General features: G+C 38.9%; 1 protein-coding gene across 1 annotated transcript; it reads left to right on the top strand.

Annotated features, from left to right (window-relative positions):
- Positions 1-41,055: 41,055 nt before the first annotated feature.
- Positions 41,056-108,993, top strand: LOC308611294 (E3 ubiquitin-protein ligase RLIM-like; the record flags this gene model as incomplete). The annotated part of the gene is made up of 2 exons (XM_081260134.1): positions 41,056-41,138; positions 107,310-108,993. The coding sequence occupies 2 exons, from the start codon at positions 41,056-41,058 to the stop codon at positions 108,991-108,993; spliced, it is 1,767 nt and encodes a 588-aa protein (XP_081116260.1).
- Between the last annotated feature and the right edge of the window lie 13,843 nt (positions 108,994-122,836).

Below are 122,836 nucleotides of genomic sequence, written 5' to 3'. Positions count from 1 at the left end.
ACACTGATTGGCCAGTCTGAGTCATGTGCCCACTGCTGGAGCTCTGCTGCTTCCAAAGCACATGACTGAGAGATGTAGGGAGAGACGCCCCAAAGGGAAACCTAAATGTAGTTACCATAGGAAAGGCAATGTCTCCTGGGCAAGATAAATATCATGTGCCACCACAAAAAGAACTCAGCAAATATTTGTTAATTGATGTATTGATTAGTAAGTCTGGGATAAGTGAAATGATGATAAATACAATGTGTGAAGGGAAACACAGCCAAGATCAATTGTGAAATGGAGCTACAGAGGTGGGCAGTATCCTACGAGGCCTCTTGGAAACAAATCAACAAAAAGGAGCTGACCTTGACTGTTTGCACTGTTTGAGAAGAATTAACTGAGTCTATAATCAGTAAACAATCCTGAGGGCTTGGTAAGGTGAGTTCTGCCTTCTGTGATATGAAAATTGTGTCATAGGTACCAGAAGGTGAACATGGCTAACTGTCTGTGATTGCCACAAAACAAGAAAAATAAAATGAAATAGAAATCTTAAATCAGTCCTTGAATCACAACAGATACAATTATGAAAACCAGACTATATATTAATCAGATTTTCATGTATTACTTTAAAAGACTTCCCTAAAAAGCCATGAGGAAAAGGGACCTCTTATTTGAACTATGGAATGATCTGAATTGGCAACAATATACCAGTGCTTCAAAAGAAAGTCAATTAGTCCTATAAAAACAGTGTCTAGGGCTTCCCTGGTGGCGCAGTGGTTGGGAGTCCGCCTGCCGGTGCAGGGGACACGGGTTCGTGTCCCGGTCCGGGAAGATCCCACATGCCGCGGAGCGGCTGGGCCCGTGAGCCATGGCCGCTGAGCTTGCGCGTCCGGAGCCTGTGCTCCGCAACGGGAGAGGCCACAACAGTGAGAGGCCCGCATACTGCAAAAAAAAAAAAAAGAAAAAGAAAGAAAACAGTGTCTATAAAATATGTGTAACCTTTGATAATTCATTATATTTGCAAGGCAGAGGAACCTTTAAAAATGCATCATTTTTTTCCTAAATGACTTAATTTTCATTATTATACTACTTTAAACAAATTTTAATGAGTGCATTAAAAGCTTTGAGTAGTTCTTACTTTAACCAACCAGCAACTAGAACAAGTTTCAAGAAGACTTCAAGTCCAGCCACATGCCTCCAAGAAAAGCTACACCTACAGTATCACAGACATATGGCCTCATGTGTCCATCTTGGCATGTCAGAATTCATGTCACTTGCCCAACTCCTTGCAAAAGTCCGTTTTTACATGGTAATGATTCATTTAAGATCATTAGAAAGCCATAAGTTTTCACTTATTCATTCAGAAGCAATTTTTAGTTCCTACAAGCACTGTGCTAGGAAATAGGATACAAAAATGAATATGTCTCTTGCTCCTAAGGAACTCCCAGACTGAAGACACCCAGGGGAGCCAAAATTTTCCATACAATCTCATGAGCATGGGGACAGGGGGACATGCAAGGTAAGAGGGGCTACAAACCTTACCTGTACCTGATCACACTATTTTAAAAGTTGGCCATTCCGAACTAATTCGGAGTACGTTATCTCCAAAAGTTTATATGTTCCTAATTTCTCCATCATTTCCACTCTTAGGCATTCCCTAATTGTACCAAAGGTAGAGTGTGTTTTATATGAAAAAAACTGCTACAGGGCAATCATTGTCAGCGATGTACTAATATAATACCCGACCAGAGAAAGCATGCTTTGCCATGATAAATTTTTCAAACTATGAGGAGCAGTAGGGCTGAAATGAATCTAGTCGTGAACAAAAAAAGAGATTGAATGGAAACAGTTTGTATAAAAGGATACACTTGATATTTTCACTCTAGACATACAGATTAAGAGGCTGTCTATCAAGGTAAATCAATTTGCAATTTGAGACTGATTTTCTCCACCCTCAAGAAATGATTTGCAGGTATTTGTGGCTTTTCGTTTTGGTTTGACTATTATTTCATATTTTACTTGTAATTCTTCTTATGGAACACTAAGAACATTTATTTGTTCTTCGGTCAGGTTTATTGAGGTATAATTTACAGCCAGTAAAATTCACCCTTTCTAGCGTACAGTTCTAAGAGTTTTGACAAATGGATATAGTCTTACAACCTCCACCATAATGAAGAGAGAGAATAGTTCCAGCATCCTGAAAATTTTTCCCTGCCCCTTGGAAGTCAACCTGTAGCCCCCTGACAATCACTAATAAGTTTTCTGTCCCCATAGTTTTACTTTGTCCAGAAAGTCATATAAATGTAATCAACAAGTATGTAACATTTTGAGTTTGGCTTCTTTCACTTAGCACAAGGTAAGTGAGATTATCCGTGTTGTGTGTGTCAGGAAATGTGGACTGGCATATTGTCCTTTAGAGTTTCCCTTATTTTTCCAAAGCCAAAGTCAATATGCAAAGCCTGGATCTCTTGCCATTTAGTTTGTCCATGGTTAGGAAGAAACCGAGTTTTTACTATGGCTGTTTGTTTTCAGCAGAGCAGGGAAAGAAGAAACACTCTCAGGGAATAATCATAATCTGTGGTTATTATAGGCACTAAGTCATATGTTTGTAAGACCCAAACTTTTGTTAGTCAAATGACTGGGCACTAAAATTAATTCGGAGACTCAAGGCAGAGTTTAAGTGTGGTTTTCCTTATCTTTTCATTATTGCAATAGCAACGGAATACATATTTGTGACTTAATGGTACAACACATTAGTTTTCTTATCTGACCCATCTTTAACAAAGTGGAATTACTGTAGAGGCAAAGGAATCAAGAAGGTAAATCTCTTACCAGGAGTAGGAGAGAACGGATAGAGGCCCCTGTGACCTAAACCTTAGTCATTCGAGTGCCACCTTCATAATTGTGCCTCTACCCACACGTTACCCATATCATTATTTATTTAACAATTATATGGGTCACAGTTTTACTTAGATAAATTTATTTTCAACAGGACATTCTTATTCCTTACTCTTTTAAATGGAAATCCCTTGCCATAAATAAAACTATGAAAAATATCCAACAGTATAAAACTCTACCTATATGAGTCAATGTACCTCCCCAAATCATCCTGAGTTCTTGAGTATCACTGGTGGAGCCCATGTACACACCCACACATGCTTTTGGAAACAGCAACGAGAGTAGCTGTCCCATGCTTTAAATGCTTTCTCCTTGACCATGTATTCTGTGCACACCAAGGCAAAGAGTCTGCTCAGAGATAGAGTAAAGCATTAAAACCTGTTTAAAATAACAAAGTACGATATGTCTTTCTACCTATGTCAGGCATTGGAAGCCTGCAACTTATTTGCCAAACAGGTTACCAGGGCTGATTTTTATGGAAAGACGGACCAGATGCACCTTCTTCCTCATCTCTTCAAAGTGGCCCTTCTGAGCAAGGCCAAGGCCAGTGTGATTCAGCAACACCCACGTTTGTTAGGGTATCTCCTTACCCTAGACTAAAAAATGGAACAGAACCTTGGCCCCAAAAGACTTAAAGAATTTATTCACCAATTCATATCTTTATGCTAGTATAATCATGTATTTGATGGTTGCTATAGAAATCTATGTAGACAATCATCACATTTTTAAAGGAAATACATTACTGAAATTTCTTCTGACCCGTGGTCACTATGCTCTTTGACAAGACAGTTGACCTTCACGATGTTAATCATCTCATCTGTTTGAAAGGGACTAAAATGTTTGCTCTGCTTCCTGTTTAATAAAGCTATCAAGAGGATTAATGAGAGAAAACCTCTAGAATACTCCAAGCTCTTTCCAAAAAGGCAGCAGTAAAACAGCAGGTGCTCTTGTGAACATACACTTGTCTTCTTCATGGAAACTCATCCTGAAGGACATCAGGCTTCCAGCTCATATTTAATTGGCTGATTATGTTGACACTCTTGAGCTCCTTGCCAAGTTACAGGGAAGAGTTTTCTTGGAAACCAGAGTTCCCCAACTTTCTCCAGCTATGCAGTTTAATTACATCTAGCAAAATGACAACAGAGCTCATAATTAGCCTGGAGATTAATTACTGCTGAATCAGTCCAAACACCACAGCTACCAAATTCAACACAGGTGCTTAGACGAAGAGAAAAGAGTTTTCTCAATACCCAACAGAAGGTGGATATGGAAGATGGGCTTTATGACTCTCTTCCCATGAGCTTAAACATACAACCTGTGCAAAAGGCCTTGTGTCTTTACAGCCAGGATGCCCCTAAGTATTTTAAAAAGAACCAGACTCAAAAACATTTCAAATACTGATATCACATATCTTGAAATGTGCAGTGACTGGGGCATACTTTCTTTCTATGCAAATTTCTTCAACCTAGAGCTCCCTTTCCCCTTCTCCTTTTATTGAGGAGTCTAAAAAGCCTACATAATTCATCTACTGTTTCTAAACTATGAAAGAAAGAGTGATATAGAGAAAATTATAAAGCAAGCGAAAAATCACGCTGTACCTCGTGTTCATCCTGTGACCTCTAAGAGTGACTATAAGCCTGTAGGGTGGGTACCACACTCCCAGAGAGTTATGAATGCATTGTCAGATCAAAGGCTTGAAAGCCAACAACCGCCCAAGGGAACCCCCTATTTTCTCTCTGAGGATCACCAAAAGAGGAAAGAAGCTAGATTAGGTAGGTAGAAAAAGGAAGGAGTTGATCCCATTTAACAGATGTTATCCGTTTCTTACCCCCTCTATGTACAGGTCACTTAAGGTATGTTTAAATATATGCACACCTAGAATCCAACAAAGACAAATTCAACCCCCAAGTGATTCTAACGTGCAGCCAGAGTTGAGAACAGCTGGTCTGGAGTAACCAAAAGGTCGGCCAGATGGTATAATTGCATGAGACTCAGGGAATGGACAGAACCAGGTAAAGGAGAAGGAAGGAGGCGGCCAGAAAGAATGAAGTGACAGATCAGAACTCCAGAAGCTCATGTTCCAAAGAAGCTAAAGGTGTGGGGCAACAGACGAACACTCAATTCTTAAACCGTGTAAGAAACAAGTACACCGTCCCCTAACTAGAGGCTGATGAGATTGTGTTGAAGAAGCACTTTTAATGGATTTGTAGGATGCGTCTGTTTGCTGGTTTGATTTTCTGTTGGCTTGTTTGTTTGTGTGTTTAGAGGAGTTAGGGGTTTTGCTGCAAATTTTTAAAAATCATCCTAATATTGACTAAAAAGAAAAACCGTGTTCATACAACCCAAAGGGAAATCCATGGAAAGGAAGGAGGAAATTGACATCTAGGGAAGGCCTTGTGGAAAGATCCAAATAAGGGAAATGTATACAAAGGCACAGCCCTGATGCTTGTACCTTGCTTACACCAGGACTGAGGGGAGCCGCTGCAAAGCCATTTGCTTGCACAAGGCTGGAGGAGAGATTACATGGCTGCCAGGAGAGGAATGTTGTCAGAGCGAGTTCGGAACCAGCTCAGCCATGCTCTCCAGTGCTGGGAGGCCCGACCACTGTGCACGCAGCCGCACCACCATCTGTACAGGGCTGCTTCTCAGTGCTGGGCCAAAGCCGAGCTACACCCCCGCCCCCGCCCCACGAGAGGAGGAGCAGGCAACGTTCTAGAACACAGCTGTCCACTGGAGGGCAGGCGTATAAGAGCCACGAGGCGACCTCCTGGGACAGCCTCTGTGTGGGGTCACACGTGCCCACGTCCACACATGGTAGGAAATGGCTCTCAGAGAGATGTGTCCCCTTCACTCTCAGTTCTTGAGGTGGCATTGCTCAGGTTGGCTTGGTGCACCTGTGATTTGAAATCCTAAGACACGAGTTCAAGACTCAAGTCTACATCTCACTTCCTGGATGACCACTGGCAAATCATTTCTGTGAGCCTTAGTGTCACCATTTTGTAAGTGGAGGTAACAGAATTTTAGAGTTCATCTAGTCTAAGCATATCATTTTACAATTGAAACTGAGAACCAGAGAATGTGAAGTGAATGCCCACCTTCAGCCAGCTAATGGATGGCTAAGCAGAATTCACACTCAAATTTCCCAGCTTAAGTTCAGTTTTCTTCCCTAAGCACTGCAATCTTCTGCCTCAATACTTCCCCTGACTCATAGGATGGGTTTAAGAAAGGATGTTAGGCGGGTAAGAGCTTCTGATTCAAGAGGACGCACTGAAGACACACATCACGTCCAATGCCTCCCGAAAAGCCCACAGAACTTATGGAAAAGATTTTTAAAAGAAGGAGAAAGGGGAAGAAGAGGATGAGAAGGGAGAAAAGGGTACCAGCAGTGAACTATGAACTGTGAACAAATCCTGGAAGATTGCGAGCACATTGGGATCCGATTGGTAGAGAAAATTTTTCAAAAATAAAAAACCAGTTTAAGTTAAAAAGGGTGTCTTCATCAATAAGAACATTATTAAATATATTATATTATAAATAGGATATATAATATTAAATTTAATATGAATGTATTAAATATATATTTGTAAATATGTAATATTAAATATATTTTAATTCATATATATATAATAGACTACTACTATGCAGCCTTTGGAATTCCCAGAAGTAGGGAAGATCTTTATATACTGACATGGAAAGATATTAATTATGTAATGTCAAATGAACAAAAGATGTCAAAACGATACAAATACAAACCGATTTTACGTGTGCATGTCGTATGTTCCTATAGTAAAAATGGCAAATGCTTACAGTGCTTGTTATGTAAATAACAAGCTATAAGCACCATTTTGTACGTAAGAAAGAGAAACATGAGAAACAGAGAGGTTAAGTAACTTGCCCAAAGTCACAAAGCTACAATTAAGTGGTGGGGCTGGGACAAATCAAGGCCATGTGGCTCCTGAGTTGATGTCTTTCCCAGCAACTCTCAGCCTGTCAGAACAGCATAGATAGCTCTGAAAGGATACACATCCAGGTATGAGTTAGGGAGGTGAGGAGTGAAGACTCCATTTTACTTTTACGCTTCCTATTGTTTAACAGTCTTCAATAAGAATGTATGTTTTTTTCACTTCGTTTTAAAACTTATCATACCGGGGCTTCCCTGGTGGCGCAGTGGTTGAGAATCTGCCTGCTAATGCAGGGGACATGGGTTCGAGACCTGGTCTGGGAGGATCCCACATGCCGCGGAGCAACAAGGCCCGTGAGCCACAACTACTGAGCCTGCGCGTCTGGAGCCTGTGCTCCCCAACAGGAGAGGCCGCGATAGTGAGAGGCCCGTGCACCGTGATGAAGAGTAGCCCCCGCTTGCCACAACTAGAGAAAGCCCTCGCACAGAAACGAAGACCCAACACAGCAAAAATAAATCAATTAATTAATTAAAAATTTTGTTAAAAAAATTATGATACCATAAAATTGGCTCATTTTTGAGGTACACTTTTATAAATTATAGCACATGTATGGGTTCATGTAACCATCAGCACAGTCACGATACAGAGCAGTTTCATTACACCCAAAAAAACTCCCCATTGCTCTCACTTTATAGTCACACACTCTCCTGGCCTCAAACCCCTAGCAACCACTGACCTACTCCCCATCACTATACGGATGACCCTTGAACAACATGGGTTTGAATGGCACAGGTCCACTTATATAGGACTTTTTTTTCAATGGTAAATTCTACAGTACTACACGATCCAAGGTTGGTTGAATCTGCCAATGCAAAACCGTGGATGAGGAAGGCTAACTCTAAAGTCATATTCTGATTTTTGACTTGTGGGGGGTTGGCATTCCTAATTCCCATATTATTCAAGGGTCAACTGTAGTTCTGATTCCTTGAGAAAATCATGCTCTATGTAGTCTTTTGAGGTTAGCTTCTTTCACTCAGCATAGTGCCTTTGAGATTATCCAAGTTGTTATGTGCATCAAAAATTTGTTCTTTATACTGCTGAGTAGAATTCCATCACATGAATGCAGCAGTCTGTTTATTCACTTGCCCACTGAAGCCCACATTTAGGCTGTTTCTAGTTTAGGGTGATTATGAATAGAGCTACTCTAAGCATTTGTGTAGAGTTTTTATATCAACACGAATCTTCATCCCTCTTGGGCAAATACCTAGGAGTGTGCTTGCAGAGTCTTATGATAAGTATCTGTTTACCTTTATATGAAACTGTCAAGCCGTTTTCTAGTGTTGCTGTACAATTTTGCATTCTCACCAGCAATGGATGACAGTTCCTGTTGCTCTACATTCTCACCAGCATTTGGTATTTTTAATATTTTAATTTTAGCCATTCTCATAGGTGTGTAGTAAGAATATATCACTTAGATTGTTAAAAAAAAGGAAAAGAATTGAACAACATTGGCAAGTATAAAACAAATAGGTTATCTCCTAAGCTGACGGTGGGAAGAAATACAAATAACTGTTTTGGAAAATTCCATTCATCCATTAAATATTTCTTGAGCACCCAATATATGTGTCTGCTGGTCTCCTCACAGGCATGTTTCAAAGCCTTAGGAATGTTCATGTACTTTATGAGTTTACTTTTCATTTTGTCATCCCTATTTTCTATTTACTTATAATACCCACAGTTTCTGTCACACAACACAAATGTAGTTTTAAAAAAGTAGAGTTAAAAAAAGATAACATATTTAAATTATTATTTATATTAATAATATGGTATTTGGGAAAACATCGTCCTCTACAGTTACACAAGATAAAAGGAAGTCCAGATAGAGTGTACTCAGCTATAGAACTTTACCTGTTTGTTCCACCCTGAATCTATCTATGTCTTGTCATCTATCAAAAGCACCGTAACAGGTAGAAGAGTTAGTTTATTCCCTACAAATGCCTTGCGAATGCTTGGCAATGAGAAATTAATTAGAGAAGATATAAGGGCCAATTGATTTTCTGGCCGCCAACTGTCCACTTTGCGGATTATTTATGGAAGCCAGAAAATAGAAAAAAGGCAAAGACGTGTGCCTGGGCTGGAAGGCAGCAAGGGGCTGCCCAGGAATTCAATTACAGTAATCCCTGCTGGCTCAGGACTTCCTTGCATCTTTGCCATGTCCTCCTCACCAAACCTGGGCCACCTGGGCCAAGAGACTGAGTGTAATGCATTAGCGTCCCAAAGACCTCTTTCTCCTGTTTTTGTATAGATTGTCAACATCTTCAGTAGTACAGAGAGAGATGTGAGAAAGTCCATTTTGAAAATAAAAATTCATATTACGAAAAGGCTGACCGGGCTTCCCTAGTGGCACAGTCTGCCTGCCGATGCAGGGGACACTGGTTCGTGCCCCGGTCCGGGAAGATCCCACATGCCGCGGAGCGGCTAGGCCCGTGAGCCATGGTCGCTGAGCCTGTGCGTCCGGAGCGTGTGCTCTGCAACGGGAGAGGCCACAAGAGTGAGAGGCCCGCGTACCGCAAAAAAAAAAAAAAAAAAAACAAAAAAAGGCTGACCAACATGGCCCCAGACCGAAGGAAAAAAATCAAGAAAAGAAATTATTCTCAGAAATTACATTTACCCAAGTAAAGTATATTCAGGAAAAGATCTGCATGTCTCCCCAGGGTAGTCTCGTGTTGGTCCCTCACCCCAATTCTCCTAAACCAGGGGAAATTTAACTAATCGGTTAGAAATGCTTTTCATAATTCCTTTGTGTAGGGTCCTAATCACAGAGGCCTAGAATTTTAAGTTGGTTGAATATGTGATTTTATATTTTAGTTCAGATTTCATAGATGGGACACAGAGGCTTCGAGAAGGGGGCTGACAGCAACGTCAGAGCAGAACCACGACCAGAAGGAAAAGTTGTCAGATATCCGGTCTATAACATGGGTCAAACTTATTTACTTTCCATCACTGTCCTGCCTCTTCAAGGAGAGCTATTCAAATGCATTGCTTTTGGAGATTCTTGCCATCACCTATGACAAATGGTGTTTATAATGACATTTCCTTGCAGAAATGCCCCTCAAGAAAGCAGGAGCAGGAAGAGGAAAATCTTCCAAATGCACGTGAAAAACTACTGCAAAGTAGTTGAGAAAAACATTTTTTCACTCAAGTAGGTTTTAAGCACAAATAGCTCATTCTTAATGAGATCCAGCTGATCCTAAACATTTTACAATTTCACTACATCATTTTCTAGCATTCCTGTCACATGGATCAAGATGCATAATACAGCTACAAATTAAGTTCAATTCCTCAATTTTTAAAGGAGTGAAATTCAGCCACAATACTTCAGCTATCACTATTTATCCAAGAACTACTGGTATGGACTTGGCCTTCCATGTACTTTCTATGAGTAAGGATAGAAAGGACCCAAGAAAATGAAAGAGATTTCTGGAAGCAAAGGTAAGTACTGGATTTTCCATTTCCAGGGAGTTCATTCCTTAGGTATATAAGAATACATTTAAGTTATGACTACTCAAAATCCTATCTGATTTTTGTGTTATTATCCATATTTAAGGTCTGGAGCATCTAAAAATAGTATGTCTAACTGAAGTGACCTGTCCTAGCAGAGTGATTGCCAGTGCTGGTTAAATCCTCCTGGTTCAGCTGCCTCTCCTTAAGTATCTGAATGCATACTTTTATTTCAAGACTTTATAATAATCACAACTAATAATTATTAAGCCCTAACTAGATGTCAGGTGCTCTTTTAAGCAAATAACATGTACTAATTCATTTAACTCTCAAACAAACCTCTGAGGTGAGTACTACTGTTATCCCCATTTTAAAGCTGAAGAAACAGGCAAGTGAGGCTAAGATATAGGTGGTCAAAGTCACATGGCAGATAAAAGCTGGGAAATGAACCCACGCTTGTGAAGAAAGAAAACCTATTTACGAACAAATTATGTAGAGTTTATTCAAGAGTTAATTTAAGTGCACATGGGAATAGATAAGAATATGCAGTAAATTACTAAGAATTAACGTGGATGACCATGGTCTGGGTTTATTGTTAACTCCACCTCACTACAAAAGCTATGAGCAAAAATTGATTAGAAGCAGATCTTTATCCTGGACCACACCCCTGTCTTGCTGCCTGGTGCTGAGTGTCCCTTCTGCTTCCAGTAGCTCCACGTCTCACACTCAGCCATGCTGCCCTTGTTTGGATCATTCGGTGCCTTTTTTCATAGCAAGTAAATATACTGCAAAGAGTTTTAACTCCTTTCTACTACTGCACCATTTCAGTCCTTAAATCAGAGAGCTTTCTTGCCTTAACTCTAAAAATTTCTTGTCCATGACACAAATGAACATATCTACGAAACAGAGACTCACAGACAGAGAACAGACTTGTGGTTGCCAAAGGGGAGTGGAGGTAGGGGAGGGAAGTATTGAGAGTTTAGGATTAGCAGGTACAAACTAGTATATACAGAATGGATAAACAACAAGGTCCTACTGTATAGCACAGGGAACTATATTCTATATCCTGTGATAGGGACTTCCCCGGTGGCACAGTGGTTAAGAATCCGCCTGGGGGATTCAATGCAGGGGACATGGGTTCGAGCCCTGGTCCAGGAAGATCCCACATGCCGCGGGGAAACTAAGCCCGTGCACCACAACTTCTGAGCCTGTGCTCTAGAGCCCGCGAGCCAGAACTACTGAGCCTGTGTGCCTAGAGCCTGTGCTCCGCAACAAGCCACCACAATGAGAAGCCCATGCACCACAACGAAGAGTAGCCCCTGCTCACCACAACTAGAGAAAGCCCGCACACAGCAACGAAGACTCAATGCAGCCAAAAATTAAAAAAAACTAAATAAAATAAAATTTATTTTAAAAATCCTGTGATAAACCATAATGGAAAAGAATAGATATATGTATAACTGAGTCACTGCTGTACAGCAGAAATTAACACAACATTGTAAGTCAACTACACTTAAATAAAATTTTAAAAATTAAAGATTTCCTGTGAATTTCTATTTCTCTAGCTATTTGTTGCTATCTTCACCAGCACTGAATGTGTAATTCCTTCCACTGGCATGCCCTCTACAAATGCCTTCTGAGAAGCTGTGGATATCCTCTGAATTGTATAGGTCTCCCTGGCTTTGATAGCACTTAGATGGGCATCTATAGGGCTGCCCATAGATCAAGAGTTTTTTAAACTGGAATGTTCATATGAATCACCTGCAGATCACGTTAAAATGCAGACTCTGACTCAGTATTCTGGGGTAAGGCCTGAGATTCTGCATTTCTAACAGGTGATTTCTTCCAGGTGACTTTTATGCTGCTTCAAAGACCACACTACAAGCAAGGACCTCACAGACTTTTCTCTTCTTTATCAGTTTCTTTTATCCCACTATTGCTGCCCCAGTATCCTTCTTCCATCTCCTGCTTTAGCCGCAACAGCTGGGTTATAGTATTTTCACATGCAACAGATGTTGTCTCATCAGAGTTTTTTTTTCCTGTTTCTATGGTCACCAACATGTATGTTTCTCTGTTCCCCTAAGAATATAATTGACCAAATAATCTAGAAATTTTCTCAAGGTAGTAATTCAGGGCAACTGAAAGAGTGAGGGAAAACATCACCAGTATTACCCTTAGAAATATTTAATGCATAAATGGATAGGCTTTGAAGTTACCCTCTTCTTAGCTCATATTTATTCTCTTCTAGCAGCTGAAAGTCTAACTTAGGAGGAAATGGAAAAGAGATGAGGAGGGCTTTGCCCAAGAGAGCTTTCATCAGTAAAGTACCAAAGTAATTACTGCACCTGACAAATTTCTACTCCTTGTTTTAACCCAGTTTTAATAAAAGAAAGATTCAACAGTGGTTTATATTACCTGGCATTGCCTTTAATTTCATCAAGCTCCAATATGAAGACTTGCCACGTTTACACTAAACTGCTTTTTCTCCTGAAGTTCATTTGTGAAGGCAGCTGCTGGGGCTTTAATCAGCTTTTCTTCAATCTTTCATTTCTAACACACTGTGAGTGATAATGGCTCTCCCAGGCGCCCCCCTGCAAACTAGGCAAATTCTCCTTCACGTCACTCCCAGGTAGTCAGTGGTAGAGAAAGCATCTACTAATTAAGAACTGAAAGGCCATTTCAAATGATCTGGCTATGAAGACTTAGCATTTCACATTCACGGTGGGCCACATCCAAACGTAAGGTCCTCCGACCTGCTGGACCAGATTATATTTCTCCGAGCTTAGGAACAGCAGGCAAACTCTTGGCATTTCAGAAGTTCCGTTGAAATCGAGGGTAATAACATGCTGCTCATGTTTGAGAGCACAAAGCCCTTAGAATAACCTTGTCAGTATTAAGCAGATCACAGGAGTTCAAATCTCAATCATGGAGGCCCTACTGTGTCAAGGAGCACTTTGGAAAACCTTCACAATGTTTTACGCCGCCAGGATAATTCTTTTAGCATTGATACTACTTAAAAAGTTCCTTTCATGGGCTTCCCTGGTGGCGCAGTGGTTGGGAGTTCGCCTGCCGATGCAGAGGACGTGGGTTTGTGCCCCGGTCCGGGAGGATCCCACATGCCGCGGAGCGGCTGGGCCCGTGAGCCATGGCCGCTGAGCCTGCGCGTCCGGAGACTGTGCTCCGCGGCGGCGAAGCCGCGGCAGTGAGAGGCCCGCGTACCGCAAAAAAAAAAAAAAGTTCGTTTCCTATGACTTTCTCTAAAAACCTGTAGGCAGCAAGCTGTCGCATGATTTGAAGAGTGTTTAAAATTCAGTCTAGAAAAGTTCCGGTTCAAGATGGCAACATAAGAAAATCCTGAACTCACCTCCTCCCACAGACACAGAGTCTACAGCTACATACGGAAACTTTTTCTCTTAAGAAAACCTAGGGCTTCCCTGGTGGCGCAGTTGAGAGTCCGCGTGCCGATGCGGGGGACGCGGGTTTGTGCCCCGGCGAGGGAGGATCCCACATGCCGCGGAGCGGCTGGGCCCATGAGCCATGGCCGCTGAGCCTGCGCGTCCGGAGCCTGTGCTCCGCAACGGGAGAGGCCACAACAGTGAGAGGCCCGTGTACCGCAAAAAAAAAAAAAGAAAGAAAGAAAGAAAACCTAAAGTCCAAGTCCGGCTGAATGACCACCACACATCTGGCAAACAAGAAGGAAACCACATGGAAACGGGCATACAATCTCGATATAAACGCCACCCCCAGCTCACCCCAGTGAGCCACAACCAGGAGAAAACTCAAAACCCGGAGCTTCTCCCCAAGAAGGAAAGAGTTTGAACCCCACATTGGACACCTCACCTTTTAGGACCTGCACCTGAGAGACGAGCCCCCAAAAGCCCTAACTTGGAAAACCAACAGGGCTCACATCTTCAGACGCAGAGCTGTAGCTATCTGAGAGCCAGCTCTTAAAGCGGCCCTGTGCTCAGATGTACGCGCCCCCGGGCCCAGTTCAGAGGCAGCCAATCAAGCCCTGATTTAACGTGAAGGAGGCTCACCTGCTTATATTAGTGTTGACCTGAGGGGCAGGCATCTAATTTAACACACACCTCTAGAAGCCTGCTGGAACAGTCTCCAGGGATGCAGACTGGTGGGGCCATCTTCGCACTCTCCCTTTGCTGTGCTCCAGAGCACCAGTATCTTCTCCCAGAAGGAGCTCTTTCCATGTGCCTGGTGCCCAGATCTCTGTGGCTGCCACCTGGGGCGGGGGATACCTCTTGACCACCTAGCTCTGGAGGCAAGTGGAGCTTGCATTCCTGGTCCCCTGGGACTGTAAAAATCAGTGTCACCCAGAAAGGAGCTCATACCCCAATTTTTGCAGCTGATGCCAGAGTACACATCTCCATCACCTGGCTCTGGCAGGCAGTGGCGCTTACACTTGTGGGTCTCACACAACCAAAGGAGAAAGAATTCTTCAGCAGCTACCACCCCCGGGGCACAGCAAGAGGCAACAGACCCAGAAGCCTATCTTTCTGTGAAGAAGACCTATTAGCTTATCATCATGGCTGTGGCCTGAGGGGCAAGCTTCTAATTAAACACACATCTAGGGGTTGACTGTAATCCTTTTCAGAGGCCTTGGTGGGCAGGCACTGTCTTCATGCTCTCCCTCTGCTGCCCTCCAGAGAGCCGGTGTCTCCTGGAAGGAAGCTTTACACTTGGCTACTGCCTTGGTTTTTGTATCTGGCGCCCCAGTTTTTGCAGTTGCTGCCTAGGGGATGCCCCTTGATTGCCTGGCTCTGGTGGACAGGGGGACTTGCATTTGTGGATCCTACGGGATTGTAGCAAATCAGAGAGATGGTTCTTGGCAGGCTGCCAGCCCAGGGACTGAGCCGGAGGCAGACTGATGCACATACCCCAGTCATCTGTGAAGGAGGCTGCTTGGCTTATCCTGGAGCTCCAGCCTGAGGGGCAGGCTTCAGGTTCAGCACACATGTAGTGGATTACGGAGCTGCTCTCCGTAATTACGGAATGAGGAATGCAGGCTGTGGATGCCATCTTGGCACTCTCCCTCTGCCTCGTTCCAGTTCACCAGTATCTCCCAGAAAGAGCTTATATACTTGTTTGGAGCCCTGATTTTTGTGACTGCCAGGTCACCTGGCCAGCAGAGCTTACACTTATGGTCCTACAAAACATGTATCTGTGTACGTTTTCATACTTTAAAAAGCCACTGCCTGAGGGTCTGGCTTCTAAACAGCCTGAATCTAGGGGCTGAGATCCTCCCATTAGGGATGCTGACAGGTCTTGGCACATTCTCAATTACTGGGAGTTATTAAAAATGTAATGGGCTGCTTGCGTAAGCACAAAGGTTTGAGAGACAAAAAAGCATTGGGGCAGGGTTGAACAACAAGCTTCATCTCCTACACAAGGCCACTCCTTCAAGGCTGAGAGAGGCGATTGTTTCATCTACTGTACAGAAACCAAAACAGAGGGTCAAGAAAATGAAGAAACAGAGGTGTATGTTCCAAATGAAAGAACAAGATAAAACCTCAGGAAAAAAAAAAAAAGCCTTAATGAAATGGAGGTAATAGGAGAAGAACAACAGGATAAGCATCTCCAAATAAGGGGTGAAAGTGACAGTGGCCAGCTGATAAGAACCATCCTTCTTGACAATTTCCTCTTTATCCCCATCTGGAATGTGGGTAGTCAATGTCCTGGGAGAGAACTGGACCTGGGACAGGATTATAAGGGAGGATCCTGGGACAATGAAAAACCCCGATCAAACTTCTACTTCTTTGAGACCAGCTTGAGGTATCATCTGGTCTGCTTTCCTGGGGGCCCTCTGGCTTCCACAAAGGAGAGCCAGGTGTGTCATAAGGCGGAGTGGAGGGGAGTTTTATAACGATAAAGGAGTCACTCCAACAAGAGGATATAACATATGTAAATATATATGCACCCAACACAGAAGCACTTAAATATATAAAGCAAACATTAACAGACCTAAAGAGAGAAACAGACAGCAATACCATAGTAGGGAATTTTAAAACCCCACTTACATCAATGGATAGATCATTCACACAGAAAATCGATAAGGGAACATCAGCCTTAAATGACACATTAGACCAAATGAACTTAACAGGTATATATAGAAAATTCCATACAAAAGCAACACAAATACACACTCTTCTCAAGTACACATGAAACATTTTCCAGGATAGAGAATATGTTAGGCCAAAAAACAAGTCTTTTTTAATTTATTTATTTTATTTTATTTATTTATTTATTTATTTTTGGCTGTGTTGGGTCTTCGTTTCTGTGCGAGGGCTTTCTCTAGTTGCGGCGAGCAGGGCCCACTCTTCATCGCGGTGCACAGGCCTCTCACTGTCGCGGCCCCTCTTGTTGCAGAGCACAGGCTCCAGACACGCAGGCTCGGTAGTTGTGGCTCACGGGCCTAGTTGCTCCGCGGCATATGGGATCTTCCCAGAGCAGGGCTCGAACCCGTGTCCCCTGCATTGGCAGGCAGATTCTCAACCACTGTGCCACCAGGGAAGCACCCCCAAAACACGTCTTAATAAATTTAAGAGGACTGGAATCATATCAAGTACCTTTTTTCCAGGTACAATGGTATGAAACCAAAATTAATTACATGAAGGAAGCTGGAAAATTCAAAACTATGTGGCGATTAAACAACATGCTACTAAAACACCAATGGGTCGGGGCTCCGGCTCCGCCTCCCGCTTCAGCTCCAGTTCCTGCTCAGCCCAAAGAGCCTCCACCGGCCTCTGCTTTAGGAAAATCAGCCCCTCCTTATGCTTCAGCCTGCAAGGGACCAGAAGACCATAAAGGTTTAGGAATAAAAATGAAACCCAACACCCACAGGAATAAAAGTCTCAATGTCCATCCAGTCATAAAACCCAGTGGAGGTGCTGGGGAAACTGCCCAAAGGAGACAGCATTACAGACAGAAAAGAGAAGGACAACTAAAAAATCCACCTACTGGGAAACGCTTGTAAAAATCGGCTCTTTTTAGAGTTGCGAAAACTAGCCTAGTGCTAGTGAGAGAGGAGGCCACCAGCTGAGATGTCGGGCAAGTGCTACCAGACTCCATCAGTCCACAGGTCTCTCCCCCAACACCCGCAGCAGGCAAGGTGCTTCTCCTCCCTCCTGCTTGGCCTGACTGAACCCCGTTTCTCTCAACGGTCATTTTGGGGGGTTGATTACAAAGCACACGTCATGGATTCTAGATTTTTAAACGTTAAAAACTTTCCCCTAAGAGAGAACAACAGACCTTAAAGATGATCTCTTTTCACTCTTTTGATTTAATCATATATACCTTTTGACATTTCTCAAGAAAGAGCCTACAGACCAGATATTGTGTCAGGCCTATCTTTCCACGTAGCGTCGAATTGGATTCAATCAGCAGCCGAGTTTGTCATCCTAACGACATCCTGTGGAGTTAGAAGCTCACAATTACAAAGTGCTTCCACATCAGTGATATCATTTGCTTCTCACAGTAAACCTTAAGGAAGGGAAGGGAGGTAATGTTACCCCCACTGTACAGATCAGTAAATTGAGACCTACTGCCACTTTGTCTGGCTTATTGGACGAGACAGCAGCTTCCTTGGAAGGCACAGAGGGACTGACTCTGAGGGGGGCGCATAGGAAAGTTTCCGGTCGTGGCAGCAACGTGTCTCTGCAAAACAGGATCCTGAAAAGGGGGTTTTCGGGTAAGGATGTGGTAATGAAATACTAGAGCGGGAAGACAAACACGACTTAGGTCACGCTGTTGCCTACGGAGAGCTCTGGGTGAATGGCTTCCTTCCCTAACTCTCTGCTTTCTCAGTCCTATCCATTCTTCAAAGCCAAACCCAAATCCCACAGATCCAGGAGCCGTTCTTGAGTATCTAGCACAGAGAAACCATAATAACGACACCTTAAGATTTCCATGTGCCTTAGCTCCTTACATCATGATAAGCTTTCGAGGTAGGCTTCGTAGTCCGTTTTACAAATGAGGAAAGTGAAGCTCAGAGGGGTTCAGTAACTTTTCAAGCTGACACAGCTAATAAGCAGCAAAGTCTGGATTTCAAACTCCATCACATCACAGCGGCCTCACCTTCCTGTACATGTATCACACCTTGTATATTGCCTGCCCACGTGTCCCTTAGTTCATCAGCCTTTTGTTGTAAGTTCTTTGAGGGCAGAGAGCAAGCCTTATACTTCTTTGTAACCAACCCCTCCCGTACTTAGCAGAGCCCCATGTACACAGTAGGTTCTCAAGAAGCATCATATGTTAAATATCTATTTGGTAGGAACAGTAGTTACGGGATTTTTTTGGTACTCTGAATGTCAGGGTCTCTGCTGTATATAATTAAATCAAGAGTGAACATGGGAAGAAAAGAAGAAAACAACCAATGGGTCAAAGAAGAAATCAAGAGAGAAATTTAAAAATACCTCGAGACAAACAAAAATGGAAATATGCCAAAATTTGGGGGATGCAGTAAAAGCAGTTGTAAGAGAGAAGTTCATAACAATAAATACCTACCTCAAGAAACTTTACACTTCAAGGAAGTAGAAAAAGAAGAACAAATGAAGCTCAAAGTTAGTAGAAGTAAGGAAATCACAAAGATTACAGCAGAAACAGAGACCAAAAAGACAATACAGAAGTTCAGTGAAACTTAGAGCTGGTTCTTTGAAACGATAAACAAAATTGACAAGTCTTTAGCTAGAGTTACCAAGAAAAAAAGGGAGGACTCAAATAAATAAAACAGAAGTAGAAGAGGAAATATCACAAATGGTACAACATAAATACAAAGGATCATAAGAGACTACTATGAAAAATTATACACCAAGAAATGGACAACCTAGAAGAAATAAAAATTCCCAGAAATATACAACTATGAAGAGAGAATCATGATTAAGTAGAAAATAGGAACAGACCAATTACTAGTAAGAAGACTGAATCAGTAATCTAAAAGGAGGTCAACATCATTAGTCGTCAGGGAAACGCAAATCAAAACCACATGTGATATCACTTCACACCTGTTAGGATGGCTATTATCAACAAGCCAAGAAATAACAAGTATTGGTGAGGATGTGGAGAAAAGGGAACCCTTGTGCACTGTGGGTAAGAATATAGACTGGTGCAGCCACTGTGGAAAACATTATGGAGGTTCTGCAAAAAATGAAAACTATAACTACCATATGACCCAGTAATTCTACTTCTGGGTATTTATCCAAAGAAAACAAAAACACTAACTCAAAAATACATATGCACCCCCATATTCACTACAGCATTATTTTACAATAGCCAAGATATGGAAACAACAGAAGTGTCTATCAATGGATGAATGAATGAAGAATTTTATATACATTATATATACACACACACACACATACACACACGATGGAATATTACTCAGCCATAAAAAGAATGAAATCTTGGGCTTCCCTGGTGGTGAAGTGGTTGAGAGTCTGCCTGCCGATGCAGGGGACATGGGTTCGTGCCCCGGTCCGGGAAGATCCCACATGCCGCAGAGCGGCTGGGCCCGTGGGCCACGGCTGCTGGGCCTGTGCATCCGGAGCCTGTGGTCTGCAACGGGAGAGGCCACAATGGTGAGAGGCCCCCGTACCACAAAAAAAAAAAAAAAAATCTTGCCATTTGCAACAACATGGGTGGGCAGCATGATGCTAAGTGAAATAAGTCAGAAAGAGAATGACAAATACCATTTGACCTCTCTTATATGTGGACCCTAAAACAAACAAACAAAACACAAAACAAGCTCAGATACAGGAAACAGATTAGTGATTGCCAGAGGCAGGGGGTGGGGTGGTAGGAGAAATGAGTGAAGGGAGTACACATTTATTTTTAAATGTTTTTACATTTAAGCAAAGAATCTGTGTTACAGGTCTATGACATAACTTCATTAAAGGAAAGGGGGGAAATTTATCTGAAAATGAGTAGACATTATAAGACTGAGGACTAAAGGAACTATATGAATAAGCACTCTTCTCTTGTTAATAAAGTGGTTTCCCTCACTTCTCAATTCTGATACCCTTATACACATGTACTGGGTTTGAGCAAGTAATCAAAGAGATGATGAATAATGGTTAAAAAAAAAAAGAAGAGACAAATTTTTTAAAAATAAAATACTGTTAATTCTGGGGAGGTTTATTAATAAAAAATAATGTTTAAAGGGGGCAATGTTGCTCATTCTGGTTCTGAATGAGTCCTCCCTCTCTATAAAAAGCAACAAACTTTGTGACTATATAGTGATTGCTCCCTGCCCCCAGGTGCCAGGGTTGGGGGCTGCAGGATTCAGGGCACTGCAGGCCTTTTCTTCTTTGTCACACAGCCTCTCTTGCATCTTCTCTTCCCTCAGTTTCCATTACCTCTCTCTTTCCTGGTTATCTTCACTTTTCTCTAACTGCTCTTTCTCAGGTCCTCTGCCGGCCCCTGGTCTGTTTCCCCAGAGCTTTGTCCTTCACTCTCCCATTGTGCAGATTCCCCAAGGGACATCTTCTAAACCCAAGACGCCCATGTCGTCCACCCTGTATGTTGAAGACCCCTACTTACATCTTCAGGCTGCCCTCTCTGCTGAGCTCCAGAACTGGACCCCAAATATATTTAATCACAGGTGTTTATAAAGTTTCTACTATGTATGACATAACTGGGTAGAGGATATCTCTACCTGTTTAGATAATTCAAATTTGACATATTAGAAACTGAACAGATCATCTTCTCTGTTTCTGAATGGCATCAACAATCACCCAAGCCAGAGAGGGAAAGAGAGAGAGAGAGAGAGAGAGAGAAGGAAGGAGAAGGAGGGAGATGGAGGGAGGGAGGAAGGGAGGAAAGAAGGAAGGAGGAAGGAGAGGAGGGAGGGAGTGAAGAAGGAAGGGGAAAGGAGGAGGGAGGGAGGGAAAGAAAGGAAGCAAGCTCAGTGCTCAACCTAGTTCGTGGTCAAGAAGTTACAAAGTTTATACTGCGGAAGTATAAGTCAGTAATTGAAATGCAATTGAGATATGGCATCCGTGATGTCTATGGAATAAAAACACTCAAAAGTACCTAATTCCAAAAATGCTAGGACATTTCTAACATAGAAGTGTATTTTATATGTTCTCATAGGACTGCTTTAAGGATTGTGGCTAACGTAAGTCTTCTATACCAGGAAGCTGACCAGATTCCCCAAGGAAATGCCTTGGACCTCCACACCCAAAGCACTGGGTTCAGAGCACTGCACACTAAAGAAATGACTCCCACCAAATGCTCATTCCTGACCAGGCAAAAAATAACTCTCCCTATTCCTGAGGTCTGATAGCAGGTGTTTCAGTGAAATGCCAAAGAATGAGCCAGGAAAGAGACACATCATATTCAAAAGAGCCTGTGCCAGCAAGGAGAGCGGGGGCAGGAGATGGCAGTAAACTGGGGACTTACAGGAACAAAGAACACAGAGACAGAGCAGGTGTGGTAGGGAGATGCTTTCCTGAGATCCGTGACCTTCCTTTGACCACACACATCAGAGAACTGTTCAGATGAGGTCAAGAAACTCAACGGTTGGTATTCAACGTACCAACTTGGCCAAATGCATCTGTCAGTGTGACCTGAATTAACTTGGGTTTCACCTATTTGTGGGCGTAAATAGAGTTCGAGAAATGGTATCAAGCAAAAATGTCCTGGTTTATAGTTCTGTCTTGTTGTAGCATTTTGGTCCCTAAGTACACACACACTGAGCATCCTCAGAGGTGTTTGCATGTGTTTCAAAAACATGTTCCATTTGTTCTTCCACTTTGGCAGCCACTGGAATGTCAGGTGTCAGCTAAGGTATCCGAGGATGGCTCTGTCACACTGACACTGCTGTGTGCCCTCCATGAAAGAGCCATATTTTCTAGTCTGCCAGGAAACCTGGAAGAGTGGTTCACACCCTGAAGATGGCAGGACAGCCCTGTGTGCCTTTCACTCTCCTTAGGGCCGTGCTCCATGTAGAAACACAGAGATGCTCCTCTTTCCTTGGGACACAAACCTAGTGCAAGGGGCTGAACAGAGGAATAATACCTTCTTGCCTCCTTCATTTCTCCATCTCTGCATCCAAGTATTTGAATCAAAATTATTCCAAAATTCAAACTATTTTGTGAAATGCTTATATGTCATGTTGGGCCTGATACTTATAAAGTGGATAAAAGGTCTCTTCTAAGAGCTTCAGGGTTGAGAGAGAGCACCAGAATGGTAAGTCAGCTATAGACGCAGCGACTACGTTTTCAAGGTTTAGTGGACCGTTCCTATTTCAAGTAGTCTGCTCCATAAATACACTTGTCTTCAGACAATGTGAAAATAAAATGACTGGAATACTGTGGAGCAAGGAGTACAGTAAGGCGCAGCAGGGTTTCATGAATTAACTATGCAGTAAGGACCTAGAGGTTTTTTTAACCATTTTTCTTTTCCTTTCCATATATGAAAATAAATTGCTAAAGAAGATGAACTTCTGGGACTTCCCTGGTGGCACAGTGTTTAAGAATCCACCTGCCAATGCAGGGTACATGGGCTCGAGCCCTGGTCCGGGAAGATCCCACATGCCACGGAGCAACTAAGCCCGTGTGTCATAACTGCTGAGCTTGTACTCTAGAGCCCGCGAGCCACAACTACTGAGCCTGCGTGCTGCAACTAATGAAGCCCGCACGCCTAGAGCCTGTGCTCTGCAACAAGAGAAGCCACCACAATGAGAAGCCCGTGTACCACAATGAAGAGTAGCCCCCACTCGCCGCAACTAAAGAAAAGCCCACACGCAGCAATGGAGACCCAACGCAGCCAAAGATAAACAAACATTTTTTTAAAAATCAAAAATAAATGTGAAAATGTTTTCTTTTGCTCTAATAGTAAAATAATGCATTTTCTCAATCTGCTGTTGTTCTTTTTAAAAAGTTGGTTTTGCTACTCTTTTTTTTTTTTTTTTACAAATAGAAGTTTCAAATTTTATGTAGTCTGAACAGTTGGTCTTTTGTTTTATGATTTCTTAAAAGGATTTTAAGCTTAGGAAGTCATCCTTGGTTTTAAATTCACAGATCTAATACCTTGTTGGAGCAGGCATTTGGAAAAGGATGTTTTAAAAATATTTAACTTTTTAATATATCTGGGATTTATTTTGTTATACACTATGAAAGATGGGTCTAAATTAATTTTATTTCCCTTAAATTCCTACCCAGTTATTCCTGCACAAGTTAATGAATAGTTCTTCCTTTCTGGTGATGTCACTTTTGTTTCCTAGCCAATTCTTGTATGGAAAAAAATCAATTCTGGACTGTCTAGTGTGTGTTCTATATCTTTATATTTTTCCTTCTTTCTGTAGTGTCTTATTTTAATTATCATAGCCTTATTTTTTTTCACCATAGAGTGTTTATTTTCCATATAAAAGGGCAGAAGCTAACATGTGAGCAAAAGGGTAAAAAGCGTGGAGCTCGTGTGGGAGACCATGACAGGTGACTTGAGGCTGAAGGTGGTGAAGGCTGGTCCAGGGGGAGAATTGGAGGTTGGGATGAAGAGATGGGGTCAGATCCAGGCCCTGTCCTTCAGGCAGACCATGAGACATGTTGATGCCAAAATTTATGGGATATAGCAAAAGCAGTTTTAAAAGAGACTTCTCACAAAAAATGCTTACTGGTCTTGGAGAGTTTCCCAGAGAGGCATGGGGTGAGGGATGGTGACGACTGCTGTTCACCCTGGGGACAGAGTCAACTGGCGGCAGCCACTGTTGGCGCTCTCCCCACCATGTGGACACTGGTGCTGGTGGGCACCACTCCCTCCAGCTCAGCTTTATGCTGTACTTAAATATCTAGTGTGGCTGCCGTTCATATTCTTCATTCAAAAATTTCTTTGATAAACATCAATTTTTTCTTCCTGAGAACATCAGAATCTAGTCAGATTCTCCAAATTTTCTTAGAATATTTATCGGACTTTGTAAATCATTATGAGGGTTGTCATGAGTTTGTGTATTATTTATGTATGAATTTACACCCATTTTCAATCAACTTTTGATGTTTGTGACGACAGAACACAGATTAGAGTCAATGAATTAGTCTAAAATAGTAACAAAGACATTTTATCTCAGTTGCCTCCTTCACTTGAGCAATTCATAGCCAAATTAAATTTAATCCCCTTTCATTTTTGCACCTAAATGTCTGGTGGAGATGTAATGCAACAATCAAGGATCCAGTGACTGGCCTCAGGGTGCAGAATAAAAGACACAATGATCAACATTGTCAGTGAATGGATTTGGAAACACTTGAAGGGTAATCCACGTTTCAACTTTTAACTTTCATTTGAATTCGTCAGTATTTCAAATGGAAACCCATGATCCCCTTCTGCAAGAATTTTCACCTTGGGTGTTTACAATTCTTTTCTCTTATTTCCTTTGCCCTCTTCATGCTTGTGGTATCTGTACAGCAAGTTCTCCTGGCCCTAATTCTTAGTACTCTTGAAACTCTCCTGACAGCAGAAAGCAGTGATCAGACAGGTTGAATGATTCAATGGAAATTTAATCGGATCTCATTTTAGCTACGTGTAAGAAGCAACCTGCTGTGAACTAGAATTGTAATGCTGGAAGTTATCTGATTCCTACAGGCCTCTCTTCCTTCTCTGCCCTGGTGAATGACTGCTAAAGGAAGTTAAAGCATGTAAAACATGATAAACATTGATTTCTTGCCTTGGCCATTGAACTGGACATCTTGCCTTCTTGCAGGTAAAACTGAAGAGGAGTATGATAGATTCTAAATTTTATTTATAAGGGTGAAGCTTTCAAATGTACTCACTTAAGTTGCTTCTTGAGGCAGTAATGTCCTATTTCCTTTAAATTAGACTTCCAGGTTTGAACGCAGTTTATAAAGCAAAACAAGATGAAACAAAAACCTAGACAAAGCAACCTCTGTCAGTAGAACACTTTAACAAAGACTGATGACCTGAAGAATAGGGTTGACAAGATGCGATTGGTCAGTTCACTGCTCTGAAGGAGAGGCATCCTTTATTTGTGGCTGCCTAGGGAAGGCCAGTTACAACGCAGAAAAGCTAAGAAATGGTAGGAGAAAGTGGAGAAACAAACAGGAAAAGAGTGAAAAACTGCACATAAGAAAAATGGAAGGTATAGAAGAAACAGCAACTTTTACAGTTGATTGTGCCACAGTTCAAGAAGAGTATAGCGACCACTGTTACATTGTTGGCCCCCCGTGATCTCCCAGTATTTGCCTCTGTGTAGTCCTCTTTCTTAGAACCTGAGTTGGGAGTATGACTTATTTTAATTAACTGGAAGTGGCAGAGTCATGCTCTATCAGTTCTTGTTCCAAGCCTTAAGAAGTTCTGCTTTTGTTCTCTTCAGAGCCATGATCTGCTTTATAAGAATGCTGTTAGCCTGCTACAGCTATGTGGAGAGGCTGTCAGAAAAGCCACATAAGAGGGAGAGGCCCTGAGAGACAAGCCTGGCCATCCCAGTGTCTCAGTCAAGCCCAGGCCCCTGCTGACCTGCCAGCTGGATGAGTCCACGTGAGTAGCCATCAGTAAGATCAACAGAAGGGTCACCCAGCCAAGCCCAACCCAGATTGCAGAATTATGAGCAAATAAAATGTTCATTGTTTTAAGCCACTAATTTTTGGGGTGGTTTGTTATACAGCAAAATATAGCTCCTGGCATGTTAAAATGAAGTCAGTGATCAAGACGCAGTGACTCTACTCTCTGAGACAGTATTGTGTGGACTGAAGATGCACGTCTGGGACCAAAGCAAGCTTGGTTCAAATCCTTACTTTTTCACTTTTTAGCGCTTATGGCCTTGGGCAAGTTATTTAATCTTTCTGGGGCTCAGTCTTGTTATCTGTGAGTGAGAGAACTATTTCTTCTCTCACAAGATAGTTAAGAAATGAAATGAGTGAAAGTTTGGGGCACAAATTAAGTACCCACCAAATCTTATATTATTTGTTATATTCCATTTCCTTCCTGTCGTTCCCTCACCCCCTGAGGGGATAAAAGTGATCCAAAGTACATTAACTCTTTAGGGTAGCCCCGTGACCTGCTAAAGGCAGTTCTGTCATAGGTCAGTTTTGCACTGCATATGTACATTTGGCAAACAATTCTTGTGTTTTTATGAAAAAGAGGTAAACTCCTAAAATACAGGTGATGGATTTTTAAAATGATAGCAGGTTTGTGGGGCACTGCTGGAGACAATGCACATTTGTGTCCATGTCCCAGACCGCCTACACCTGCTCCTCTGCAGTATCACAGCTGTTTATTAGACTAAGCTGGGGTCACCAAAGAATATTGAAGTTACATTCAGCTTAGTTTATTGCAGAAGGCATGAAGGCACATGCTGTATTTCCATTTGGTTTTCACAAAAATGCATTACTATCTCAATGGTTTGTGAAGTTCACTTAGGCAAAAATTGCAGATTTCGAGGTAGTACTGCATAAACTTTGGTGTTTGTTGAGTCCTTGTCTTCATACTGGAAAGAAGCAAGTCCTATATTGAGTGACTAAATTAGGTGCAGACACCAAGAGAAAACACACACATGCACACACATGAAAGAAAGGATTAAGGAAAAAAGAAAGAAACCTGCTCTGGCCTCAGTTTCCAATTTGTAAAATGAGAAAGCCAGACTAGAAGGTTCTCCAAGGTCACTTCCAGCTCTGAGTTTTAGCAGACATCTCAAATTCTGTGCATTTATTAGCCCTTTGTGAGATGAAAAACACAGGTTGTTCTCCAGCAAAACTTTAATTGCAGAGCTTTAATTAGAAAAAAATCAAAATACTCTTTCAGATTATGCTTTTTTAATTTTAGTTTTAATTGTGTTTTTATTGTTTCCATATTATTTTAAAAGAGAGATGAAAGCTGCAGTTTGACAAATTGCTACATCCGTCTGCTTGCCGTACAACTGCCCTAGCAAGTTAACTTAAAACAACTTTCTAAAATGTACTTTTAATGAGAAACTTAGACCCCTGAAATTTGTATAAAACCTTTTTTTTCCTTCAGACTTCTTATAGGGCTGTAGAGTTTCCATACCTCAGTGCCAAGAGCATGGCAGAGGAATTTCGCTCAGCTTAGTAATTACCTTGTGTTACTCTAGCTCAAAGTTGTTTTTCTCTTAATGGCTTAAGAGAGCCATTCAAATGCTTTGATTCTAGTAATACAAGTTTTAATGGGCAAGGCAGGTGAATGCCCATGTAATGTTTAGCCTATTAAACTGGCCATATCCAAAGCTTATGCAGAGTAAATTCTTACTAGGGACTCTGAATAAGGGCAGATCAACGTGGACAAAAGCTTGAGAAAATAAGAGAGCTAAAGTAAGTCTGCGAATGTCCTTCCTCTCTCCAACTAAGATCCCGATTATAGTGGACATTTATTTTTGCCTTCTTTCATGGCGAGGGGAGAAGAGCTCCCCAAAGTCTCCCTGTGTGCTTCCAGAATGTTGATTCACCCGCAGGCTTCACAGTGGACCATGTATATGAGACCACGGTTTCTCAGACTATCTGTGGTGAAGGACCAGTTTGCTTCATCTCCCACACCCCCATCCACTGTGGACTGGTACTTGTATAAAATATAGTAAAAATGAATCACTGGAAAAATGACACACGAACTATGACATATAAAATATAAGCCTCAGTTTTTATTATTAAATTTAATGACTCTCTCAAATTGCAGTACAAGTTTCTAACCATCCTCAGTTTCTATACTTACTTTTTTTTTTAACATCTTTATTGGAGTATAATTGCTTTACAATGGCGTGTTAGTTTCTGCTGTATAACAAAGTGAATCAGCTATACATATACATATATCCCCATATCTCCTGCCTCTGGCATCTCCCTCCCACCCTCCCTATCCCAACCCTCTAGGTGGCCGCAAAGCACCGAGCCGATCTCCCTGTGCTATGCGGCTGTTTCCCACTAGCTCTCTGTTTTACATTTGGTGGTGTATATATGTCCATGCCACTCTCTCACTTCATTCCAGCTTACCCTTCCCCCTCCCCGTGTCCTCAAGTCCATTCTCTGTGTCTTTATTCCTGTCCTGCCCCTAGGTTCTTCAGAACCATTTTTGTTTGTTTAGATTCCATATCTATGTGTTAGCATATGGTATTTGTTTTTCTGACTTACTTCACTCCGTATGACAGACTCTAGGTCCACCCACCTCACTACAAAGAACTCAATTTCGTTTATTTTTATGGCTGATTGTCTAAACTTATCTTGTTGTAGATGGTAACAAACATGTGGAAACAGGCATTGGTCCACGGACCACACTTTGAGTAGCACTGACCTAGACTAGGCCAGTAGTATTCTCTGGTTCCCAGTAATTATTTCATGGGTGTTCTTATGACCTGAGCTGGTCCCAGTCACTTGAATGTTGGGACTTTGGTTGAGAAACTGGGACAACAATTCTGTTTTTCCTGGCTGGATGCCACCTTGGGACTATAAGAGAAGTGGCTTGAGAATGAGTCAACACCAAGAAAGCAGAACCAAGAGGTAGCAAGTCAGAAACTGAATCTGCTCCTGTGTTATAGAGAAATAGAAGCCAGTAAATTAAAAATTTTGCTCAAGCTAGAATTCATTAGGTTTTCTATCATCTGCAAGAGAAAGAGTCCTATGTGATGTAATTTGCATGTTTCCCCCTAACTCTCAGTCACCTTGCCAGTCATCTTTCCAAAACAGAGATCTGGGAATGCCATTCTTCTGGTTATGAAAACCTTAGCTTCCCACTCCCTTGGTCCAGAGTTCAGGCTTCTTAAACTGTCATTCAAAGTCATTCACAGTTGAGTCCCCTTCTTTCTCAGCCTCATTTTTTTGGCTACTCTCATCCTCAGACACATGCCCAATGCTTTAGTGTGACCACACATGCACTTTTATATATGTAATAGGTTTGCTCATGTTCACTTTGGCTGGATTGCACTTTCTCTTCCCACACCCTCCTCTGATTTTCTAAGAATAGGAACTTGAGAACATAAGGTGTTCATTACTTTTAAATGTTAAGCATTATGCATCACCATCATTCCTGCTGACTCAAGGGCTAATTTTGAGAGTGTTGGCAGGAGGGCAAATTGATGCACCCAGACATTTGACAGAAACTGCATTTAGACTCCAAAGCTTTCATTTCACAGGGAGTCTGATATGGTTATATTACCCAAATCTCAGAAAACAACAAACTTAGACAAAGTGTGACTTTAAGTTATTGCAAAAATGAATAAGCAAGAAATGAAAACATATGTCTGCAGCAAAATGTGTACACAGATGTTCCTAGCAGCTTTATTCAAAATAGCTGAAAGTGGAAACAAACCAAATGTTCATCAGCTGATCAGTGTATAAACAAAATGTGGTATATCCATAAAATGAAATATTACTTGCCATGAAAAGAAGTGAAGTGCTGATACATGGAACAACATGGACTAACCTTGAAAACATTATGCTAAGTGAAAGAAGCCAGATGTAAAAGGCCACATATTGTATAATTCCATTTATATGAATGTCTGGAATTGACAAATCTATAGAGAAAGTCGATTTGTGGTAAGCTAGGGCTGGGGAGAGTGATGAGATTGAAGGGTGAAGGCTAGGGGGAACAGAGTTTCTTTTCTAGAGTGATGAAAATGTTCCCAAATTGATTGTAGTGATGGATGCACAACATTGTGAATATACTAAAAGTCATTGAACTGTACACTTTTAATGGGTGAATTATATGGTATGTGAATTATGCCTCAACAACGTGTTTTTTTAAGAAAAAGAGTTTATAGGAGCTTTATTCATAGGTGCCAAAACTGGGAAGCAAGAAGATGTCTAAGGTGAATGGATAAATCAACTGTGGTACATCCAGACAACTGAATAGTATTTATTCAGCACTGAAAAAATGAGCTATTAAGCCATGAAAATACATGCAGGAACCTTAAATGCATATCACTAAGTGAAAGAAGCCAATCTGAAAAGGCTACCAACACACTGTATCATTTCAACTATATGACATTCTGGAAAAGGCAAAACACTGGAGACAGTAAAAAGATTGGTGGTTGCCAGGGGTTAGGGTGGAGGATGCAGTGAAGAGGCAGAGCACAGAGGATTTCCAGGGCAGCGAAACTACTCTGTGTGATACTACAATGGTGGAGACATGTCACTATACACTTGTCTAACTCACGTAAACTATGGGCTCTGGGTGATAATGATGTGTCCATGTAGGTATGATTGTAACAAATGTCCCACTCTGGTGCTGCATTTTTTTTTTAAATTTCCTTCCTCCCTCCCTCCCTCCTTCCCTCCCTCCCTCCCTTCTTTCCTTTCCTTTCCTTTCCTTCCTTTCTGCTGTGTTGGGTCTTCTTTGCTGCGCGCAGGCTTTCTCTAGTTGCAGTGAGCGGGGGCTACCCTTCGTTGCGGTGCATGGGCTTCTCATTGCAGTGGCTTCTCTTGTTGCAGAGCACGGGCTCTAGGTGTGTGGGCTCCAGTAGTTATGGCTTGCGGGCTCAGTAGTTGTGGCTCACAGGCTCTAGAGCACTGCCTCAGTAGTTGTGGTGCACAGGCTTAGCTGCTCCGTGGCATGTAGGGTCTTCTTGGTCCAGGGGTCGAAACCATGTCCCCTGCATTGGCAGGCGTAACCACTGCACCACCAGGGAAGTCCTGGTGCTGGATGTTGATAGTGGGAGAGGTTGTGTGTGTGTGTGGAGGGGTGTTGGGGGGGGTCAGATGGCATATGGAAGCTCTGTGTTTTCTGCTCAGTTTTGTTGTGATCCTTAAACTGCTCTAAAAATTAAAGTCTAAAGAAAGAAGCAAAGGAGGGTGAGGAGGAAGGGGGTGAGGAACAGGAAGAGGGCCAGGGCAAGGACGGAGAGGAGGAGGAGGTGACCTCACAAGGCCCATCTCAGTTGGCACCACGTCTGAAATTTTCCCTGCCTCTCTCTCATCTCCCTCCTGGCGGAAGAATTAATTGCTCTTTCATCTGTATTTTCATTGTGTTCTTATTCCTACTTCTTTTATAGTTCATATCACTTTATTATACTTGTTTGCAGGCCTTACTTACTGAACTATGACCTGCCTGAGGGCAGAGGCAATGCCTTATTTTCTTGATATTTCTACTAGAAATACTACATGGTAGAGTTCAATGAAAGTGTGGTGTGTGTATGAACGAAGAACATCTTAAAGCGGCAGTGTTCAGTTCAGCTTTAAAGGATTCTACTCTAGAATCTGTTGTTCTTCAGGCTCTTTGGTAACCTAAAAAAAGCTCCCTCTACGTGGCTCATCCCTGGGACCGTGGCCAGGATGTGAGCGAGAGCACTGAGGACATGTGACAATCCTAGACGAACGACTTATCCCTACTGAGTCTCCTCCAATAGGCAGCGTACTATTCTAGTAGAGCTTTTGGAAAATACTCTTTCTTGGGGATAATCTAACCATGTGCAGCCTGAAATCTGGAACCAGACTTCTGTGTAGTGATGAAGGTCAACTGGGAAGATGTCATTGGGCGGAGAGGAGAAGCTCTCACTCTACTGAAAGCCACCACTGCCACCTCAGGATGGCTGCCTGAAATGCTCTGGTGAGAGCTTTATTACAAGGCTTTGGGGTTAGATATATGTAAAATGTGTGACATGTGTTCCTGGGAGGGATGACATTTTAAGCTTTTATTATTCATTTATACCTTACTGAGAATCATATGTAATAGAGTTCTTGAAAGTAGGTTTTAAGAGGGCAATAGAGAAAACTTACCAAGACACTGGTGCTAAGAATGAAAAGGAAAAGGTACCTAAGAGGTGATAGGATGCCAAAAATAGCTTTTCTTTACTTCCCAAATTTGGCCTCACTTGATGGATAAAGTGAATATTCTCAATCACATAACCACTTTAATTTTAGTACCAGGGCATACTTTTTAAGAAGTCACTTATTTATGTTGTTTAAAATAGTAGCATTGAGAATGTGGGGAATTTAGTAGGCAGGGCTCTACTACTTACTTGCTGAACCAAATCTAAGGAAGTTTCTTCCCGTCTCTGAACTTCAGTTTTATTTACTGATAAAATGGGCACAATAATACCTGTACTGTTTACATCACAGGCTGTTTGTGAAAATGCACTGAGATCGCTGAAAGCAAAATGTTTTATAAATTAGACAAATAAATTTATAATTTATCATTGATGTTAGTCTAGGAAATATAAGTGCTGTGAACTTCTGCTACTAAATACCAATGGAGTTTATTTGTGGTTGGTACAAAAAGAAAAAAAAAAAAAGCAAAGAAAAGTGCTGTACATTTAGTCCTTTGTTTCTTTCAATTTTGAAGGAGCTCTACCAGGTTCTGAAAAGGAATCTTATTAACATTTTGGGAAAAGCCTTTTTATTGAAACTTCTTGTAAGTTTTACATGGAAGGCACACACATGTATGTAAGGATATCTAGCCAACATGTGCCCTTTTAAAAGAGAAAAGCTCTTCTATAACCATCTTCTCCAAGGATCGTTAATTTGTATCAGAAAATTGGAGAGGCATGCAGGGATACCTTCCTAAGGAGCATAAAATGTCTGAGCAGTTATCACCCATAGCATCTGTCCCTTCTCTGATCTATTCCAGAGATCACTTGCCAATTCACAAATGCCATGGGGGGCCTCTCCTGTGCGGTTATGTAACTCTTGACCTGTGTAGGGCTTGCCCCTAAAACTGCACCATGAGGTCCTTAAGGACAGAGCCTGCGACTTACAGGTACTGGTGTCTCCTAGTTTCCAGCAGTAAATATTTATTAAATGAAAACTTGGCTGAGGCTGCATATCAAGGTCTGGAGGAAGTGGTGCCTCTTGGCAGATTTTATCCTCAGGGTAGGTTACCTGTTCCTGCATAATTGAAAGAAGACTCTGTGGGTTTGAAGGCTGTCTAACCCTTTCACAGGAGATCAAGTAACTGTGCTAGGCCATGGGTGTCAAATAAAGGGCATCACAGTTTAAGAAAGACATGAGAAATTAGGAGACAGTTCAGAGAACAGCTATCATGAAGATAAAGAGTTTAGAAAGGAAGATGTAGGAAGAGGGGAGGGAAATACTGGGATTATTTAAACCTGACAAGAGGAGCCTGAAAAAAAGCATGGCAGGTAGTTGATTTTCAAACATTTATGGGGATGATTATATAGAGCAGAGCTTCTCAACCTTTGTGGCAAGGCACACTTAAGAAAAGATGATATTTACAGGGCCCACAAGGATAATCAGGTAAGGCTGCTCAAGACTCGATTCTTCTCTAAGGCTTTGACATTCCTGGGTCCCACCGTGCCACCAGAGGACTTAGCACAGCCTTTGGGTAGTGTTATGGACAGAATATTTGTGTCCTACCAAACTCATATGTTGAAACCCTAAGGCCAATATGATATCATAGTATTAGGAGATGGGGCCTTTGGGAGGTGATTAGGTCACAACAGTGGAGCCTTCATGAATGGAATTAATGCTCTTATAGAAGAGACCTCACAGAGCTCTCTCACCCACTTTTTCTGCAGGGTTGCTGGGAGAAGACAGCTGTTGACGAACCAGGAAGTAGGTCTCACCAGACACAGAATCTGCTGTTGCCTTCATTTCGGACTTCCCAGCCTCCAGGACTATGAGAAATACGTGTTTGTTGTTTAAGCACCCAGTCTATGGTGTTTTGTTACGGCAGCCCAAACTGACTAGGACAGGGATTTGTGCACATGTTAGAAAATTGATGTCCCCTAGTCAGGGACTGTCTGTATTTTAGGTAGAGTAGGAAGAAGTAGGGTCAAAACAAAAGATGGAAGATTGGAATAAAATGAGAAAACACTTTATTCTTAGATTTGAAAATACCAGATTGGTTTGTCAAAGGGTGCGTGTGTGTGTGTGTGTGTGTAGCATGTCCTAAAAGTCTTTATGCAGTTTAAGCTTCACTAACTTCAGAAAAATAAGTGCTACAGACTTATCCTCAAGATCTCGTGAAAGTTTAATTATTTACATTTATTTTATAGTAACTTTAGTTTTGTGAATGTTGAACAATGAATTCTTCATTTTAATTATTTGAGTCAGCCCCTCTGACTGAAGATGGTAACGGCTGACTGCAACAAAAAGCAAAATTCCCTATTCAACATTCACAAAACTGGATAAAAGAACTTTTAAGTTCTTTAGAACTGGGTTTGCGTAGTGAAAAGATTCTATAGGAAAGATGGATTTAAGGACATATATGATCCTGAGTATAAATGTGTGTGTACAAGCAAAACTTCCAGACAGTATTTCAGACACTTAAGGCAGTGGAATTGGTGAGACCCAAGTCAAGCTTCTATCAAACAGTAGAGGGGACCCAGGTAGTATCTGGGTTACCGATGGGACAAGCAGAAAATTTCATTACTGTAAATATATGAAACCATGAAAGGATGGAGTTGGAAAATAGGATGGCAGGGTAGGGCAGAGGGACCTGGAAGGCCCAGCAGGGGCGGAAGGGGTTGCTGGACTGGTGGGTGGGGGAGGGGCCGTGGACACACCCTCTCCATGTTGTCCCCTCCCCCACACTCAGAAACCCTTTGTGACTCTTCAGTGCTCTGTGATGCAGGCCTGGGACTGCTCAATAACTTCAGTAACTTCAAGCAGCCTTGTGATTCAGAAAACGGAATTCAGAAAATGGAACGCTCTCTCGTTTTTGAACAGCTTACTGACCCATGTCCGAGCTGTGACTCAACATCCTTGGATACTGACCAAAACCTCGTCGTCCTGTGCGGGTTGGGGTTGCTTCTTCTGTTCCTGTGGTACCTGGTGCGCTTGCCATTTTCATCTATCTTTAGTAAAACCAAAGACATCCGAAAGGTAAGCAGCCCTGGGTGAGCCCCCAACGGAGATTCTTTATTGTTGTTTCCATTTCTATTCCCACATTTTGTGTGTGTGTGTGTGTGCATTTTTTTATTAGTTTCTGCTTTATAACAAAGTGAATCAGTCATACATATACATCTGTTCCCACATCCCTTCCCTCAAGCATCTCCCTCCCTCCCACCCTCTCCATCCCACCCCTCCAGGCGGTCACAAAGCACCGACCTGGTCTCCCTGTGCTCTGCGGCTGCTTCCAGTGGAAGCCCATGTCCCATCTGAGTGTTTGGAGGACTCCAGGATAAAATCCCAAACAGTAATTCTGTGGCCCTGGGTTGGGTTATTTAGAGAGTTTGGGATCTCTGCAGGAGAACAGAGTTCCCCATTGCTTGATCATGCCTCACATTCTCATGTCAGGCATCACTCGACAAAGCCTTCCTTTGTGCTGGGCTGATCAGAGCAGCAATGCTGAGCCTCTGACCATAGGCTGGAGCCTGAGCTCCAGGATACAGGGTCCTATCTGAGGGACATGGACGTAACTGTTGGCCTCAGATGCTAGGCCCTCCTTGGGCAGATGACTTCTGACTGAGAATATCAAGTGTGGACCTCATAGTCGAAAGTCCTTCTTTGAGTTTGTCAAAGAAGAAAAAAATGGAAAGCATTTTAAACCTTTAAAATTGATAAAAAGAAGGAGCATAAAGTTCTGTTAATTAAAAGAGAGTCATATTATTCATGGATAATGAATATCTGAGTTTCCTAGAGAAGAGTGAGAGAAATGAGCCCCAGCCCTTCATTCTTTTCTTTTGTTCTCAGCATCAGGGCAGAGCCAAGAGGAGAAGGAAAGGTGGAACACCAAAAGGTAAGGTTCTGCCTATCCCACCTGAACTCTCCAAGGGTGACCCTTCCTGCCTTTTCCAGGAGATCCAAGGTCCCTGATCTCTGAGGATGTCAACTGCTAGGTCCAGTTTCTCTCAGAGACCAGAGTTCTCAGAGGAGAGGCTTGTGGGAAGGCAGTCAGAGCCTGAGACACTTCTCAGATTCCCTGCTCTGCTCATCGCTGGGCATGAAGCAGTGATGGACCTGGGCAATGGGTGTTTCCCAACAGGTGGCCAGGTGAGATGTCAAGAGTCAGAACTTCTGTGTCCTGATTTTGTAAAAGTCCTTTGACTTCCTGGATGATCAGATCCCTCTCTAAGGCAACACTGATCTCTGGGCTTCACATGGTGGTTTTGAGCATCACATGAGATAAAATGCATGTGAAAGTACTTTACAAGAAGCAACATACACATGTTAATATCATTGACCATTTGATCTCATCTACTAATTCTTGGGTCTTTCAGAGTCTAATATCCCAAGGGTTTCCCATAAGGGGACTCCTTTATTATCCCTCTGCTTCTACCTTCATTACATATAACCCACTCTCCTGGTTTCTCAGGTTGGAGATGTCACCAGACAGAAACAGAGGAGAAAACGCAGCTGATTTCTATTCTGAAAAGGTGACTCTTTCCCCTTCTTTCCTGATCCCCCCTTAGCATGTTCTATGCAATTCCAGGGATTCAGTGCAACCTGCTGTAGTCATGGCAGGGGGTAGCATAGGAATGAGTATGTGATGAAGGCCTTGAGGTGAGGGCTACTGAGCATGTTGTGAACTCATGGATGTGGAGCAATGTGAAGGGGCAGCAGGCTTCCAGTGACCCCACCCCTGCCAGGCCAGCAGGTCCCCCTTTCCTTGTTCTGGTCCTGGTTGCACCTTTGTACTTCCTGTCTTCTGCAGCACCCTGGGCCGGCACGATGACACCACCCGCTTGCGTCAACTCTTATGTCCAGACCCCTTCTGTGAGGTGTGTAATAATGCAACTGCTGAGGTCAGTCGGCTGCTACTCCCAGAGGCCCTGGAAGATTCTACTTCCTCTGTGTCCCCGTTGGCTGCCACAGCTTCTGTGACTGAGTCATCGTTTACTCTGTCCCCTGCCTTCTCAACAGTCCCTCCAAGGGACCTAACACCAGCCTCTCTGCTTGAGCCTACCACACTGCCCACCTCCGTTCTCTCCCCTAACCCAATGACCCCCTTAGTTGACTCTTTTTCACCCTCCCCAGTGGGTCATTCTCTGGCACCAGAGCCTTTTCCTTCCTTGGATTCCAAATTCCCTGTGGACTACTCCCCACCCCAACCCCTTGCCTTTCCCCGTCTCCTACCATGTGACACTCAGACAGCAGGTCCTGTTCTCCCACGAGAGGCCACTTTGTCTCCGGATACCGTTTTCTCTCTTGACCCCACCCTTTCCCAAGATATCAACCCCTTATCAGATTTGTCCCAGGCAATGAATCACCCCGATTCTTTTGCTTGTCATCATGCACCACCAGCTCTGTCTGTTTCACCACAGCCAGACTGCACTTTATCTGTCACTCAATCTAAATCAATTGCCATCTTACTGAAGCCTGTTCCTGAGAACTCACTTCCAGAAAGCCCTGGTGTAATGTTCCAGCTAGAGGAAGATGTGGGGAAAGATCTGGGACACAGCCTAGAGAATGGCCCAAAAGATCACCTGTTGAATGACCCAAAGAGCTCTTCAGGTAAGGATCTGGGGTATGACTCTGAGAAAGACCTAAACAGTCAGATGGTGAGTCTCTCAGAGAAAAATTCAAGGGTGTCAGCAAAGAGTCTAAGTCGGAGACAACTTGAAAATGTCCTAAAAGGACATTTGAGCAAGAAGTTGGAGGACATACATGAGGGTCGGCTCCCTGAGACTGTGCGTAATTCATGGCATGCTATCAAGCAAACATTGCTTCTTTCTGTGAAATCCCACACCCGAACAAAACAGAGAAGTTTGCCATCATCAGTGGGTGAGGCCTACCCCCTGAATACCTTCCAGGACCTGACTTTTGTTGATTCCAGTACACAACAGATGCTGGAAGCCCATATTAAAAGGTTTCCTATGAGGATGTTGTGGGCCCTTCCCCGCAAGGTCCTTGAATCCATCCAGATCTTTAAATTGAAAGATGCCTCATGCCAGTCCTTGTCTCAAGCCAACTTGCCCTCCTCAACCAATGTGATTTCTGAGGCAGACTCCAAATCTGGGAGCTTCAAGTCCTTGAGAGGAAGCTCTGCATCTCTCCATGGAGACAAAGTGGGAACAACAAATTCAGCCCCTGACCTGGATCGTTCTCCCCCTGCCACCTCACCTGTGGGCAAAGGAGGACAGAGGGTCCTGAGACAACCACGCTCTGATGTCAACCGTGGGCTGGCAGAGGGTGTTCAGAGAATTAAGGATGCCAGACAGACTCGTCTGCCTGTCTCCCTCTGCATCACAGGGAAAGCAGGTCATAGACAGACTCAACTGGCCAACAGATATCCCCAAAAGCTGCTTGCAAAGCAAGCTGGGGCCAGATATGAGCCGAAGCATAAGAGTGTGCGTTCCAGTGATAAAGGAGAAATGCAACGGGGCAAAAAGGTGGAGAAGTCAGAACCTGTTTCAATGCCCAGATGGTCTAGGGAGGTATTCACGGCTGAGGAGCTTGATACTCTTCAATTAAAAACTAGTGACATGTTGGCAACTAGCAAGCCAGGGAGCTCCCAAATGATAAATGTGAATGAGAATAAAGTAGAAACTACCGTGACCACTGGAAGCCCCCCACCCAAATTACCAGTTCCCCAAGATCCTAAATCATTAGACCTTAAAGAACAACTGTTCAGTGAGTTGAACTTTAAACTGGAGAACAGGGAGCATAGCCAGGCTCAAGGCCAACCCACTGACGCATCCCTTGCTTCAGATAACTTGACTAACGAGGCCTCACTGACTCATGCCCAGGGTGTCTCAGGTGGGGACATGGGAGCTTCCCAGGTGCTGCATGTCCATTTGGAGGACAGAGGAATCAGGATGGAGCAGCAGCAGGAACCTTGGGTCCCTAAGCATGCCTTAAGGAGGTGCCAGGATAAGAATTTCCCACCAACTGCAAAGAGAGTGAGCCCTCTGGAGCCCAAGGCAGAAGAGCTTGATCGAGGGGATAAAGGGTTCGGGACATCCCAACTTAGGAGGAAGCGTTTCCCTACTCAGGAGATGGTACTAGCGAAGACACTTGCGAGCAAGTCTTCCCAGATGCTATCACAGAAGGGACAGCCTCTTCCTGAAGGCCATATCAGAAAAAGAATGAAGCACTTCTTGCAATGGCTTTTTTCTGGGATAAAATACAAAAGGCAAGAAGATGCCCAGGAAAAGGGCAGCCCCATATCAACTGTGCAGAACAGAGGCCTAGTTAAAAGTAGAGCTGCCTTGACTGGGACAACTGAAGCTCAGAAAATCGCGACAGGCATCAGGAAGTTCCTAGGTGAGAAACCGGGGTGTCAGTATGCAATGGATGTCACCTACTCTCAAGAGCCCCTTCCTTCCCCAGTGCAGTTTAGGAAAACTCAGCAAAAGGCGCAAGTGCAGGTCTGGACAGAGCCTGTCCAGGGGCATCCTTTCAACCACAGGGCTCCCTCCTGTAAACTGACAAATATCAAGTCCTGCCATCAAGAAGCTATCTTTGCTGGCCAGAGTTATCCTCCAAGTAGTACAAGACAGATCAGAGATAAGAAGAGACACCCCCAGAAAGTTGTGGCATTCAAGGACCAGCGACTGTGTCACAAACATCCCCCACCAGTGTCCCACAGGGAGCCTGTGCCCCATCCAAGCCCCACCCGCAGGCGTCAAGCTTGCCAGGCACCCACCACTGCGCTCAGCACTGCTGAAGGCCCTGTGTTCAGACATCTGTCTCTACTGTCTAGACAGAAAACACTTCCACAGAATTTCCAGGGATGAAGACTTCCCATCCAGAAATAACTCCTTCCTTGTAGAGATTATTGATTCTCCCCAATAAATATTTATCTAATAATAGTGTATCTTTTCTGTGTACTGTGTACTGTGTTGGGGGCATGGGTTTTGGGTAACTCAGGGCTTATGTGTAAGGGAAAGGAAGGAGATAGTTCAGCTCTTACTGACTGCTTCCTTTGGCTTTGGCTAAAAGGTGACCAGTCCTCTGGAGTTCTTGCTAAGAAATAGATATTGTGCCCCTTCCACCCCCGCCACCACCCCCGCCCCACCCCAAAGCCCATTTCCTCCCTGATGAAATTTGAGGAGGTGGGCTTTGTCTTCTGCCGCGTAGCTTAGCCTTACTGAAAATGTATAGCAGCCCACATATCCCTCCTCACTGAATGTTTTATATCCTTTAGAGAAGTAGGGGAGATAGGTCTTTTATACCTGAGGAGCATTAAGTACAGGTATACTTTCTGAAAATAATGCTGAAGAAGAAATAACAGCTTAATCATTATTTAGAACTCAGTGACCAGAGGCTCCTAGAGGGGGCTGAACCCTGAATGGCACTATTTGGGCGGAGGTGCTGCTCTACTGGACCCTGGGCTACTTGCCGTAGGGTCCAGGAACAGCACAGCAGCTGCTTAAGAATCTGTTATGTGGGTCATGTTAATGTATCTGGAGAGCATACTTTAAACTTGACATGGAGGTTTCCTTACTAGAAAGGCACCCTGGGGAAGTGGTTCCCCTCCCGGGATATTTTTTCAGGCTGCTCAGTTGATGACTGTTTTTTTTTTTTGCAGAGGAAAAACACCACTCAGCTGTCAGTGGTAGGAATGTTGACCAGGCAGCCACCTACCTCCCAGGGTAAAATACAGCTGAGAGTAAGCAAAAGATGTCTTAAAGTGAGTGGGAAGGAAAGAAAAAGTGAAGGGAAAGAATGTCCTTACTGGTGGAACAAAGTTCATGCCTCATCATTCCCATATTCTGACCCTGTCCTGCTCCCCCACTCCTCAATCTGATCCAAGCACCATGTCCTTGAGGCTGACCAGAGAACTGCACGGCACACTGATGCCTTATATCAAAAAGGCATGGGGGTGTCTTTGAGTACTAAAACAGTATCTCCAAGGATGTCATCAAGATGGCATCCCCCTCTTTGGGGAAGGTGATCATGGTGCTTTCCTTCCATCTATGCTTGATGGGAATATACAAGATATTGCCCTTAGTGTGTACAGTTCACCAATCAAGATGAAGGTGCCACCACTGATATTAGTAGCCTTGGTGGAGCCGTCGTACACCTCCCCAGAATACCTGCAGCTCAGGAACCAGAGGTGAGTCCTAGACTATGCACTGGGGTTATCAGACATTTGGGGGCTTACCATGGACCTCCTGTTTTTGGCCAAGGCTACACACATACCCACCCTTACAGTGAGGTCTAGAGGGAAGGCAACTCTACTTGTACAGACTGGGACTCAAAAATAGGGTGAGTATCCTAGAGAGCACCTGAGGTAGTTTTCCAGAAAGACTTATGGATACTGGGTGTTAAAACAAAAAAACAAAAATAGATGTCCACTACAGCCTTCTCTCACTACTTTTATTTTCTTATCCAGAGTTATGACATTGATCCTACAATATCTGAAGCTTATGGTCACACAGAGAAGGCAGATTCCGTGGAGCCCGCGGGAGAGGGACAAAAGGTGGGAGGGGGCCCAGGGTGGGGAACATGAAGAGGTGAGGAGTGGTGGAGGACTCTAACCTCCATGTGGATAGACCTATCAGTAACCCAGCTTCCCTGTTCCTACATCATCTCATTTTTACTTCCATTCCAGTGCAGTCACTGCCACACTGTAGAGCTTATTACCAGGAACACTTCCGCCATCTGGGATAATACAGTCTGACAGTCCACCCTTTGGCCTCATCCTCCATCCTCCCAGCTTATATACTACTTGTTAATTTTTCAACTTTAGTTCGTTTTTCCACTTACTCTTCCTCTATCCACCAAGCTCTTGTTTTCTTTTTCGCTCTCTCCAAGGTAGGCTTGGTGGTCTATCAGGTAAGCAACATTTAAAAAGCTCCACTACAAATAGGTCCCATCCAATCACCTTTAATCCTTCCCGTCTGGCAAAATCCCCTATCTCTGCCTTTTCCAGAAATACCTTCCCATAAGTAGCTGATGACTATTGGATTAAATCTCACAATCAAGTCTACTCATGCCATGATAAATTCAGCCCTCATGCTACCTGGAAATAATGCAGCCATTCCACAAATTCTTATTCCATGCTTACTAACATGTGAACAAAACAAATGGAACTTAGGTCACTGTTTCCTTAGTCCATTTTCTCTCCAGTGCTACTCAAATCTATTTCAAATCTCCTTCACTTTTCTCAAATTTAGGCCATCTCCACTTGCTCAGCAGATGTGCCAAACCACCATTCACAGAGGAACTAGAAGTCATGAGATGGGAAATTTTCATCAAAATCCTTAAAAAAAAATTTCCCATTCCTCCTTTCCTTCTTCCTTCCTGTTATATGGAAAGAAGTTTCTTTCCCAACGTCAAAGGAATTACACTTCCTGAAATTTCCTTATTGAGAGATAGCTAAACTCTAGTCTTGATGGACTGATCACCCTGGCCAGGTATCCTTTTGCTCCCTCCCTCTCCTTATGAGTCACTCTACATCTTTTATTATCTTTAAAGCTTTTTAGTAAAAAATGTTTAAACATGCACGAAAGCAGACAGAACAATGTAACCTCCCATACACCCCTCACCCAGCTTTCACAGGTATCATTAGGCATGTGTGATACATCCCATCTTTTACACTATGATTAAAGTGCAAAAGCCCATTTAAACACCTTGTCATCTATCTCTTAAGACATATGCTATGTGCCCATGTCAGAGCTCTCACATTTCTTTGATACTTATCACCTGTGGTACACAGTTATTCACAACAGATGTACACAGCATTGGTGACAAAAAAGCATTGTGCTTTAGAGGCTCTGGCAATCAGTTCTGCTCTGCCTTTTAGTCAACCCTAAGGAGTCATTTGAATGAATTCCTCCCTCAACCCCATATAAGAAGTAATCTTACAGGTCAAATTCAGTGCACAATATTGCTTTCCCTTAATCACACAGTAACTATAACATGCAGAGAGCATAGAAGTAGTAAACTGGGCATGTTGATAAAGACTTGACATTACTATATGTGTTTTCAAATATTTACAAGAAAATACTTTTCCTGTCACATAGTTAAAATGAGCTATTGTGTTCCGAGTTAAACACAGTAGATAAAACACACTTGTTTATCTTCTCTCTTTCCCCAAATGCCATTAAAAGCAAGAGTAGATGAAAAAAAAAAAAGTAAGAGTAGGTGAAAAGAGGTTCAACATCTCTAGCCATCAGGGAAATGAAAACCAAAGCCACTATGATATAACACTTCACACACACAAGAATGACGAGAAACACAAAGTCAGATTAAAACAAGTGTTGGTGAGAATGCGGAGAAACTGGAACCCTGATACACTGCTTGTGGGAATGAAAAATGGTGCAGCTGTTTTGGAAAACAGTCTGGCAGCGCTTCAAAATGTTCAACATAGAATTACTATGTGACCCAGCAACTCCACTTCTAGGTACGTACTCAAGAGAAATGAAAACATATGTCCACACAAAAACTTGTAAACAAATGTTCAAAGCAGTATTATTCATGAGTTAAAAGGCAGAAACAACCCAAATGTCCATCAACTGATGAATGGGTAAATAAAATATGGTATATCCATGCAGTGTAATACTTTTGGCGTTAAAAAGCACTGATACATGCTACAACATGGCTGAACCTTGAAAACATGCTAAGTGAAAGAAGCCAGTCACAAATAACCACGTATGATTCCATTCATGTGAAATATTCAGAATAGGGAAGCCAAGAGAGGACAGAAAGTAGATTAATGGTTGCTTAGAGCTGGGAGATGAAGGGTGGCGGGTAATAGCTAAAGGTTACGGGGTTCTTTCTGAAATCATGAAAATGTTTTTAAAATTGTGATGCACATATCTGTGAGTATACTGAAAATCATGGAATTACACACTTTAAATGAGTAAATTGTATGGTATGTGAACTATATCTCAATAAAACTATTCAAACAAAGGATTTAAAAAGAATAAGTGCTTAAGGATGACTAGAAGGAGAGAGGATACAACAAAAGATGTCAACACATTTTTGGAAGATGGAAATCTGGTGGAGGAATGGTAACTGGTGAGCAGAGCAGACGAAGTGCTGGCAAACCAATTCACACCACAAAACGCCAGAAGACGGATGACCTGGTGGCACCAGATCAGAAAAGCTAGGGGTTCCATGCTGTAAACACGTTGATATTTTTCCTTCTTTTTTTTTTTTGTATTGTGTTTAATTTAAAAACATTTGTTGGTGGGGAGGGTGTGGTGCTCTTCTTCAGGATTTTGTAAAATCCTGTTGAAATGAGTAGAGGGTCCCAGGTTTCTTGCCTGGGACAGAATGTGAGAAAACTTTTGAAGCTGACATTACACATTTCTGGGGTTTGGGTATGGTGATGGTGGTAGCTGCAAGAATCAAAGGCAGAAATCCCAAAGTTTAGGTAAAATCCAGGACAGCAGGCAATGGTCCATTTTTTAAATGTATTTATTTGAAAATAACTAAACTTGTGGAAAAGATGCATGGATGGTAAACACTATGTACCCTTTATCCAGACTTACCTACTAACATTTTGACCCATTTGAGATCTCTCTCCTCTCTCTGTCTCTGTTTCTGTCTCCTTCCCTTCCTGCCTCCACTCTCTCTATATATGAATACACACACACACACACACACATATATGAAAAATATGCATACATTTCTGAATATTTGAAAATACATTTCATGCACCATGCACCTTCTCCTTGAATATTTCATTGTGTATTTAAGAAAAAGAAGATTCTCTTACATACAGTACAGTTAGTTTTCCCCTTCAGTAAATTTAACAATGACATAAAACTTTTAACTAATCTCCCATTCATATTCCATTTTTGTCAATTTATTGAGTAATGTCCTTTGTGGCTTTTTTTCAAAACCTCCATTACAGGATTCAGAATCACAGACTGCATTTAGTTGTCATGTGTTTTTAGTCTCCTTTAATCTGGATCAGTGTTTCTCAGTCTTTCTTTTTTTATGACAAGGCCACTTTTTGAAGAATATATTTGATGTGTCATTTTTATGACCCCTTCTATCCTGGAAATTCTTTTGGTGGAGCTTATATTGCTCAGACTTTAGAGGATGTTTTTACAGTTGTGAATCCTAGGGACCACAGGGACAGTCAGGACCAAACTTTCTATAAAAAAAAACAATACCAGAGATACAAAGATATGTGGAGGGGTTTTTCTGAACAGATACACCTCCTGCAGTCAAGGGAGGAAGGTATGTGAGATGGAGTGGGCTTGAAATGGACCCTCCTTTTGGGTACAGACAACAGTGGAGCTGTGGCTGCAGGAGAAGACAGGTAAAGAAAGGAGCTGTCATTACTAGTATCCTCCTCATAGGGGAGGGAGAGAATTAGGTATCTGGGGTCAAGACTGATTCATCAGACTCAACGAGGGAATACAGGCAAGCAAAGTAAGGAAATGACACAGCTTAATTTCAGCAGTTTATAATCTAAATAATGAAGGCACAAGGGCTACAACTATTAAATGACTAGCATGGGGAGATGAAATAAATACATATACACATCGACAAAAATGACATCATTGTTTAAAAAGGTATGGAGATGCCAACAGGAATTTTGGTGGCAAGTAAGAAAGTAGATGGGGAAAAAAATCATAAAACTTTTCATAGAAGAAGTAACCATGAGTGTGATTCCAAAAAGCTAAAACGTATTGCTAAATATTGTGCTCATTAGAAGTTATGTTAAAGAGAAGCCCACTCCTTAAATCAGGGTGTGTTTGGTCCTTCGGGTTGTGTTCTGTAAAATAAAAAAAAAAAATTTAAATGTTTTGAGAGGGATTTTTCAGAAGAGGGAGCAAGCAGCAGGATGAGACACTGTATGGCTGGAGGAGGCTAGATTTGAGAACCTTAGGGGGCTAAATAGCTGAAGAGGGATTTCAGGAAAAAAAGAACAACTAAAGCTTTTTAAGTTGTTTGCCATAGGTTCATGGGTGTGCCATGCCCTTGTTTCCCTTTTTGTCATGCTTCCTGTTCACTGGTACAGGCTACTCTGCACTCTTACACTTTTTGGTGAATGTGAATTCTTTTGAGGAGATATGGGGGCGTATATTTCTTCTGACTATATTTCTGGCTTCATACAGGTGAGAACACATTATGTATGAGGGGAAGCTGTAGTTGAAGGCTTGGAGGTAAAAATCCCTTGGCATAGAAGAGTTTTAAATATTATGTGGGGTCCAAAGGTAGATCACCAAGCAGTAAAAGGGTCTCAGGTAATATCTGGGTAACGTGTGGAATAAATAGAAATTTTCACTAAGGTAAATATATGGTATGTAAATGTGTGGGTTGGAAGGTGGGTTAGAGGTATCTAAAGGGCCCTGGAGGGATGGATAGATCTGCTGGGTTGGATGGTGGGGGAAGGATTGTGGGTTTCTCTCTCTTGTGTTGTCCCCTCCCTCACCCTCAAGAACCTTTGGTGTTTACGCTTAACCTCTGTAATGTGGGCCTAGAACTCTAGTCTAGAATGTGCACTTTCAATGCCCAGATGCTTGAGGCAGCAACGCACTTCTGATGATCTGGACCCTCTTCTTTGTCTGAGGAGCCTTACTGCACCATGGCTGAGCTCCAGCTCAACTTCCTAGGTTTTCCCATCCTTGCCTTTGTGTATTGGGTGGGGCTCCTTCTTCTGGCACTGTGCTACCTAAGGAGGAATTCATGTTTCCCAATATTTTGGAAACAGGGAGAAATCGATCAGGTCAGCAAACCAGAGTCCCTCAAAGATATTAAATCTTTTCAAATAGATGCATTCAGTGGTATCAGTTTCCCTCTAAGTACTGCTTTTTCTGCAGCTCACAAATTTTGACAAGTTGTATTTTAATTTTCATTTAGTTTAAAATATTTTTTCTCTTGATATTTCTTCCTTGACCCATGTTTTAGTAGCATGTTGTTTACTCTCCAAACATTTTGGCATTTCCAGCTATTTTTCTGTAATTGATTTCTAGTTTAAGTCCATTATGGTCTGAAAATATACTTTGTATGATTTCTATTTTATATTTGTTAAGGTGTGTTTTGTGGCCCAAGACGTGGTTTATTTTGGTCAGTGCTCCAAGTGTGCTTGAGAAGAATGCATATTCTGTTGTTGGATGAAGTATTCTACAAATGTCAATTAGATCAAGTTGATTGATGGTGCTGTTTAGGTCAACTATATCCTTACTGATTTTCCGCCTGCTGAATCTGTCCATTTCTCATAGAGGGGTGTTGAACTCTCCAAAAATAACAGTGGATTCACCTAATTCTCCTTGCAGTTGGACCAGTTTTTGCCTCATATTTTGACAGTCTGTTGTTAGATTGTACACGTTAAGGATTCTTGTGTCTTCTTGGAGAGTTGACCCCTTTGTTGTTATGTACTGCCCCGCTTTATCCCTCATAACTTTCCTTGCTCTGAAGCCTGCTTTGTCTGAAATTAATATAGTTCCTCCTGCTTTCTTTCATCAGTGTTACCATGGTACAGTTTTCTCTTTCCCTTTACTTTTAATCATCTGTGTCTTTATATTTAAAGTGGGTGTTTTGTAGACAACAAATAATTGGATCTTGGTTTATCCACTGACAGTCTGTCTTTTAATTGTTGAATTTAGAACACTTACATTTAGTGATTTTTTTATATAGTTGGATTAATATCTGCCATATCTGTAACTGTTTAGTATTTATTATGTGTATTCTTTTTTTCTTCTTCTCTTTTTCTGCCTTTTCTGATTTTAAACAAGCACTTTATATGATTCCATTTCTCTCTTCTCGTAGCATGTCAAGTATTCTTCTTTAAAAAATATTTTCATGGTTGCCCATGAATTTGTAATATACATTTACAACTAATCTAAGGCCACTTTTATATAGAACATTATACCACTTCATAGGTAGTGCAGGTTCCATTATAACAGAGTTCCCAATTCCTCCCTCTTGTCCCTTGTAACACTGATGTCATTTATTTCACTTATCCATATACTATAATCACCCCATACACTATCATTAGTATTATTAGGTCAACTGAGAATAAGAAAAATAAAAGTTTTGTTTTACCTTCATTTATTCCTTCTTTTCCCTTCCTTTATGTAGAGCTGAGTTGTCCTTTTCCTTCTCCTTGAAGAACTTTTTAAACATTTATTCCAGGGCAAATCTGCTGCTGATGAGTATCTCAGTTTTTGTTTGAGAAAGTTTTTATTTCTCCTTCACTTTTGAAGGATAATTTCACTAGGCACAAAGTTCTAGGGTGATTTTTTTTTTCTTGCAACACTTTAAATATTTCACTCAATTCTCTTCTTGCTTGCATGGTTTGTGATAAGCCCATAATTCTTATCCTTGTTCCTTTAGAGGCAGGATATTACTTTCTTCTGTATTCTTTCAAGATTTTATCTTTCAGCTTCCTACAGTTTTAATAAAATATGTCCAGGTATAGACTTTCTTCGTATTTACATGCTTGGTGTTCTCTGAGCTCCCACAATCTATGGTTAATCCGTCATTAATTTTGGAAAATCCTGGGCTGTTATTTCTTCAAATATTTCTTATTCTCTCTTCTCTCTTTCTTCTCCTTTTGGTATTTCAATTACATGTATATTACACATTTTGAAACTGTCTCACAGTTCTTGGATATTCTGAGTTAAAGGTTTTTTTAAAAATTCTTTTTCTCTTTGCATTTCAGTTTGCAAAGTTTCTACTGACATATTTTCAAACTCACTTACTCTTTCCCTGGCCATAGGCAATATACAGATGAGCCAATTAAAAGCATTCTTCATTTCTGTTATAGTGTTTTTGGTTTCCAACATTTCCTTTTGATTCTTTCTTAGAGTTTCCCTCTCTCTGCTTATTACTCATCTGTTCTTGCATGTTTCTGCTTTTTCCATTAGAGCCCTTAACATGAAACGATGGTTATTTTGGATTCCATGTATGACAATTCAAAACTCTCTGTCATATCTGAATGTGGATCTGATGCTTGCTTTATCTATTCAGACTGTTTTTTCTTGCCTTTTTATCATACCTTGTAATTTCTTGTTGAAAAGCCAGACATAATGTATTGGGTAATAGGAACTGAAGTAAACAGACCTCAGTGTGAAGTTTTATGTTAATCCAGGTAGGTGTTGGTTGTGTTTAATATTTACTGTAGCTGTATATGTCAGAGACTTCAATTTCCTATAGTGTCCTTGTTTTCATCTCCCTTGGTGTCTTCAGATTCCCCTAAGTCTCCTCCTTATATAGAGCCTATGCCTTGCAGCTCTTTCGGCTATGATCCTCTGTTACCATACTGGAGCCCTGTTGATGTGGTAGTAAGGAGCTGGGGGGGAGGGGATATGATTAAATCTGTCGTTTAGTGGTCCTGTGTCCCTGGGTTATTCACAGATGTTTCTAACTCTTTTCTCTCTTTCTTTCTTTTCACTTTTTAGAAGAGATAAGAAAGCTAGAGGGAACTGGAGTTGGATAACTTCCCTTCTCCCATGTGGGATAAGTCTCTGGTAGTCTTTTCCTCTGCTGAGTAAGCTTCTGTTATGGAGAACATTCAGGGGATATTTCAGAATGTTTTCAAAATTGTTACTTTTCTTCCCATTCCCACACTCCTCCACCAGAAACATCAGAATTTTTCATGGCTCTTCACTGTGAGAACCTGGTGGGGTTCCCATAGGTGAAACCCATGAATAGGTGGAGGCCTCCCTAACATAATGACCCTAGGAATTTCTCGCTCTCATGTTAGCCCATGTGCATCCTCTAGCAATTTGTCAAAGGGTCCTTTTAAGTGTTCCTATCAATTTATGGCTCCAGTGGCCTCTGCTTGAGGTAAGCTGACCTCAACTGTGATTCTCTGCATTCACCCTCTATGAAGATTTTGGAGTGATTTGCCCTGTGACCTTAATTCTCTAATGCTACAAGAAAAGTCACTGACTTTCAATTGGTTCAGATTTTGTTTCTTCTAAAGACTGGAGTAATGACTCTCAAGCTCTTTAAGTGTTGGAGCTGGAACGAAAAGTTGCCCCTTAAAGAATGATTCTTTATTTTCTTGTTCCCCTGCTCACATTTCTCAGTGAGATTGGTTGGGTCAGAGAGACACCTAAGATAGGAAGTTCAAGGAGAGGATAGAACATCATAGGCCAGGCAGGGCCAGTAGTTCTGGGGGGACTAAGGCTTCCAGTTGAAGCCCATGGCCCATCTGAGCATTTGGAGATTGCAGGATAAAATCCCAAGCATAACTTTGCGGCCCTGGGTTGGGTTATTTAGAGAGTTTGGGATCTCTGCAGGAGAACAGAGTTCTCCATTGCTTGATCATGCCTCACGTTCTCACGTCAGGCCTCACTCGACCGAGCCTTCCTTTATGCTGGGCTGATCAGAGCAGCAATGCTGAGCCTCTGAGAGCCTCTGAGCAGAGCCTGGAGTCTGAGCTCCAGGATACAGGGTCCTATCTGAGGGACATGGATGTGACTGTTGGCCTCAGATGCTAGGCCCTCCTTGGGCAGATGACTTCTGACTGAGAATATCAAGTGTGGACCTCATAGATAAAAGTCCTTCTTTGAGTTTGTCAAAGAAGAAAAAAATCGAAAGCATTTTAAACCTTTAAAATTGATAAAAGGAAGGAATATAAAGTTCTATTGGTTCCGGAAGATCCCACATACCGCGGAGCAACTAAGCCAGTGTGCCGCAACTACTGAGCCTGCGCTCTAGAGCCTGTGCGCCACAACTACTGAAGGCCGCGCACCTAGAGCCCATGCTCTGCAACGAGAAGCCACTGCGATGAGAAGCCCGCACACTGCAACAAAGAGTAGCCCCCACTCTCCGCAACTAGAAAAAGCTCGCGCTCAGCAACGAAGACCCAACACAGAGCCAAAAATAATAAATAAATAAAATTTTTTTAAAAAGTAAGCAGTTATGAGCTGCTATAAACCTACTGTTTCTTTACTTGATTTAAATGAATTTAATTCTTTAAATAACTGAGCAGGTAGAGAATTTAGACTCAGCCATTATTAGAGGTACCTTATACAACAAAAGTGGTATAAAAACCCTGTAACATGAAAGTGTTGTGGATGTCCTTCTGGTCTTCTGAGACCGGGACACCTGTACCTTTATGTCCCATTTATAAATGTTCCTGTATAATGTTTGGGATGCTGAAATATTCGATGAGATAGATACACCATGCCTATTACATGCCTTCCCTATATCTCTCTCAACTACATCCCTCTAATGAGTTGGTGCAGCTCCAAGGCTCTATCCAGTAACAAGGTAGTGTCAGGCAGTGCTTGTTGTACTCACTGGCTTTTAATCCTCCAACTGCCTTGTAATCTCCTCCTTCACACCTTGATGCTTAGAAATGGCATATTTCCTGAGGAAGAGGTTTCTACGGAGTCCTGGATACTTGCTTGAAATGGGGACAGGAGGAGGGAGGAACAGAAGGGAAGATATAGGGAAGATGAACGGATTTTTTTTTATATAAATTTTTCTGCCATAAAAACTATAGGTACCAAGCAAAGCAATCAGGGAAATTTATATTCATGCATTAATTGACCACTTACAATGATGAGTAGATAGAGAACATTAGATAGATTAAGGAAGTATCTATGAGGTAAAATGGATAAGATTGATAATGGATAGGATATAGTGGCTGATGTGAGAGGTTGAACTCAAGGATTATTGTTAGGTGCCTGGTTTATACAACTGGGTGAATGGTGTCACTACACACTAAGACAAATGAAAATGAAGGAGGAGAGATTCGGTAGTTTAGGGAGACCATGAGTATTTAGCTTTATGTATATTTTAAATGAACAGATTTAGATGTTAAATAGGCAACTGGATTTACAGAATTCAGATTAGAGGTCTCAGGTACACAAATGTCCAAACTTTATGGAGTTGGTAACTGAAGCTGTGTGTTTCTGTGAAATCATATTATGAGTTCTAGAGTGAGGGGACATAATGGCCTAGAACTGAATTTTGAAGAATTTCAACATTTCATGTCTGAGGAGAAGGATACGCACCTGCAAAGAAGATAGAGAATGAACTGCCGCAGAGATTAGAGGAAAACCAGAGGAGTTTTTGGGTCAAGGAAAATCAAGTCTCAAAGACAGAAGCAAATCCTACTTACAGATCAAGTAAGTAGGAGATAAAATTTTCACATCACATCCATGGATTTGGAAATAACTTATGAAGTACCTTTTTATTGGAGTAATAAAAGATGGATTCTATTGGGAGTGGGTTGAAGCATGAGAAGGAAGTAATAAAGTGAAGGTATCAAATATAGATAAACATTTTTAAACAGCTTTATGGAGGTACAACTGATGCACAAAAAATGGCACATGTTTAATGTATACTATTTGATGAGTTTGGACATATGCATAAACCCATGAGACAATTAACACAATCAAGGTAATAGACGTATCTGTCCCCTCCAAAAGCTTGTGTCCCATTTTTTCTGTGTGTGGTAAGAACACTTAACAGGAAATCGACCCTCTTAACTAATTTTAAGTGCTTAACACTATTGTTAACTACAGACACTATTTGTACAGCAGATTTCTCGAATTTATTCATCTTGTATAACTGAAAATTCATACCTGCTGAACAACAGCTCCCCATTTCTCCCTTTCCCCAGCCCCTGGCAACCAACATTCTATTCTCTGCTTCCATGAAGTCTGATTATTTTAGGTACCTCATATAAATGGAATTATGCAGTATGTGTCCTTCTGTGACTGGCTTGTTTACTTAGCTTATTGTCCTCCAGGTTCATCCCTGTTGCCACAATGGTAGAACCTCCTTCTTCTTTTAAAGTTGAAAGTATTCCATTGTAAATATATACTACATGTTTTGAACCATTCATCTGTCGATGGACAGTTTGGGAAAAGCTTCTTGACATTGATCTTGGCAATGATTTATTGGCTATGACACCAAAAGCACAGACCACAGAAGCAAAAATAGACAAGTAGAACTACATCAAAATAAAAAGCTCCTGCACAGCAAAGGAAACAACCAACAGAATGGAAAGGTAACCAATGGAATGGGAGAAAATATTTGAAAATCATATATCTGGTAAGAGGTAAATATCCAAAATTTATAAGGAATTCCCACAACTAAGTAGCAAATAAACCAAATAACTCGATTAAGAAATGGGCAAATAACTTGAATATACATTTTCCAAAGAACACATATGAATGGCCAAAATGTATATGAAAAGGTACTCAGCATCGCTAATCATCAGGGCAATGCAAATCAAAATCACAAAGAGATATCACCTCACACCTGTTAGGATGCTTAGTTTCAAAAATACAAAGGTAACAAGCACCAGAGAGAATATGGAGAAATTGGATCTCTTGTACACTGTTGGTGGGAATACAAAATGGTATATAGTCACTATGGAAAACAGTATGGAGGCTTCTCGAAAAATTAAAAATAGAACTATCATATGATTTAGCAATCCTACTTCTGAATGGATATATGTATATATATATATATGTATATATATATATGTGTGTGTGTGTGTGTGTGTGTATATATGTATAAGAGAACTGAAATCTGGATCTCAAAAAGATTGCACTCTCATGTTCATTGAAGCATTATTCACAATTGCCAAGATATAGAAAAACATTTTCAAGAATTATTTTAAAAACTGTGCCTTTAAAGAAGAGATAGTGTGGTAATTAGTAATAGAAGTCAGGTGGAGAAAGGTGAGTTTGGTTTTGCTTTTCTTTTTTGCTTTACTCTTCTTTATTATTTTTCCCAATTTGGAAGATTTTAGAATGTTTAAAAAAGATAGTGGAAAAGATCCAGATTAGAGAAGGTATTGAACAAAAGAAGGATCCTTAGAGAGTGCAAGGTGATGCAATCCAAATCAGGAGTAAGGGAATTGGGTTTAGTAGGAATAGAGCTTCTGTTCTGTTAAATTACCAAAGGAGATAAAGATGGTAGCAGATGTAGTAACTCTATTATGTTAATGAACAGGAAAGTTCTCCTAATGTTTTTTCTTTTCTTTTCTGTGAATTAAAAGAGATTATCTCCTGATATTATAGCAAATGGTGGGGACATGCCATTTAAGAAGAGTGCAATAGCTGAATCACTTTGTTATAGAGCAGAAACTAACACAACATTGGAAAGCAATTATACTCCAATACAGATTTTTCTTAAAAAAACAAAGAATAGTGCAGAAAGAGAGAACAAACTGTAAAGAGTGGGAAATGATGGGTCCAGATTAATGTAGCAGAATTAAAGGGCAATATTAAAGGACCTTTTAGGTTAGTGATCATGAATTTATAAAGGAAACCATCTAAACTATTATACACTTTACTTGGGAAGACTTTGAAAGCTGGAGATCAAGAAAAGAGAAAGCAATGGTTTGGGTTGATCCAGCATAACTAAAAGACACTGGAACAGGGCTAGGGACAAACACACTATTAGATAATGGACACTGGAATGTAAGAGAGTAAGGAGAGATACAAAGGCAGTATCAGGAGAAAGCAAGGGAGTAAACAGATTTTGCGTCAAAGTACTATCATAGTGGTGGGGTATTTGAACAAGTGAACTGGAATGTGAGAAGTTATTGTAAAGGGATGGCATATTTGTGTGAATAAATTTAAAGACTATTTCTCTTTTTCCAGCTCTGATTTTTATTTTAGAGGACTGACTCCTGAAAACTCGGTTTCCCAGGATTCACTGGCAACTAGCTTCCAATTAATTTTGAGTAAAGGAAGGACTGGTGAGAGTTTGGAAGAAGGGGACAGGGGAGAACCCAGAATGCCCTCTTTCTTTGAGTTGTACGTACAACTGAGGCTTCGTCTCCCTCATGCGTCCAATTCCTGCTCAAGGGCTTCTCCCTCCATGTTCCCAGCACCCACCAGCAGTCTCTACATTCATTACCGTTCTGCTTAGGGGATTCAGCCTTTCCAAACTCTAGGTTGCCTTCCTATTTCATTTGACTCCAGCTTTTATAACTTTTGAAACAAGCTCCTTTTATTAAAATCTACTTTCTAAACTTCCTGAAGCAGATTTCCTGTCCTGCATGAGTAATCCCAGGAAAAAGATGCTCAAGATGGGACTCTGGAATAAGGTTTTGAGCTTGAATGTAGTAGTGACTCCGCTGCCAATGCAAAGACAAGTGTTTCTTCCGAGTAGTGGAAGCAATAAATAAATTACCAGCAATATTTGCTTTGAACATATTGCCAGTTGAAGACAATACATTTACATCTCAAGCGGCAGCTGATTTTGTCTATTACAGCAGTAGTAACTACAAGCTCCACGGGGACCATTAGCTGCTTCTTATAGCACCAGAGAGCTTACAAAATGAAAATGTTTACACTTAATGTTAAAAGGTGTTAGGTGTTTAAACTCTCAAATCGAGGCATGGGAAGACACAGAGAGCCACACTGAGGGCCTTAAAATTTTCTCATGTCTTATAGCCACACAGCAGACATGGTTGAGGATCAAGTTTCAAATCTAAAAGTGTGAGTTGCAGAATTAAAATCCAAGTTCAACGTACATCTGTGCTAAGTCTCACAGATTAATATCAGGACATTGATCAGAAAGAGCTGGGTATTAAGATAAGGATATATTGAGTATTTAGGATAAGTGCAGGTAGGCAGACTCAGATTAATATGAAAATTTTTAACCCAAATCTTCCTGTGGTTTCCTCTCGAAAGGAAGCCACCCTTCTTCCTCCCCATTTGAGGAAACTAACCTTCCCTTACTTAACATATCTCTAAAGACCTCATCTAAATAGGTTAGTTTTCAAGGAAATTTCTACTTTTCTCAAGACCCACCCACATCAGCACTTACTGCATCCTAATAACTACAGTCAGATTCCAGCAGGCCCCAGGAGGCAAGTATAATGTCCACCCTGGTAGGAGTTAGCATATACATCAAAAGAAATGCTATATCCTGCTAATGTGTATCAGCAGAAACCTGTAGAATGTGTGTGTGGCATATGGTTTTTTTGGTTTTTTTGTTTGTTGTTTTGCAGTACGCGGGGCTCTCACTGTTGTGGCCTCTCCCGTTGCGGAGCACAGGCTCCGGACACTCAGGCTCAGTGGCCATGGCTCATGGGCCCAGCCACTCCGTGGCATGTGGGATCCTCCTGGACCGGGGCACGAACCCGTGTCCCCTGCATCGTCAGGTGGACTCTCAACCACTGTGCCACCAGGGAAGCCCTGGCTTATGTTTTATAAGTGCTAGACTGAGAAAGATGGAATATAAAGTTGGAAGGGGTTGAATTTATTATAAAGAACATACCTGAGATTCAAAGTATTAGCTCTAGCTGATGGAATTGGCTCTAATCGTTGGCTTGTTTGGCTGACTGAAACATAGATTCAATAGTCAGCAACATTCAAAGAGGGCAAGATGCCATAATTTATCTGACAGAATGTAGACAAAGGAATCCATGTACTTAAAATGAGAATGTTGGAGTGGATTAAGTATGTGAAACCCACTCAACTATCCCACAGTTATGCCCCCACAGAGGTCATCGATAACATTCTTCTTCAAGACATTAAGACATTCATTGATGAGAGAAATACAAGCATCCTTGAAAACCTCTGTGGCATCTGTCTTCTGGGGGCTAAAGATGACAATGCGGGATAGCACCAATGAAATGGCCCCCGTGCTTTTAACAGGAATATGGGGTTACAGAGTAGCAGAGGTTAAGTGGTAGCATTTAATATGAGAAACAAGGTGAGTGCAATTATCATAAAGGTCAGCAGGGCAGAGTGGCAGTATTTTGACCCAAAGTGACTTCCAGCAGTAACAGATTAATCACATTTACACTGGGAATTACATTGATGAGCAGGCTTGAACTGTATAAATGAAAATAAAATTCAAGCACAATGAGCAGAAACCTGCATTGATTTTCCAGGAGTGAAAATTACAGCCTCGCCCAAACCTAAACCAGAGATCAGGTGTCTACAACAGCTTCAGAAACTTTGCTGCAACACTGTCAAAAGTATAGAGTGTGATTTTTTTTTCTCCAGGTCTACCTCAAAGGGGTTTACAAATTTCCAGGGGGAATGTTTAGAAAGAAAAGTGGAAAACTCAGAATTTTTCAGAGATTATTAAGATAAATTTACACACCTGAGGTTCCAAAACATCACTGTTGTCTTCAGGTCATAATAGGGCTTATGGAAGCCATGTGATAATTGGAATTTTGACACAAGTTCACCTCCCTAGAAATCCTGTGCAGTGACCTACACTATATTTCCCATATCTGAATATATTTTTGGAGTACACATACTTGGAAAATGACAGAACTCTCAAACAACGTAAGTGCTATTAAGAACGGCTACTGCCTGACACCCATTAGGATAGCTATTATTAAAAACAATAATAAATAACAAGTATTGGCATGGATGTGTAGAAATCTGAACCCTTCTCCATTGCAGTTCCTCAAAAAATCAAACAGAATTACCATACGATCTAGCTATTCTACTTCAGAGTATATATCCAAAATAATTAAAAGCAGGGACTTGAAGAGATGTTTGTAATTTCTTGTTCTTAGCAGCATTATTCACAATAGCCAAAAGATGGAAACAACCTAAATGTCCATCAACAGAGGAATGGATAAACAAAATGTAGTATATACATACAATGGAATATTAAATGACCTTTAAAAGGTAAAAATTCTGACACACGCTACGATATGGATGAACTTTGAAGACATTATGCTAAATGAAATAAGCCAGAACCGAAAACACAAATACTGTGATTCCAGTCCTATGAGGTACTAGAGTAGTCAAATTTATATAGACAGATAATAGAATGGTGATTGCCAGGGTCTGGGTGCAGTGATGAATGGAGAGGTGTTGTTTAATGGGTAGAGAGTTTCAGTTTGGGAAGATGAACAAAGTCCTGGAGATGAATGGTAATGATGGTTGCACAACAACGTGAATGTACTTGAGGCCACTAAATGGTACACCTAAACATGGTTAAGATGGTAACTTTTATGTCATGCATATTTTGCCACAACTGGAAAAAAATACATAGGAAGGGCCAAGTGGAAGCTCCTGGAACTGTCCCTACATGCAAACAATACCAAAAAAATAGCAATAGCACATATCTGGGGAATTGGCAGAGACTAAAATAACCATGCAGATGGTAATCTCCATCACCTGCCCCATTTAAATAATCTGTTTGGCCTGGAAAAAAGGCAAATAAGTCATGGACAATGATTGTTGATTATCATGAGATAATGAGGTACTAATTCTAATCAAAGCTGCTGGATTTTATGGGCCTTTTTTTCCTGGAACAAATCAAAACATCTCTAACTCCTGATATACAGCTATTGATCTGGCGAATAGTTGTCTCCACATCAAACAGCAAAGATAATGGAGCAGTTTACTTCTATCTGACAGAGACAGAAGTACACTCAAACTCTGTCTTACTTGAGTGCTATGCCAAGTCTCCCGATGTCTATAATATTATAGCCCATAGGGAGATTAGTCATCTGGATATCACAAAAGCATTATGATAGTCCCTTGTATTGATGAGTTTATGGTGATTGGACATGAGAAAAAGTAGGAAGTACTCAAGTTGTGTCAGTAAGATACACAGATGTCAAAGAGTGGGAAATAAACTCCATGAAAATTTAGGATGTCAAATATATCACAGCCTAGGTATGATAATGCACACAAACAGAAACCAACCTCCAGAAAGCACTGAACATCGTGTTGATTTGTTTTAAAGATGGAGGCAGCACACAGCTAGGATTCCGAACGATTTGTTACACACTCCCTTTCCTAAATCCCATTCCTGATAGTGACTGCTCTTTCCTTTTACCCCTTCTCTCCTGTCCTCACCCTTCCTTTATTGTTCCCTATCCTTCTTCCCCTCTGCCCTCTTTCATTCTTCCTCATAGAGAATAACCTGGGCTATTATTTGTATTCTTTACATTCTTTATATCTCTCTCCCGTCCACCCCCCACCTCAACAAAGGCCTTGTACCAACTAAGAAAGGAAACATTTCAAGTCCTCAGAGTATTGAGAGGAAAAAGTTATGGGGAAATAGCAAATCCTGACAATTTAAATATTCTCTATGTATCACAGAAGTATATTTATCATAAATAAATTCATACATGCAATAATAGCACAAATAGAAAATATTCACAAGCTACCAGACTGCCAAATTCTGCGTGAGATACAAAATCACATACCCATACTATCTGCTTTCCAATTTATAATTAAAACCATGTTACTGCAGAATTTTAAAAATAGCATTTTGATAATTATAAAAGAAAAAATTATAACTACATCAAAATTGTAAATTTCTGCACTTTTAAAGACACCATTAGAAAATGAAAGGGAAAGCCAAAGATTGGAGAAAATATTCATGAGATATAGATATAGATATAGATATAGATATATACATAACATAGACTGGCATCCAGGATATGTAAGATGATCTTACAATTCAATAGTGAAGTAGTATTTGGGGGAAATACGACTTCAGAATTATAAGAAACAAATATTTGTGTTTAAGCCACCCAGCCTATAGTATTTTTTCTTGAGATATAGTTGAAATATAACATTATGTAAGTGCAAGGTGTACACTTGTTGGTTTGATACATTTGTATATTGCAGTATGATTACCACCAGTAGCATTAGCTAACACCTCTATCATGTCCCGCAATTATCATTTTTTTGTGGTGAGAATAATTATGATCTAGTCTCTTAGCAACTTTGAAGTTTATAGTACAGTACTGTTGACTGTAATCACCATGCTGTGCATTAAATCTCCAGGGCTTATTTACCTATCAATACCAGTTGCAAGTTTATATCATTTGACCAACATTTTTCCAATTTCCCCACCCCCAGTCCTGGAAACCACCATTCTACTCTTTGCTTTTATGACTTTGGCTTTTTTAGATTCCATATATAAGTGATATAAGACAGAAAAAGACAGTCTATGGTATTTTTGTCATAGCAGACCAAACAAAGGAGTATTTGGGAGATGCCATATCATGTAAGCTTTTTAGTCAATGGTGAGAAATATTGATTTTATTCAATTACAATAGGATAGTGCAATGCAGAGTTGGGTTTGGAGGCTTAAACATGGGAGAAAAATGACCTAATTTATTTTTTATTTTTTATTTTTTTTAAGATTATCTGCGGGGGGGGCTTCCCTGGTGGCACAGTGGTTGAGAGTCCGCCTGCCGATGCAGGGTTCACAGGTTCGTGCCCCGGTCAGGGAAGATCCCACATGCTGCGGAGCGGCTGGGCCCGCGAGCCATGGCTGCTGAGCCTGCGGGTCCGGAGCCTGTGCTCAGCAATGGGAGAGGCCACAGCAGTGAGAGGCCCGCGTACCACAAAAAAAAAAAAAAAAAAAAAAAAGATTATCTATGGGGAGTTTCCTATAGACAAATAAACAAGGATTCAAGAAGAAACTTTAGAAGGCCCTTTTTAAGAGTCCAGGTAAAGGATAGCAGATTAAGGTGGTAAAAATAGAAAAACATTAACTAGCAGTTAACTGAGAAATAGATTTTCAGGAACTAACCCCCACACATTTAGATAATTCATCTGAAATACGCTATTTGAAAATATACCTTCTTAGGATGCATCATATCTCTGAAGGAAATGCTAAAATACCAATGGACTGATAGTCCAAGCAACGAAGATTTACTGAGTGTGTGTGTGTGTGTGTGTGTGTGTGTGTGTGTCGTCCTCAACTGTCCTAGGTTCAAGGAAAGGCAAATAGAAATAAAACCTTCATGTTGTAATACTGTCCCACAGTGAGTAAAGGTATCATGTACTTTTAAAATTATATCTATTTAAACAAAGCCTAATATAATGAGAAAAATAAACTAGACCTGGAATCACAAGACCTGAGTTTGAATCGCAGCTTGATTAATTACCAGAATATTAAGTTCGGGCAAGTTGTCCACATTTGATCAATTTCAGGTTCCTTATTTACAAAATGGTTGGCTGGATGGAGTGATCACTAGGCTCCCTTCTTGCATGAGATTTTGTTATTCTACAACACCATATTGGTATTCTCATTAAAGTGAATTTCAAGTGTTTGGTCAAAAAGAGGCTCATTTACTTCTTTTATTTCAAATTTAATAATAATGTAAGCCCTCATCCCATCAGGCAAAGAAGAAACTCTACCAGTTTGTCATCATTCAAGAATCCATTTCTTTCGTTAGATCACATGAACATTCTAGAGGCTTAAAATATCCCTAGAAAGTGTGGTAGAGGCTCTGTATTTGGGCCTTAAACAAAAGATATATCTTGTTGAACTTTCATGGTGGCTTTAAATCTGCTGACTCTACTGCTTCACTGATAAACTGGAATAACAGGAAAGTTGGTGCCTGAACCCATATTACTTGCATGAAGTGCATAACCACTGTTTCTGAAATCTTTCTCTATCTCTGGAGACATGCCCTATTTTCACATTGCCATAGTGAATGTTTAAGTCTTCTGCTACATGAAGATATGTCCCTCTCTCCAGCCTCAGAGACATCTATCCCTCTTCCTTTGGAGTCTCAATGGCTCTCCTCTTTTTCCTCTCTCTCTCTCTCTCACCTAACATTATTCTTTCAAAGTATTTGTGCTTTTCAAAGAACAAAGGAAAATCTGTCAATTCCAGGAAACACCAGCTTTTCACCCTAACACAAATCTCCCCTGAAGTAATTAACAGAAAATGTTGACTACCATCTTGAAGTGGTGGTAATAGAGTTGTTGGGGAAAACAAACACAAATTAAAGTTTCAATAAATTATACTGCCATAACTACAAATAATTAGCTCTTCAAGAAAGCAGATTTATATATGGACAAAATCCTTGCTTTGGAGCCTCCTCACCTTAGTCCTTAGGGGAACAATCAATGATCTGAAATCTATCCCTTACCAAGCATACTTTGAAAAGCTCATTCTACTATACAGCTCATTAGATAGAACTTGCAATAAATCTTAACAGACTCAGAGAAGAAAATGTTTATTTAAAGTGGTAAATTTTTCAAAACTTCACATGGAGACTGACCGTATTTCCAAAGATCTGATTCCTGCATTTCACTTCAGATTATCCCCAATCATTAGAGAGATCTCTATCCAAAAGCTATGTGAATCTGCTATGTTCATGTTGCCATATCTGACTACGTATATATATTCTTATTTAACACACACAAAAACTCATGCACACACTGTCTCTCACTCTCTCTCTCACATACATACACAAACACACACACACCCATCCCTTCAGTTCATATATTTGTAAACCTACATACTCTTTTTGTAACTGCAATTTATTTTTTAAATCCACATTATGTTATTATGATCCACCCATGTTAATACACAAAAAAACATTTCATTCAATTTACCTACTGTATAATATTACTTTTGAGAACAAACCATAATTTATCAATTACCTTTAAGAAGGGAATTTAGGTAACATCCACCTTATTATAAACAGCACTACATTAAGATTCCAATGCACATAGCTTCTAATGTAGATAAATAAGAATTTCCTTAATGATAGAGAGGCTGACCTTTCTTTTCTAAGTTTCGTGGCCACCCAGATTTATTCTTTTGTGTTTTTATTTGTCCATTTGTCTATACTGCTGTGGAAATGTTTCAATATTAATGTCATATAATCTGTTCAGCTTTTCTTCATACTTTGTGATTGTTTAAATGTTGTGTTTAAGACACCTTTCCCTAACCTGATTTCATAAAGCTATATCCATATTTTGCTTTTAAAGTATTAATGTTTTTTCTTTCATATTTAATTTTTGATTTGAACTGGAATTTATTTTCTCATTTCTTTAAGATAGGGGTCTAACCCTTTGTCCATATGAATTTCCAATAATCTCAACACCATTTATTAAAAGGTTCATCCTTTCTCCACAAATCTGTAATGTTACCACATTAGTCTTTTTTTTAATCTATCTATGTTCCTGGGCCCTATATTCTGTTCAATTTTGTTTGTCTATACCTTTGCTGTGCCGGTACCACACTCTTTTAATTAATATGACTTTAAGTGTTTATATCAGGTAGCATAGGTTGCCCTTTCTTCATGTTTCTTAATGTTTTCATATCTTCTTCAAAAATTTTTGGCTACTTTCAACTCCCTACTTATACGTAATGGTCACCTTGGCTAAGACACGGTAACCAGACATTTGGTCAAACATTATTCATGATATTTGTGTGAAGAATTTTTTTAGATGAGATTAACATTTAACCCAATCAGTTGAAAGTCTTAATAGAAAAAAGACTGACGGCCCCTCAAAAAGAGGGAATTCTGCCAGCAGACTGCCTTTGGACTCACACCGCAATATCAGCTCTTCCCTGGGTCTCCAGCCTGTAGCCCTGCCCTGCAGATTTTTTGCACATACACATCTCCTATCGGCTCTGCTTCTGTTTCTCTGGAGAACTCTGCCTAATACACTTCTCTCCCATATAAACTTTAGATTTAGCTTGTCATGGCTTATGAAAATATCTATTGCAATTTTCATTGTTATAACAATGCATACAAAAGTTATTGCCATGGTCAATTATAAGATATTGATTCATGTTTTCAAAGAATATTACAAAGTGTTCCATTTAATTTTTTACATCTTTTAAGAAAGCTTCATTTTCTCTATGAATATTTTACTCACATTATATTTATTCTCAAATACCTGATATTTATTGTTTTATTGTGAATGATATTTTTACTTAATAGTAAAAGTATTAATGGAATAGTATTTACTAATAGTAGTACATTTTCTTACTGGTTGTTGCTAATATTTTAAATTCTTAATGGTTTTTGTACGTCAGTCATCCAGCAAGTTCAGAGATTAGATTTTCTTGTATTTTGTATGCAGACATTTTCCACCTCTTTTTATGTTTTCACATATATTTTCCACTGGCTTTTGCTTCAGTACATAAAAATTAATCTTGTGTTAATACTTTATTTGGAATAGTTTTATTGATTTCTATAAATGGATGTGTTGTATATTTTAGTTATTTATTTGTTTTGGTTTGGCTATTGTATATTGAAAAAGTGAGTATACCCTCTTGTTTCACTCTCTGAAAAATTTTATATAAGATAAAGGCTAATTTGATCCCTGAAGGATTTGCAAAGTCACTTTTAAAATGTCTGGTCCTGGTGTTTTTGTTTGCTGATTTGTAGACATTTGACCAGACTATCCTATTCATGTAAAAGTTGTTAGTATACTATGTTTCTCTATTTCCTCTTAAGACAATTGTGCTAATTTTATTTTTTAATTCAATTTTTTATAAATTTTCATATTAATGGCATAATACTCTTTACTTTATTCCTATAATTAGTAAAACTCCAACTATATGTAAATAAAACCCCTTTTCTTTCACAGTTTTATTTGTGCCTTCCTCTTCTATGAACATAAAAAAATCCATTCTTTATATTTTCAAAGAAACACAATTGAAGTTTACTGATCCTCTCTATTGTCTATTTAAATCCCATTTTTTACTGACATATAGTTCACATACCATAGAATACACCTATTTATATATTTCAGTGATTTTGAGTATATTCACATATAAGTGCAACCATCATTACAGTCAATTTTGAACATTTTTATCACTTCAAAAAACAAATCTAATATTCTTTAGACATCACCTCCCTATATTCCCACACTACTTGCCACAAGCTCTAAGCAACCATTAATTTATCTTCTGTCTCTGTAGATTTCACTATTCTGGACATTTCATAGAAAGAGAATCATACAATATAAGGTCTTTTGTGACTGACTTTTTTACTTAGCATAATATTTTGAAGGTTCATCTAGGTGATAGCATGCATCAGTATTTCATTCCTTTTTATAACCAAGTAATATTTCATTATATGGACATACCAATTCTGTTCATCCATTTATCAGCTGATGGACATTTTGGCTGTTTCCACTTGTTTGCTACTATGAAAAATGTTGCTATAAACATTCTTCTTCAGTTGGTGTGAACATAAGTTTTCATTTCTCTTGGGTATACATCTAGGAGTAGAATTGATGGGTCATATGGTAAGTTCATGTTTAATTGTTGGAGGAACTGCTTAGATGGTTTTCAATTGAGTGATGCCATTTTACTGTCCTACCACTATTTTTTTAAATAGTGTGAAGTGTGAGTCCTCCTACAAGTTGGAGATTATTGATACCCTCTAAAGTTTGTTTTCTGTTTGTCCTACTTGTTTTATTAATTATCTCTTCTTCTATGGCACAATCTATTTAATTCTTAAGTTGCAAACTTAGCTAATTAATTTCTAATAAGTTTCCTTTCAAATATGTGTGTGTGTGTGTGACACAGATTACAAGTATTGATTTACAGGTTCCCAGCAAGGTTTTTTTTTTTCAGCTCTAAATATTTAGTAAATTCTGACAGAAATTGTCATTAAATAATAAAATAGAGCTTACAGTTTCAAACTTAATAGAGTAAAAGTAGACTGCTATAAATATTTCATGATTCCAGAAGAAAAAGAAAAATATGAAAGGATTTAGACAAGTAGGAAAAAAAGGAAGATTTAAACCAAATTAGTAACTACATTTAATGCAAATGGATTGGCTGCTCCAAATGAAAAGAAAATAAGTGTCAGATTGTATAAAATTACATGTAACTATGTGCTATCTTCAAGAGACATACCCAAAGAAAGTGGAAGAAGTAAATAATAAATGCAAGAGCAGAAATTAATGACATAGAAAATAAACAACACAAATTCAAAAGCTAACACTTGGCTCTTTGAAAATACTAATAAAAATGGCTATCTACTTGAGAGTCTTCTCAAGACCAAAAAAGAATAAAAAAAGATAGAAAGCACAAGAAACCAATATCAGAAAGGTAAAAGGGTCATATATCACATACATGTTACAGACTTTACAAAGGAAAAATTGAACAAAGTGTTTTCAAATAAATTTTAAATTTTATAAAAGTCACAGTCCCCTAGAAAAATATAACATCAAAATAGATTCAAACAGAAATAGAAATTTATACATACATTTATACTTTACAGACATTGAATCATCACTCACTACTCTCACCATGAAGAAAGCTGAAATCCAAGATTTTTCACTAGTGTGTTCTAAAGAAAGGAAGAATTCCAGTAGTACACAAACTCTTTGAGACTAGAAAGAGGGAACACTATTAAACTACTTTTTAATATTTTCTTCATTTCAAGACAGGAAAGGGCAGTATAAGAAAGCACAATTAGAGGGTCCTTACCGAGGAAAACAGATAATAAATATAATATAAGCCAACTGAGTCCAACATAAAAAGCTAATTTCATGACAGACAACCAAAATTATTTTTCACAACAAAATTAATAAAATTAAACATGCAAAAAATTAAATCCAAAGTTTCTTATAATTTCAGCAGTCATGTATGATTTTACAAAAACCTGCAGCTAATCTTATCAAAGTAGAAAAAACTTTCTTAAATGACAATTAGCTATCTACCATAGAGTAACATTATAGATACAGGTGAGATGATTAAAGGTTTAAAGATCAGGAAGAAGACAAGGATGCCCCCTGTCACCACTCTATTCAGTATTGTACTTGAGAGTTTAGCCAGTGGAGAAAGTCAAGAAAAAGAACTAAAATGTCCAAGGATTAGAAAAGAAAACACACAACTTGTTCTATTTATATATGATATTGTTGTGTACAGAGAAAATACAAAATAATGTACAGGAAATTGCTAGGATTGTAAGAGAGCTTCTTAAGATTTCTAGATAAAAATCAATAAAAATAAATTGTGTTTTTATATAATAGCATGAAACAGAAAGTGATAGTAAAAAGAAAGAAATCCTTTTAGATAGCACCAGAAAGCTGAAGTAGCAATAAATCCAATAAGATATACAAAGCCTTTCCAGACAACATTATAATAAAAAGACCTTGAAGATTTCAGAAATGAACAGAGATATATTTTGTGTTTATAAGTTGGATATCTTAATAGGGAAAAGATGTTAAGTCTCTAAAGATTAAGTTATAGAGTAAGAAAAATCTAAATGAAAATGCCAAAGATTTTGTTTTGGGCCTGAAAAACTTCTTTAAAAATTTATACTGATTACAAAAGTCCACCACACACTTGAAGAATAATATAAATGTGGGAAAAGTTGTTCTACTGAATATTTAGTGTTCTTATAAAGCTATAGTAACAAAGAGGGTGCAGTTTTGATATAGAGACAAACAAATGAACCAAAAGAAGACTTAATAGAGACACAGAAAAACAAACCAAAACATATATTATTAAAAGAAAGTCATATGTATATATATGTACACACACACACACACACACATACGTATGGCACCTCTGTATAACAGAGGTATCACAGCACCTCAACAAAGACATAACAAACTTTTCAATTAAAAAATGCTGAGCACTAAGGTATCCATAAAGAAAAAATAATTAAAATTGTATCATATTGTAAACAAAATTATTTCCAAATGGATTAATGACCTATATGTGAAATGGTACCAAATATATTTTAAAAGACAATATAGGAGGGTATCTTTAAGCCACAAAGTAGAAAGATGGAAAAAAGTATAAGCTTTAAAGGAAAAGATTGATGTATTTACCCACATTAAATTAAGAAATATTTTCCAACAAAAGAAAACACAAAGATAGTTAAAAGAGAGGTCATGCCACAGAGTTTGAAAAGATCATTGCAACATATAAAACCAACAGAGAGACTACTATTCAAAATATGAAAAGAACTTAAAAAGAATAAAGCTGGAGGTATCTCACGCTCTGACTTTAGACTATAGTACAGACCTACAGTAAACAAAACAGTATGGTACTGACACCAAAACAGACATATGGAACAGAATAGAGAGACCAGAAATAAACCTATATACACTTATAGTCAATTAATCTAAGACAAAGGAGGCAAGAATGTTCAATAGGAAAAAGGTCTCTTCAATAAGTGGTGCTGGGAAAACTGGACAGCTACTTGTGAAACAATTAAATTAGAACACTTTCTCACATCATATACAAAAATAAATTCAAAATGGATTAAAGACCTAAATACAAGATCAGAAACCATAAAACTCCATGAAGAAAACATAGGCAAAACACTCTGACAAAAATAATAACAATATTATTTTGGATCTGTCTCCTAAGACAAAGGAAACCAAAGCAAAGATAAACAAATGGGACCTAAATAAACTTAAAAGCTTTTGCACTGAAAAGGAAACCCCTGACAAAATGAAAAGACAACCTACTAAATGGCAGAAAATATTTGCAAATGATATGACCTATAAGGGGTTAATATCTAAAATATATGAACATCTCATAAAACTCAATTTTAAAAAACAATTAAAAATGGGCAGAAGACCTGAATAGACATGTTTCCAAAGAATACATACAGGTGGCCAATAGGTACATGAAAAGATGCACATCACTAATCAACAAAGAAATACAGATCAAAACCACCATGAGATATCACTTCATACATGTCAGAATGGCTATCATCAAAAAGACTACAAATAACAAATGTTGACAAGGATGTGGAGAAAAGGGAACCCTAGTACACTGCTGGTAGGAATATGAATTGGTGCAGCCACTATGGAAAACAGTATGAAGGTTTCTCAAAAACTAAAATTAGAACTACCATAAGATCCAGCAATTCCACTCCTGGGTATATATACAAAGAAAAGGAAAATACTAATCCAAAAAGATGAATGCACCCAATGTTCACAGCAGCATTATGTACATTATTTACAATAGCCAAGATATGGAAGAAACCTAAGTGCCTGCTAACAGCCAAATGAATAAATAACATGTGGTATGATACACACACATGCACACACACACACACACACAGAGAAATATTACTCAGCCATGAAAAAGAAAGAAATCCTGCCGTTTGCAACAACATGGATGGACATGGAGGGTATTATGATTAGTGAAATAAGTCAGACAGAGAAAGACAAATACTGTATGTTATCATTTATATGTGGAATCTAAAAAATAAAATGAATGAATATAACAAAACTGAAATAGACTCACAGTTATAGAGAACAGACTAGTGGTTACCAGTGAGGAAAGAAAAGGAGGAAGGAGCAAGATAGGGGTAGGGGATAAAGAGGTATAAAATGTGTAAAATAAATCAGCTACAAAGATATATTTACAGTTCAGGAAATATGGCCAATATTTTATAATAACTTAAATAGAGTATAATCTATAAAAATATTGAATCACTATGTTCTACATCTGAATGTAATATAATATTGTAAATCAACTATACTTCAATTGAAAAATGAAATAAACTCTTAAAAGCAAGAATAAAAAGGCAAATAACCCAATAGAAAAGTAGGCCAAAATTTCAATAGACCCTTCAAAAAACAGCAAATCCCAAAAGCCAATAACTAGATTTAAAATTGTAAAATATTTATATTTTCACTAGTAATCATGAAAACTAAAATTCACACCATAATGAGGTACTACTACACACAGATTAGATAGGAAATATTAAAATAAATGATAACAACTAATGTCAAGGAATTTAAATATCAGTCACCACCACTGTTGGAAGTGTAAGTTGATTTGACCACTTGTCATTATCTTGTGGTTTAAGGACATATATACTCTGTGACTCAGCATCTCATTCCTGAATCTTCTCTTTAACCCAGTAGTTCACTCCCTAGAGAAATGTGTTCTCCTGTGTACTAGGATACATATATAAACATGTATCTTGTTCAGCATTGTTCATGACAGCCATAAAGAGAAAACAACACAAATATCGATCAACAGTAATATAGGAATGTGCACATAAGTAATAAATCTACAAAGAAAAACAATGAACGGGTTAACATAAAAGTTAGGTAAGTGGTTATTGTTTGTGCTATGGGAGGAGGGTTTTGTGATGATGCAAGGCATGGAGGGGATTCTTGGTTGTTGCCAATGTTCCATTTCTTGACCCGTGTGATTGTAACAATTGTTACTGCTTCATAATTTTCATTAAATGTACATAGAGTCTATAGATTTTCCATCTAAACTCACAAAGAAAAACAGCTATTGTGCTTACTACCTACGGAGTTAAGTACACAGGAATGATGCTACAGATGAATACTTATGTCTCCACAGCGATGCTTGCTGGCCACAAAAGCTAAAGCACCAGGATAACTGCCTTTCCTTATTTTCAAATTCCAAGTCTCACACAAATGCACTGAGTTTGTGGAATTTCTTTTATATAAAGATCCCAAGCTTAAAGAGGGTTTGGGATTTTTTTTTTTCTTAACTTCTATCCTCTGCCTTAGGAAGGTATACTAGAAAATGCAGTAGCCCCCTTATCCTCAGGGTATACATTCCAAGACCCCAGTGGTTGCATGAAACAGCAGATAGCACCGAATCTTATATATACTGTGTTTTTTTCCTATATTTACATACCTATGATAAAATTTATAAGATAGGCACAGTAAGAGGTTAACAATAACTAATAATAAAATGTAAAAATTATAGCAATATGCTATAATAAAAGTTATGTGAATGTGGTCCCTTCCTCTCTCAAAATATCTTATTGTACAAATTTAATGCCTCTTCCAGCTTAACTAAGCACTTATCATGCACTGTGGCCATAACTTTTGCAAATTGAGGTGTGACCACAAAACTAGCATGAATTTATTTTTCCTTCTTCACAATTTCACATACAGAAGATTCATTCTTACCATAGATCTTAGAAACCTCAGCAAATGATTTTTTCTTTCCTTATTAAACCAAGAACTTTCACCTTTTCACCTAAACAAAGTACTTTACAGCTTCTCTTTGGCATATCCAAATTGCCAGCATCACTCCTCTTTTGCTTTGGGGCCATTATTAAGTTTAAGATAAGGGTGACTTGGACACAAGCACTGTGATACTGAGACAGTCAGTTCTATAAGGAAGAGGGCTACTAAGTGACTAAGGGGTGAGATACGCCAGACAAAGGGATGGTCCATACCCCGGTGGGTGGATGGATGATACAAGATTTCATCACACTACTCAGAAATTTATGAATTGTTTATTTCTGGGAGTTTCTATTTAATACTTTTGGACTTCGATTGACCGTGGGTAACTGAAACAGCAGAAAATGAAACCTCGAATAAAGGGAAATGACTATAGATCAAATAGATGCTGAATGCCAATCCACTTATTTCACTCTAGCAGTAATCTTGGATGAATCGATTATAATACCATCTGAACTCTCCAAATATCTTTAGTTCTTTCAGATTGGTAAGAAGTGGTCTTGTTAATGACATAAGTAATTCTTTTTCCCCTTGTCTATAAACAACATGGTGCACATATTCACTGAAGTGTGTCAAAACTCACACCTGTTAAATGACATTTTCAAATTAACTTCCTTAAGGTGATCTTGCCCTTAGAGAAGTAACTTTTCTTGCTTTTTCAGAGTCCTTAACTCCAAGAATCAAGTTTATTATTTAACTATACCTACACTTCCAAATACTCTCACCAATAGCCACTGTCCCCAAAGAGTTTAGACTCTAGTGTTACCCTGAAGCATTTTTTCAAAGAAAAAAAAAAACTCCCTAGAAAAACGTATTCATATTCTCTTTAGGTTTAGTCTTCCTATGGGTATCAAATAATATTCACTCCTTCCTTAAATGTAACACAGACAAAAACATTCCTGAATCTATACCATGCCAACTTCTGAATTCTGAATTTGGGATATAGTAAATTAATGATTACTAGTTTCTTCTTCAACTTCCTTTAGTACAAACACACACACATCCTAATTTTCTTAGTCTTTCAAAATACCATCACAATTGAATAAGATTGCTAACTTCGGTACTATGATATCATAATATAGGATTTCCTACTATGGTACCATAAAACATTGATCTCTGATGGCTCAATCACACTGAAAAGCTCTACAAACTCTAGGGTTCTACAGCTGTAGTTCTCCTTTTGCACTGCTTATTGAGAGGAAAAATTTGTATTCATACCTTATAACTTCTCTTTAAACTTGCCTTCCATTCTTAGGTTACTTAAGATTTTGTATATTCAAATCTGTCCATAAATTGGAGTCAAATATTACTCTGATATTTGATTAGGTGCTAAAATCAGTGGAAAATATTGTTTAAGGGAATAAAGTCAAAATTACCCTTGAAAATCTCTTAAATCAATCATAATATACACTGTCCACTAAATAATTTATATCAGTTCCTCTAAAGCTTATTTAATCAATTTCCCTTACCCATCCTCTCAATTAATTATTCAATGAATTATTTGAGAATGGCAGAGAATCAAGAATTCCTAAATAATGCATTCTTCTTCTCACGTACTTACTGGCTGTCTTCTCACTAGTTTCAAGCCCTGTTTCAAAAGTAACTGGAGACAAATACTGTATCAACTGCATTGCCCCCATCAATATTGCCATATCATTCAGGGACTTTTCCTCCGTCTTCATAAACGATCTAATTTCCCTTCTATCATCCATTTTGGATGATGCAGATACACAAATGACCTTCCCCAGACTTCTTCCCTCTCTTCATAGCCTGATAACAGCTTGTGAATTTTTCCTATGGGAAACTAATAAACTCACTAGAAAGTATTAACCTAGGCATTCATGTTAAACCATGCATTCTCAAACTTGACACTCGGCCAGTGCTTCCAGGCCAAGATTACTACTTTTCTCAAGTTACTCCCGTGCTGAAAGAGTACTCATTACATCAGTTTACAAAAGCTGTGAGCATTCCCCTTCCTCAGCAACAATCTGGTAGTTTAGATAAACGGTGGAGTATTTCTTGGCTAATTTCTATGGTAGTCTTAGATGGAGGCACAGCCATATGTTATGTCACAGTACAGTAATCTCAGACAAGACCACAAGTATATAAATCCTCATTTATGTAGACTTGAATATCTGGAAGAGCATGAAAGTGGGTCTGTTACTAGAAGAAAAGCCTACTTTACAATACAAAACACATAGAGAACAGTGGAGAGCATGGATAGTGTTTTCCTCTTTTCCATTTAAAGTCTATACAGGTTTCAGCTTAAAGCTGCATCTCTGTAGGTTCTCCCTAACTTTTCTCCTCTTCACCATGACCTTGGTTTTTTTTAGCTTTCTTCTTACTCTGCAAGGCTTGATTAGCAGTCAATAGGCTCCTTTCATCTTCTCAGCAAGATAGGCTGTGGGAGAGGTCAGGTACCTTGAAGGTCCTACGGAAATATGTTTTAATCTTTCAGTTAAACATCTACAATCAAAATTTCTCTTGCAAATGTTGATAGCCTTTATTTGGTGTTATGATAATAGAAATTTTCTTTTCTCATCTAAGCTAAGGCTCTCTTCTAGGAGGGGGAAATGACCAAAAAAAGGGAGGGGGGACTTGGAGAAAATAGATCTTGTCTTACTGCGTAACACTGAAGAAAAAGGACAGAATTATATGGCACTTTTTCTTGAGGAGATGATGACATTGCACTGTGGTATTCTTTTTTCTTCTTTAATTAATTAATTTTTATTTATTTTTGGCTGCGTTGGGTCTTCATGGCTGCACGTGGGCTTTCTCTAGTTGCGGCGAGTGGGGGTTACTCTTCATTGCGGTGTGTGGGTTTCTCACTGTGGTGTCTTCGCTTGCTGAGGAGCACGGGCTCTAGGCACGTGGGCTTCAGTAGTTGTGCCATGCAGGCTCAGTAGTTATGGCACACGGGCTTAGTTGCTCTGGGCATGTGGGATCTTCCTGGACCAGGGCTCGAATCCATGTCCCCTGCCTTGGCAGGCGGATTCTTAACCACTGCGCCACCACGGAAGTTCTGCACTGTGGTATTCTAATGAGAGAAGTGGAATTTTTTTTAATTGTTTTGCATAGAGGGAATTTACCACCATAGTGGTGATATCTGACTTCTCTTGTGTCTTAACTTCTGAGACCTAAAGCCATTCAGCAGTGTTTTCTTGGTAGCTCTTGAAATACCAGACTGTAGTAGAAGAAGTTACAGACCACTGTCCAATGTCTAAAGCCAGTTTATTAACCAGAAGCACAATTTAAGGACTCTGTACCTCAAATAAATCAAATCTTTATAGTCTCTAATTTATACATAATCTTTCAGTTCCATTATTTTTCATTTCCAAAGATCATTCTTTTTAAATCCACTAGGCTATATTTTCTACCTAAACTATATGTTCCATTAAAATAAAAGTATGGGGGTTGCTAAATGGGCCAAGATCCTCTCATGTTCTATCATGTATGTCATTAAAAATAATTTAGAAAACAATACCATGTTTATTATCAGATTATGTGTCTGTTATAAAAGATACATTGGAAAACCAGGTTAATCATATGTGGTTTGATTGAGAAATTCAATCTTGATGAAGTAAAACAATTTAAATGTTTAATTTTTTTCAGTAACTGCTACAAGGGAAATTTAATGCTTTTGCAGTCTAGACCAAAAATTACATCTAATTTTAAAGAATTCGTTTAAGTAAATATATGGACATATCATGTACTACTATTATTATGTTATTATTTTTATTGGGGGGATATTTGTTCAAAGCAACAACTCCAAATAGCCAAAAAGCTTCCCACATGCTCTTCTCTAAATTCCTGTTTTGTTTAATTATAACCCTGAGTTTAGAATTAAAAAGAAAAAGGGGGAAAGAGGGAGACCCTCCTCTGACTACAAGCACAATTAGCTGCCCATTAGCAATTATGATCCTGGTCTTCTGCCTCTGATATCAGTGGCCTCTAATAACATGGGATGGGTTCACTCTGTGGCTTCAGCATGGGAAGAGTTTATGGTTCATCCTCATTCTTGCCTCTTTTACAACGGAAGAACCCCACCAAAGTGGAAGCCATGTCATACTTTTGTCACTTCCAGCAATAACCCCCTCCAACTTATTCTCTGGGCTACTGTTTGACCACACTGAGTTCTCTTTTAAGCTCTCTGAGAGTGACAGTGAACTAACCGGAGGACTGGTATTTTCATCATCTCTTACCCAGAAACACTGTTTCTTCTACCAGGTCTGACTGGTAGAACAAATGAAACAAATTTTCAAACAACAAAGTTTCAAACACACAAAACCTATCAAATGATTTGTTTGTTGCTTTGTTTTAATCTCAATAACTATAGCTTTCATGTCTAGAAGTTAAATTTGGTTCTTTTATATATCTTCTATATTTCGACATAACTATTTTTAACATGTGTGGTACAATTATAAAAGCTATTTTGACTTCCTTATCTTCTCATTCTAACATCTGTGCCAGTTTTGGGTCACTTTCAAGTGATTATTCTTATTATAGTTCATCTTTTCCTGTCCCTTTGTATGCCTGGTAATCTTTGGTTGGATGCCATACTTATTAATTTTGCCTTGTAGTAGTGATGAATATTTTTGTATTTCTATAAATATTATTGAGTTTTGCTCTGGAAATAGTCAAGTTACTTGGAAAGGTTTTCACCTTTTTGTGTCTTGCCTTTAAGATTTGTTCTGCTCTCAAAAACTTTATTAGTTAAATGTTTTATATCTATTGTTTAGATGATGAAAATGAAATTCCTAGAGAAAATGTAAAAGCCCTGTACCTGGCTGTGGTAGGATCTCAAAAATTATCACTGAATAATTTGAATTCATATCCCTCGGATTCTAAAAACACCATGGTGCCACTCTTCACAACGTTCCTCTGTTTTAAGTTAACTCACTTATTAGCTAGATGAAAAGTCCCTCAAAAGTTTCTTAAATATCAAATTTAAATACTGTGCTAAAAAAACAATATAATAATTTTCTTACCACTGGCTGTAACAATTTCCTCATCTAATTCAGGCTTTTCACTTAACATTAATTATATATGGTTATAATATGTGAGAACATGCAACGAGAACTTATGTTGGAAAAATATCTGTTCTTACATTTCATATTATAAAAATGTTTTCACTGTACAGGAAAAGCCAGACATATTCTAAAATATTTATTTGCAGTAATGTCTTGGATATATATTTTCCTTTAATAAGTAATAAAACTAAGAACTGACAATAGCATTGATTGAGTAGGAGTATAATTTTGAGGTTCCTGCCTCAGAGATGATGTTAAACTTCATGTTCACATTTCATGTAGTTTAGTTCAGAAAAAAGTTTTCATTTTTCTCTTTGTAACTAAAAGGATCCCCATTCTGCATTCAGAACAGTAACAGTAAAAAACAAAGGCCTACTTTATATAAAGTCAGAATTTATGAAGACACACACACCCGTACATACATATATGGATGTGTGTGTGTGTGTGTGTATATAACTTCCATATTCTTGTTTCCAAAATATTATTGTAAAGAAAATTATGACTTTTGTGGTATTTATTCATGAATAAACTCTAATGGAGAGTTCTACTCCTCGTTTTTGTCCAGTGTGTGAACCCATATATAAGTTATGGAAATCCCCATCTTATGAGGAAGAATCTGTCTCTCGTTATACAGACTGAAAATGCCACCTACTTAATCTCTGAGTATCCTTTAAAGCCATAGGCTAGCATATGACCTTAGCTCTGACAGTCAGTTATGTCCATTCTGGAGACTGGACTAGAAACTACTGACAAGAAGAAAAGACTGCTTAGAATATATTCTGGAAGTGGAAAGCACACACTGTTTTCAGTATCCAGAACAAATGTATCAGTGATTCATATTACTGTATTTAGCATCCCCTATCATTGATATTTGTAGTTCTAGCTGAAGTGTCTCTGCCCAGTGACTCTTGCACTAGGTTGTTCCCTGGACCAATTCTACAGCATGATTCCTAGACATAAGTTTAAACTTCCAAACACCAATCCTGGTTGTTGAATCTTTTATTTAGAGATTCCATAAACTGTCCAATAACTTTTTAATAGTTTATTTTCTACTTAATTAACCCAGAGTAAGTCACCGATTGCTCTAACATAAAAATTGATACCAGGAGAGATCAAAGAAAACAGCTCATTGAGGATATAGGGGAAATTGCCATCAGTTATCTAGCTTGGTTGGCACTGGAGACAGTAAATCTCTAGTTGGCAATAAGAAACAAATTGAGAAAAAATTATCCTTAGAGACTCCTGCAACTTAAAGCCTACTAGTGACCTGACTAGGGAAAATCAAGTAGTAACTTACATGCAAAAGTATGAAGGTCCTGGGACTTCCCTGGTGGTGCAGTGGTTAGGAATCCACCTGACAGTGCAAGGGACATGGGTTCGAGCCCTGGTCCGGGAAGCAACTAAGCCCATGAGCCACAACTACTGAGCCTGTGTGCCACAACTACTGAAGCCTATGAGCCTAGAGCCTGTGCTCTGCAACAAGAGAAGTCACGGCAATGAGAAGCCCACACACTGCAATGAAGAGTAGCCCTCACTCGCCACAACTAGAGAAAGCCCGTGCACAGCAATGAAGACCCAATGGAGCCGAAAATAAATAAATAAATTTATCTTTTCAAAAAGTATGAAGGCCCTGGGTATTCCAAATCTCTAGGGTGTCATGGTTACTTCTAAGGGCACTGGGAGAGCATCCTTTCCCAATTGTGTATTCTTAGCTCCCTTGTCAATGATCAGTTGGCTGTATATGCATATTTTTATTTCTAGTCTCTTTATTCTGTTCCATTAGTCTGTCTTTTTGCCAGTACCATGCTGTTTTGAGTACTGTAGGTTTGTAATATATTTTTTGAAATCAGAAACTCTTATGCCTCCAACTTTGCTCTTTCTCAGAACTGACAAATGGTGTTGGTGAAATTGGATATCCACATGCAAAAGAATGAAACTGGACTCTTGTATCATACACAAAAATCAACTCTAAATGGATTAAAGACTTAAACATAAGATCTGATACTGTAAAACTCCTAGAAGAAAACGTAGCAGAAAAGATCCTTGAGACTAATTTTGGCAATGATGTCCTATCTATATGACACCAAAAGCACAGGCAACAAAGCAAAAATGGGCAAGTAGAACTACATCAAACTAAAAACCTTCTGAACAGCAAAGGAAACAATCAACAAAATGAAAAGGCAGCCTATGGTATAGAAGAAAATATTTGCAAACCCTGTATCAGATAAGGGGTTAATATTCAAAATTTATAAGAAACTCCCATGACTTAATAGCAAAAAAACCCCCAAATAACCCAATTTAAAAATGGTCAGGGCCTCCCTGGTGGCGCAGTGGTTGAGAGTCCGCCTGCCGATGCAGGGGATACGGGTTCGTGCCCCGGTCTGGGAGGATCCCATATGCCGCGGAGCGGCTGGGCCCGTGAGCCATGGCCGCTGGGCCTGCGCATCCGGAGCCTGTGCTCCGCAACGGGAGAGGCCACAAGAGTGAGAGGCCCGCATACCGCAAAAAGAAAAAAAAAAAAAAAAAAAAAAAAATGGTCAATGGGCTTGAACAGACACTTTTCCAAAGAAGAAATATAAATGGTCAACAGATATATGAAAAGGTGCCCGACATCACTAATCATCAGAAAAATGTAAATCAAAACCATAATGAGGGAATTCCCTGGTGGTCCAGTGGTTAAGACTCTGTACTTTCACTGCTGAGGATGCAGGTTCAATCCCTGGTCAGGGAACTAAGATCCCACATGCCACACAGTGCAGACCAAAAAATCCCCCAAAAAACAAACAAACAAAAACCACACAATGAGATATCATCCTGAACCTGTTAGGATGGATATTATAAAAATAAAAAAATAAAGTATTGGTAAGGATGTGGAGAAATTGGAACTACAGTGTACTGTTGGTAAGAATGTAAAATGGTACAGTTGCTACGGAAAATAGTATGGAGGGTCTTCAAAACCTTAAAAATAGAATTATCACATGAACCAGCAATGCCACTTCTGTGTAGATAGTCTAAAGATTTGAAACCAAGATCTAGAAGATATTTCTGCCCTACCATGCTCACTGCAGCATTATTCATGATAGCCAAGATATGGACAAAACCTAAATTTCCATTGATGGATGAATACATTTTTAAAATGTGATATATACATACAATAGAATATTGTCCAGCCTTAAAAAAGAAGGAAAATCTGCCATGTGCAGTAACGTAGATATACCTGAAGACGTTACGCTAAGTGAAATATGCCAGTCACAGAAGAACAAATACTGCATGATTCCACTTACATGAGATATCTAAAATAGTCAAACTCGTAGAAACAAAGAATAGAATGATAGTTGCCAGAGGCTGTATTATACACTTAAAAATTTGAGAGTAGATCGCATATTGTTTTCTTACCACAATAAAATTTCTTTTCATAAACTAATAAAATAAATTAAAAATAAAGACACCAGGATACACCAGTGTAATAAGAATGTAATATTCCAGTCTTAAATTCCCAGCTCAAGGTAATGCCAAATATCATTAACTTTTTGTGAATGTGGTAAAAGTCTTACTTCTTGCATCCACAGGTTGAGATAGAATAACTCTAAACATTTAATTCTGATGACTGCTTTATTATGAGAGTTTAATTGGCATTTTGGAATGGGGCATTGACTGAAAAAGAACTGGACTTCTTTGTAGTGGGATGAGGATATAATGGTAGATTCCAATAAAGAAAGGACTCTCCAACCCTCACTTGCCATCTTTCTAAGGAGAAGTCAAGTTTACAATATATAGTAACATTTTTTTCGCCATGATTGGAGACATGTAATGATTTAGCCAAGAAGAGTTACCTAGAAAATGGAAGTCAATTTTTCCCATCCCAACCTCTTTAGCCTTCACTGTATTGATTCTTGTTACTTGCAATACCACTATTCTCCACTAGTCAGGGTGGAGACATGAAGATGAAATGATAAATGGCAGTTAGACTTAAGTCTGCCTCCCAGTAGGACTAGTAGGATGCCCCAAATGTCCATAAATATTTCATTAGTTTCTTAGTATATCATTAAAGTAGTACACTCAGCCACAAGCAGAATCACCATCTTGGCTGCATGTCTCAGGGAATAATATTTTTTTAGGAAGAGCCCACTAAAAGCCCCAAGAGCTTCCTCTATTTATTATAATAATATGTCCAAAGCATGATTAAATCCCTAAGAGAATCACAGTGATTAGTTTCACTACTAAAGATTTTACAAATTCAGGGTTGGTGATTTCTATCATATTCCCTTTTAAAATTTCAATTTGTCTAGTGTAGAAGTCAGCGTATTCAGGAGTAAAGCAGAAGACTGTTATAAATTTGATCAGCTAGAGACAGCAAATTGAGACCGTTGTTCTATATGTGGTCTCTTCACTAGAACAAATCAATAAGGTTCTAAGGAACCTGCTTTGCTTTCTAAGTAATCGATAGCTATTGATTAGGCACATGCTTTTATTCCTTTACTCTAAAAAGCTGAGAACATCAGAACAATTTGCTTGCAAATCACAAGGCAGCAGTATTAATTTCACTGTATTGTCTCAACTTTTTCATTCTATATCACAGCTTAGCTCATAGGGACCTTGACATTCTGGCATCACACTTATCCTCTATTTTAATGACATCATGCTCAGAGAACCTACAGATCAGTAAATAGACTATCCAAAGTGTCTTGGCAAGACCCATGTCTGCCTGAAAGTCATAGATAAATTGCATGAACCTTGTCCATTCCCTATGTTTTAGGAATCTCCCTCTTTATGAGGCAAATCCACCTTTCACCATAGAAGCTAAAGATCTCAAGTACTTGTTTTCTCAGCCTCCTCTGAAACTAGGGCAGTAGCACAAAAACGGAATTCTATCAGTTGGATGCATATGCCCCAGATTTGCAATTAAAAGCTGCCAGTGAGTGAGTGGAAAACAGCAATTGTAGAATCTATTCTGGTCACACAAAAGAACCCTAGTGGAAGCAATATCCTCTTTCCAGCAGCATCTAACGTTCTGTGTTTGTGAGCTCAGCATTACAATCTGCAGAGTAATCAAGTAATCCAGCAGTAGTGGCAATCTCATCTTCACCACATCAGACCATGAAATAAGTTTAGACATTTCTCTTGGCTGATAGTTTACACCCACAATTCTCTGACTCTCCAAACCATTCTGTGAGCTACTCTATATCATTGTAATAAATTCATTTTCTTAAAGTTATCTAAGTTATATCATGTTGCTTAAAACCAAGAGTTCTGCTGATACACCAATTAGCATTTAGTAAGCATCTTCAATTGGCCTTATCAGACCCTAAAGGAAACTAGATAAATAGGATACAAACTCTGTTAGTGCATATGCTTGTGGGGGAAACTGTGATGGTGTTAGAGTAAACACATATATAATAAACCATGGGAGTATAGCTAAAATTTTGCTTTTCTTATGCTAATTGTGATTTCTTCTTTGTGGATTATTTAAGTAAAATGCTTAATTCCTGAACATTTGGATCTATTTTTAAATAATTTTGGTTACTGGTTTCTAATTCAACATCTCAATGGTCAGAAAGCATATTTTAATTTATTTCAGTCTTTGAAATATGTTGAGACTTGCTTTATGTACAACCATATAATTAATTTTGTAATATAGTCTATATATACTTGTTAAAAGTGTGATTTCCATCATTGTTGCGTAGAGCGTTTTATATATTTCAAATTGATTGAGTTTGGTATTTGTATTAAAAATCTTCCATGGACTTTTGGCTGGTTGTTCTACCTACTACTGAGAGAGTTGTGTTAAAATCTCCCACAAAGGGCTTCCCTGGTGGCGCAGTGGTTGAGAGTCCGCCTGCCGATGCAGGGGACGCGGGTTCGTGCCCTGTTCCGGGTAGATCCCACATGCCACGGAGCGGCTGGGCCCGTGAGCCATGGCCGCTGAGCCTGCGCATCCAGAGCCTGTGCTCCAAAATGGGAGAGGCCACAACAGTGAGAGGCCCGCGTACCGCAAAAAAAAAAAAAAAAAAAAAAAAAAAAAAAATCTCCCACGATGATTGTGGATTTACATATTTATTCTTCTTTTCCTGTCAAGATTTGCTGTATGAATTTTTAAAAACATTATTGTTTGTATGAAATCTTAGATTTATTACATTGTTTTAGAGAATTGATCTTTTATTCATTATGGTATTTGAAACAAATTCTACAGGTAAGCCATTTGAATAAGATAATTTAACAAGGTTGCTGAATCCAAGGTCAGTATTTTTAAAAATCAGTTGTATTTGTACAGACCAACAACAAATAGGATATTCAGAAAACGATGCTCTTGATGGTAATATCTAAAAAGTGAAACACATAAAAATAAATCTAATGAGAGATATGGAGATTTCTATATGCAAAATTATGAAACACTACTGAGAAAAATTAAAGGATACCTAAATAAAGGGATATACCATGTTCATGGACTGAGGGACTCAACTTATTAGAGAAATCAATACTTCACATATTAATCTCAGTTTCAATATAGTCAAGTCCCATTAATTTGGGTTTTTTAATTTTTGTTTTTGTGTTTGGCTGTTATATTTGTTGCATATTTGTTTGTTTGGTTTTTGTTTCTTTGTGGAGATTAACAATGGTTTTAAAATCACTGGGAAGTGTGTCCTCCTACAATTTAAAACTGCTACTCTCTTCCTCATTGATGCTTAAAATTTCATATTTAGATATATATTCTATAACTTTACCTTTCTTTGAACCTCTTAAATCTCACTCCTCACACTTCCCTGGGAGAGGCAGCACCTTAAAGCTTGTAAGCCATTTACATTTCAGTACAAGTTTGATATAAGTTTCCTAGAAGAAGTTTTGGTAGGAGGAGGAGAGAACAGAGATAAGAGGCACCTAAAAGGGCAAAGAAAAAAGAAAAGGAGTTCAATAAAGACAACCACAGATTGGAGAAAGACCAGCCTTTTGCTATTTCTCAATCCTTCTTAGAACAGCTCTGTTTATTGACATTCAGAAAAACAGATGACTGCAGTATTTCTGCTTATTGATTTACTTTATATTCCACTATAAGCCACTACCAATCAAGCAGTCATCATCTGCTTAATCCAAAGTTTTATTTTAAAATTGTTTTTTATGTTGCTTTTTAAGTTGATATGACATCTGGATTCTAAAACATGACATTCTGTTCTCTTTTGGATACAGGAAAAAATATTTTGATGTTTGAGACTGTATGATTAATTTTCCAAATGGTGGAAAGAGTATTGGATTGAGAACAGAGATTTTAATACTTCTTAATATTTAATATGCAATCATCTATCTTTGGTAAATTGCTTAGCTAAGCAGGCTCATAGTTTTCTCATTTGTAAAATGAAGGGACTAAAATATCTCATGAACAACGTGTTCTCAACCCCTTTAAGGGTACATGACTCTTAGTCACATGTTCATTGGATTACTCCGGAAATTCTTTGTAAGAATAAGACAGTATAATTTTAGATGACACCTTTCTTTTAATAACATCAATTAATTTTTTCTCAAAAATTTCCAGTTAAGCAGTAGAGATAAATATCTTTTAGATATGGGGATATCAATAAAGTCTGAAGTTTTACTAAGCTTACAGAGTTGAAAGTAAAAGGATAAGTATTGTCAATATCAATATTATCATTTAGAAAATGGTTTTTACATCTTATAGGCTTACTTCAGAAACAAATAATGTTTTAAGTCATCTCCAAATGCTCAAAGGGCAAATAATCTATTCTATATATGACAACCATAAAAACACAATACTTTGATTCCTTAAATATGATTTCTAATTCAAACTTACCCCTCATTTATTATAAAAAAGTTCATTCTTTTGATCTAAATTAATTTACTAAAATAGATATAAATTGTCTGTGCTAGATAATATTTTCAAATGTAACTTCCTTGTCTTACAATACCCTCATTTGAGACAGGAATATAATAGATGCATTATTAAAATGCCAGCTCTTTCTACAATCTAATGGTTTTCAAAATGACGTAGTCAATCAATAAATACTTATATCAAAAGTTACTGACACCAGGAACTTCCATGGTGGTCCAGTGGGTAAGACACTGTGCTCCCAATGCAGGGGGCCCGGGTTCAATACCTGGTCAGGGAACTAGATCCCGCATGCATGCTGCAACTAAGAGTCCACATGCTGCAACTAAGATTCCGCATGCCATAACTAAGAAGTCTGCATGCCACAACTAAGACCCACTGCAGCCAAATAAATAAATATTAAAAAAAAAGTTACTGAGACCAGTGGTTTTTAAATTGCAGTTCTTGGAGTTTGGGGATTTTGTCAAGGACACTTATGAGTTTATGAAAGAGTGGAGGATACAAATAATCAAAGCCACACTTATTGTGTATTTCAAAAAGTTATTGGGATTACATGTAAAATTTTGTTTGAAAGATTGGATATGTTGTATTAAACATTTGGATGTCACTGACTGTACAGACGCTTTTGAAATGTAGAGGTTAATAATAATAATAACAATAATAATGCACATTGAGCATTCATTAAATACCAGGCACTGTTTGAGTGCTTAAGAGACACTGTTATTTCATCCTAACATCAATCCAATGATCATTATCTCAATTTTACAGATGTAGAAATCAAGGCACAGGAAAATTAAATATCTGTCCCAGTTAGTAAATGAAAGAACAATAATCAAACTCAGGCTGTTTAACTCCAGTACGTTCACTCTTACCCACAACATTAATTCACTTTCTTAGGACCTCCTTAGAGTAGAAAAATGGACAATCTTAAAAGTCAGAAAAAAAAGAGACAAAATAGACTAAATGAAGTTTCTGATCAGAAAAGTAGCAATACAAAAGTGGTATTAAAAATATTCATCTGGTAATTAAAGTAAAATAAATAATAGGAGAACTTAACAACTTGGGTATTTGGGCTCATTCATTTATTAATGAATATTAATTGAGCTAGTTATCATCCTTTGTGATTAGGTTACATTAATGAACAAAGCATAAAGAAAATTCTGCCCCCTTGGACTTTCTAATGGATCCAGAGACTAGTTACCTTGGCCCAAAGACCTGGCCTAGGAGGATAGCAAGGAACCTACAGAGTGTTAGTTGAAAAAACATTCAATTTTTTTTCTATCTAAAGGCTATGGCAGAGATAGAAGAATGAGAAAATCAGAAAGCGGCACTAGGTTTGGAGAGAAAAATGATTTTGAATAGCTATCTTTCAAGGAATAGCAAGACATCCATTTATGAATATTTAGAAGGCAATTAGCAATACAAATTTGGGGCTTTAGTGAGAGTACATTACATGGATACCATAGCCATTGCCCACTGAGATAATAGCCAATCCAATGACAAGTTTTAGCTGGAAACATAAAATTGAACAAATAGTCTGATAGAGGAGAACCAGCACACAAAATACAGAAGTATGGTGAATTCCCAAAATAATGGAATGGGAAAAAATCAAAAAGAAGCACTCAAAGTAACAAACTGATTTGCTAAATATGTGAAAAGTGTAACAGGTAGTACATAGTCAACACAATTACAGCAAAAAGATAAGAGTCATCTGTGAGGAGCAAAAAACTCAAAAGCAATTGAGATTTTAAGGTAAATGAGACAGAAGAAGAACATTTGAATTTGGAAATTATAAAGCCATTACTGATGTGGAAAATAAAATCTTGGTGCAATGTGGAATGAAAGCAGGGTGAAAAGAGAACATAAAGAGTTTGTATATGTCATTTGTTTTGCACATATAATACAAGGAAGGGGAGGAGTAGACCATTAGGAAGAAGGGCATGCTTCATTTTGGTGGTAACTGCATCAAGAACACTAGAGGATTTTGAAACCACAAATTAGCTGAGGATTAGAGAAAACTTTACTTAGCTTTGGAAAAGCTGTGCTTCAAATAGCTTACGGATAGCCCAACTAATTCCTTAGTCTTTCCACTACTATATGCTGCTTCCAATAGAGTAATACAAACCTGTCACTTGTTTTTAATAATGCTTGCTCATTTCCCCAGCAGTTTTCTCTTAATCTACTATCTTTGACTTCCTTGCCTTAGCTTACAGTAACACTTTAATACAGGGACTATAACAATAATGCTGGACTCATTTATAATTCCATCTCTTCAAACACATTTTCCCACATGAAATGTTGTTAGGATTAAGTAAAAAAAAAGTAAAGTGACAAATAAGAAAACCCTCTTTTAAAAAGATTTTTTTAAAAACCTTTGCTCTGAAAGGCAGTTATGAATCACTGACAGCACACATTTGGGTATTAGCTAGGTGTAATAAAGTTCTCACACTCTTTCACTCAAGCTTTGTTTCAGTCCAATTGTGCCCTCTACAGTCTTATCAAGTGAATGAAGGTGACTTTAGCTTGAAAGGAATCTGATAAGTCTCTGATACTCAGTCCACACTTTTCACACACGAAAGCAATATTTGATTCTTTATAAAAATTTCCGACCAATTAAATTTGGGGGAACTCTCTAAGATAAAAGGTAATTAAATTTAACAAGTGGATACATTTGCTTGGCTGTGTGATGACCACTGGAAAAGAAAATAAAGTTTTATATAGTCTAATTGTGTCCTTCAATACTGAAAACTATTATTAGTGACAATGTTGAATTTTACCTGAGCCCTCGAATCCTGGAAAACAGCAAAAGTTAAGATATCTCTCTGCCCTTTGTGTTGTGGAAAATAGCTTAATCCTAAGAACCACCACAGATGCCTCCTCGTGTTTACCGATGGCAATGCCAGACAAAGATATTCCAAATTGCCATTTTTTTGTCTCATAAATTATCATCTGAAGTGTTTATTCCTACTAATCAATTGGAACAAACTGCTAATTAATCAAACTGTAAAGTTTCACTCCTTCCTCCAGGCTCCAGAACTCTGACTCACTGTCAGACTGAGTCAACATATAATCTCTCCTAAGAACAGGCTGACCTCAGGGTAAAATATTCTCTGATCTACCATCCACTCAAGCTACTCTTTTATCCCATTTTCCCACAGCCTACACTTAATACCCTTGTTACTTCCTCTCAAGAGAAGAAAAACCCCTTTTGATTAACCACTGAGAGGCTTGCAGATCTTAGGGTCACAGCATTCTCCCTAATGCAATAGTTCTCCTCCCCCAATTGCAATACACCCCTCCTCGCACTTAACCTTTTCAGTAAAGTTTCTACTTACTATGCTGGTATTGTTTGGGTTTTTTTTTAGTTGACATTGGCAACTGATAGAAGAAGTAAATATTGCTGCATCTGGATAAATGTGATAATGGGGGATTGAAAACTCTAAAATTTTAAATTAATTTTTATTGGAGTATAGTTCTTTTACAATGTTGTGTTAGTTTCTTGCTGTACAGCAAAGTGAATCAGCCATACATATACATATATCTGCTCTTTTTTAGATTTCCTTCCCATTTAGGTCACCACAGAGCACTGAGTAGAGTTCCCTGTGATATACAGTAGGTTCTCATTAGTTACCTATTTTATACATAGTAGTTATATATGTCAGTCCCAATCTCCCAATTCATCCCACCCACCGCTTCCCCCCTTGGTAACCGTAAGGTTGTTCTCTACATCTGTGACTCTATTTCTGCTTTGCAAATAAGTTCATCTCTACCATTTTTCTAGATTCCGCACATAAATGGTACTATACAATATTTGTTTTTCTCTGTCTGACTTACTTCACTCTGTATGACAATCTCTAGCTCCAACCATATCTCTGCAAATGGCACTATTTCATTCCTTTGTATGGCTGAGTAATATTCCATTGTATTTATGTACCACATCTTCTTTATCCATTCTTCTGTTGATGGACATTTAGGTTCCTTCCACGTGCTGGCTATTATAAAGAGTGCTGCAGTGAACACTGGGGTGCATTCATCCTTTCGAATTATGGTTTTCTCTGGATATATGTCCAGGAGAGGGATTGCTAGGTCATATGGTAGCTCTATCTTTAGTTTCTTAAGAAACCTCCATACTGTCCTCCATAGTGGCTGTACCAATTTACAGTTCCACAAAGAGTGTTGGAGGGTACCCTTTTCTCCACACCCTCTCCAGCATTTATTGTCTGTAGATTTTTTGATGATGGCCATTCTGACTGGTATGAGGTGATAACTCACTGTCATTTTGATTTGCATTTCTCTAATGCTTAGTGATGTTGAGCATCTTTTCATGTGTTTGTTGGCCACCTGTATGTCTTCTTTGGAGAAATGTCTATTTAGGTCTCCCACCCATTTTTGGATTGGGTTGTTTGTCTTTTTGATATTGAGCTGAATGAGCTATTTGTATCTTTTGGAGATTAATCCCTTGTCAGTTGCTTTGTTTGCAACTATTTTCTCCCATGCTGAGGGTGTCTTTTCATTTTGTTTATGGTTTCCTTTGCTGTGCAAAAGCTTTTAAGTTTCATTAGGTCCCATTTATTTATTTTTGGTTTTATTTTCATTACTCTAGGTGGTGGGTCGAAAAAGATCTTGCTGTGGAAAACTGTAAATATTAAATGATTTGGTTCATTCAGTGAATTATGAGTGTTAATGAATACATTACACAGTCCACAAAGAGTTTTTTAAGCATCTGCTGTGTGCTAGGGTTTCCTCTAATAGGCCACAATTAGAAAAATCTGTTTGCTCAAAAAGCACATAGGTCAGTACAGAAGACTAACATAAAACCATCATGAGATGCATTGATAGAAATGTACACAGAGTGCTATGTTTACATTTGATAAAGTCATTTACTATGAGTGCCTAAGGTCTATGGCAGGAAAATAATGTGACAAGAAAAGTTTTATAGTAAAGGTGATATCTGAGAAGACCATCAAAGAATAAACACGACTTTGTCAGACGAACAAACTGTGAAGAATCTGTGTTTGGCATTGGGAACAATGTGATCACAAAAAGCCCAAGTAATACCATGGTTCCTCTGGAGAGCAAAAGTAGTTGGAACTGACTCAACTGTAGCTCACATTTGTAAGACAACTGAAGGGGAGCTGGAAAGATGAGCAGATACAAAGCAGCACAGCCTTTTACAACTATGAAGGTTGGGGACTGCACAACTCCAGGGGGTACCATTCATAACAATGTCAATGTGAATGACACATGCTGGAGTTGTGTACAGCCCTGAGCAAGACCTCTGAGCAGGTACCAAATTAGTAGAGTATTTTTATGCCAAGTGTATAAGTTAGGATGCTTTTGGTAGCAAAAAATGGAAACCGAATCTGTCTGTCCTCAATTTTAAGAGGATTTTGGAAAGAATATCAGGGCTCATGTAACAGAGGAGGACCCTATGGGGCCTTCCTAGGATAGACCCCTCCCCCATATCCTCTACTTTAGCTCCTCTCTGAAGTGCATAGAAAACAGTATTTGATGCACATTTCCTGCTTTAGAGATGCCAAAATCCCCACCAAATGGAAGGTTTACTACTTTATGACGATAAGCACATAGCCCCCAGGCCTACTGGAGCCAAAGAATTGATAACCTTAACCCCTGGGACACTGTCCTGTAACCTCACCATCAACCAAACAGAGAACTGTGCACAAGCTGATCACATACACTGGGACTCCCCTCCCTCACCTTGCCTTTAAAAACACTTTGCTGAAACCCATCAGGAAAATGAGGCTTTTTGAGTACTAGCTGTCCTGGACTCTTTGTATGGCGCCTTACAATAAAAACGGCACTTTCTTTCACCACAACCCAGTGTCAGTAGATTGGGTTTACTGCATGTGGATAAGTGGACCCAAGTTTGCTTCAGTGACACTCACGGTACTGCTATGGGGCTTTTGCACAGCAATGGAAACCATAAACAAGACGAAAAGACAACCCTCAGAATGGGAGAAAATATTTGCAAGTGAAGCAACTGACAAAGGATTCATCTCCAAAATTTGCAAGTAGCTCACGCAGCTCAATATCAAAAAAACAAACAACCCAATCCAAAAATGGGCAGAAGACCTAAATAGACATTTGTCCAAAGAAGACATACAGATTGCCAACAAACACATGAAAGGATGCTCAGCATCACTAATCATTAGAGAAATGCAAGTCAAAACCACAGTGAGGTATCACCTCACACCGGTCAGAATGGCCATCATCAAAAAATCTACAGACAATAAATGCTGGAGAGGGTGTGGAGAAAAGGGAACCCTCCTACACTGTTGGTGGGACTGTAAATTGGTATAGCCACTATGGAGAACAGTATGGAGGTTCCTTAAAAAACTAAAAAAGAGAACTACCATACGACCCAGCAATCTCACTACTGGGCATATACACTCAGAAAGCCATAATTCAAAAAGAGTCATGGACCACAATGTTCATTGCAGCTGTATTTACAATAGCCAGGACATGGAAGCAACCTAAATGTCCATCAACAGATGAATGGATAAAGAAGGTGTGGCACATATATACAATGAAATATTACTCAGCCATAAAAAGAAACAAAATTGAGTTATTTGTAGTGAGGTGGATGGACCTAGACTCTGTCATACAGAGTGAAGTACGTCAGAAAGAGAAAAACAAATACTGTATGCTAACACATATACATGGAATCTAAAAAAACCCAAAAGGTTCTGAGGAACCTAAGAGCAGGACAGGAATAAACACAAAGACATAGAGAATGGACTTGAGGACACAAGGAAGGGGGAAGGTTAGGCTGGGATGATGTGAGAGAGTAGCATTGACATATATACACTACCAAATATAAAAAAAATAGAGAGCTAGTGGGAATCAGCCGCATAGCACAGGGAGATCAGCTGGGTGCTTTGTGACCACCTAGAGGGGTGGAATAGGGAGGGTGGGAGGGAGATGCAAGAGGGAGGGGATATGGGGATATATGTATATATATAGCTGATTCACTTTGTTATACAGCAGAAACTAACACACCATTGTAAAGCAATTATACTCCAATAAAGATGCTTAAAAAAAAAGAAAAAAGAAAAAGAAAAGAATGGAGGTTTTGTAAAGAAAAGGGAAAAGCCAAAAAGTGCTGGATATAATTGAGGATTTCTGTATTAGAGATTCTGCAGCACTGAAGTACAAGAAAATTGAGTACGGGGATGAAGATTTAAGAATGTTCAACTTTTTATGAATTTAATTCCTTTCACCTTTTTTTATGAGTAATGGTTACAATTTGAATTCCTTTATAAATTACTTTTGGGTGATTAACTGTGTTTTTTAAAATGCATCTCTTTACAAAGACTCTCTCTGAAATTTATTACGGTGGCCTAAATAAATTAATACATCTTGAAGGTCTTAGTGCTAAATCACCACGTTTAATTCCAAGAGAAGTTAAAAGGTAAAGAAAAATTAGTTTCAAAAATATTTTCAACAAGTTGACATTTATGAAAAAATTTGAAAGATGAGCAGCTATGGGCATACCACCTTATTTTACCTGATGAACTAATGAATATAGACTTCACACGTTTCCAAAGTACTGAACTGCCTTTTCTTCTATAGCAATCCTCAATATATACCAGGTTAAAAAAAACTAAGAATCTTAAATCATGATTTCTTCCCTAAAATCCCCTTTCTACTCATTTATAAATCCTCCTTAACATTAATTTTTTCCTATCATATTTCTTAGTCTTGATTATTTCATGTATTTGATGTACAAATGTACTGAACACTAACAATATGTACAAGATACTTTTTTTTAAAGCTACATGTTAGTTGACACTTTTGTGCTTGGCACTGGAAGATACACTGTTGGAAGATTCAGCCCCTGCACTCAATTTTCTCACAGGTTAAAGAAGATTCAGACAAGTAAATCCACAATTCAACACTCTGCTATAAAAGATATGAGAAAGGGTTGCCCAGGGGGTTTTGATTGTAAAGAGCAGGAGAAACTATCTTTTCCTGGGTATGGGAGGATTCCTAGAGGAGATGTTACCTGAGAAAAGGAAGATGAAAAGAAATTGCCAGGTGAATAAGGGTTATTTTTTAGCTTTTATTTCTCTTCAAACTCACAAAGAAAGGAAAACTCAAAAAAATAAATGAAGGTATATGACTCTCAGAGCTCCTTAGGCTCTTTGGTATCTATATTTGTAGCTGGAGATACATGTGCCACAATTATGTTCTAAGTGAAGGGAGTCTGCGTGTGTCATGCATCAAGCATGTAGCGCAAGCTCATGTTAATAAAAATAGCCATTCAGGCATAATCAAGGTAGAAAAGCAACAACTCACTACATATTCACTGATACGTTTCCTCTAGTCTCCTCTCCTGTGTTCCTTTCACCCACCCAAATGTTTTGGTGTGTAAGCTTTCCTCTCAAGACAATGGAGTCCACAGCATGGCCATCACAAGTTTGAGTGTTGAGCAATAGGTGAGATCCCTAGTGAATAATTATACCCAGTTGGAGAAGACTGAACAGTGCTTGGAGCCAGGTGAGAGAAATAGCGTTTGGCTTATCTGCTCTGAAATAATATCTGAAAGACTCAATCCATAAAGTTTCCATATGGTTGAAAGCAAGTTGAAGAGTGAACCCTGGGTCTTAACGTTATGTGTGTGTGTGTTTGTGTGTGTATGTTCTGATTCATCAAATGTTAGGGAGAAACATTTTTTTTTTTTTTTTTTTTTTTTTTTTTGCTGTACGTGGGCCTCTCACTGTTGTGGCCTCTCCCGTTGCGGAGCACAGGCTCCAGACGCGCAGGCTCAGCAGCCATGGCTCACGGGCCCAGGTGCTCCGCGGCATGTGGGATCTTCCCGGACCAGGACACGAACTCGTGTCCCCTGCATCGGCAGGCGGACTCTCAACCACTGCGCCACCAGGGAAGCCCAGGGAGAAACATTTTATGATAGAAAGAGCATTGGCCCCAGAGGCATGGGTTTAAAGTTCTATATCTGTCACTCTCTTGCCAGGAGGCTTTTTTAAAAGCTCATTTAATGACTCAGTTAATGCTTTTTTTACATTTGAAAAAGAATGAGGCTTTTTCCAACTTTAAAGTTTGATGATTTTATGGTCACTTTTATTTGCAGCTTTTTAAGACTCCCCATCTAAATAAACTCTTAGGCTCCATGACGTGTGCCCAACCTAGACATGCCGAAGGGGCTTTGAAATCCTGGCCTGCTTTCAGCCAACTTTATGCATTTATATCAGCTGATTTGTTACTTGATAAAAATGTTCAGGATAATGCAGTCACTTTTTTAAATGCTGTAGAAAAGACCACTTCAGAAACAGATTAGAACAGCCATGATAATGGACCGGAGTCCTGAGGCATTGAGCTGAGAATTCCATCTCCCCCTGCATGAGAGAGGCAGATCGTTACCCTCTACAGCATCTGAAGTTGGGGATTTGCTCCCTACCCCCCTAAATCTGGCTAACAGCTTCCCATCAGCCTACCATCTGTGAATGAATCTGGACCTGCAGATTTATAGTCTCAGTTGGTACCGTGTCTTAGGATGTGGAGGAGAGTTTGCTTTATTTTTCCCTAATGCTGCTTCTTCTCAATCTTAAGAGCTAACTCAAGATTTAGTGAATAATCTATACACACGTTACATGAGCTACTCAGATTCCCTCCCACATCGTGTCTTCCAGACTGAGGAGTTCTTCCAACCGCCTATTCTCAAACGGAAGTTCCTCCTCTCCCTCGATGATTTTTGCTTCCCTCTGTATTTTAAGGTGTACTTATCAAAACTTCCTAAGAACTTCTAGGTTCAAACAAATTTCTATTTTGTCCAAGGGTAAGACAATACCTTTCACTTTGTTTCCAATATCCTTTGTGATAATGTCCAACAAATTTGGTCAGTGTTGGTTTCCTGGTCGTAATCTTAGACTGAACCTTCAGGCAACGGAGTCCTTAGGCTTTCTTCCGCAGTGATAATCAGTTCTCAGGGTCTTCCATCTCATAGAAGAGTTTCAATTATTTTACCTGAACTGTTTCTCCCTGCTCTCATTAGAGCTCCTCTGCTCATTTCAACTCCTCTTCATCCTACTTTGATGATATTTTTATTACCTGGAAGAACTTAGTTCTGTGCACAAATTTGGAAATTCTCCCATGGTACTTCATATCTTGATCCCTTGAAAAAAAAGTTAAATAAGGCCGGTTCAATATGCCTTCTTAGGGGTTCCTATTATAAACCCTTTTCCTTCCAGAGAAAATGATCATTTATCCCAACTCTTCATTTACTCTCTAAGATAATTCTCTCTCCATCTCAAAACATTGTCTCTAATCCCAAGAAAACTCAACTATTTAGCTTTAGTGAGGTGTAATTGATATATAATAAACTGTACACATTTAAAGTAAAATAAATAAATAAACTCTCAACTATTTCTAAACTTCCAAGTATATATAGATAGCTGATTACTTGTGACCTCTCACAAATGGGCCTGTTCCACTCAACTAAAGACAACTATGCCGCAGAAATGCACTCAGTCTGTGTAGACTACAGATCTAAATGTCTACCCACTCACGGTGTCATAATATATACTTAATAAAATGCTCTGTAATATTGATGACTGTGGTCTTTAGTGTCCCATGAACCTAAACATGTTGATTAACGGAGTAACATGTAGATTTCACTGTGTGTTATTTACAGGAGCTTTATTTTTATTAAGGTCATTGCTAGAAAAATATGTTTCTGCTAATAGTATTTATACTATACATCAAAAGTTAAAGTTATGATTTTGGCAAGATCAGACTCCTGATACTCACTTATTTAGTACTGCCCAGTAAATTTTCAATATTAGAATTCTTTATCGATGAAGAATAAAGAATTCATGATACTTTTATTATTCACCTTTTACATTTGTTTCCACTAAGAAGCATTTTCACAATACATGCATATGAATATTTGTGGATTATTTTAACGTATCTTTCACAATGTTAAAATCTCTTTCAAGACCCTTTTGCTGTTAAGAGGTCTTACCTCTTTAATAATAGATGATAGATGATTTATTGTCATATTTGCTAATGAAAAGGAAAACCATGGCCAGAATTTGTGATGTCACTCTGTAGACACATATGCATGGAAATAACCTGTAGGTGTTACACACACACATATATAGTCCTATATATATAAGTATATATTTTTATATGTATATATTGTGCATACATATGTATGTATATGTATATGTGTGTGTATATACTCACTTATCTTTCCACCCTCCCATATATGCATCCATTGATCTATCTAGCTATCTTCCAACACACAGTACCCCTACAATGATAAAATAGGATCAGAGTTTCATAGAAATATAGAGCCCAAAAGATCCTTAGACAGTTAAAAAACAAAGAATGTTATTCTTAGAGGTGTAACTCTCCAAGATAGCACCAGGAGAAAGAACTCAGCTGGAACCTAATCCCCATATTCCAATTACAAGTTCAGTTTTCATTCCACCATACCACACTGTCTTTCGCACAGATATCTATTAAACAGATGGATAGATACTGATCCTTAGAAGACAGTGTCAGTGCTGAAACTATTTTCTGTACTGAACACCCTGCTGTCAACTAAATTCTCGTTTGAGTTTTGAAGTTTACTGATGGTTTCTGTCAGTCCCAAGCCCTCCTAGGCATTTTTACACATAATCAATATGAGGGGAACTTCCTGTCTGGCATCAATCAGTTCTTTAAACAACAATTATCTATTAAAATATTGTTCTTAAGTCAGGAAAAATGGATGTTAGTGTCAAACACAGCTTTGCTCACTCTCACACACACTCACGCAAATTACAAATAGTATTCGACTGCTCTATATTTCAGGCTATTCAATAACTAGATAAATGAAATATACTTTCTGTCTACATAATTTTTTTTACTATGCCAAGGCATACACACTAGTTGTTCCCTGCAGTACCTGCCAAATGCAACTAAATTTGCAACAGAGTTAATCACTGGCGCAGCTGAATATTTTAAGAGATTTCTCCTCTAGTAGAAAATTCATCTTTTTTCCAAGAAAAGGGCATTTACCCACTCCTTCATCTCCAACTGAAGTAGTTCCGTGATTTCCTTCCTTTCTCTGATTTCCACGCTCCAATTCCCAAAGACAAGCTCATCTCTGATGACCTTTCAGTCTATGAGTATTTGGGGTAGGAGTGGGGGTAGTCCACAGTTAAAATAAAGTTTGTATACAATCACTTTCTATGTTGTTATGAAATTATTCTAAGCTTCCCTAATAATAAACTTACAAAGAAGCCATGCAAATGGTTCAGATGTGCATATGGAGATAACTATTATCTAGAAAGCATCCAGATTTCTTAAAAAGCCAAAAGAAAGAGACTGACTCACTCAGGATATATGGAAATATAAGTGAGGTAGGTGGGCTAGAGTGTATGTCATTATCAATAAAGCCCTAGGAGAAAATCATAATTTGAAAAGAAACATGCACCCCAAAGTTCACTGTAGCACTGTTTACAATAGCCAAGACATGGAAGCAACCTAAATGCCCACCAACAGATGAATGGATAAAGAAGACGTGTCATATACACACACACACACACACACACACACACACAAACACACACATATACACACACAATGGAATATTACTCAGCCATAAAAAAAGTATGAAATAATGCCATTTGCAGCAACATGTATGGATCTATCATACTAAGTGAAGTAAGCCAGACACAGAAAGACAAATATAGGGGCTTCCCTGGTGGCGCAGTGGATGAGAGTCCGTCTGCCGATGCAGGGGACACGGGTTCATGTCCCGGTCCGGGAGGATCCCACATGCCGCGGAGCGGCTGGGCCCGTGAGCCATGGCCACTGAGCGTGAGCGTCCGGAGCCTGTGCTCCACGGCGGGAGAGGACACAGCAGTGAGAGGCCCGCGTACCACAAAAAAGAAAAAAAAGAAAAGAAAGACAAATATAATATGATATCACTTATATGTGGAATCTAAAAAAAATTATACAAATGAACTTATATATGAAATAGAAATAGACCCACAGACATAGAAGACAAACTTATGGTTAGCAAAGGGGAAGGGGGTGAGGGATAAATTAGGAGTTTGGGATTAACATATAAACACAACTACATATAAAATCGAGGGCTTCCCTGGTGGCGCAGTGGTTGGGAGTCCGCCTGCCGATGCAGGGGACACGGGTTCGTGCCCCAGTCCAGGAGGATCCCACATGCCGCAGAGCGGTTGGGCCCATGAGCCGTGACCACTGAGCCTGCACATCCACAACAGGAGAGGCCACAACAGTGAGAGGCCCACATACTGCAAAAAAATAAAAAAATAAAAATAAAATAAAATAAAATAAAATCTATAACCAACAAGGACTTCCTGTATAGCATAGGGAACTATATTCAATATTTTGTAATAACCTATAAGGGAAAAGAATATAAAAAAGAATATATATGTGTGTATATATATATATATATATATAACTGAATCACTTTGCTGTATACCAGAAACTTATACAATATTGTAAATCAACTATACTTCAAGAAAGAAATTAAATTAAATTAAAACTAAAAAATAAAATAAACCCCTAGATATATTTTTGCATAACTGAATTAAATTCTTAAAACCCCAAAAATGAATGTTTTCACTGAATTTGAGAAATGAAGTCTAACTTAAATCTTGGGTTTAGAATTAATTTGATTCATAATGGAAGGAAGTTAGAAAATAACATTTATTAAGAACAACACTGTTTAGCAATCCTATATGAAGATATAACACACAAAATATCTCCTATTACTTCCCTGTTAGAAGAGCTCTTTGCTTTAATACTTACACTACAGAGAATTTAATTAGTTCTCAATCAAATATTCTTCAGCCAGTGATTATACAGCAATAAAACATATTTGCATCTGCAAACTCAAGGTAACTTTTATAAGAACACAGTGGTTGGAGAAAATCTTGAGTTACATTCCAAATACATTGGGTAAAACTTCAGATTCCTGTGTAGACATTTTGAAAAGCCTGCAAAGTGTCACAGAAGAGGATGTGCAACTCTGATGTTACTGGGGTTAAGAGAGGCCATGTTACTGCAAAGCAATGTTTGTTAAAACCATATTAATTATTAGGTGATTAGGATATGATGATTTTAAATATCTATATTATAACAATTTTTTGTTTCTTTTGTTTCATTGCATTTCAGGCAATTTGTTGGGGTTGTTGGGCAAACATATAAAACATATTAAAGGTTTCCATTAAAATAATAGGAAATTTTTTCCTGGTTACATTTTAACAAAAACGGCTTCATTTTTACAAATGGCTTCCTGACCTTAAGCAGGAGACACCTTTACGTATAGTATCACATTTACTTTATTTTACATAGAATGTCACTAAAGTTTACCACAACCCATTTAGTTATCATTGCCTTTTACAAATAATGAAACTAAAACTGAGAGATTAAATAACTTACCCAATGTCACACAGCCCATGAGCGGGGGAGATCAGAATCCAATTCAATAGCCTTTGAATTTTTCACTATATAGTAGGACCATAGTTCAACTAATCAGGTATTTATTGAGTTTCTAACAGTGCATAACATTTGGTGTTAGGCATTAGAGGGGCACATAATGATGCCTACTTCTTGAATCACTACAGTTTACAATCTAGTAGAAGGCAAGTGCACACATTGTTCTATTTAAGAGTCTAAGAGGAAACAGGAAGGTGAAAAATGGCAAATATTTATGCAAACAGGAGTTTTACAGGCCATCTTGAAGGGCAGTGTATTTAATACAGGACTAGAAGGGTACAGATACTGCAGAGAGGTTTGATATGAACTAGGGCATAAAGGGTAGGGCATCGCAGGCACAGATTACAATGTGAACAAAGGCATGGAACAAGTGACAGCACATGCAGAGAGATGTAGGTAAGGAAAGCCTGGAAGGTATTGAAGAAAACAAGTATACATGATACTTGTTAAAGGTAGCAAGGATAAGTCAGGGAGACTACTACAGAGGGGCTGTGTAGTAGGAGAGGGAGACGGGGCTCAACTCCTAATATAATAAGAACAAGTAGAGATATAAAGGCAAGGAGCAGGGTGGGGGTCAGTGGATAGAAAATTACTAAGAGGAAACATCAGGGGTAAGGAGAATTCTGGCTAAACCAATTTGACAGAATTTTTTTCTGTAGTCAGGCTAGGGTGATAAGACATGAAGGGTGAGGGATAAAGAGTTTGATCATATATCAAGGGTAGAGGATTTTTGCTAAACTGACCCACCAGAATTCATGTAATACTAGTCTAAATGGGCCAAGGACAGAGCCTAAAGTCAGGGACTAGTTAGAAAAAGGACTCAGAGAAGGCTGACTCACATTTGGTCAAAGAAGAGTGCTATGGTCTGAATATTTATGTTCCCTCAAAATGTATATGTTGAAATCCTAACCCCCCAAATTGGTGGTATTAGGAGGTGGAGCCCTTGGAAGGTGATTAGGTCATGAGGGTGCCACCCTCATGAATGGGATTAATGCCTTTTATTTCATATTTTTTGTGACTATTATTATTATTTTCATTGAAATATAGTTGGTATACAATATAAGCTACAGCTGTACAATATAGTCATTTGCGACTTTTAAAGGTTATACTCCATTTATAGTTATCATAAAATATTAGCTATAGTCCCTGTGCTGTACAGTATATCCTTGTAGCTTATTTTATACATAATAGTTTGTACCTCTTAATCCCCTACCCTCTCCCCTTCCCTCTCCCCACAGGTATCCACCAGTTTGTTCACCACATCTGTAAGTCTGTTTCTTTCTCGTTATATTCACTTGTTGGTTGAATTTTTTAGATTCCACAAGTTCCTTCATGAATGGGATCAATGTCTTTTAAAAGAGGCTCCAGAGAGCTCACTAGCCCCCTTCCACCATGTGAGGACACAGCAAGAAGGTTCTGGCTATGAATCAGGAAGAGGGCTTTCACCAGAATAAGACCAGGCTGCTATCTTGATCTTGGACTTCAGGCCTCCATAACATTACAAAATAAAATTCTGTTGTTTATAAGCTGCCTAGTCTGTGGCATTTTGTTAGAGCAGCCATAATGAAAAAAGACAGAGAGAGAATCTTTGTCCTTCCTTCCTCCCTTCCTCCCTCTGGCCTTTCTTCCTTACTTTAACTTATTTCACTCTCCAACGCATATTCATTTAGTATCTACTTTAAGGAACTGAATAGGTGGAAAACACAGGTTGAGCTATAAAGATCACTATTCTTATAGTATACAGTTTATTGGAGGAAGAGATAAGCATCTGTGACAGAGCATGACATGCACAATTTTATTTTAGATAAACTGGTCAGGAAGACCTTTCCATGGAAGTGACATTTAAACTGTAGTTTGAAAGATGAAAATGTAGTAATGTTGGCAAATCTAGAGTGATTTTTGTAAGGACTTACTACACATTTTACTTTATTCTATATGCAATAAGTTGTCAAATGTGTTTGAAGATACAGGATGCATTCTAATAGTGTGGATAAGAGCTTGCATTTAGCCTGAATATTAAAGAGGCCCCAGGAAACCCGACCATAAGGAAACCCAAACTCTGCTCCCAATACAAATGCTACTTTTTAAAAAACTTTCACCCTTTGGTCAACCTACTGTCCACTGAATTTGTTGAGGTTTGTGGATATTAAGACTTAAGCAAGAGAGGCAACTTGATTATAGTACAGTAGTTTGAATTTAAGCAAAATGGTATGCCTGAAATGTAGGGGCCTTTTTGTAATGTAATTTGAAAATGTGGTGAGTTTCTTTGAATAGGCAACCCAGACTGACCATTCAATGACTCTCCATAAGAGCGACTACAACACCCCATTAGCACCATAAAAGGGAGAGTCGACATGACAGAGATGTGAGGTGACCATTTTTACCCACACCACACGCTGCGATTGTGGTTACACCTACTGGTGTAAATACTTGGTGAAAGAGGCAGTGCACCTCCCTGTGACTGCAGGCTACTGAACAAAATCACCAACCTCCCTTCAATAGGAGCATATAAAATTCTAGGCCTGGAGAAGAACAAGTAATAAAGTAACTATTTACTCTCCCTGAGTTCATTATCCTCTTCTCTTCTCCCTACTGGGTCGAAGGAAGGCAGAAGATAACATTAAAGCTCATTTTCAGGGTCTGCATGTTCAGTTGTACAGGTGGTGCACTGCATATTTATAGGAGTGTCATTCACTTTCTTCTTTACATGAATGGTGCCCCCTGGGAGTTTTAGAGTGCACAACCTGTGAATCTGTATATGGCAGGCCTGCTTAATTTGGTTTTGCTCATATATTGTGAGCTTTTGTGTTGCTTATTCATTTTGTGTTCTCTGTGTTCATTTGTTTTGAGAAACAAACCTGATATCCGTTTCATCCTTGGAACCGTAAAATTCATCTTTAAATATATCTATATAGGTAACAAACAGAATATTATTTATGTATATGTAAGTTTATTTATTTATTACAATAATCTAGGAGGGAAGACTTTACAAATAAACAAATGTGCAGAAATATGAACTAACTTGCTTGTGAATAACAGACCTGGAGCATGCCTCAGAGAAAGTGTGTAAAATGGCTCAAAACTAGAGAATGCATAGAAGCAAACTAACCACTGACACGGCACTAATAGAAAAGCTATCAAAAGTCTAAATCTGAGCAGAACCAGGAAGAAAGGAAATCATAAGAAGGATGAGACCTTGCTAAATAAATACATTTTTATTTCCATAATTAGAGGTAAGCATAAGGAGGAGATGAAACTAATTCCTAGTGTCAAGCCTATGTAAGTGGAAAGGGTGTGATTTCAATTAACAAGAATTTCATGTTTAGATTCAAAAAAGTATTTGTGTCAAAGAATCAATTCCAGTAGATTCCATGAGACATGCATATTTATATTCATTTTTCTGCATCAATGCTTTCAAGCTTTTAACCCATCCTTCTGGTGGGAAAGAAAAAAACATAAAAATATGAAATATATTATCAAGCTTTAATTATGTTTACTTCTTGATTTAAAATTAAATTTTATTAAGTTAAAACGAAGATATTCTAGACTAACTCCAAAGCAGAATTGAAATGGCACACGATAATGAACAAACATGATTCAAGCATCTCATTTAACTGAGATTTTACTACATTTGTGTAATGATGTCTGATATTGTGTTTTCATTAAACATAGCAGACTAGAGCGAAACAGGGAGAGTCATCCTATAGACCTTGTTTGAATCTGAACATATTATCTATTACTGTAACTTTGAGAAAATCACTTAATTTGCATCAGCCTCCATGCCTTTATCTCTGAGAATAGTAATACCTATCTTGCATGGGGCTTGAGATCAAAGAAGTTAAAACACAAGCAGAGTGTCTAGCAATTACAGTTGCTCACTAAATAGCTCTTGATATTACCAATGGTCTCTGATGTGGGAAAACTATTACATAATAAAAAGATCCTTAATCAGGTATCTTTAAAATCAAGCTGAATGCAAAGAACTTCAGATTTTATGTCCTCCCTTTTTTTATTTTTACCCAGAGAATAATGCAATTCAGAAAACAGAGGGAGAGATTAATTTCCACTTCAACTGAAAAGTCATCATTATAAGAGTTTTTTCATCATGTGCTATAGTACATTAAATATAACCATAAAATCTTTGTTACCTCTCTATTGAAAGGTAGAATGGGGTGTCCCACTTCTTGAATATGGGCTGATCCAGTGGCTTATTCAATCAACAGAATGCAAGAGAAAAGGTGTTCTTGCACTTGTGAGGTTAAGTCATAGGAAGCCTTACAGATTCCAGCCAAGTCTCATGAGATGTTTATTTTGGGTGAAGCCACTCACTATGTAAGAGTTCAACTACTTTGAGATATCCAGGTTGCTAAGACTCCAAAACTACACCGAGAAATTTCATGGAGAAAGACAGAGACAGAGAGAAAACCAGCCCCAGATTTTTCAGCCTGTGCAGCCCAACTCAAGTCCCAGATTTGTGAATGAAGATGCCATCTTGGTTGGACATTTCAGCACCAAAAGATGTGACTCAAAGAAAACTTAGCCAGAACCAAGGCCCCAGACATATGACACCAGTCAAGTTGTCTAATCTATCTCCAATCATTCAAGCCACCACAGCTGAGGCCCAGTCATGATGGAGCAGAGATGAGCCATCCCCAGTATTCTTTATCTTTATTCTTAGCTCACAAAGTCCTGACTATAACAACATGGTTTCTATTGTATCTACCACTGCGTTTTGGACCGGTTTGTTATACTGCAATAGGTATGTGGAATATATGTCTTGATCATTTCTTACAGTTCTAAAGCCACAGAACTCCTTTTACCCATATTCAGGGAGAATGCTATCTCTTGCTTATTTTCAGTCTCCCTTTGAGTCATAGAATCTGTTCAGAAGCTTCCTTGGACACAGTCAGTAAAAGAAAACTCTTGATTACAAAACTCCATTATTACAACCAGGATAAAAGAACAGCCAAATCTGCTCACACACACCCCGTTTTTTCACCACATCATAAACAATGGATTGGCCAAATTTTTAAGTGCTTTGACTCTGATTGAAAGTAAGCAGCTTTCCATCTTCAACCTCTTCCCCTCCAACTCAACTTAGAGTGATGCTCTAGTCAACCTCCGGACTTCCTGATGCACCTCCCATCTCTGAAATGAGACGTGAAGAAAAAACGTCTTCAGAAGAGTTCTGATATCAAGACAAGGGATAGAACAAAGGCCAAAGCAGCAATATTGCCATCCAGAGGAAAAACTACTGAACCTACACTGCAATACTCAGAAGGAAAGTCAAGACATGAGAGAACTAAGTGTAAAGCACAGCTATATTGGTGGCTTCTATTTAAATAATCAAGGTCAATAAGTAAGTCTCTGGGATGATGATCCCTATACACTGTTACTTACACCAGAATTGGGACATAACCAGGAACAAGTAGTTCAGGAAGCTAGAGTCACTGACACTGAGAGCCAACTACAGGGAACACCAAACATCCGGGGCTATTAGTTCATGTGCTTCTGTACCTAAATTTGGAATGACTGTAAGACTTTCTGAATCTTCAGGTAACTTGCATACTATTCTAATCAAAAGCAGTCATGCTCCCTCTTAAGCTAAACCATACAACTTCAGAATCAGGTGTTACTTCTTATTGGTACCACTGTCCACTAAGCAAAGACAGAAATACAGAAGTAATCCTGACCCCTGCCTTTCCCTCATATTCCCCCTCCCCATTTTTCCCTCTTTCCCATATATTACTAGGTTTAATCAGTTCTGCTGCCTAGAGATCTGTTAAAGTCCTTCATTTTAATCATATTCCTTTGCCCTGATTCAGATCCTTGTCATCACTAGCCTAGGCTGCCCTCTATCTATTTCTGCCCCTCCCATCTAAACTGTTGCCCTTCATATTCATCCTCAACACTACTATCAATATTATTTCTAAATTGAAAATTTGACCATCAACTGTCTAAAGACTTCAACATCTTTCCATTGCACTAATGATAAAGTCCAACTTCTAAACATGTCATAACGATCTCCATTTTTTGGCCTTGCTCTGCCAATTTAACTAATGTCTTTTTTTAGTAATTAAAATCTACTATCCTTGTTGTTTTACGAGTGTGAGTAGTTGCTGTTCTCACTTTTGAAAATATTTCCCCCTTTCATTCACTTAGGAAACTCCTATTCATCCTTTCAAACCCAAAGGCAGTGAAACCGATTTTCTCTCTCACTCAAATCACTTTCTCCTCAAAACTGTAATTTTACCTCTGGTAGCTCAATTGTTTGTTATACTCTAATGACAACAGATTCTTAAGTATACTCATCTTTGTATCTTAATATCCGATAATATGACTGACATTTAACAAACGCTAAATATACTTGACACTTGAATTGATTGAATTGAATTAAACTGAATCAATCACTCTCAAGAACACTAACGATTGTTAGGGTTTCCTGCATCAAGAGTACAAATCACGCTGAATTTCCATAATACTGCTAGTTTTGATTGAGGCACAGTAAACAAGTTTACAACAGATTTCCCCTGTGAAAAGAATAACTTCAGTAAAAGATAACATATACACTCAGAAGTCCATAAAGGAGGCAGGGTAGTCTAGGGGATTCTGTTCTCATCCAAAGTCTTGCTGAGATTTGATACAGAGGGGAAAGATTGATTTTTCTAGCTTAAGTTAAACGAGGCATGGAACAAATGTCAAAAGCAGGACATAGACTTAGATTCTTCACTGTCACACCAGTAAAGTTACCATCCTTCCATCTCCTTGAGAACAAACAAGAAAGCCTGCTGTGGACCGTGAACAAAACAACAACCGTGAATTTACACAGCTCCTTAAACTTCTAAGCTGTGTCCTGAGAGTGAATTAGAGGTCTCCTCCAGATAGCATTGCAAATGAGCGTTATTTTATTTTCACCAAGCCTTTCAGGTGATACATGCGACAAAATCAGCAGGGTCAGTACTCACTGTGGCAGACAAAGTAACTATTATGTATCTGTCCTAAAAGTTCCTGTGATGTTCTGGCTAGTTTTGCTTAAGGACTATTTATAATATTTATGAGAAAGGAGGACAAAAATGAACGTGATGCTTTTGTGGAGAAGGAATTCCCTGGCTGAGCAGAAAAGCCTGCCAAAGTTTTGGTGTTTCTTGTTTGTTTGAAACAAGACTGAAGGACCATATAATGCAAGATGAAGCCATTAACAGTTAAAAGGGAGAGGACACACTAAAGAGACTCAGCCAGGGCCCTGGTAAATTATCCAAAATTGTGGGCTTTCTTAGTGAGAGTCTAGGATTTGAGAAATTCATGAGGAGAAAAGGCGGAGGTCCCTGGGCACCTGAAAATGAGAATTGCTGCATTGAACTAGGCTGACTTTGGCATGGCATTTTGAAGAAGGCAGTCCTATGGAATGTAACGAATAAATAGAGCATATCAGAGCCTGAAAACCTGAGAATAGGCTCATGTGGGTGAAACGAGGTGAAGCACGGTGCTTGGTACACTATAAACCCTCAGTAACATTGGCTGGTTTTGAATGAAATGAAACCTAACCTGAATCCAGTCCCTACTCGGTAACAGCGGGGAAGATAATGGGTGCCTAGGCAACGTCTAGCAAGTTCTGGGCTCGAGGCGGCTCCCAACTGTTGCGTCACCAGGGGCCACAGAACTGAGTCGGGAAGGGAGAAGGGAGGAATGTGTGCGGAGGGTCATCCGACTGAGTCGGAACCGGACACTCTGGCAGGAAGTAGAAAGCGAAGAAAACGAAACGACCATTGGTGAATTTCAACAGCACGTCGTGAATTTCAGATAATTTTCCACTTGTTTATTAAGATGGAAAACTCGGATTCCAACGATGAAGGAGATGGAGTTTCGGCCCAACACATAAGTCAAACGGACCGATTGGTTCGGGAAGAAGATTTCTCCAGGTTCGTAAATAATCTGAGTGAAGAAGATTACGAACTTATGAGAGACAACAATCTTCTAGGCATTCCAGGTGAAAGTACGGAAGAAGAGTTGCTGAGAAGACTTCAGCTAATTAAAGAAAACGCACCACAAGACTCAGATGAAAATACAGGTATATTCTGCTTTTGGAGGGAATAGCATGGGATGAATAAGGAACTTCATAATAGGAAATAGTAACTTCATAATAGGAAATAGTAAATTATACAGAAGTGACTTACATTCATTTGGTAAGTAACTTCTCATAAAAAGAACTGGCATTTACTTGATTTTTGGTGAGCATGTCAAGGTCTGTTTGTTTGTTTTCCTGATTCACATTTGGGTTGTTTTAATTGGGAAACAGTGCAAAGTAGCCTATTTGTATTTTTCTTGGTTTTCTACCTCAACTGAAAGTCCCTCCTACTTCCTGAATTATTTTTTCTACATAGACATGTAAAAAAAGCAAACAGAAATAGTCTCCACTGGGGACAATTGTGCTCTCTTCAACACCTGGGGACATTTGACAATGGCTAGAGATATTTTTGGTTGTCACAGGGGAGGCATGGGTGTTACTAGCATCTAGTGGGCAGAGGCCAGGGATGCTGCCAAATATCCCACAATGCACAGGATAGCTCCCCAAAACAAAGAATTGTCCAGCACCAAAATGTCAGTAGTGCTAAGGCTGAGAAACCCTGCTCGGACCTCAGGTCTGGTGCCTTCCCTTCCAGTGTGAAGTAGAGGATTTTGCTGTCTAATGAAGAGGATACTATAATACTCTGGCTCTTGAATATGGTCTTATATGTACCATGCTAGGTTCAGTCTATTCATTTGATCTGACCTTCAATTTAATGTCAATTAAATATCTTGCTAACATTAAGAAGTATTCAAAATGCAAACACTTTTAAACCTATAAAACTTGTTTATGTTTGGGCAATAACCTTATATTTTAAAACAGCTTATCTATTATCAAAAGCACATAAGTGAAGAGCCTAGAAGTAGTCATGTTGGAGACTAATGAAAATTAGACAATAATGTAAATTGAACTAAACTACTAGCATTGTACCTTAACTGGTGTGTACCTTGTTTAATTGCATTAGTGTTTTGACAGTGGACTGAAAAATAAGTCTCTTGACATTCCTCCGACAGTGGTACACAGGGCTGTGTATATGATGAAATACTGAAACATAGACTTCCTCTGGATTCCCTTTTTAAAAAATTCTCTAAGTTTATCTAGGATTAGCTCACTCTTTTTGGATGGAATCGAAACTATTCTACCTTTACTTATAAAGCTACACAGTGCAGTTTATAAAATATTAACTCTATAAATGTGAAATCAGTTGAAAACACCTGAGTATTTAAGTTCTCATTTTTTGTTTGTTTTTGAAACAAAGTTTCAGAGTGCTATTTTATGATGGTTCTAATTTTGGTAGTTCTTTTATGCACCCTCCCCATTTTTTTTTGTTAACAGACAGAGGAGACTCTTCAGATGACGTGTCTAGTGGTGACTCTCTAATAGACTGGCTTAACTGTTCTGGACAAACTGAAAATATGACAAGTGGACAAAGAGAAAACCAATCTTGGAGAGAAGAGAGCCAAATTAATCCTAAAAGTGATCAGTTCATATTCAGTTTAGAAATAAATGCTAACCTTGATCATGGGAGTCCAAATCCAGAGAATGAATATGTAGCGTCTGCAAGACTTCCCAGAAGAGAAAATATGGAAGACAGCCAAAGGCAAGTGGAAAGTCCACAATCTGAATCAATATTTACAAGACCATCTATGTCTGAACAAGATACAACTGAAACATTAATGGAATTCCCACCTACCACAAGTCAGAGAAGAGCAAGAAGTAGGAGCCCAGAGTATCGGAGAACCAGAGCAAGAATTGAAAGTTGGTCGCCTCCACGTTCACTTAGGGAAATTGTACAAAGACTGAATCATAGTATACCTTCTCAGAATTTTGAGCAGCCTCTGCTAAGTGAGAATGCGAGATTTTCTAGAACTGAGCACCGAGAAATATTGACACAGCAAATGACTGGATTTGAGTTGCAAAATAGCGGTCTTATTGAAACTTCTAGAACAAGGAATGCCGTTCATGGAGAAAATTCTCCAGATACAACCAGCAGTGGTGAATCTTGGGGAATGAGGGAAATATATCCAACCATACCCTTCAATCTTGAAGTAGGACAAGTTCATTCTGGAGCATATTCTCAGAGAGACAGCAGAGCTAGTAGAACTCAGTTAACATCTGAGACACCAAACAACACTGTCACTTCTGAAAGTGAACGAGGACTGAGGCATATGTATTCACATTCTGAGCAGGCAGGTGTGAGAGCTTATGTCAATACCATTAGAAATCCCGTTTGCAGAATGTTCAATACTAGCTTAAATGATACAACATCTGTTCCAATTCAGAGCACGTTAAGGCAGACAATGACAGAATTTAGTAACTCAAATAACCTTATGGACAGTGACAGTAATTTAGAGCATAGTGTCTCACCTCCAAGTCCAAACATGGAATGGCTAGAGTCACCTAATGGTAGTAGTAGTGGTACATTTGGTTCTGATTCAAATGCTAGCTATGATACCCATTCAAGTTCCACACTGAGTTGTCATTCAAGCCCCAATTGTACGTCTAGTTCCAGTTCTAGTCCTATTTCTGGTTCCAGCTCAAGTGATGAAAATTCAGGAATTAGATCACTGATGTTTGAAGGCAGTGAAGAAACAAACTTAGCAGCAGACTTATCATCAGAGACCAGGCAAGTGGGTAGACAAATTAGCCTAATAATATATGATGAAAGTGACTCTGGGTCCTCCCATGATCTGCAAACTACAGGACTCACCAAAGCACAGATTGACAGCTTGGCTGTAAGATCTTTTGGTGAAAATGATGCACTAAAAGCCTGTAGCATTTGCCTTACCGAGTACACAGAAAACAGCAAGCTTCGCATACTACCTTGCTCCCATGAATATCACAGTCACTGCATTGATCGCTGGCTGTCTGAGAACTCTACGTGTCCGATTTGTCGTAGGCAAGTAGTGGATTCCAATGAGAGTGAAAATCCTGATCGATGAGTTCTCAGCTATATAAAGTGTTATAGGGCTTCCCTGGTGGCGCAGGGCTTGAGAGTCGGCCTGCCGACGCAGGGGACTGACAATAAAAATTAATTTCACACCATAGCAGTTCACTGAATTTCAATAAAAACTTAGCATGTGCACTGGGTTGGGATGTTCCTGATTCCATGGGAGAAATGTCTTAATATGATATAATGAATCTAGATAGATCCTAGTAGTATTATCTCGTCATGTAAATCCCAGACATCTCTTAGCCCTGTTCAATCCTGGTTGTGCATGCAGAGAAACAGAAACCCAACCAAATATCAATAATTAAGAAGCCATTTAAGACTACATTAGAGTCATTCACATAAAGAAGTCATGTTACATTCCTAGAATGCCATAAAAAGCTTTGAAACCCTTCTCTTCCTATCTCTCTCCACAGCAGTTTATCCCACCTCCCTAACACTACCTTAACGTTTCGCCTATTCCCCACTACCAATGTATCAGTCAGTTCTAGCTAAAAACTGATGGCACACTTTAAAAGAGTGATGGAATAGCATTTAATGAAGAGACTAAAGTGTGTAAGGAATGAAGGGAAACCAAGAGATGATGAAGTGCCCTGAGGCTAGCAGCTGTGAGAAACCAGTATTATAACCACTAGGTTTGAAGGGGCATAGAGAGATAGCAGTTCCTGCAACCCAGAATGTCTTCGAGTTATAGGAGAAGCCCACCCAACAAGAGATGTAACCTTAGAAAATGGCATCCACTGCCAACCTAAAGTTTGGAAGGGGGCAGATCATGGAAATAAATACCCTTGCCTTCTTTCCTCCTGACTTCTAATCACTTATCAGTAGGTCATATTAACCCAACCCAACCTGAAGACACAGAGAGACTGGTCCATGAAGCTGATAAAGATCAGCCTCCTGGAATCACGAAGCAGGGTTAAGAAGGATGGCGAGTAGATCCGGTAAGCAAATCAGAGACCATCTACCACAACCAGCATTCCCAACTCTCTTCAAACCCAGCCTGTGTACGCTTTCTTGCCTCTTCCGCTTCCGCTTGTTCTCTATTCCACTCTATGACTCAGCTCTTTAACAACCCTCTCTATTTTCCTTTCATTTACTCAGATCTTGTATTTTTAAAAGTGATAAGATGACAAAGCCTTAGAACTTAATTACCTTTCTCTTAAACATGTCACACTTTGATTTGCTGTGATTGTAAACAACTAAGGATAAAGGGCAGTTATAGGTATGTCTAATTTTTGCTGCTTCAATATATTCAAGCTTCAATTTCTTTCTATATATGTTTAGTTCATATAATTAATTTTTAAAACAGATTCTGATTTCTTATAAAGGGTTTTATGGTTTATATATGACTCTGAATCCTTGTGTGAATGACCCAAAGTAGCCAATTGCTGCTTGGAGCCTCACAAGCTGAAATATGAAAGCCTTAAAGGTAAAACTTGGCTTCAAGAAACATGTCTACATAGTTCAATTCTAATTGTCCCCAGTAAAACCATCACCCAAAACCCCGAGTATTTGAAATCAAAATTTAGGTCATGCTTCCTTCCAACCTAAACATAGTGAAGGATTTTTCTCCTAATTCAGCCTGAAGGCTGTTTTTGGGGGGTTGTATTGGCCAGTCCAGAAAATTTTGCTTAAATTTTTCAATCCTGGTATAGGTGAGAGTACATTGTATTATAACCTAAAGCAATAATCAGAAATTTTGTGCAATGTGCAACCTATACAAATGTAGGCAGTGTTAAGTATACACCTTCTCTAAAAAGTTAAAGTCAGCAACATCACTGACCTTTCTTTTCTCTGTGAATTGCTGGCAGCCACAGTATTTGCACATAACTACAACGTATAAATGGGGAGTGGTGGTGAAGTTTTTGAAAACATCTTTGAGGTAGCATATTTTTCACACAGAAGATATCTGCATGGCCAGAAATGAAGGCTTGGCTCAAACCTCTGAAATTTACATTAACTTCTGAAAGTTGTTTGAATAGTCTGATTTTTAGGAAGTATTTTTGATATCAGATATACTTCACTTAAAGTGAGTAGAATAATTATAGCAGTACTTGGCTTTCATACTATTCTAACAGATTAAAACCTTCCAAAGGATAATAATTGCTTAATTAATGCTTCAGTACATTCACATGCATCTTCTGTGGTCGACAGAATTCTAAGATGATGCCCAATGATCTTTGTAGGAGCCCCTCCCCTTGAGTATGAGACCTGTGAATGTGATGGAATATCATTCCCATTATTAGATTATGATATATAGCACAGTTGATTGGGAGATTATCCAGAGTGAGCCTGACCTAATCAAGGGGGCACTTAAAAGGCACAGAGAGGACTTCTAATCCAGATAAGATGGTTTATACTTCCCTCTCCCTGCTCCCCCTTTATACGCACAACTATATATCCTGGAAATAATATGAGACAACCAAAGGAGATCTCTGAAAGGTCTAGAGAAGGTGAATTGCCTAGGGACCCTCAGAATGGATGAACAGCCTCATGGCAGGGCACCTTATGACCCTCTACCAACAAAAACATGTGATCCAGGCCCAGCATTTCCTAACTCCCAACTTAGTAACAGGAAGTGGCTCAAAGAGGCTCTTCCTCCATCACATCAAATGGGAATCCCCCAAACACCAGGCGAGCCTTGCAGAACCTGCAACGACGAACAATTGGAAGCCCTGATGACACTAAGTGACCAGGGAAAGTGCTTTCCTTCCCCACTGGGCCTGAGATCCCCCTTCACCACCCAGACACATCAGTGGCTAAGGGTCCCAGCAAAAGTGCTCCTACCACATAAAGCTCCCGCCTGGACAATGCTCTCCTCAGGTGGGCCTGAGACTCCTCTCCCCTCCCCAGAAACATCAGGCAACTTGCTGGTACCGGCAACGGAGATCCCTCCACAGAAAACTCTCAACCTGGTAAGCACCCTCCACTCCTTACAGTCCAGGGAGACCCTGTCACAAGTGCCTGGCCCAGGAAGGACTCTTCATCACGTGTTCCAGAGATGCCCTTCCCTCACCAGAAGCACCAAGTGCCGTATCCTGGGGAAGCTACTTCAGACCCCATAAGCAGCATGAGAAGGGACCAGAGGTAACCCCACCTGCACAAGAGAAACAGACCAAAAGAGTACCACAAAGGGTCAGAAAATTAGGTTATCATGGAACCACCGTCCATAAAAGTACAGGAAATGTGTGCCAAACCTATAAAGAGTGAATGCCTGCTAAAAATTAAAAAAAACAAAACACTTAAAATAGGGACCAAAGTATCCTAACATAATAGCCAAAATGTCCAAAAGACAATAAAATATCACTACTTATACCAAGAACCAGATACATGACAGCTTGAATAAGATGGGACAGATGATGCCAACAGAGATGAATTAGATGTTAGAATTATCTGACAAGGGTTTAAAAATGCTGATTTCAGACCTTTAAGACCTCGAACACAGAACCTAGTCACTCCATGCCAGTATCCCCACCTATAGAACTGTGAGCTAAAAAAGGGATGCTGTTTTAAGCCATTACATTTGTACTAATTTCTTATGCAGCAACAGACAACAAATACAACTTCTCATCTAGGATCCATCCTGTACCTAGAAAATGATTATAATGAGTCCTAGACAAGTAAATGGCTTAATGTCTTGGTTCTAGGCCCACTATAACATTATATTCTACCATTTTCCCCAAAAATGGAATCCCTAATTCCTGCTACTGAAGCTGCTAGAAGACAGTATCCTTCCTGTTTGAACAACCACCAATATCGTATCGCTCTAACTTTACTTCACATCACCCTATCTCATTCTACCAGTGTATGCTGCTTATATCATAAACCCAATTTAACACTCTGACTTTGAAACTATAGAGCCACTTATTTTTCTCTCAAAGCGATTGCTGAGTATTATATGGCTCTTCCAAATCATATTCCTCTCTGTCTGCCCTGACAAATCAGAAATGGAGAAGATTTGTACCTGAATCTTCTGAGCTCAACCTGATACGTTTTTTACATTACAGTATATCAGTTTAAATACACAGCATCACTGTGGTTGTGAGCATAAATATTTCCATCTTAAGAATTTTCTCTGTATTTTCTTGGTAGTTTTTAAAACATTTGTTTATTTTGGCCTAATTCCAAAAAAAAAAAACCCTTATCTGAATAACAAATTCTTTTTGAAAGTAGTTATAGCCTGTGGATAAGTTTTTGATAGCAATATAAAGTCTATCTTTTTTGGCTAACCCTGAAAATAAGTTGTGCTCTCAATATTCCATGAAGAATTAAGTATAAAGATTCTTTTGTAAATGCAAACAAGCCTGAGCATCGAACAACATGAACATCAAAACACTGCATGTACTGGAAAGTTCACAAAGAAATGTGACGTTTCTCTTAAGTAATATTACTTGTTATCCATATGCAATACTTTGAGATCTTCAGTATCTTCTTTACTACAATTAACCAAACATTTCATGTCTTTTCATTATTTGAGAGGTGAATGTATACCCCCTTCAATGAGAAGTTCCTGGTATGAGAATTTCGAATGGAAATCTGAACTGCATTTCTTTTCTGTGACTTCATTTAAGATTTGAAAATTCTTTACCTTCCTAACTCAGGCTTTCTGCCTATGAAATAAGAGGCTCTCCTTTGTGTGATATTCAAAACTCTCCATTTTTAAGCATCAAGCCAGCATCTTTAACATCACTGCAAAAATGTGGAGATTTGGAAAAGCATGTTGGGGAAAATCCTTTTTCTCTCATCCACCATTCGTAGAGGACAGACACTAATTATAAGCCAACTCTGGGCTCTGGGTTCTCCATTCTCACATCACTAGTCACAACACAGTTATCTACCACCCCTGGCCTTGTCATCTTCTATTCTGGAAGTGTATTTTTTTTTCTTTAGTAGCACTTGTGACTATCTAAAACATTTTTTATTTATCTTGTGCTTGTTTTCTTCCCCATTCCTATCCCAAAATAGAAGCTCCAAAAGATCTATCTTTTTTTTTAAATTACTACTACATTTCTAAAAACCAGAACAGTTACTGGCATACACACACACACACTGCTTCAGAATTTTTGGCCACTGTGAGCATCCCAGACTTATTTTTCACCCTTTATTCTCCAAAGAAAACCTATTTTAATACTGTTACCTACCATCCTGGATTTGATGTATTTCAACCTAGATCTCTCTCACTTACTTAACATATTTGTATAGGGTTTCTTGCCTATTAAGTTATAATATCTGCCAACCCTTTTCTAAATCACTATTTCAGGCGTTCAACACTGACCAAGAATGTGCCATGCCCAATGCTGGGTGCTAGGGTTATAGTTACGAAGTACAGCACTTATCATGAAGAAATGTATTACATTTTAAAGAAGGTAGCTGAATAAACATACAGTAACACTCTATGTCAGGGATGCCCTGACACAGATTCAGATACAGGATAAAATGGAATGATCTAGGAGGAGAAATCTACACTAACAATTCAAACCTCCTTAAAGTTGGGTTATATCTGAGTTGTATCTTACAGGACTAGTAGCAATTAGCCAATGAAATGAAGTCATTAATTTTATTCTAAGCAAAATAAACACTGCATGCAACAGTAAAGATGCATTGAAAATTTAGGGCTCAGTAAACAGCAAGTATGAATCACCATGCTCTGGGGTAGAAGAGGAAGAGATGTAAGTATATTAGCAAGAAATGAACAGATGAGGCCAAAGAGGTAACAAGTGGTATTGTGATTCAGGCTGAAGAGTTGAACTAGATCTTCTAAGCAATGCACAGTCAAGACGATTTTTCTAATAGGAATAAAATTTTTCAATTTTTAGAATGGTCATACTAGCAGGGATATGAACAGATTGTCAAAATTTAGATTGTCCCACTTACGGAGTTATGGCATTAACTGGAAGAAAAAAGTATAAAGTCCTGATATAATGGTGAGACAGTTGAGATATGGATGCATATAGATTCAAGTAGTATTAAAGAAGCACAATCAAATTTGGTGGCTGCTTGGATAATTTAAAGATGACCTTAAGTTTCTGGTTTAGGTGACTGAGTAGATGGTGAGAAGTTCCACTGATATAAGAAATGCAATATAACTTGTTTGTCATAGTAGAGGAATAGATGACAATTCAGCTGGAATCTCTGAGATTTGAGATGTCAGAGTGATATTTTAGTGGCAATGTTCATCTAGCTATCACGGAATATCAAGTATGCTTCTAAAATCAGGATAAAGATGCCAGACTGAGGTCAAAGAAGTATGAGGTATTGCCTGTGAAAGTATGTTCCATGGTAGTAGTGGAGGGAGATGGATGGAATCCTTTGGAACAGGAGCAATTATAAAGTAGACAGACATAAAGAAGCTAGCAAAGATAATCAAGACAGAAAAATGCGAGGTGTAAAGATAATCATAAACACAGAGCTCATGGTCTTCATTCGTAAATATGAAGAGAAAACAAAATATCTCTAAGTGTTAAGAAGAAGGTAAACTCCTAGGAAAGCAAGGGTTTTGTAATTTTCACTACAATAGTCATAGCACCCAAAAAATACTGCCTTGCCCAAAGTCGATGTTCCATAAATATTTGTTGAGATATTTGAGATAGGCATGACATAAGAGAGAATAAGATAAATATTAAAAATAGCAAAATAAGTCCTGGGAGAAATAGGAATAATTCATGGACTAGGAAAGAACCTGAAAGGCTTAGTTTTACCATGAGCAGATGGAGACCTGCCACTATTCTAAACACATACAAATGTTGAAAGAATAAGTCTTTGGCAGGAACTGTAACAAACACACTGGCCATTATAGATCACCTGGAAACAGTCTTTACCTATCTTTTTTAAAAGGCTCCTTTTTAAAAGAAAGAATTGGTAAGAGGGTGGTTAAATGCCTTTCTGTCAGGCTTTTTGTTTGGAGAAAAAGGTGTAGGTGAAGTAACTCTGCCCCACATAGACTTTCAGTCTACGTCTCCCTCTTGCCATCCTGAGTTACTCAGGAGTTCTGCTGAGCACATATATATCTCAGAAGCTGAAGCCCCCTCCTTGCATATTATAGTAGTGGGCTTCCCTTTCTTTCAGATTTCACCATTATTATGATAGGTTCTTGAGAGGCAAAGGTAATGGCTACGTATGCTTGCAGTCACAAACATCTTGAAGCAGAGCCCATTTTCTTTTGTATTTTGAAATCCAATATAAAGGTATTTAAAAATTCAGCAAGAGGGAAAGGGTTTCAGAGTATTTGGACTTGAAAGAGTATATACCCATAACTTCATTTTTGCAAGAAAATTAGCTTCTTGAAATCTTATGCAATTGCTGCCATGGTCATTGTATTAATTTTAAGTTGTAATTTTAGAGAACACTTACAAATTAGTTTAAAGGCTAGGAAGGAATTTATTGACTCACAATACACCAAAGTTTGAAAGTGCCGATACTTTCAGACACAGGTAAGTGTGGGGGCCCAAAGGATATAAATAGAAAATGTTTCTCTGACTTAGATATTCTTCCCTCTGCAGTTTGTTTTGTTTGTTTTGTTTTGTTTTGTTTTGTATTATTTTGGGGAAACCTTTCTCCAAGGGGTGGCAAGAAAAATGACCAAACGCAACTCTATTTTTGTATATTACCAATTTACTGAACCCAGGCAAAGAGAAAGCCTTTATACAAAAGACTGACTCAGCTTGGGATTTCTGTTAAAACCTCAAGTTCAGGGAATTCTAACTGGCCAGGTCTTGGTCACATGCCCAGCAGGAGAATATGGAGGTGGGATCTCCAAGCCAAACCAGATGGAAATGTGGACAAATTCACCAAAAGTAGCAATGAAGGTCTTCTAAAGGTTCTCTTTTGTTTTTCACACTCTTCTGGAATCAATTCTGGTGGTATATATTTTACTAGGAAATAATCAATTTCATCCAGTTTTTAGATTTTTACAGCATATTTATGTTCCGTGCATCATCCTAAATTTAATATATTTCCCTTTGTGTTATTTTTCTTTCTGTTCCTATACTTTATACCTTGGCTTTCTCCCTTTTTCCTTGATCAGAATATCAAATGACATTCGATAAACTCTATATTAAGGTTTGGTCGGACAAGTAGAACCACTAGAAGGACTTTATTATAGAGATTAAACCTTACATGATAGTGGGGCTTTGTTAAGCAGTCTATGTAAATCCACTGCCCCTGCCTCTTGGTGCCAGTCCTGAAGTCAGTAGGGCTGGCAGTCAGGAATGAGAGATGATCTGAAGTTAGGAGATCAAGGATAAGCTGGAACCTTCAAAGATAAGCTATAATCCAGCTAGAAAAATGAACTGAACACCATATTAAAAGGATTATACATCATGGCCAAGTGGGATTTATGTGTAAAATGGTTCAACAGACAAAAATCAATCAATGTGATATACCACATTAACAGAATGAAGGACAGAAAAACCACATGATCATCTCAACTGATGCAGAAAAAGGCAGAAAAAGTATGTTCATTGGAGTTCAAAGCTCCATAGAAATTTTAAATAACGTATTTGATAAAACTGAATTTGAATTTTAAAAGTTGAAAATAAGCCCGAAAAAATGATGAGGTTAAATGAAAATGTGAATGATAAAGGAATAAAGGATAAAACGGGAGACCCCCATTCATCTAATAATATTTTTAGAAGGTGAGATTAGAGTGAATTTAACAAGTATTTGAAGAAATAGTACTTCTCAGAGATTAAGTTAGAAATAAATCCTCCGATAAAAGAAGTGCATGGAGTCACCAGTAAAACAAATGAAAACAAATATATGATTATATCCTGTATCGTATACCTCACCTCAGCCTGATCCTTCCTTTGTTCCACATTAAAAGAATGTGCAACACTGGCAGACTACTTACATATACAATCTGACAGTGTCTCACTGTGTTCATGATTCCAACAAATCTATCCTCCACCTCTCTCCTTACTCCAGCAGGTGAGAATATTCCTAAAGCAACCCTTTCAGTTCTCCCACAGGCTAAACCCATGGATGAATTCTTTCTCCTTTTCTTCACATTCCCTCCCCATAATTTTGAGATCCAGTTTACAGAACTTCCAGAGCTCAAATCCCAGCTTGATCATGCATCCTCATATTGAATCGCCAGCCTTCCCTGCTTCACTGCTTTGGCCCTGCAATCCGGTTCACTTGCATTGTACTCTCTAATTAAATAATAGCACATAAACTCTTGGCCTGAGGCTCTGCTTTCTGGGGAACCAAGGCTAAAAAACAGCTGGTAAACCACATCACATAAGGGCAAAGAGGAAAGTCTACAAAGCAACTTGGAAGAAAGAAAGAATATCAAATAAAAAGAGCAATGAGGCTAGTAGCAATCTTCTCATCAGTAACAATAGATGCCAGAAAATAACTGAAAGCACTATCCTTAAAGTACTAATGGAAAAATCACTCTTAACCTAGAATAGAACATTTAACTAACCATATTAAACAATGAAAGAGATGACATTTTCGGACAAAGACAGAAATTTCTACCTATAGATCTTCAATACTAAAACTTCCAAGGAATAGGTTTCTTACAGAAGGGAATTAAACTCACTGTGAAGAAGTGGGATTAAGGAACAAACTGAGCAAAGAAAGTGATATACAGGTAGATAAATCCAAGGAGTTTAACTGTTAAACACTGTGTAATTGTGTGACTAATTTGGGGGCCAAGTCAAAAATAAAGTGCAGGGGCTTCCCTGGTGGCGCAGTGGTTGAGAGTCTGCCTGCCGATGCAGGGGACACGGGTTCGTGCCCCGGTCTGTGAAGATCCCACATGCCGCGGAGCAGCTGGGCCCGTGAGCCAAAATTACTGAGCCTGCGCGTCTGGAGCCTGTGCTCCGCAACAAGAGAGGCCGCGATAGTGAGAGGCCCGCGCACCGCGATGAAGATTGGCCCCCGCTCTCCACAACTGGAGAAAGCCCTCGCACAGAAACGAAGACCCAACACAGCCAAAAATAAATAAATAAATAAAGCAAAACTGTCAACAAGTAAAAATAAACACTAAAAAAAAAATAAATAAAATAAAGTGCAATTCAATGGAATATTACTCAGCCATAAAAAGAAACGAAATTGAGTTATTTGTAGTGAGGTGGTTGGACCTAGAGTCTGTCATACAGAGTGAAGTAAGTCAGAAAGAGAAAAACAAATACCGTATGCTAACACATATATATGGAATCTAAGGAAAAAAAAAGGTCATGAAGAACCTAGTGGTAAGACGGGAATAAAGACACAGACCTACTAGAGCATGGACTTGAGGATATGGGGAGGGGGAAGGGTAAGCTGTGACAAAGTGAGAGAGTGGCATGGACATATATACACTACCAAACGTAAACATAGATAGCTAGTGGGAAGTAGCCGCATAGCACAGGGAGATCAGCTAGGTGGTTTGTGACCACCTAGAGGGGTGGGATAGGGAGGGTGGGACGGAGGGAGATGCAAGAGGGAAGAGATATGGGAACATATGTATATGTATAACTGATTCACTCTGTTATAAAGCAGAAATTAACACACCATTGTAAAGCAATTATACTCCAATATAGATATTAAAAAAAAGAAATTAGAAACTAAAATAATAATAATAATAAATATGTACAATTAAAATAGAGATGATAATTACATGGAGATGATATAAAATACAATCAGAACCAATGCTTTGAAACTCATCAATTTTGTTTTCTGTAAGGGTTAGAGCTATTAAATATAAGACTGTGATCACTCAAGTAGGAATGTTAGACCTTTAATTACTAAAAATCTAGAATTAGAATAGATAAACTCCAAATCTGTTGAGGGGAAAAACATAACATTGCATGAAAAATGCAAGTTACAAAAGGAAATATATTATTTATGCAAGTTCAAAATATAAAAGAGTAGAATAGGATTTCTAACTATAAACAAATTCTTGATTTACAAAAATATGGATGCTAGAGTATAGTCAAACTTTAGACAGTGTGTAACTAAGCAGCAAGGAAAATGCCATGGACCTTGAGAGCTCTCATGTGTATCACTAATATTTTATTCTAAAACAAGGTACCAATCAAATAGGGAAAAATCACATCTTGACTCTGAGTTTGGGATATACGAGTGATTCTGTGCTCTTTTATTAAGTTTAAATAGTTGTAAACAGTAAAAGTTAAAAAAAAAACTGTAATGGATCAATGTCCTTTACTAAGTCCTGAGTCTTAGATCATGCTTTCTCCTCCTCCTTGGACCAGTCCTTCTCTCTTCCTCCTTTTCCTTTTATCTCTAGTACATAACCTTGTACATAGAACATAGTAAGTACACATTAAACATGTGTTGACATGAATAATTCACATGAATGAGCTTTGCAAACTAAAGCCATTATCATAAACATAAACTCCTCACAAAATAGCACAATTGTCTTCCAAGAAGTGAACCACTATAATAAACTCTGTTATGTGCTACAGAGTGCCTCAACATTAGTAAATGTGAAAATATGTACCATAATTAGAAAGCTATCTTAAAGAGCATTAAAAACCAAAGAAACAATTAACCAGCATCAGTATATTAGGTAAAAATTGCTTTGTTAGATGTCTTTCCAGAAAACTGCTAGACTACAGAAAATTGTAGACTGAGGAGTTTTCTAAATATGATTCTGACGTGAATCCTGTAGACCTATTTTTGCAAATAAAAGTTTCTGTAGAGAAAGTGACATCATATAACACTGGTGGAACCAAAGCTTTTATGACTAAAGTGCACAATTACTGGTGCACAATTATATATAACTTTGGTGGGAGACTATTAAATATCTAGCATGCGAAGGTAATCTATTAATCTAAGAGTATAATTTTTAAGAGAGGTGAGAGTAGAAGGCCAATCTTTATGAGAGCATAAATGCTATCAGAATTGCACTTGCGTTACTATTATAAAGTAGGACACTCGCTGGAACAGAAAAATAGGTTTCTCAAGTGTGGAAGGTGAAAGAAAGAATCATGGAAATTTTAGCTTTTTGAACATAAAAATGTGAAATATATGCTTTAGCAATGAAAATGAAACTACAAAATAATCGTTTTTATTAAAAATATTTCCTTTCCAGTTACTAGGTCTTGCTAGAATACTTTTAACCAGATCATTTAATTCCCATTTCAATCCATTCTATATACCCGATTTGGTTATGATTTCTAAAAGTAATATGTATTCCCCCCCAAACCGCAATATTTCACACAATATGAAAAGAGAATATTAAGCTTACCGCGAGATTGAGTAAAACCTATCATTATGCAGTGTCCTCATAATGAGATTGCATAGTATAAAAAGAACAAAACAGAATTGAAATAATGTATGAACATCCATATGTTATAGTTAGTTCTACTTGGGTGACACATTATACAATAATTCCGTGAAATTAATTGGAGAGAAATATCTCAAGACTTGAAAAAAAATCCAAATTCACAGACATTAATCTACTCTAGCATTAATTTTACTACTGTTCTTTAAAAATACTGTGAACCTTTCTTGAAAATCTATTCTAAGTCAAACTCTCTTTCATAGTCAACTATGATTTTTGTACATTTATTCTATGGACTCAAGGAGAGAACTGAATGCTGATATCAGAATGTCCCTTGAGTCCACAGATAGATTCATTGACAATCATCTATATACATAACAAAAAAACATGAGCCGATACTCACTACACGCAACACTTTTGGTATTCATACTTAGAGTGTTTCCTTCGAATTGATGTTCCATAGATTTTTGGTATACAATTATTTATGGAAAAAAAGATGAAATATTAAAATCTATAAAATCGCATAAATACACATACAGTTGATAATGTCTATAAGCAGTTAAACCAAATTTTTAATTCATATTTTATTTTTTACATTTTTGTGAGAAAAGTATCAAACTCAAAGAAATGTTGAAAGACCAGTATAATGAATAAATATACCAACTATTACTGTACCACAATGCCAGTTTTCTCTCTCTCACTCTCCAAACACAGACACACACACACACACACACACACACACTCATACACACCTATGTCTCTTTTATCAGACAATCTGATATTACCCAGAGGATATTATACTTCACCTCTAAATACTTCATTATGCCTGTAATGAGGATACAAACCCATATCACCACTACCACACTTAGGAAAATTAACATTAATTCAATTCTATCATCCATTATACAAAAGTGGAGGAAAATCTGGGACCCCAAAATGTGCCTCTTTGGCATAAGAATTATTTTAGACTGGCTATTTTAAAAAAAGAGCAGACTCAGGAGAAACTCAGAAAACCAAGTAGAAGTTACCCTTTTGTAAAGGACATTTACAAGGGGAAATCTCCATTTGTAAGGGTGTCTCCCCCTCTATATCAGAAAAGGAAGGATGACTCTAAATCTCTAGAAACTCTTATCAGTAGTGAGGAAAATGACTTAAATCTACATAACAAACATATCTTTATTTACTGTGCTTTGCCCGGTAACCTCCCATAACTGCTCCCCCACACTAAACATCTTCTTTGTCTTTAGCTGGAGATGGTATCTCAGGTGGTGGCTTGGGCCATTTTGGGGAGATACTCAGTTTTCCTGGGTACCTCCCATGTATATAGGAGGTATACCTGTTATTAAAATTCTGTTTGGGGACTTCTCTGGTGGCACAGTGGTTAAGAATCCACCTGCCAATGCAGGGCACATGGGTTCGGGCCCTGGTCCGGGAAGATGCCACATGCTGCGGGGCAACAAAGCCCGTGCACCACAACTACTGAACCTGCGCTCTAGAGCCTGCGAGCCACAACTACTGAAGACCGCATGCCTAGAGCCCGTGCTCTGCCACAAGAGAAGCCACCGCAATGAGAACCCGCGCACTGCAACGAAGAGTATCCCCA

This window comes from Mesoplodon bidens (assembly GCF_964165515.1).
Source record: "Mesoplodon bidens genome assembly, contig: HAP1_SCAFFOLD_179, whole genome shotgun sequence".
NCBI classification, from domain to species: domain Eukaryota; kingdom Metazoa; phylum Chordata; class Mammalia; order Artiodactyla; family Ziphiidae; genus Mesoplodon; species Mesoplodon bidens.
This window is presented reverse-complemented; position numbering and strand designations above follow the sequence as displayed.